The sequence below is a fragment of the Centropristis striata genome, chromosome 11 (assembly GCF_030273125.1).
Source record: "Centropristis striata isolate RG_2023a ecotype Rhode Island chromosome 11, C.striata_1.0, whole genome shotgun sequence".
NCBI lineage: Eukaryota > Metazoa > Chordata > Actinopteri > Perciformes > Serranidae > Centropristis > Centropristis striata.
In genome coordinates this window covers 36,088,519-36,232,697 of record NC_081527.1, presented here as the reverse complement: position 1 = coordinate 36,232,697, position 144,179 = coordinate 36,088,519, and the positions used below count along the sequence as shown (strand labels likewise).

The 144,179-nt window shown below is 35.8% G+C and overlaps 4 protein-coding genes and 1 long non-coding RNA gene across 9 annotated transcripts in view; 2 read left to right on the top strand and 3 right to left on the bottom strand.

Annotated features, from left to right (window-relative positions):
- Window positions 1–818, top strand: part of LOC131980578 (E3 ubiquitin/ISG15 ligase TRIM25-like) — an 11,245-nt gene extending 10,427 nt beyond the window's left edge. The window contains exon 7 of the mRNA XM_059344834.1: window positions 80–818. Coding sequence (XP_059200817.1) covers window positions 80–606 — 527 coding nt within the window. The 3' untranslated portion in view covers window positions 607–818. The remainder of the gene's footprint in view (window positions 1–79) is intronic.
- Window positions 819–2,496: 1,678 nt separating this feature from the next.
- On the bottom strand, window positions 2,497–20,626 carry eef1da (eukaryotic translation elongation factor 1 delta a (guanine nucleotide exchange protein)). Of its 2 annotated transcripts, XM_059344837.1 has the most exons (8): window positions 20,498–20,626; window positions 14,707–14,821; window positions 9,919–9,975; window positions 8,340–8,421; window positions 7,588–7,676; window positions 6,293–6,505; window positions 4,538–4,732; window positions 2,497–2,621 (listed from the first exon to the last, which is right to left on the bottom strand). In XM_059344837.1, the coding sequence occupies exons 2-8, from the start codon at window positions 14,812–14,814 to the stop codon at window positions 2,583–2,585; spliced, it is 783 nt and encodes a 260-aa protein (XP_059200820.1). In that variant the 5' UTR covers window positions 14,815–14,821; window positions 20,498–20,626; the 3' UTR covers window positions 2,497–2,582. The 2 variants fall into 2 exon arrangements, with proteins under 2 accessions (XP_059200820.1, XP_059200821.1); XM_059344838.1 differs by lacking the exon at window positions 9,919–9,975.
- A 9,593-nt stretch (window positions 20,627–30,219) lies between these two features.
- LOC131980585 (pituitary adenylate cyclase-activating polypeptide type I receptor-like) lies at window positions 30,220–83,324 on the top strand. Its single transcript, XM_059344841.1, has 13 exons — window positions 30,220–30,381; window positions 31,138–31,246; window positions 55,541–55,648; window positions 59,169–59,269; window positions 60,093–60,190; window positions 61,200–61,332; window positions 64,362–64,515; window positions 67,291–67,351; window positions 67,475–67,544; window positions 69,323–69,417; window positions 77,662–77,791; window positions 81,357–81,398; window positions 82,163–83,324. The coding sequence occupies exons 1-13, from the start codon at window positions 30,265–30,267 to the stop codon at window positions 82,307–82,309; spliced, it is 1,365 nt and encodes a 454-aa protein (XP_059200824.1). The 5' UTR covers window positions 30,220–30,264; the 3' UTR covers window positions 82,310–83,324.
- Window positions 83,325–90,553: 7,229 nt separating this feature from the next.
- Window positions 90,554–130,295, bottom strand: adcyap1r1a (adenylate cyclase activating polypeptide 1a (pituitary) receptor type I). Of its 4 annotated transcripts, none has more exons than XM_059344285.1 (15): window positions 130,069–130,295; window positions 125,568–125,772; window positions 118,700–118,796; window positions 110,200–110,319; window positions 110,005–110,105; window positions 108,589–108,686; window positions 107,507–107,639; window positions 103,248–103,401; window positions 102,728–102,788; window positions 100,301–100,370; window positions 99,223–99,314; window positions 97,471–97,554; window positions 93,575–93,704; window positions 92,133–92,174; window positions 90,554–91,177 (listed from the first exon to the last, which is right to left on the bottom strand). In XM_059344285.1, exons 2-15 carry the CDS (start codon window positions 125,607–125,609, stop codon window positions 90,953–90,955), a joined length of 1,449 nt encoding a protein of 482 aa, XP_059200268.1. In that variant the 5' UTR covers window positions 125,610–125,772; window positions 130,069–130,295; the 3' UTR covers window positions 90,554–90,952. The 4 variants fall into 4 exon arrangements, with proteins under 4 accessions (XP_059200268.1, XP_059200269.1, XP_059200270.1 ...); XM_059344286.1 differs by having other exon boundaries at window positions 90,554–91,164; window positions 130,069–130,294; XM_059344287.1 differs by lacking the exon at window positions 97,471–97,554 and having other exon boundaries at window positions 130,069–130,293.
- A 23-nt stretch (window positions 130,296–130,318) lies between these two features.
- On the bottom strand, window positions 130,319–142,252 carry LOC131980119 (uncharacterized). Its single transcript, XR_009395189.1, has 3 exons — window positions 142,057–142,252; window positions 141,835–141,972; window positions 130,319–130,371 (listed from the first exon to the last, which is right to left on the bottom strand). It is a non-coding gene; the product is annotated as an uncharacterized LOC131980119 (long non-coding RNA).
- Window positions 142,253–144,179: the final 1,927 nt, after the last annotated feature.

Genomic DNA, 144,179 nt, shown 5'->3' with positions numbered 1-144,179 from the left:
AGATTTTTGTCCCTTTTTGTCTTTCTACTGTGTGAATCGACTAACTTCTAGTTGTCTGATGTGCTTCTACGGAGTCTAGATTACAACGATTTAACTCTGGACCCGAACACGGCCAACCCTTATCTGTGTTTCTCTGATGGCCGGAGAGGGGTGACCACGCGTTCGGAGCCTCAGCCGTACCCGGACCACCCGCAGCGCTTCACCAGCTGGGCCCAGGTGCTGTGCAGAGCGGGGATGGCTGGGCGCTGCTACTGGGAGGTGGAGTGGGCCGGTAGCGGAGGGATCTCCATCGGCGTCTGCTACAAAAACATGGGCAGGAGCGGAGGAGGGAGCGACTGCAAACTGGGACACAACTCCAAGTCCTGGAGTCTGGACTGCTCCACCTCAGCCTGCTCCTTTCAGCACAATAAGGAGAGTGTGAACGTCTCCACCCCCTGCAGCAGCAGGATAGGAGTGTTTCTGGACTTCAGGGCGGGGACGTTGTCTTTCTATAATGTTTCTGATGCCATGGTTCTACTCCATAAAGTCAAGGCTTCATTCACCCAGCCTCTATTCCCTGGATTTTGGGTGGGTCTGAGCTCTACTTTGAGGCTTTGCTCTCCTTAAATGTAATAAAGATTGTATTCCATTAACTGTAAGACTAGACTAAAAGTCTAATGAGTCAAGGTGTAAATTTTCTTGAGCATTTTTATGTTTTTGTATTGTGATTTATTGTGTATCAATTCTATTTTATTGTAAAAGTTGTGTATTAAAGCTGTTTTAAAAAAAAAAAAAAAAAAATCAAGAATAAAAGCAGTTAATCTCTGATACAGATAATCACGCTCGGAAATTTTATTATTCAGGGATTTCTTATTTCCACCCATAACACCATAATTACTTTGGGACATCAACTTTTTTTTTTTTTTTTACGTGTCTCATGTCCCATTTACGGAAGCCCTGAACCGCAAGTGAAGAATTTTTTTTTTTGAGATGTTATCTTGTTATTTCGAGATCATATCTCGTTATTTCAAGATAATGTCATTATTTCGAGATAATACACATATGTAAAAAAAAAAAATAAGAATTAAAAAAAAAAAAAATCTTCCAAAATTTTTTTTTTCTTCAGATATTATCTCGTTATTTCGAGATATCTCGTTATTTCGAGATAACACACCTATGTAAAAAAAAAATATATATTTTTATGTAAAAAAAATTTTTTTTTTTTTACATAGGTGTGTTATCTCGAAATAACGAGATGTCGAAATAACGAGATATTATCTCGTAATTACGAGATATTATCTCGAAATAATGAGATAATATCTGAAGAAAAAAAAATTTTGGAAGATTTTTTTTTTTTTTACATGTGTATTATCTCGAAATAATGAGATATTATCTTGAAATAACGAGATATGATCTCGAAATAACAAGATAACATCTCAAAAAAAAATTTCTTCACTTGCGGTTCAGGGCTTCTGTACCCATTCAAGGGCTGAACTGACCTTTTTTTTTTTTTTAATGAAATGTTGATGCCATACAATACAATTAAATATTTTTTCAATTTTTAGCCAGACTGCTATATTGTGTTTCTGTAACTCTTTCGGAAATCTGCTTTATGTATCAACAAAGTATAATAGGGACATTTTTAGCATTTACATTTTTTTTTTAACCTTTGACAATAAACATACTATAGTATCGCATTTATTTCCCCTAAAATTTTGGACATCCTATAAAATGTTTGTCATATTGCTGTTATTTAATGCTTAATATGTATGAACAGACTACAAAAGGACCATTTTGGCAATTACTTTTTTCTTTTCTTCCATTTTTGGACATCTCAATCTTGTTTTTCTGCCATTTTTAAATACAGCATAATATATAAACATATATAAATCAGACTAACGGAACAATTGAGAATTTTTAGGCATTTTAAAATCTGACCTTTTTTTCTGACAAATCGAAATGCCATGACTTTCCTATGTATCAACAGACTATAATAAGACCATTGAGAGTATCAGGGCATTTAATTTTTTTATGACTTTCATGAAATATGGACATGTCAACAGGCTATAAAAGAATTGAACATTTTAAAATTTTGACCTTTTTTGACAAAAACACTATAGATTAATTTTCCTTCCATTTCTGGAGATCTCAAAATTTGGTGTTTTTCTGTCGTTTTTGAACAGATGTTATATCAGACTAACGGAACAATTTTGAGCATTTAGGCATTTTAAAATTTGACATTTTTTGACAAAAACACTATAAAATAAATTTTTGGACATCTCAAATTCTTGTGTTTCTGTAATTTTTTTAACAGATTATACTATAACATTTTTCAACAGACTGCACCCATAAAACAATGTTTTCCATCTCACGTCAAAATTAAATTTGAGTCGTCTGTTGAAATTGGGAGTAGCACTAGTTGCCAGAGTATAACCATGCCGTTCTGAAGTGACCTTGTAAGTATGGGAATTAAAACATTTGAACCATTACAATAAATAATGAAACTGAAACAGAGGCTTGTGCTCAAAACTTAACATTTTAATAACCGTGCAAGTCGGGAGCAGCAGCAACACTTTGGTGGAGCGGAACACAGCTGGTGGAACTTAGATCTTATTGAAAGCAGCAACATCTACACTCTGGACCTGCAACAGAAGAAAAGTACAGAGAGTCTGTGTTAAGCCCACACAATACAGTCAACATCTTTCACACCATCAGGGAGAAATTTGATAATCGAAGTGCATGTATACACTGATTTATCACACCCGGATTAGTAGGGGTGCACCGATTTTTAAAAAAGCCTGACCTGCCGATTCTGGCCGATACTGATTTTTTTATAACTCACAGCATACATCTTCAATGTTTGAATCTTATTTTATTTAAAAACAAAAACATAGCGGTATTTTTCTTTAACAAATAAAGGAAATCACAATGTCTGAGGTAGTTAATAAAATATTGAACTTAAAATAAATAGCAACAATTTACAGGACAAACTAACAAAAGAACTGCAACATAAATAAACTGGTTTTTGGTTTTGTTATAATACAACATACAGACAACTAGTGAGGGCATCGATTTTGGAATATTCGTTATAGTTATTAACTCATAAAAAAATCGAATAGTTCATATCTGGAAGGGAAAAAAAAGCTTTCTTTTTTTTAAAAGTATATCTTTATTAGTAATTATGTTTCACAACTCATTCACATATACAACATTTTCTCTTTTTTTTGTTTAAACAGATGTTGTTAGCATGCTCCCATATGTCCGCCTCCATATCTTCATCTATTGCCACCCCAAGATCCTGAGCCCATTTTTGCATAATTGTATTTTTAGTCTTATTGGACTTATGAAAGGCCTCATAGCATCTTCTTACTATAGCTTTATTGTTATGTATTTTGTATAGTAGTTGTTCAATTGGTGACATTTCCAAAGTAAATTTATGCCGAATTGATTTCTGTATAAAGCTTCTGACTTGCAAGAACCTAAAGAAATGTGTGTGATAGCTTACATTTCAATCTTAATTGGTCAAATGACATCATTCTGTCTCCTTCAAGTAAGTCAAAGTTGTGATTCCAGCACTTTCCCACAGAGCAAACCCATCAGTCATACCTGGGAGAAAATCTGTATTTCTTTGAATTGGAGTAATTGGAGATAAAACCTCAATTCTAAAAAAAGCTTTCTTGAAAAATAGTTGCTAAGGGGGTCTGAAAAGTTGCTGAATTTAGCAACAAAGTTGGGAGCACTGCTTCGCCGGTGGGGGGGTTATTATCGCGATACAAAAGATCGGTTTGACGTAAAGGAATCGGCCGATCGCTGATCCCACAAAATTAAGGAAATCCTCCGACAACTTTTATAAAACTTGGAGTCCCATTCTTTCCCTAATTGAGTCTATTTCATCGTTAGATGATTAACATAGATGGTTCTAATTAAGATAAATTGATATAACTTTTAAATGGCCAGTAATTGTTTTTAGTATACTGATTTGGTGGTCAAACTCTAGGCACAACATATACAAATTGTTATAGCTATTTTTTGTTTGTTTTTTCCAAGCATTCTGTATATCTCCTCTAAATGTCCCTTTTTATTTTATTTATTTATTTAGCATTATTATTATTTGTTTGGTTTTATGTGTATGTATGTGTATGTATATGTATATGTATGTATATATGTATATTTTTATTTTTTCGTTTTTTATTATTGTTTATTTGGCTACTGTTCACCCCTCCTGTTTTTCTTTGAGGGGAGAGAGTTGTATTTTCTCATTATCATTACTATTTATTGTTTTTTGCTTATTTTATGTGAATGTAACTCTCTGGTTCGGGGGGCGGGGGGTTGTTCTAAAAGGGGGAAAAATGGGTGAATTGTACCTTTTCTGATTGAATATGTATTATGTCCTGACAACCCAATAAAGATATATATGAAAAAATAAATTAAGGAAATCGGCGCCGATCGATCGGTGCACCCCTAGCTGTGAGCACTACAAATGAAATTCAATTCAAAAGTTCTGTTTTGTTTTTTTAAATTATGGTGGACAAATTACATCAATATTGTTGCTACTTACAAAGTCCTCAAACTTGGTGATCTCCTCTTCCAGGATGTCGGTGCCAACTTTGTCGTCCTCGACCACGCAGTTGATCTGCAGCTTCTTGATGCCGTAGCCAACCGGCACCAGTTTGGACGCTCCCCACAGGAGCCCGTCCATCTGCACCGAGCGCACACACTCCTCCAGCTTGGCCATGTCCGTCTCATCGTCCCACTGAGGACACACACAGAGGGGGACACATAGAACATTAATCACAGCCAGAAAGACACAAATCAACACTTTGCAGACAGATTTCAGCATACTGTGTTGAATGAAATGGCATACTTTCATATTGTGACTACATGCATGTCAAAACTTGTTTTTTTGTTAGAGAGTTGAGTTAATAAATGCAATGGGTTTCATTTGGGCTGAAGTACTTTTACTTAAATGTTTTAGAACACCACAATTTTTCAATTCTTTATTGAAATTCAAGCAGTTCAAGTCAAATGAACAGCTTGAAAGGGTCCAAAGGTAAGCGGTGAACTGCCAGAGGTAAATAAAAAAAGGTAAGCTTAACCAAAACTGACAAATAATGTACATTTCAGAATTATACAAGTAGGCCTTTTTCAGGGAACAAGAAATGGGTTAAAAACTTAAAGCAGTTCTGCAGCAACGGAGGTTGATCAAGCCTTGAAAGTTGCTAAGTTGCTACCAATTCCTACAGGTGTCCCACCTTTTCTTGATCACTTACAACCTACAAGTTGCTCCACATTTAAGGGAACTTCTGCAACAGAGTTGGGAAGAACTTTCTGAAGAATATTTGATTTCCATTGAGTGTGTTCAGCTGTTCTATCTGTTAAGGTGCTACTTCCATGAGTCAAAAGTTTAGAATACATTTTCCTTTCTAAACTGATTCTATGATTTATTTTTTAACTTCAATTGTTTATTTGTTACATGCATTAATTTCAGAGTACACATCATCTATTTGTCATTAGTTTTGACTTTCGCCCTTTGTTTTTTGTGCTACGTTTTAATTTTTAATTTAACTTTCGCCCTTTGTTTTTTGTGCTACGTTTTCATTTAAATTTAAATTTTAAATTAAAACGTAGCACAAAAAACAAAGGGCGAAAGTTAAATTAAAAATTAAAACGTAGCACAAAAAACAAAGGGCGAAAGTCAAAACTAATGAGAAATAGATGATTTGTTTCTGTTAGTTTTAATAAATGAGGAAGGGGAGGGGCTAAATCAGTTAACGTTGTATATTTAAACTGCATCATTTTCAATAAAATTCTGGAAAAGTTGGAGTGTTCTAAAACTTTTGACCAGTAGTGTATGTAGATTGAATAAGTTAAAATCAATTTAAGGTAAAACATTTTTTTGCAAGATTTTTCATCATCTTTCCAGAAACAAGAAAACAGCTTATCATGTTCCAAATGCATGGCCTTGGAGAAAAATCCAGTTTTTTAAAATAAACTTGTTCCACCCTTCCACAACAGTAAGCTTTTCAGAGGAGACCACCAGCTGGCATTTAACCCATTGAAGCCTGGAAAGCGTTTGTCGTTTTGTAGTATTTGTATAAGCTCTCAAATACTTTTTGAATTTCATTTCTATCTGCTACAGAGGCTGAAAAATCTATTATTTAATAGAAGAGTTCACACTTTTTCCCCCAGAATTTTTCCAGAATTTCCAGAAAATTAGAGGCTTATTTTAAAATCGCCCAGCGGTTTTTCAGGCCTCAATGGGTTAAATAAGAGCCACAGGATGTAGTTTAGTTTAGTTTAGGAGGACACGTACTGGCTTGACGTCCAGCAGGATGGAGGACTTGGCGATGAGGGCGGGTTTCTTGGACTTCTTGGCAGCGTAGGCTTCTATGCGCTCCTGCTTGAGGCGTTCTGCCTCGCCGTCGTCGTCGTCGTCACTGCCGAACAGGTCGATGTCGTCGTCGTCGTCATCGTTACCGTTTTCCACCTTTGCCTGTTTGACTGGAGCCGCCTGGACCGGGACAGCCTGATCAAAACAATGGAAAAGGACAGGAAAATATTTTTAAACATTGAAAAGAAAGAATCCCCTTTCATTTTCATAAATTAATCTCCCTTTTTCTGAGTAACTATTCTGCAGTATGCTTACTTGCTCTTGCTCCCAATATTAGCTTCTGAGTTTCAATAATAGGCTGAAATTAGGGCTGGTTGATATATTGATATACAAAATATATCAATATTTTTTTAAATGTGATAGGGAATTAGACCCTATATATATATATATATATATATATATATATATATTTATATATATATATATAATATATATATATATATAAAATATATATATAATATATATATATATATATAATATATATATATAAATATAAATATATTAAAATATATATATATATATATATATATATATATATATATATATATATATATATATATATATATATATATATATATGCTAGGGTTTGACATATTTAATTATTTTGTATTGTTCATTTTTCTTATATAAATATATTTCAGAATGGCTTATTCAATTTCATAGGCTATTTTTATTTAAGATTTTTTTTTTTATTGAAATGTGCACTTTATGGAGCTTTGATTTAAATAAAAAAGGTACTCCTGTTATACAGTATTTATGTTCACTTAAATAAACAGTTTCAATGAAACTACTTATGACACGTCATATTTGCCGTGACGTTGAACATTTGCTCTCACTTTGCAATAAAAATATCGGGATATATATCATATATTGATATTCAGCCTAAATATATCGGGATATGACTTTTGGTCCTAGCTGAAATGCAGCCTGGACTTCCTTCAGTGACAATGGGCATCTCCGGTTCCCTGTGGTTCTTGCAGTACTGTACAAAAAACGAGTACCATCACGTTTTTCAGAATTTAGGCATCCATGTTGTAGTGTTGTATTAATTTTTTGGGGGAAATCCAATGGCATCATACCAAATATTAAATTGTTCCAGGGAGACAAGGCTGTCTTTCCTCTTTTCAAGTTCTATTTAATAAATACAGAGAACAAAAGCATGTAATAATGTACAGTATGCATAACAAAAAACAGCTACTAAAGTGTTAGTGAACTACCTTAGCACTTGGGGCAGCTGATGGGCTCTTTTCCAGCACGGCCACTCTGGACTCCAGCTTCTGCATAGCTGCTCTCAAGTCCGTCACCACTAACAAGCAAACACAATAAGAAAAGGATGTATGAATATTAGGGCTGGGCGATATGGCCCTAAAAGAATATCACGATATTTCAGGCTATTTTTGCGATAACGATTATTCTTCACGATATTACGAAATACTTAAAAAGATATAGAAAATGTTTTTTTTTAGTCTGTATAAATAAATAAAAATCTAAAATGTAGTGTGAAGTGCAAATCTCAACAGTTGCCAAATACAAAAACGTTTACTCTTCAGTATGAGCAAATAAAAAAAATCCGGGGGCATATTTTAATGTCATTTTGTAAAGGAGAATAAAGGTTCTTGTTTGTTTTATTTAAGGCATCTTATTTTCACAGTCTTCTTGTAAGTTCTGTGGTGGATTATGTTAACACACTGTGCTCTTATTTTGAAACCTGCATGTGTTTAGCGACAGAGAGTAAGTAGCTTTTTGCGATTAAAACAACTTTAATTGTTAGCTAATGTTAGCCTTACACCACTACATCGAGAAGTAGGAATGTTGCCAATATCATGATATGCATTTTTTTTTTTTAACCCTAAAAAAAAAAAATACCGATATTATTGTGAACGATACGATATGGCACACCCCTAATGAATATTGCTGAAAGATCAGCAAAATCTCAGGAAGATGTAAAAAAAAAAAAAAAACCTCAAACCTTTGTGCAGAGCCTGGTTCTCCAGCTCCATGCTCTTCATGCGTGAAACCAGCTCCTGGTCTCCTCCTGCGTGTGAGGAGGACTGTGGAAAGAAACAAATAAACAAATAAAATAAGCAAGTGTCATGTTACAGGTCAGGGCTCAAATAGTGACAAAGCTAATGTACTCTCATCCAGGTTGAGAGCAAATCCAAAGCTGAAGAAGCAAGCAAAAATAAAAAGTAATTAATGTGGTGAGGTTTAAAAACAACCCATGCAAGGCTGAAATCCTTGGACCAACAATGCTTTGTAAACACCTCTCCCCCACACACAATGATGTTAAAAATCATTATCCCTTGATCCCAAGAGATTTAATGTTGACAATGACAGCATGCAGGCAAACTGTGCAAAGATCTTTGAGGAGAACTTTTAATTTCTCCCTCCATAATTAATAGCAAATCATATGGGAACAGTTCTCCTCATTTGCTTTCTTGCAGAAAGATAAGAGCCATATGAATCAAATACAAATCATGCCACATTGGTATCTTTATGGATATGTGTATGGTAGATAGACAACTATATACACTACCGGTCAAAAGTTTTAGAACACCCCAATTTTTCCATTTTTTTTATTGAAATTCAAGCAGTTCAAGTCAAATGAACAGCTTGAAAGGGTACAAAGGTAAGTGGTGAACTGCCAGAGGTAAATAAAAAAAGGTAAGCTTAACCAAAACTGGAAAATAATGTACATTTCAGAATTATACAAGTAGGCCTTTTTCAGGGAACAAGAAATGGGTTAACAACTTAACTCTATGGAGTCTTGGGCTATTTTGTCCATTTTTTTATTCTTGTCATGTCTTTGTAAGTCATTTTTGGTCATTTAGTGTCTTTTTTGGTCATTTAGTGTCTTTTTTGGTCATTTAGTGTCTTTTTTTTGTCATTTTGTGTCTTTTGGTGTCTTTTTTTTGTCATTTTGTGTCTTCTTTTAGTCCTTTAGTTCAACATAAAATGTGATTTTGAATCTTTTTTAAATTTTCAAAACACTATCATGCTCAATAAAGAATTTTAAATGTTGCAAATGTGCATTACTTTCAGAGTACACTGAGACATTAAGTGCATCATTTTCAATTAAATTCTGCAAAAGTTGGTGTGTTCTAAAACTTTTGACCGGTAGTGTATATATTTAAGGTCGATCAATTATTGATCACTTAATTTAGATGTTACATGCAAGGTAACCCTCATTGTTAATGGAAAATTTGAAAGAAAAAAATGAACTTCTAAAGATTACAAGCATTTTTTAAATGGTATATGATAATAATGAGCACAATATCCAACAAAACCATCCAAGATTATAGTTATGATTTCCATCCCCAGAATGATACACACTGAATTAGTTGGTGGTAGTGTGTGAAGCCTAGAAAAAGATGCAGGATGGTGAGTTGTTGGTTGAGGATGAGACGTCTTAGTGCTGTGAAAACAATAACACACTTCACTCCAGGCAGCAGCAGCAGCAGCAGCCAGCACACCGGCTGTCTGACAGCCATGCAGCGTTCCCAGCGTTCCCAGGCCGGAGCGGCAAAAGCTGGAGGAGGAACACTTACGTTTCTGTGCTGCCGTTTGGGCTGGCGCCCTTTGGGCTGCTGCAGGGCCGATTTCACCTGCACCCGGTCATGTGCAAGAGGGGAAAAGATGAGGACAAAAACAAAAGTACTGGTTGTAGGTAGGAGGTCAGATTCTACACATGGAACAACTTCCGAGTTGTCCGTAATAGGATAGAAACCGATGGTGATATCTTCCAGAGAAATGGGATCAAACTTCACATAACATATCACACAATTTATAAACTTTTTACGTCACAACTTAAACCACATGGGTATAAAGTCACAAGCAGTGTCAAAAAGGGAAAAGTCTGGCTATTGACCTCTCAAGAAGACAGACATCAAAAAACAATAAAAGCCAGGTTCTCTTGAAATTCGTGACAGGTTCAAACCAGTTCTTTATAATGGGTTTTTTTTTGGCAGCCGTAGAAGCTGCTAATATTATTGTTTTCTGCTGAAATGAAACTAAAATGTTGGGATTAGATCCAATAAGATATAGAATAGGACATAAGGGAAAAACTTTATGGTTTCAGGTCTAGCATTATTAATCCTGGCTATTATAGATAATCAATTGGTCTAAAGCTATTGCTGTGGTCCAAGGGTTACTTTGAAATTAATTAACGTTTCATATGATTCTCTTTTTATCCTGGAATCTGTGTATATTACCAGTCTCTCTATATTTCTGTTTGGGCTAAATTTATGTTGTTGTGCGTTTTGTTTTTGTTTTTTTTTGGTCGTTTGTCTGTTTTTGCTGTGTGGCTTTGTACTGGTGTTTCGTTGTTTTCATTTTTGTTGTTGTGGTTATCCTTTATATTATTCTTTGAATGTTATTTGTGTGTACATTGTCTAATTTGTAAATATGTTTCTGAGTCTTTGTTGTCTAGAATTGTGTTTTAGTGTCTTGTTTTCATATTGTGGCTCTTAATAAGTTATCCACTGTTCTTTTCTGTTTCTTCGTTAATAAAAATAATAAAAAATAAATAAATAAAAAAAAGGGAAAAGTCAACCAATTCAGCAGCTCTTTAGAATATTTTAACAGTTCACACCACTTCTATTACTCAGGTCTTAGACACTTATTAACCAGTTAACGGCAACCGATTCCAGCAAACAAGCTCCAATTCTGTTGTAGAAAATACAGAAAAGCTGACTTTAAAGGATAAGTTCACACTTTTCAAAGATATGCCTTCTTTAAGCAATTTCATTGTAGGTGATGGTGTGGACAAAATCCAGTGCTTTTCCAAAATATAAATGAAAAAAACTAAAATTCAAGTTGGCCAAATCACTCCTTTTAGTATAAAATATTCATCCTTGTTGTTGCCTCAGACAGCCAAAGCAGAAGTAACTTTAAGAGCAAATTGTCCATTAGAAAGACTTTGCGGGATAGCCACTTGATTTTTATATTTCAGGCTGTGTCAAATTTATGTATATTTAAATTTATGTGTATTTTTGCACACAAGGACTGTAGGTTTCATCACCAAGTATGGATTTGTGAGTATTGTTTTTAGACAAACTTTAAAAAAAAATAAAGGTGTAACTAGGGCTGGGCGATATGGCCCTGAAAGAATATCACGATATTTCAGGCTATTTTTGCGATAACGATATTCTTGACGATATTAGGAAATACTTAAAAAGACATAGAAAATATGATTCTTTTTTTTAGTCTGTATAAATAATTAAAAATCTAACATGTAGTTTGAAGTGCAAATCTCAACAGTTGCCAAATAAAAAAAAATACTCGAGTATGAGCAAATAATAAAAATAACCATTTAGGGGGTTCCGGGGGCATATTTTAATGAATTTTGTAAAGGAGAATAAAGGTTCTTGTATGTTTTATTTAAGGCATCTTATTTTGACAGTCTTCTTGTAAGTTCTGTGGTGGATTATGTTAACACACTGTGCTCTTATTTTGAAAGCTGCATGTGTTTAGCGACAGGGAGTAAGTAGCTTTTTGTGATTAAAACAACTTTAATTGTTAACCTTACGCCACTACATCAAGAAGTAGGAATGTTGCCAATATCATGATATGCATTTTTTTTAACCGTAAAAAAAAAAATATAGCGACATTATCGTGAACGATATGATATGGCATACCCCTAGGTGTAACATTTAAGTAGCTACTGTTGAGGAATAGCAGATTGTTCCTTTTTACTCACATTTTAGTGAAAAATGACCACAACGCAAATTAAATCAATGTAAAGACAAACACATAAGCAAGTTACTGACAGACTGCAGTGAAGATTATGGAAGCAAGCAGATGTGAGAGGAAATTAAGTGTCTTGTAACAGAAAATGTCGCTTGCATTTTGTCACATGCAGGCTAAAAGGCATTCCCTGACTGTAAAATAAGGCCAAAATGTCCTCAAGAACTTGCTGTCTCTATATTTAAATCTTTAAATATCACATTTTAACAGCTATCCCCCCGTGTTTGGGCTGGTACAGGAACATTAGCGAGTACAGTCCTGCCACAACAGGGGGGGGGGGGGTGCCTGGGGCTCAATTGTAGCGCAGTACTCACATCGTTTAGGGACTGCAGGATATTCTGTCGGGATTTAGCAATGTCCTGCAGGATGGCATTAACGTCTCTCTCCTGCAGTTACATGTGGGTTGCAGCAGTGATGAAGCGTGGAGTGGTGAGAAAGACAGAAAGCAGCATGCAAAACAGACAGAAGCAGGATGGACCACATACCAAACATTTAGGACGATAAGATTTTAAGCAAATCAATGTCAGCTACAGGCTTATCTCCTTTATGTTGACATATAAAAGGTTACACACATTTTGGCAGCAGGCATGAGGGTAACACAAGCCCAGGATGATGACCTGTGACTTTTATCTTGCAGCTGTCTTTTTCCCACTTTAGTACATGTTGTACTGGATCGTGAACCATTTCCATTGAAACTACTTCCCAACCAAGAACTATGCCGAGTAAAATAAAATCATGACAAAATGATACGTCAGTTATTCTGAGTAACGAGGACTTTGTTGACGTAAAGACATGCTCCTCTCTTTTGCATTTTAGCCAGCAGTAGAGGCACATATCTCAAAAAAACTCATAATAAAGCACTAAAACTATCTGAGAACATAGGGGTGGCCAATATGGCCATAAAAGAATATCACAATATTTCAGGCTATTTTTGCGATAATGATATTCTTGACGATGTTACGAAATACTTTAAAAAAGAATCATGTTTTCTATATATTTTTGTCTGTATGAATAAATTAAAATCTAAAATGTAGTGTGAAGTGCAAATCTCAACAGTTGCCAAATACAAAAAAAAAAAATACTCTTGGCTCCTGAGTATGAGCAAATAATAAAAATAACCATTTAGGGGGTTCCGGGGGCATATTTTGTAAAGGAGAATAAAGTTTTTATTCAAGGCATCTTATTTTGATAGTCTTCTTGTAAGTTCTGTGGTGGGTTCTGTTAACACACTGTGCTCTTATTTTGAAAGCTGCATTTAGTGTTTAGTGACAGACAGTAAGTAGCTTTTTGTGATTAAAACAACTTGAACTTCAACTTTAATTGTTAGCCTTACGCCACTACATCAAGAAGTAGGAGTGTTGCCAATATCATGACATGCATTTTTTTTAAACCATAAAAAAAACAAAAATTATATTATCGTGAATGATACGATATGGCACACCCCTATGAGAACATGTTGCTTTTGGTGAAGCCAACCTTCAAGTGATCATTCTCTAATCTCCATTGTTTCCCAGGCTTGTGCTTGTGCTCTCTGCTGCCCTGGACAGGCTGAGGAGCAGAGGCAGCTGCCAAACCACCTGACCCCTCTCACTAGGAGGAGCCACGTCTAAATCGAGTGGCTTAACTCACACGCACACAGCTGCTCTGGGCTGCAGAGGGCGGAGGATGATGTAACTATTGCTAAACAGGCCAGTGAGTGACAGGGCAGCATGAGCCGAGGAGGCGTCAGACAAGAGGTGAGAGGAACTTCAGAAGATGGCACAAAGGGAGGAATGGAAATAAAAGTTGTAGGAAAGCAGATGATGTCCTTAAAGTCCTGAGGTAATGACTAATAAAAAGCAAAAAAACAAACATATTTGCTATTAAACTACATAAAAATGGAGGAGCTAACATTCATTCTTAAGCTTGAACAAGATAAATTTGAAAGTTATTGGGACAAGTTGGACAAACTATCTAACAACTTAGATGCAAGATACTGGTTAAAGTGATAAACCCCCTCTCGAGTTCTTGACTCCACTCACCTGGTTCTGTTTTTTTTTTTGTTTCTGTTTCAATAACTATACTAGTATTAGTCAGGGCTATACATGTATGTCGCAAACTATCTTTATTTAATTTACTAGTAATATCATTTGAGTTGATGTTGCTCTTGTCATCAATGTTATCACCCCATGATAAGGTTCTGTTTGCAGAAGAAAACATGGATGAAGGAAGGTTTACATGGGGCAGATAAACTCACTATTATTAAGGCTGTTATGATTTTCGAATTATCATTATTATCTTTATTTTGTTTTCTGATTTTCAAGTTGCCTATCAATTCAGGTATAAGTATGTCTTTGTAAGAGCATTGTGATAGAGTTTAAATGCTTTTGCAAGGATGTGATTTTGATTTTATTTATATTATGTTGTTTATTTTTTAAAACCATTTCTTCCTTTGTATGTTTTGATGAAAAGACTTGACATGTTTACAAGATGTAGAGCAACATGTATGTGCTGTTTTGTTTTTCTTCAAATGAAAAGTTTAATAACAAACTACATAAAAATAGTAATGCCTAAAAGAAGTTAAAAAGCTATATTTGAACATAATGTGGTACCTGTGTGGAGGGTCCGTTGACTCCCTCGTAGAAGCGCGTCTCTGCCTCATCGTAGCGATGTTTGTCGAACCAGATGTTCTCTGAGGCGAGGCACTGCAGTCCACTCATGTTGGTACTGGGAAGGCAGAAATTCAGAAATAAGATGACGCACAAAAACAAAAAAAACTACCACCGAACATTGATTTGCATCCAACAGTTTATCTAGCAACCAACCAACAGCCATGACCAGGTGTTTAGTCGTTATCACCAGCAAAACCCATGACACGAAAAGAGCCACAGACCCTTGTTTAATTAGATGTTTGAGTGAGACGCCGTTATATTACAGGTTACATCATCATGCAGAGCCACAAATGGAGTTTTGGGTGGAATAGGGAGAGACAAAACAAAGCGAAACAGACAGTGTCAGCCATATACACAGAATAACAGGCATCAGATTCTGTAAAATAGAAAAAAAAAGTAACATTATATAAAAATTGAGTGAAAAGACTACTGCTTATACGCTTCACCTCCCTTCTCATTTTGCTGATGTCCCAGTTACTGCAGCAGACAGGCATCTACACATTCCCCAGTCAGTAAAACACAGTTGCCTGGTCTGCAAAGTCTGGATTATAGAACAAAAGGTTGGTCTCTGCCCTCTAAAACCCCCCTCAGTGGTAGCAGAGGACCACTTCATTGTGTGATAATCAAACACAGACCCAGTTAGTCAGTAATAGATGGCATGTTACATTAATACGATGAAGGCCAAGGTAGAGTTGAGACAAATTAAAGGGAAGGGATAGTTCAGATTAATCAAAGTGGGGTTGTGTGTGGTCTTTATCCATCATGTCAATAAATGAAAATGGTCTTTTCAAAGACTTTAAAGACCTTCAGTTATTGGAATAATTGCCCACTGAATATACGTGAACTGAATAGTAAAGTATCTTTTAATTATTACTTGAGAAGGCACTATTTCAATTTGTGAGTAGTGAATTAACATATTTACTGTATGAAAGTGAGAATTAATGTAATAGATATGAATGTAATAACTTATTCGGAATGGTTTCTGATGATGTATATAATAATGTCTACAATGTTTAATTGTTAAGTGATTTTTGTTTTGCCTTGTGGACCCCAGGAAGACTAGCTCCTCCCACTTTTGGTGACAGCTAATGGGGATCTTTTTAACAATAAACAATAACAATAAAGACTTGTCAGATGCTGCAGAGTTCAGACATTATTTTACAACTCCAAAGGTATTACTGTGGAAACCATTCTATCTTTAGCCACAATAATCGCAGTATTTCTACTATTTATCTCACAATCACATTACAAACAATCAACTGGCCACTGCAGTGCCTTCAAATGATGTATTGATCTGTGGCTGAGGACATAGAGCGGCCATCACTAATCAGAAGGTCGAAGGTTTGATCCCTTGTCCCTGTAGTGTACATGTCAAAGCATCCTTTGGCAAGATACTTGACCCAAAATTGTGCCATCGGTTTGTGTGTTTAAATGCTACTGATAAGCAGGTGGGACCTTGTGTGAATGGGCGAAGGCTGGCTTACGTTGTAAATCGCTTTAAATGGTTGCTAAGACTGGGAAAGCACTATTTAAATGCATCCAATACAAATGCAATCCATTTACCATGTATTCACGGTGGCAAAAGTTGAGCGAGATTTTGCTAAAGCCTTCTGTGTTGGCACAACCTGCTGTGTAAAGGGATTGACCTCATTTAAAACAAAGAGGTAGCCAAGTTTATTTTCTCTTAAATGCTTAAATTCAGTCTGAAAAAGGCAGCCTGTACAAAACTCCAAACAGGAGGACAAAAGGCTCATCTGAAAATCACAAATATTATACACAATAGACAAGTTAGCAACTTCAAAAAGCCCAAACAGGAATGCACGACAGACAGAAACCACAATATAAGTTAAATAAACCGAAGACACACGCCACGTCTCTCCCATTCCCTGTGTGAGGGGTGCCATACTTGTCCCATCTGGGCCTGTACTCCGTCTCAGAGAGGCCCCTCTTCCTCTGGGTCGGCCCCCTGCTGCCTTTGCCCCCCTGCTCGGTCTCAGAGGAGGTGCGATTGCGGCCTCTACTGTACCGCCGGTGGGGGGTACCAGAGGCCTTCACGGTGGTGATGGGGGTCCCCCCTTGCTCCTGCTGCTGAGCGTGGCTTCGTCTGGACTGGAAGGTCATGGAGCCTCTGGTGTTTGGACTCCTCGGGGAGGAGGACAGCGGTCCGTTGTGATTGGAGGCTAGCCATCGCTGGTAGTTGCTCTCGGCGTGGTCGTAGGCACTGCGGTTGTACAAAACGCCCTCTGCCTGCATGCCCTGGATGATGGGGCTTTGGCCATAGGAGCCTCTTGCCTCCATGGAAGAGCTCAACATCTCCTCTTCAGCCCCGGAGCTCTCCGACAAACGTGTGCGTCGCCTCCCAAACTGGACTTTGTCTCCGCTCATGGTGGAATCATTACCCTGCCTGAAGGCTCCCATTGGTACAGCATGCTGGGGGACTCCTCCTTGCTGGCGGTTGGGCCAAGACTGATCCATTTCTCTATTAAAAGGGTCACCTCTCTACTCACTTTTGTGTTTATGAGGAGAGAAAAGAAGCAACAGGTGGAAGCTGGAGGCATTAGTTTAGGGTAAAGTTAGCATCACAAAGGAATTTTGCTGGTTAGAAACATCATGAAACAGCTGATATGTGACGCCAATGTGGTCTTGTGGGCAAAGAGACGGTGGATTGATCAAAAAGCTTAGATTTTCCAGAAAATGACATACATTTTACTTCATATGGAAAGTTTAGAGTGGCTTTATCCTGTCTGAGAATCAACCTGAAAATGTAAAGAGCCTTTTTTGGACATGGTTTAACCCATTGAGGCCTAAAACTCCTGTAAACCCTCTGGGTGGTTTTAAAATAAGCCCCTAAAACCTGAAGTTTTTCTGGAAATTCAACAGAAGTGTCAACGCTTCTACTAAATAATAGATTTTTCAGCCTCTGTAGCAGATGGAAATGAAATTCAAAAGTATTTGAGAGCTTATACAAATACTACAAAACGACGTATCCGCTGTCCAGGCTTCAATGGGTTAAGTATAAAGAATAATAAGAATAAGAATTTCCAAATAATTTGTTACAGTTCATTGATCAATCTCACATTGGACTTTGGAAAGCAAAGCCAAAACAAACAATGCAAAATGTAATGTAAGTCGCACAAATGACAGGTGGAAATGCCCAAAATTTAGGTTAGGATGTGTTTCCAGTGTTTCCTCAATATTTATTTTAAATCTTAAAATAAATAAATGTAGTACAGATATTTATTTTTAAATAGGCTGTATGATTTTATACAAACCATTGCAATCTTAACTTACAACAAGCAGGTTGAATTACACCCCGATAATGACAGGTGTGGTGCAAAACTAGACCAAGGTTTCCCTTCAAACACACAGAAGCTGTGTTTAATTAATGAGGAAACACTGTTTATGCAATAAATGTTTATTCTGAAACATCCAAAAACTCAACCTATGCAACAGTGTCTGGCTCACCTTTGTTTTGGCATGCTGGCAGATAATGTACACTACCTATTGTGGAATGGAATATTTAAGCAATTCAAAGTAAATCAGTTTTAATTATACTGAAAATCAAAAGATAATTGAAATGTATCTGGTAGCAACACTTCCTTTAAACATGCAAAAGACACCATTTACATGTATGAAATAAACTAACCACATAAAATAAAAAAATAAACACTTTACAAAAAACAACTTGCAAACATAAACAATGCATTATATCTATAAACTATAGATAATGCATTGCTCATGTTTGCAAGTTGTTTTATCCGTTAGTGCAGATATCTTCTCTCAGTTTGTTAGGTACACCTAAGACAACCTGTAATAAATCCTACCTTTATGTGGAACTGTTATAAAGAGGCATTAATCCCTTTAATAGTCATTTTGGAGGCTGTAGTTTTTAAAGCTGTTGATTTACATTATTGGAGCTTTAACAAATAAAAAAAAAGTCGAATAATTAAAAGAAAATAAATAGTTTTGGGTCACTTTTCAAGGAATAATACCAAACAAATGCTTGCACTACACTAAAAATGTGAACAAATTCAGTTTTCTCAGTTTTATGACAGTATAAATTAAACATTAAACATATATCTGAATGCAAATATAGGCTCTGGGACTAAATAAAGCAAGATAATATTCTACAGATTTGTTAATAATGGAAATACTTATCCCCAGTGAGAGTAAAAACACCTCTTAGTAAAAAGCAATACAAACTGCAGCCTTCAAAATGCTATAAAATGCTATAAAAGTGAAATCAACACCACACCTCAAAGTTTGAGGACTGTCATTTAAACATTAATAAAGGTAGGATTTACTTCAAGTCTGCTGTATTAAGAGTGCATTCATTTTAACCAGGTGTACCAACTAAACTAGCAGCTGAGTGCAAAATACTTTCACTACACCATAAGACAGCAATAAACCAGTGCACGTGTTAAAGAGCATCAGCTGAAGAGCAGCTGCAACATCAACACTCACCTTTACTATCTGGAATGAGAAGCTAATGTCCCAACAGATAAATAACAGACAATAAACAACGGTTCATTAACTACAATTAAATGTTTAAGTGACACTGACGTCAAAAGAGTCTGTAATTTTCTGTTAAGTGGAACAGGTGGCAGAAAATAACTGTACAATTCGCATGTAGTTTATCAACTTGTTAAGATAATGGGCACAGTTTAAGTGGGACTAATGGGAGTATATAATCGTGTTTTTTTTTTTGTTTGTTTGTTTTTTTAAATAAACTTTATTAAGGCAGTTGGGTGGGGTGTAATACAAAAAAATACATCAGAACGTCGCCAGGGGGTTTCAATAAATCATAAAGAGGTTGTCATACAAAAATATTATAAAAATTACAAATATTCAGAGTTTTAGCAGCTTTCAAATTAGTAGAGTCTTTAATAGAATTAATATACTGCTTGGTTTCACTTATAAATATAGAAAAGAGGGGATTTTTTTTTGTGTATCGAGATTTATGTATGTGATATTTTGCCAATAGTATAATTAGATTTATAATGTAATATTGATTTTTTTTTGTGTATGGGAAGTCAGTGAAACCAAACAGTATATTTTCAAAACAAAAGGGACAAATTAGGTTCTTGAAAAAAAAAAAGGAAGTTACAAATATCTTTCCAGAACTTAGACGAAAAAGGGCAAAACCAAAATAAATGAAAAATACTTTCAGGGTGTCCTTCACAAAAAAAGCAATTCAAATCTAAATCTTTTTTAAAACGTTGAAGAAAAATTTTAGTGGGGTAGATTCTGTGAATTATTTTAAAATAAATTTCTTTTGATCTTATTGTTGACTATATATTTTGCTGGCAAATTCCAAATCTTCTCCCAATTAAGGTTATCAATAAAATTATTCCAATAAGCAATGATGTAGGGGGTTGATACAACTTCTTTCTGAAACAGTGAACGTATTTTTCGGTTATTGTTGCGTGTAGAAGAGAAACAAATTTGGCCAATTTCATGTTTGGATATACACGTGTTGTATTTCACTTGTTCACTTCCTGTCACTAGCTAAAGTTTTTTTTTTTTTTTTTTTGGATTATTTTTTTGGCATTTTTGTTGCTTTATTTATAGTGACACAAGTTTTTTTTTTGACAGCCGCAGCAACTTGTAGCTAGTTCATTTGACCACGTGGCGCTTAAAAACTTTACATTCAAAATACTTTGCGGGTTTTAACAAACAGTGTGCTTTTGTCGTGTTCCACGCCGTAAAAATTAAACTCTTTTGCACTTACGCTTGGCTTTTTTCGATGTTTTTTGGCTCGGGAACCGTCCTTTAGCGTGCTGCCTCGGCTGTAATCCGACGGGAGAAGAGGACTTGCATTAGCGGGCCGCCTCTATTCTTCATGAGCAGAGGGGGAGGGACGTTTGTTTTTTTTACCACTTTATCGATTATTTTTCTTTTTTTTCCACGTCTATGAAAAATATAATAACATATAAACACACAGGAAAACAAGTTATATTGTCTGTGCGTTCTGAAAATAAGAATGGATGTGTTTCTTCTACTATTTACCCCTACCTTTCGGATTGGTTTGATCCATTTTGACGTAAGACTTCATTTCCCAGGATTCTAAGCGAACGGCAGCTAACGGACAGTTGGTTCATGATGTTCTAAATCAGTAGTTCTCAACCTTTTTGAGTCGCGACCCCCAATTTAACATGCATGTTGTCCGCGACCCCCACTCACGCACACGCACAGTTCAGATCACCCAAAAAAGAAACAAAATGACCATAAAGAGTAAACAAATGACCAGAAAAGACACAAAATGACCAGAAAAGACACAAAATGACCAAAAAAAGACACAAAATGAACAAAAACGGACACAAAATGACCAAAAAAAGACACAAAATGACCAAAAAAGACAGAAATTGACCAAAAAAGACACAAAATGACCAAAAAAAGACACAAAATGACCCAGAAAAGACACAAATTGACCACAAAATGACAAAAACAAGACACAAAATGACTAAAAAGAGTAAACAAATGACCAAAAGACACAAAATGACCAGAAAAGACACAAAATGAACAAAAAAGACACAAAATGAACAAAAAAGGACACAAAATGACCAAAAAGGACACAAATTGAGCAAAAAAGACACAAAATGACCAAAAAAAGACACAAATTGACCAAAAAGGAAACAAAATGACCAAAAAAGACACAAATTGACCACAAAATGACAAAAACAAGAGACAAAATGACCAAAAAAAGACACAAAATGACCACAAAATGACAAAAACAAGACACAAAATGACTAAAAAGAACACAAAAAAAAAAGACAAAAACACATTAACACTTTAACACAGTGGAGACAGAGCTGACTTCCAAAATGATTTGGCGACCCCCAGAAATCATCTCGCGACCCCAATTGGGGTCCCGACCCCAAGGTTGAGAACAGCTGTTCTAACTAATAACGGTTATTTTATGTTTTTATTTGTCTTCCCAGTTTGACAAATTGACCTCCTCGACTCCATTTTTTAAAATAAAATAGGGCTAAAATCTTTAACATTTAAAGTTTAGCTAAGTTATTTGTGGAGCTAAATACTTTTTCCTCCCTTTTCCTACAGATGGCAGACCAATCGAGCCAATTGAAACATGTTAATAGCCAAACAAGGCTAATGAATGTTATTAATAATATTTAAAAACTATTGTTATATTTTTATCTTTAATATAACCACTTGATGCAACAAATGCTTATCACTAAACAATAAAAACTGGAGGAAAAAAAACATCTACAATAACAATATACACTACTGGTCAAAAGTTTTAGAACACACCAACTTTTCCAGAATTTAATTGAAAATTATGCAGTTTAATGTCTCAGTGTACTCTGGAATTAATGCACATTTGCAACATTTAAAATTCTTTATTGAGCATGATAGTGTTTTGAAAGAAAAAAAAGATTCAAAATCACATTTTATGTTGGACTAAAGGACTAAAAAAAGACACAAAATGACCAAAAAAAGACACCAAAAGACACAAAATGACCAAAAAAAGACACAAAATGACCAAAAAAAGACACAAAATGACCAAAAAAAGACACAAAATGACTTACAAAGACATGAAAAGAATTCAAAAATGGACAAAATAGCCCAAGACTCCATAGAGTTAAGTTGTTAACCCATTTCTTGTTCCCTGAAAAAGGCCTACTTGTATAATTCTGAAATGTACATTATTTTTCAGTTTTGGTTAAGCTTACCTTTTTTTATTTACCTCTGGCAGTTCACCACTTACCTTTGTACCCTTTAAAGCTGTTCATTTGACTTGAACTGCTTGAATTTCAATAAAAAAATGGAAAAATTGGGGTCTTCTAAAACTTTTGACCGGTAGTGTATGTGCAATGCAAAAACCTCTTAAAAAATCCCATCAAAATAAGTAGCATCAGCTCTTAAATCTTTGCTGTGAAATAGGAATGATTTACTTCTGACAGCTACAGAAATCTGGCCTCAGCTCACTTGCTGTTTCAAGTCTTATCATGTGAAATGATGTGAAGGGTTTGAACCTTGAATTTTATACAGTCTATGATTTGAACATCACATAATTAGACCTACATCTTATTCACTCTCAACCACTGGTTGACCAATAATTTACAGATTTAATCTCATCTGTTGGCTTCCAAAGACAAATTTCCTATTTGCCTTTAGTACGAAAAGCAGCATTAGAGTTAAAGTGCGACAAATTTTTTGAAGTAGTTAAACTGTGCTGGGCACTCTTTAAGATTAAAACCACACCCTTTGCTTTGTGTTGTACCAATATAAAGCCTCAGTACACTGTAGTTGAGACAATTTATGATGTATCCTTCACAGGAAAGCTCCAGGACAAAAGGACAGATCTGCAAAGTTAAAATTAAAACATCCTTCTTTGACTTTGATCTTGGAAGGGGATCAACAACACTATTTTGGCTGAATCATTCCTGCATCATGCAGAGTTTTGCTGCTCTAGTGGGATATTTTCTTATAGTTCTTATGTTTGCATTTTATTCAGTTTATGTATTTCCCATATCTGAGAGGTGCAGCATGTGTCTGCTGGGTTCTGTTCTAAACAGGGGATTTTATATAAGTATTATTAGTCTAGACGGATTTCAGAGTAAAGGCCTTCAATAAGAAGTGAGGAGCATTTATGTGTACAAGTCAGGAACCGGCCTACTTTACTTATTTCAAGGGTGCTGAATCCAAAAAGAAATGGTTCCCAAGCGAAATTTTGAGTTTTTGACTCTCATTTGCATATCAATATGGCGGCCAAATTGCCCATCTTGCACAGTCATTGGACCATTTCCCCTTAGTTTTTTTGTAAGTAGGCAATCAAAGATGAGGAAATTAAGTTTCTGGATCTATAGTCCAGGGTCAGAGCAAGGATATAGTGGAGGCTCAGTGCCTTTTTTTATGTATATATATATGTATGCAAAATACCAACTGGAACATTTAAAAGTGATATTGATTTAATATTTATGTCCGCCTTAAAAAACACACACAAATAACGCTTAATTTCACCTTAAAAGTTGGTATTTTGCATATATAGATATACATAAAAAAGACACTGAGCCTCCACTATATCCTTGCTCTGACCCTAGACTATAGATCTAGAAAACTTAATTTCCCCATCTTTGATTGCCTACTTACAAAAAAACTTGGGAAAAATGGTCCAACAACTGAGGAAGATGGGCAATTTGGCCGCCATATTGATATGCAAATGAGAAGGTCAAAAACTCAAAATTTCGCTTGGAAACCATTTCTTTTTGGATTCAGCACCCTTGAAATAAGTAAAGTAGGCCAGTTCCTGACTTGTACCCATAAATGCTCCTCACTTTCACTTTTTGGACAATTCCGTCTAGACTATATAGCCTACTTTGATAATTTATTCGGGGACCATTTTAAGTAAAAAACAAAACAAAACACCTTCCCCCCAAAATATGCGGATATCTGTTCAAATGTAGTCCAAAATCTTTTGACAGAAGTTTATTTGACTCAATATCGAAGTTAAATGCTATTTAAGAAAATTCTTCCTTCTTCAGGCTGTAAATTAGCATTTGCATTAATCGCTTAATTTATGGCGCCATCAGATGCTAAGCTGAGCTGTAAAACCAAATAAAGTTCATATTAAAGCATTGTTAACAGGTATGAACCAGGACATATTGCTGACACACAACACATTTTATGAGGGAGTTTCACTTTTACACAGAGCAGAGACACATTTTACACCCCTGACATCAAAAATGGATGGTTGGCTCTTTCGCTGCAGGTTGAGGGGAACACATTTACGCAAGTACTGCCTGGCCCGTGGCAGCAGCAGGAATAATACATGTGATTTTTGAAACTGGGTGACATTCCTATTCAAGCAAAGCCTTTCACTGTGTTTTTGTCCTATAGCACTGAAAAAGCCTGTACTGGGCTTCAGGGCTACAGCTAAGAAATAAATGCATCAGGAAAATGAGGAAAAAACAAATTTCCACTTGTGTGGAGCCAAACATCTTTCAGGAGGAGAGTATTGCTTGTTCTGTTTGTTTTGTCCAACACACGGTCCAAAACCCAAACACTCAATTCCTCAGATTGAAGACACTCAATTCAGAGAACATTCGTCAGATCGGCTTGATGACAAAGTAAAAGTAAAAGTACCAATACATCAGTGTAAAGATGACAAAAATAGACTGTGAGTGAGTGAGTGAGTGAGTGTGTGAAATGTGTATCTGGGGGAGTGTGCGCGCTTACGCACGCATTTGTGTGTGTGTAGCGAAAATCGCATAAAGTTACCTGTGTGTGTGTGTGTATCTGTAACTGTAATCACATCAAAGATCAAAAAACTGTTCCATCTCCCTTTTTCAGAAATCTTCCTGCGTTTTTTAATATGGGAGCCAATGAGGCTGTTGGTGGTGTTGGTGGATCATCTGTGCATCCTACGCCCAAACTATAACTCTGACAGCTTTACCAGAGGATTGTGAGTGAGAAGACTAATTTTCCTACGTTTCTATGTATAAATTATTTCTGTAGAGTGGAATTTGCGGCCTGGAGCGCAGTTTTTAAATTTCTTTTTTTCTCTCCCTCTACACTCTGGCGATGATGTCACACACTGTGACACGAACATTCCGTGCAATACACACCCATTATAATCTCAGAATTTCTCCAAAAATGATCATGGTCATTGAACAGGGATTGATAAAAAACTATATGACCTATCGAAACGTGGATTAATACACCAATACACAAGACTTGTGTCTACTGTTTAAAGTTTAAATGGAGTCGCTAGGTGAAATTATGCCGGAGAAGCAGACGTTTAAAATTATTGTTCTTTTTCGCTCATTTTTTTTCGGCCGTCCCATTCACTTCAATGCAAAATTTTGGGCAGTTTATCGCGACTTACGTTGCGAAAAATTCATATTCTGTAGAGAAAAGTAATAGCTATTGCTGTATGGGACCATTGCTGGGTGCGATTGCCCTGAGGCCCTAACAAGTGATCTGTGACAACAGAAACTAGAATAGGATCCATTAGATCAATCATTAAGCTGTTTTCACTTTACGCAACATTTATTTATCCTCACTGTTGTTCTTCCCATAATTAAAACGAGTGGTCAAACAGGTCGATGCAAAGCCTTGTTTGAATGCAAACAGCTAATAGGTTTGAAAAATATGCCCTTAGCCAGCAGGTGTTGGTGGTATCACACAAACCTTTTGTTAACCCGTGTTTGTAAAAGGCTCACAGCGTTTCAGGACGAGCATTACGGGAAACCTCACGCTACAGAGATGACTGAGGCCTGATAACATGTTACCTCTTCTATCTTAATTATTTTTGAAGCCAGTGGGACACAATGTTTCACACTGAGGGACACAGATTAAATCATAGTCCTCTACTGTGCACAAGGAGCTTTAAATGTACTGTAAATTAATCACTAAGTAGCTCCCGAGGAGTCGTTGAAGGTTGAATCCTGTGTTCTTGTTCTTGGAACTTATTCTGCAGGGAAGGATTTAGCATTTTTAGCAGTGGCCTGCTCCACATTCACACCTGCAAACTGCCTTATATGGCCCCATTTTGGAAATAACTTCGAACAAATATGGAAATATATTCTTTGTTTAAAGATGCCAAGGTGGCAAAAGCAGTGTGGAGATTTTAAACACTGTCCTTCCAGTCATGAGTCACCTAGCCTGTGTTTAGCTACCAAGTCCTGTGTGTTTTGGGGCCTCAGGGCACCATGACACCATGTATGAAATCAAGGGTGGGAGAATGTTTTACTAAATGTTTTACCTCCACAGCTCCCCGGGCGCAGTAATGTGCTGCCCACTGCTCCTTGCATGGTGTGTTCACTTGTGTGTAAAAAAGGATGGGTTAAATGCAGATGTTGAATTTCCCCATTGTGGGATTAATAAAGTAATCTTCTTCTTCTTCTTCTAAAGTAAAAGTACCAATACATCAGTGTAAAGATACTCCAGTAAAAGTCAGTAAAATATTATTTAAAAAGCGTTTTTTAACCCATAAGAACCCAGACCCAGTTATCCTTAAAGGATGTGTTCTATAAGTGGACCACATAGAACACATTTCTGGTGTTTTTTAAAAAAAATACTACCCCTAAATGTCAAAGATCAGTGATGTGACATATATGTTACAATGGGCGTTTATGGTATTTATGTTTATGCTATTTTTTATTTTAAAATTGAAAAAAACTAGACACATTTTCTGCTTACAGAGACACAAATTTTCCTTTTTATTTTGCATCTCCATAACATATATCAAAATTGTGAGTTTAATTTGTTCAAGAAATATGGTCAGAACAAGTTAAATGTAATACAGGACACCCTATTAACAGATTAGAATTGTTAAATGGGTTTAAACTTAGCCTAGTAACAAAAAATAAGCTTTTTAAAATTAGCTTCTTTTTCACATTTCTGTTTCCAGTCACAGCCACATTTTGGAGAAGTTGCTTCTTGTCCCAGTCACATGACCACCACACCAGGGTGTTGAGTATAAGGTGAAACATAAAGCTGAATATGGGAGATTCTAGAAGATTTAAAGTGTTTGTTACACGGGTGTCACCATGGGTTCTTAAGGGTTAAAACCTCTTCAACTCCTTGAGGATGCTGGCGTCCTCTGACGACTTTTTAAAAAGTCTGTAGTTTGTGTTTTAATGACTTAAAGGAAGAAGAAGAAGCTGCTGTGACTTCTAGGACAATCACAGCCTCATGAAACTTTACAACCACAAACTAGAGACCTAGAGCATTCAGAGGACGTGTTGCTTTTCTAGGTATATTGACAATAAAAGGGTTTCTCATTAGTTTAAACCAGCTATTCTCAACCTTGGGGTCGGGACCCCAATTGGGGTCATGAGATGATTTCTGGGGGTCGCCAAATCATTTTGGAAGTCAGATCTGTCTCCACTGTGTTAAAGTGTTCATGTGTTAATGTGTTTTAGTCTTTTTGGTCATTTTGTGTTTTGTTTTGTCATTTTGTGTCTTTTTTGGTCATTTTGTGTCTTTTTTTGGTCATTTTCTGGTCAATTTGTGTCTTTTTTGGTCATTTTGTTTCCTTTTTTTGGTCATTTTGTGTCTTTTTTTTGGTCATTTTGTGTCTTTTTTTGGTATTTTTTCTTTCTTTTTTGGGTCATTTTGTGTCTTTTTTGGTCATTTTGAGTCTTTTTTGGTCATTTTGTGTCTTTTTTTGATCATTTTCTGGTCAATTTGTGTCTTTTTTGGTCATTTTGTTTCCTTTTTTTGGTCATTTTGTGTCTTTTTTGGTCATTTTGTTTCCTTTTTTTGGTCATTTTGTGTCTTTTTTTTAGTCATTTTGTGTCTTTTTTTGGTAATTTTTTTTCTTTTTTTTGGTCATTTTGAGTCTTTTTTGGTCATTTTGTGTCTTTTTTTGGTCATTTTGTGTCTTTTTTTTTTGTCATTTAGTGTCTTCTTGGTCATTTTGAGTCTTTTTTGGTCATTTTGTTTCCTTTTTTTGGTCATTTTGTTTCTTTTTTGGGTGATCTTAACTATGCGTGTTCAGTGAGCAGGGGTCGCGGACAACATGCATGTTAAATTGGGGGTCGCGACTCAAAAAGGTTGAGAACTACTGGTTTAGAGAACAGAAGAGCTAGCCATCTAACTGTCAAAATACAGAAATCTCCAAAATTTCAGAAGTGTTTGAAACCAAATCACAGCACTTTTCCTCAAGCTCTTGGTGTCTTAATGTGGCATTTTAGATATATACCTAACCTTCATATTCTATGTTATATACTGCAGGGGAGTTTAAATAATGCATTATATTGTATCAGGGGTGAAAGTAATAACTCAAGTTCTAGTACATTTTTGAGGTATTTACTTTACATGAGTATTTAACTTATGTATGTTACGTATGTAGTTACAGGTTACAGATTCATTTTTTTTTTACCAACAAAATATGATGACTTCATAAAATATGATACTGTACTGTGCTGTAAATTAAATTATCCAACAGCGTACAAATTAGATTGAGCTCCAGCTGTCATATTAATATGCTGTTTAAATATTAAAGCATCAATTTCACATTTCCAATAATATGATACATACAAAAATATAGTAGTAACTCTAGTTTGCATATAAATAAAATGCAATATTTGCCTTTGAGATGTGCAGTGGTAAAAGAAATAGTTATATTCTATTTAAGTAAAAATACAGCTCCGTAAAAATACTCAGTTTAAAGTAAAAGTCCTACATTGAAGACACAAAACAACACATATAAAGGTACTGAATATAAAGTGTACTTGAAGTACAATTAGTTTAATCATAGAAAGTTTTAATAAATGTATTGACTTTTATACATCACGTCTTAATTTTAAGATAACTGTAGTGATGCAAAAGGTACAATTAATTACCCTCAAATGAAGTGGAGTAGCAGGAAATTGATTTAATAAAGTAAAGTTCCACCACTGGACATGTGGTGCATCAACCTGTAAACTACAAATACCTCAAAACTAGTAATAATGAACAAATATCAATATAATATCTATTAAATACATGGATCCTTTATCTATATCCTGGAATGATCATTAAAGGAAAGCCCTCAGAGTTTAATTTTGTTTGTTTGGGTTTGAGTTCGTTAAAATATGTAGATAATGTGCATATTTCGATTACTTTATTTGCCTTAAATAATTGTATGTTTAAGTATTGCTTAAAGCCATGTTATTTGTAACTTTTAATTTAGTTAAAATCTAGCGTATTTTGTTTATTAAAATACAAAGTAAAACATTTAATTACGGATAAAACATAAGTATTTTTGTTAAGTGTTAAAATCTACAGTGAAATCGGCTATAAAAATATATATACTTGTTTAAAATATACATGTTTAAAATATATATACTTGTTTTGTTTAAAATATATATACTTGTTTAAAATATACATATATATATATAAAATATATTTACCTTACCTGTTTAAAATATACTTGCCTTTACTTACCTGTACCTTTTGTTGGTGATTGCTTTTATTTACAGTTGTTTATTCTTGTGTTTAAAGGTTTTTCACCTGCACTGAAATGCATTGCTCAAACTGCAAAATAAAGCAAGTGTTGCAGAGTTTACAAACAAAGTCATTAAATGTATGAATATGAATTAAATATGTAAAGAAAAAGTCTATAGCTTCATTTTCCTATCAGGTATAGTGTCCAAACAACGGATTTATACAGCAGGCATCTGGTAGTCAATAACAGCTGAAAAACACAGTTTTATGACTTGAAATGAGGTCATTGGCTGTTTGTTTTGTCCTCACCACCATCTCTGTGAATGGAGACATTCATTCACCTGATTATTCTGCTCAGAGAGAGATAGAGAGAGAGAGAGAGAGATAGAGAGAGAGAGAGAGAGAGAGAGAGAGAGCAGCTCTTCACTCCTGCAAGTTTGCAGCTCGCAGGGAGAAGATGAGGATTCATCTATTTTGAGGGTCGACTCAGCCCATTTTCACACCGAGGCTGTAACGAAGAAGAGGTCAGAGGAACAAATAAACTGGATTTGCGCTCATCACCATCATCATCCTCATCATCCTCACCTTCCTCCTCCTCAGATGAAGGATATAAAGAAGACAGATAATACAATGGAAGTGTATTGTAAGGCGCTACCGGGACGACAGGAGACATTCATACTCCTCATCTTCTATCTTCATCTGTGGTACCAGCCTATAGTGAGTCTTTTATCCTTTTTATATATCTGGGATTAAATATTCTCATTCATGAAGTGATGCAAAGTGCAGCAGAACTTGTCCCTCCCTGCTGCATTTTAACCAGCTTATTAAAAAACGATCTAGTTAACAATTACAGCCCTAATGACATCTTTATTGCAGTGCCATTACCGTTATTGTCCTCTGTCCTTCTCCGGCACACACACACACACACACACACACAACTTGGACAGCAAATGTCCTCATTAGCCGCAGGCGCTAATTAGCGGTGATCGAGGCTCGCGATCTGCGTCCATTATGCCACCTCTCTGGCATCAATCAGACCTCAACAGGGAAGACACGAGATCAAAGAAAAAAGGGGGTCCAGATGTTGTCTTTAATAGTGTGCAAGGTTTGAGCATGCAACTGCAAATGCACGGTCATATAAATGATTTTTTTTATTTTATTAATAATGGTATTGTGGGGGGTGAATGTCAACTTCAGAGCAAGGAAATTATTTCAAATTATTTTATTTTATTACTTGAAAATGTGGCAATATTCTGCTTTGCTTTTATGAGAAATATCTTTATCTAAAAAATAAAATAAAATAAATGAATCTGCACGAGTGACAAAAGTGCATCCAAAGAGGTGTGACTGTTAATTATGTTAGTTAAATAGCCAGTTTCTGTGTTTTCACTCCATCATTCAGCCAAGCGAAGAGCATCGACTCGTGTTAAATATGTCTGTAGATGACTGAAGTTGTCTGCATGGTGTTTCCAGGCTGAAGCCATCCACCCGGACTGCGCCATCATCGCAGAGCACCGGAGGGCTCAGGAGGTTTGCAGCCAGACGAGGAGGAGCGAAGCGCGGAACCAGAGCGAGCTCAGCGGTGGGTTCATGCGCGATGCTGCTGCTGCTTTGTGTGTTTCTTTGGAGAGATAACTGGGAAGATCCGAGAGGTTTTTAATAGACAGGAATGTGGGCTAATCTAAAAAAAAAAGAAGGAAAAAAAAGAAGGAAGAAAGAGTTTGAGAATGGTGTGGGTTTAACTTTCTGCAGGATGTGTGATCTACCAGGTAGTGTTTTATTCTGAGGTGTGAGATACAGCTCTATTTATTTGGCTTTGATAGATGACCCTCATGAGAGCACATCCATGAGACATTTAGATAAATACAGGGCCATAAAAACCCTCACATGATTTCAATAGCTGACATAAATCCATATATGTTGAAAACAGGCACGCAATCTACACTGTAAAAAATGTCTGTAGATTTTACGGTGAAAAACTGCTAAACCATGACAGTAAAAGACCGTAAAATGATAAATGGGTTAATTCACTTTCAGTAACAATAAAAAACAATGTAAATGTATATATATCAGCCAAAACTGTGTTTTTTTACACTTTTTTTGGGGGGGAAATTACTCTACTGTAAAATACATTGGCACCGTGTTTGTAACCAAAAAATGCTGTAAAATATACAAGCATCACTGTAATTTTTGCATTGATTTTTTGTAAAAAATACTTTTTCTCACTGTTAAATGTACTAAACACCATATCTCTAACAAAAATATATAACAAAGTTATTTTCGATGGAAAATCTTTTTATTTTTTACGGAAAGATATGGAGTAAAATGGCAATCTTAAACGTGAAATCAAAAGTGCTAATATAATTTTACCGTAATGTTCGAAAAAGATGCACCATATTTATTACGGTAAAGTTCTGGCAACCACAGCTGCCGGTTTTTTTACCGTAAAAACAACAGTTGTTTTTTTACAGTGTAGTGGGAGATAGCAGGTCAACAGTACACTGTAAAAAATGTTTGTAGAAATAACAGTAAAACACTGTCAATTTGCATCAGAAATAGGTCGTAAAATTAAACATTGTACATCACCGTAGCAGATACTTTTAATTACTGTCAATCAAAGAATAGTAAAAAACTTTAAATTCTACCGCCATAAACTGTAGAAAACACACAGTTTTGCTGTAAAAATATAAATTTTTCATGTAAAGTTAATGGAGAAATACCACGATGACACAATTATCCTAAAAGTAATAGGATTATTCTGTATAAATTACAGTTTTTGCTGATATTTACATTTACATACGCTCACTGTATTTTTTACGGTGATGTTCTGGCAACCACAGCTGCCGGTATTTTGCTGTAAATTAAACAGATTTTTTTTTTTACAGTGTAGATGCCACATAGAAGTGGTGTACATCATCTGAAAGCTAGCTGGAGACCTGAAGATTTACCTGAGATGCAGTTTTTCTAGTGTTACGACCCGGCTCGATTTTGTGAGCTGTAACATGTGAAAAAGGAATAGAAATGAGGTGGAACGTAACACTGGGAGGTTCTGGTTAAATCAGGTGTTTATTAACCAGTAAGAGAAAGCTTTTATACAACAAAATCTAACAAAAAGAGGCTGTATGGGGCTGACAATTATAAGCAATACAATATAAAATAAAATAAATTAAATTACCAAACTCGTGGCTTAAAGAGAACTCTAAGAAACAAAAGGAGGTCAGCACCAATAAGCTTTCACACAATCCAATCCAATCCAATCCCCTTTATTTGTATAGCACATTTAAACAACACAAACGTCTCCAAAGTGCTGTATATAAAATCAACAATAAAACAAACAATTCCATATACCAATCAGCAATAAATAATAAGTGTATAAATCTAGAATGATGCCATAAATAAAACAATACAATCAAAACAGATAAACATAGTAAAATAAAATAAAAGACGTAGTTAAAAGTAGTAAAATAAATAAAATAAATTGGACAACCAATGTTGGACACAACAACCAAAACAAACTAAGACTCAAACAAAGGATGTCCAAACTCTTGGTGTTCTTTAACTTACAAAGTGACAAACTACAGAATTTACAAAGTTCAAAAGAAACACACTGTCTGAAACCTTCTCAGACAGTCGTGAACCTGTGATGCACCTTCATTAGGTGCATATAAAAGTTTAAAAATGTAGTGTATAATTGTATAAGGGCTTAGAACATTACGCTATAGAATATGGAAAGATAAGCTGTTTTTTGGGGTTTTTACCAAATCAAGTCAAATCAAATCGAATCAAATCAAAATTACTTTATTTATCTCTGAGGGTAAATTCAGTTAGTTCAGCCTGATGGCTTTAGGAGCGAAGGATCTTTTGTATCTTTCCGTCCTGCAACAGAGAGAGAGGAGCCGTCTACTGCTGTTTTTTTGGTCCATAAAGGTTTTGTGTAGCAGATGATCTCGGTATTTCAAGATGGCCTCAAACATGTTGACAGGTCATCTCTCCACCACCTCCTCCAGTGTGTCCAACCAGTCCAAAAAAAAAAAAAAATGGTTCAAGAAAATCCCTTCAAAATACCACATTAAGACACCAAGACCTTGAGGGTCATCATACTAAAACCCATGCTGTGTTTGCTTTTAAAAAACCTTTTGCACTGCAAAAAAGCCAACTTGTATTTTTTGGCCTAAAACAGTGATTTAAGTTGGTAAAACTTGGAAATATAAATTATTGACATTTAGGGCAATAATGTTAGTTAGCACAACAAAGGAAGCCAGTTGTCTGCTCAAAAACAAGTTGGTGAGTTGTTGTTACTTATATCTTTAAGTTGGGGTTCACAACAAGGGACAATAGTTCTGATAACTCTTATTTCTTTGTTGTGAAATTCGGACATTAGCGAAAGCTAGCGGCTAACTGATGCTAGCGGCTAACTGATGCTAGCGGCTCTACAAGAGTAGCCATTAGCGTATCAATGCTAACTCAAAATTGTGGTCGCAATATTAGCTGACATTCATAGCGGCGTTACAATCGTGCCAGAGATTGTAAGTTGAGCAAACTCAAAAACAAAACTTAAAATATTTAGTTTCATTGTCCAACTTAAAGTTTTATCGAAGTTTTTTTGCCTTGAAATTTTGAGTTCACCCAACTTTTCTTTTTTTACAGTGTGGTATTTTGGAGATTTGTGCAAGAATTGCATTTTTTGGATGGCAAGCACTTCTGTTTTGTAAACTGCTGAGATATATTGTCAGTATACTGTATATATGAAAGTCATACCTTCCTCTGAATGTTCTAAGTCTCTAGTTTTTGGTTTTGCTGTTTCACGAGGCTGTGATTATCTTAGAGGTCACAACAGGTAATTTTATACAGGGAGCTCAAGTTTAAAACAAATGCTCTCACTACAACAAAAGGACTACAATGGGGACTTGCAGACTTTATCATCATGCATGAATAAAATCGGGCTCATTGAATCCAAAAGAGTCTCAGCTTCCCAGTGATATCCAACGTATGCAATTACAATACTGTTTAGGGACCCCAGTATGCAGAAATATTCAAATACAGTAGGTGAAAACAACACATTTGCATGGTTTCTCCCCAAACTGCATGCTATTAGCATAAATTGGGCTTGTCCGAAAGGGTATAGACTCGTGCATTTTCATTCAGATATCTTAAGGTCAGAGGTCAAGTTTTGCCTAAAATTTGGTGCGTTCTCAACAACATATCATGACCAGGTTCAATTGAGGCCTTGAGTTATCTAGTCTCATTTAATCCTGCTTCACTGAGCCTGTTACAGCCTAAAGCAGACAGTGATGTCAGCCACAGATGGAGGGTCCTTGTGGAGTTTAACAGAGTTCAAGGAAAGTCCAGTTGTCACTGACTTAGTAGATAGCACTCATATTACATTTTTTTTTTAGGTTTCAGCTCTATAATCTTTCTTTTTTTTAAATCAGAGCTGGATTTTACAAGACAGTAGCTGCAATTCGATGTCTGACCCATAAGAACCCAGACCCAGTTATCCTTAAAGGAAAGTTATTATATGGGGGATATCCCACCATTTCTGATGTGTTTTCAAAAACACTATCCCTAAATGTAAAAGATCTGTGATGTGACATAAACATTACATTGGGCGCTTATAGTATTTATGTTTATAATATTTATGTTTATAATATTTCGTATTTTAAAATTAAAAAAAAAACTAGACACAAATTTGCCTTTTTCTCTGCATCTCCACAACATCTATCAAAATTGTGACATTATTAGTTCTGTTTAACAACAAATTATTTTTTAGATTTCTTTTTAAGTAGCATAATAATAATAAATCGATAATAAATAAATAAATGTGTCTTTTTGTTTATCAAAATTGTGACTTTAATTTGTTCAGGAAATATGGTCAAAACAAGTTAAATGCAATACAGGACACCCTATTAACGGATTAGAACTGTTAAATGGGTTTTAACTTAGCCTACTAACAAAAAATAGAAGATTTAACGTGTTTGTTACACAGGTGTCACCATGGGTTCTTATGGGTTAAAGGTGACATCTTTAAACAGCCAAAAAATTCACATAACTATCACTGAGCAGCTGGAACTAGTGACTGTTTGAAAAGTTTTTTAGAAAAGGTCAATTGATTAGTGGCTGAATTTACATAGACAGAGCACTGGAGTACTGGAGGTGGATCTGTGGGTGTTGAAAGGTTAACTGCAATAGAAATAGCAGCAGAGAAGATGTGATGCAAATCAGACAATAATATCACAGAAAAAAACATTTACCAAGTTCTAATCGCTGTGCTCTCTCTGTCTCTTGTTACATGAATATATGTAGTTTTATAATATTCTCATGTATATAACCCTGGCCAAAAAAAGAATACGTTTTGAGGACTGGCATTATCGCCACACCGTCTTATTTGGTGTGAATGCAGCCTAATTTCTTTGTATGGGATCTATAAAATGTATTATCTTACAACCCAGTTTCTAAAGAAGTTGGGACGATGTGTAGAACATAAATACCAAATAGAGTGTACCAAAATTCAGAATTTATAAGCGTTTATATTTACAAATACAAATTATTGATGCACTAATAGCTCTTATTGCACTATCCCTTGATTGTTTGCTTTTATTCTTCCTGTAAGTCGCTTTGGATAAAAGCGTCTGCTAAATGACTGAATGTAAATGTAAATGTTCATCAGTTTGAACTTTAACCTCTTAAAATCCACCAGCCTGTGTAGGCTGAAGGGTAGCTGAAGGGTTAGGATTATAAAGACAACAAAAAAAATTCAACCAAAGCTTTCAACAGAAGAACTGTTAGGCTAAAATACACTACTGGTCAAAAGTTTTAGAACACACCAACTTTTCCAGAATTTAATTGAAAGTTATGCAGTTTAATGTCTCAGTGTACTCTGAAATTAATGCACATTTGCAACATTTAAAATTATTCATTGAGCATGATAGTGTTTTGAAAGTAAAAAAAAAGTTCAAAAATCACATTTTATGTTGGACTAAAGGACTAAAAAAAGACACAAAATGACCAAAAAAAGACACAAAATGACAAAAAAAAGACACAAAATGACCAAAAAAGACACAAAATGACTTACAAAGACATGAAAAGAATTTAAAAATGGACAAAATAGCCCAAGACTCCATAGAGTTAAGTTGTTAACCCATTTCTTGTTCCCTGAAAAAGGCCTACTTGTATAATTCTGAAATGTACATTATTTTTCAGTTTTGGTTAAGCTTACCTTTTTTTATTTACCTCTGGCAGTTCACCACTTACCTTTGTACCCTTTCAAGCTGTTCATTTGACTTGAACTGCTTGAATTTCAATAAAAAAATGGAAAAATTGGGGTGTTCTAAAACTTTTGACCGGTAGTGTACATGCATGAGGCTTCATTTGAAAGATAAAATCTTCTAGTTTCTGCAGCTGTGCTTGTTTAGCTTGTGACTAAAACAAAACTGAAATGGTTAAAAAAAAGAAAACGTCCCAACTTTTTTGGAATCAGGGTTGTATTTTTTAAAGGTCAGAGAATTTTTCAGAAACTGACAGCAATCCAAGTGTGTTAATCCACCATCGTACTGATCTAATCTCCACCATGACACCTGTTGTTCCTCCTGGTGAGGTGACCCGATGACTTAATTGTACACTAATGAACCTGACGTCTCCCAGAGGGCCGCGCTGTGTGTTTTCATATCAAGGTGCGTCACTGAGGCCGAGCTCTATTGCACTTCATCAGAAACTGCCCCAGAACAGCAACACTCTGGCAACTCCCCTCGGCGAGAGTGATGAACTTTAACATTTCCACACTAATTTGATCTTAATTAGCTCTGATGTCTGTGAACGCCGAAGCGACATAGCGCTGGGTACAAAGTTGTCATGAACTGCTCATTACACAGATAAATGTCTGCACATGAGTCTCACTGTCTAAACAGGTGTGCACGCACGTCCGTCACCGTGGAGCCGACCACGCAGGTGACATGTAATCACGCTCAGGTGGAGAGTCGTGCAGAGTTGAAATTTCACCTTTTGGTAAATGATGACAGTAATCTGTGACTCCTGGTGGTAATGGCCTGAGGAGACGTCATATTCTGCACACTGCTGTGAAACGTAATGCCACTGGCCACAAATCAGCCAAATAATGTCGTCCTCCTTTGATGTATTTGATTAATATGTCCCAGTAGGGCGCCACTGGAATGAGTTCTTAGAGCCAGAAGTAAGTTAGCATAGCATTTTAGCGCTCTGGGGTCTATCCTCTCCAACTCTATGAGGATTTTAATGTATCAATGAGGATGTAACTGAAGTTACAATTCAGATTCAGTTTTTCAATGCAATGATTCAAATTGAACAATAAAAATTCAAATTATGTGATTCAAATTCAGTTTTTTAATGCAATTATTCAAGTTAAGCAATTCAAATTCAAATATAAATAATTCAAATTCAGTTTCTGGTGGCTCATATTTCAGCCCATAAGTTTTTTTTTTGTCATTTTAAGTCATTCTTAGCACGCTGGTGTATGTTAAAGTGTTCATATTTCTGATTTTTTCTTTTTCTTTTTAACTTTATTGCCTTCATGCACATTTACAGACAATTAACATCACAAAGGAAAACAAATCAAAACATCTTGAGATTGGGTCTCATCTGTCACAAAAATGGCACTGTAAAGGGTATTACACATATTTTATCTGGTTCTGTTACGTATGTAGTTACAGGTTACAGATTCAGGTTTTTTTTTTACCAACAAAATATGATGACCTCATAAAATATGATACTGTGCTGTAAGTTAAAGTATCCAACAGCGTACAAAGTAGATTGAGCTCCAGCTGTCATATTAAAATGCTGTTTAAATATTAAAGCATCAACTACACATTCCAATAATATGATACATACAAAAATATAGTAGTAACTCTAGTTGCATATAAATAAAATGCAATATTTGACATATTCTGCTGAACAAAAATGCAAAAAACAAAAAGCATCCAAAGCAAAACTCCCATAGGCAAATTCTCAATAGACTTCATAATGATGCTACTTCTGGGTTGGCCTACAAAAAGACCTAATTTTGTTGGCAATTTTTTAGCATCTAAATCCTATAAAAACAAAGCAGAATGCAATAATTTGCTTATCCTCTCTGACATGTGTTCAATTTAAAACTGCACAAACACAATGTTCATCCATGGTCATATTTAATCCAATAAACGTTTTTTTTTTTTGTTTTTTTTTTACAAAATACACACTGAATTCTGAATTTGATGCTTTCTGATTTTATTTACATTTCAAACAGCGTCCCAACTTTTTTTGGATTCCGGGTTGTATTAACAAAAAAATGTTACTGTGCTGACTAACTTCCTTTTGATTGACAATTTGATTAATCAGCTGTTTCAGCCTGAGCTTGATTATGTGTTATTGATTCTGCAGTTTATCAGCAATCAAATAAGGGAAAAACGCTGAAGGATTTAATGGATTTCAGCAGCTACACACATGAACATGTTCTTTTAATACTTTATTGCAAGGCTTCTTACTTTCACAAACATAATGAGTCATTTCGTTTTCTTTACAATATTGTACCTCCATTTTTTTAAGCGGTGGTACATGTATGCATGTTCATGAATCTGTTTGTGTGTGTGTGTGTGTGTGTGTGTGTGTGTGTGTGTGTGTGTTAGTGTTAGTGTTGGGGAGGGGACCATTTAGTTCATCTCCTTAATTTGGTTAAATATTTCCACTGTTTTTACCAGCCTTTCTTTACAGTATAACTTGTTCCAAATATGTATTTGTTCCCTATTTCTAAAAGTTAGTTTTTCCATCTCTAAACTTTGTTCTGCTGTTAATAGCCATGCTCTTAATTTTGGTGTATTTGATTGTTTCCATGCTTTAGTCACCTGCTTCATGGCGGTTACTCTCAGTAAATTGAGAAAATAAATGTCCTTTGCTCTTATCTTCCCTTTTAAATAAATACCTAACCAATGTTGTACCTGCAAAGGCTCTTTAAACTCAAAAATGTACTTTAATATTTCCTCAACTCCTTCCCAGTATGTTATTAATACTGGGCATGTAAAAAGCATATGCATATAATTAGCCTCCTGTTCTCCACATCTTCGCCAACATCCCTTGTCTAATGCAGGGAAGCATTTCTTGAAATTGTTAGGTGTAAAAAAAAATCTCATGCACAAACCAAATTTTCCTAAAGCACTGATTTATTCCTTGGCAAAGAAATAAGTCACATTGAAAAGTGGTATTAAAAATGCAAATTTAGCCAAAAATAATGAGATTTCTTGAGGCAAAAAAACACCCAAATGTTCACTAAACCTTAAAACTAAATCCCATTAAAACCTTAAATCCCACTGAGAAGCCAACTGATTGCATGTTGCTTGAAAAAATTGAAATGAAAAATGAAACTAAATGAAAGATGTTATCCAGCTCCTCCCTCAGCGGCGCTGTGAAAGCTCTCACTCTGTGTCCAAAGTAATTTCAAATGTCATTGTTAATCCTAAATGAGGTGCCTCTAAACGTATAGCCTCCTCTCCAGCTGTCAGTTGATAAAGGGCCAAGAATAGATCCTTGCTTAGTGGGAGACAAAACCTTTTGGTCGATATGAAAGGAAACTCTTAAACTTCTTGACACGAGTGTTAATTGTGATGTTTGGACTCAGCGGGGAACCTTATGGTTTTCCACATGATAGTTCAAAATGACACAAAGATGTCAGTCACAGTGAAACGGTGTAAGTTTCCATAATTTACGGTTTCCACTGAGGACAAAAAAGATCATATAATTGTGGCTCTTTCTTTCTAATCGCAGGCTAAAAATGAAATCTTTTCATAATCAGCATATCACAGTTGTCACATCACCCACAGTTTCTGTATGACTCAAATCCAGAGATCTGAATTTAGGTGTCTCGGAGCGGGAACTCCCTTATGGGAATATTATTCCACCACTTGACAGTCAGTAGAACTTTAATTCGCACTTGCAAAGCAATCTGATCTGCAAGAGCAATCCAACAAACAGCCTGAAGTAAACAACCTAGATAAAAACTTTGGTTCATTACTTGGGATGCATCTGAATCTGAATCCGTTATTCGGGAAAGTACTAAACAGATATTTTTTCTACATGAAGTCCATATTTTGGGGAAAAAAAGACGTCATTAACATGTGTGCATCAGCCATTAGTTTAGTGCTTTGAATGCACAAAACAATAAAAAGAGTAGTTTAGACCAGCAGTTCTCAACCTCTTTGAGTCGTGACCCCCAATTTAACATGCATGTTGTCCGTGACCCCCGCTCACTGAACACAATCTCACACGCATAGTTCAGATCACCCAAAAAAGAAACAAAATGACCAAAAAAAGTAAACAAAATGACCAAAAAAAGACACAAATTGACCACAAAATGACCAAAAAAGACACAAATTGACCACAAAATAATCAGAAAGACACAAAATGACCAGAAAAGACACAAAATTACCAAAAAAAGACACAAAATGACTAAAAAAAGACACAAAATTACCAAAAAAAGGAAACCAAATTACCAAAAAAGACACAAATTGACCACAAAATGATAAAAAAAAGACACAAAATGACCTAAAAAGACACAAAATGAACAAAAAAAGACACAAAATGAACAAAAAAAGACATTAAGTGACCAAAAAGACTAAAACAAATGATTTGGCGACCCCCAGAAATCATCTCGCGACCCCAATTGGGGTCCCGACCCCAAGGTTGAGAATAGCTGGTTTAGACGTACATACTAAAGTAGTTATTTTAAACCTTACCCTGATCTTTTTCCTAACTTTGACCAAGTTTTGTTGCCTAAACCTAACCAATAAGTTTAATTTCACAACATTAACCTGTCTGTCACTTGACGTGACCTGACCTCTGTGACACCGATCTGACCATCTAAAGGGGGGCAAGGCAATGACCACATGTCAAGTGACTCAGCACCACAAGTGAGAAAAATTATTTATTCATTATTTATCTGTTTCTTTATTTTGTTAATATTTATTATTTTCAAGACAGAAAACGAAGGGAGGGCGACAATGGGACAATTTTTTTTATTTTTTTTTCCCCTCGAGGGTGACTGACGGCGCCCCTCCAGCAGATGGTGCTCTAGGCGAACGCCTATGTCGTGGCTCCGATTGGCTACCATGACTAACATGACTCTGCCTTTGCCAACCATAATCGCTTATCTCATTGTTAACCCATCCGTCCTGTCTCCTACACAGTTTATTTAATCAATGCATAATAACGCACCCCTGTTACTGAAAAAATAACGGCTATAATGTTATTTTAAACTGCGTTATTTTAAACGGCGTTATTTTAAACGGCGTTATTCCAAACACTGTTTAGACATCACATGCAACGTCAAATATCCCGCTTCACCCCGATGGCCTGTTCATAGTAGTCACGCTTCCAACAGTCCCACCAATGTTCCACCTCTGTGACTACCACTGGAGGCGGAAAATTGGTGGGATCATTTGATCCCGGTATCCCACTTCGGGCACTTTCATAGTGCAGGCGAGACGTTACAGAGCCGCAAATGTCCCGGCATGAAACGGAAATATGAAAGGGGCTGATGTAAGGGTATTTGGTCATACATTTCATCCTGAGGGCGACATGAATGTTTTTAGCGAATTTCATGTCAATCCATCTAATGTCTGTTTCAGCCTGTATTCAGCACTTTCGCACCCACAGGCCTGCATTGCTAAAAAGCTCACGCATCTACATCTACATCTACATTTGTGTCAGAATATATGCTATATCAGCATTTTTCTGTTACCCAGCATTTCTGATTTAACATCATTTCAATATCGCTCATGCCAAGAATCAAACTGAGAAGGCCAATTAAAACTAATTGAAATAGGCTTGTAACGCCTACATCCATTCTTTTCCGTGCAAGCCCACATGCTGTCATCGCTTCATGATCCGCTACGTCAGCGTGCATCAACTCTGCAGAAAAGCAGCAGTTTTGATGACATTTTCTTTTTCGAGATTGCCGTCCTGGCCTCTGTACTTCACTGCTGATCCTGTCTGTGTGTACACTACTGGTCAAAAGTTTTAGAACACACCAACTTTACAGAATTTAATTGAAAATTATGCAGTTTAATGTCTCAGTGTACTCTGAAATGAATGCACATTTGCAACATTTAAATTACAAAATACACAAAATAACATTTTATGTTAGACTAAAGGACTAAAAAAGACACAAAATGACCAAAAAAAGACACAAAATGTCAAAAGAAGACACCAAAAGACACTAAATGACTAAAAGAAGACACCAAAAGACACAAAATGACTAAAAAAAGACACAAAATTACCAAAAAAAGACACAAAAGGTCAAAAGAAGACACCAAAAGACACAAAATGACTAAAAGAAGACACCAAAAGACACAAAATGACTAAAAAAAGACACAAAATTACCAAAAAAAGGCACAAAATGACTTACAAAGACATGAAAAGAATTCAAAAATGGACAAAATAGCCCAAGACTCCATAGAGTTAAGTTGTTAACCCATTTCTTGTTCCCTGAAAAAGGCCTTCTTGTATAATTCTGAAATGTACATTATCTTTCAGTTTTGGTTAAGCTTACCTTTTTTTATTTACCTCTGGCAGTTCACCACTTACCTTTGTACCCTTTCAAGCTGTTCATTTGACTTGAACTGCTTGAATTTCAATAAAAAACTGGAAAAATTGGGGTGTTCTAAAACTTTTGACCGGTAGTGTATATCAAATAATGCAACATTTCTGTACATGGTTGGTTGGTTGGCTTGTGTGTGTTCTGCGATTTGTCCTACTTCCTGCATCACTTTAACATCTCCAACATGTGTCCAATCAACTTTCTTTAATGAACTCATCCGCTGCTTTTGCTGTCTGATAATTTCCATTAAAGCAACACCTGAAGATCAGTAATTAAATCAGGTGTTCCTTCAGCTTCCGTGCCATTAAGTGCCATTAACTCTGCAGCTCTGTACAAACAACGCTTCTGTTTGGTTTTGTTTGTTCCAACCACCAAATTGCCCATAAGCGTTCCACCGTCTCTGCCATGAAAAACTGAAATACTATTTGGAAGCAGCTTTATCTCTTGGATAGACTGTCACTGACATCAGTGTGTTTTTCAGTTGGGATTAACTCCATGAAGACAATCCTCCCACATACAATATGCTAATGTTTCCCTTCTCACCAAATCTAAAATTTAGAGGTAACAGCTTCCAACTCCGTCATTACAAAACACACAATATTGGAGAGAAAATCTCTTAATCCTTGATACCAATTACCTCAGCACAGTTATTAGTCGCTGTGCCTCGTCCTCGAAACCCCAACAGATGGGTAACGGCAAAATCCTTTATTCTCAAGCTTGTACTTCACTGCCAAACCTAATTGTCTTATCCATAATGGATTTCAACACGATGCACTTGACAGGAGGGCGGTTTGAAAAGCATTGTTTTTGGGATGTGGGTAATTGTGGTTTCAAGTGGATTGAAGCTCTCAGCAGAGTGGGAAATATGAATCTTTATGTTTAGTAGGATTAGTGTAAACGTGGCCAGACCAAGAGCTTCAAGGTAAACATGATAGGATTTTTTTTTTTGCAGGAAGAGCACAGGTGCACTGTAAAAAATGTGTAGATTTTACGGTGAAAAACTGCTAAACCATGACAGTAAAAGACCGTAAAATGATAAATGGGTTAATTCAGTTTCAGTAACAATGAAAAGACACAAAATGACCAAAAAAAACACACAAAATGACCAAAAAAACCACACAAAATGATCAGAAAAGACACAAAATGACCAAAAAAAACCACAAAATGATCAGAAAAGACACAAAATGACCAAAAAAAAGACACAAAATGACCCAAAAAAGAAACAAAACGACCCAAAAAAGAAACAAAATAACCAAAAAAACCCCACAAAATGACAAAAAAAAAGACACAAAATGACCAAAAAAGACACAAGTTGACCACAAAATGATCAAAAAAAGACACAAAATGACCAAAAAAGACACAAAATGATAAAAAAAAGACACAAAATGACCAAAAAAGACACAAAATGACCAAAAAAGACACAAAATGATCAAAAAAAAACACAAAATGACCAAAAAACAAACACAAAATGACCAAAAAAAGGCATTAACACATGAACACTTTAACACAGTGGAGACAGAGCTGACTTCCAAAATGAACATCGTAAATTTATATATCAGCCAAAACAGTATTTAGTATTACATTTTTCTTTTAAATACATTACTCCACTGTAAAATACACTGGCACCATGTTTGTCGTGCAAAAATATACTGTAATATATATACAAGCTGTCATTTTAGCATTTATTTTTTGTAAAAAATACTTTTTTTCACTGTTAAATGTACTAAACACCATATCTCCAACAGAAATATACTGTAATATTTAATGGTAAAATCTAGCATTTATAAAGTGTTTCTTGTCAATTATATGGCAGAGCAGAGGTTCTTTTGATGGAATTTTTTTTTATTTTTACGCTAAAATATGGACTAAAATGGCATCTTAAACAGGAAATCAACAGTGCTAATACAATTTTACTGTAATATTACAAAAAGTTGCACCGTATTTATTACGGTAAAGTTCTGGCAACCACAGCTGCGGTTTTTTTTACCGTAAAAACAACAGGTTTGTTTTTACAGTGTGTAGTTCAATGACCAATGTCTTCTATTAAAATTGTCTGTTATGGTACAAGTTTTCCAGAGACCCAGATTTGTCTTAACAAATGTCTTTGTCGCCTCAAGTATAATACATCTATAAATATTTTACACTTTAATTTCACACTGCTCTGACTAGACAAATAATTTATTTTCTAATTTTCTATGTTATTTCCTACAACATTTCATCTGTGTTGTTTGCTGAGACGAAGTGGAACAAGCAGAAATACAATTTGTCGAGTTTTTTTTTCCTTGTGCAGACTGAAGACAAGTTCTTCTCCCCTGGCACATTCTGGACAGAAGTCTTACAAACCCAGAATATAAATTGTTTTATTTCCGTGACATAGTGGGACCAGACTTGACTAACTTTTCGAACAGGTCTTTTTCTTGATTTCCTTTTCTTTTCATCAGTAACCAAACAGGAACAGCTGCACTTCATCAAGTGTACGACATCGTGTACGGCAGTAGTTCTCAACCTCTTTGAGTCGCGACCACCAATTTAACATGCATGTTGTCCGCGACCCCCGCTCACTGAACACAATCTCACACGGACAGTTAAGATCAGACAAACTCAGTTGATACGACAAATTTTGGACAAATAATGAAGCAGACAACAACTAAAACATCTCTCTGTCTGTGCATTTATATATATATTTTATATTTTATTGTTACTTTTAATCTAAGTCCTTTGCTATCAGTTTAAAGGTCCATTCTGACCTCCTGAGTGTGTAACAGTCAGCTTCAAGCCAGAGACTCCTTGGGAAGTAATAACTTGATACTTTGGGATTTGTCAGAAAAGACACAAAATTACCCAAAATAGAATAAAATTGACCAGAAAAAGACACAAAATGATCCAAAAAAGACACAAAATGACCAAAAAAGACACAGAATGACCAAAAAAAAACAAAACAAAATGACCAAAAAAGACACAAATTGACCTAAAAAAAAGACACAAAATTACCAAAAAAAGACACAAATTTAACAAAGAAAGACACAACATTACCAAAAGACACAAAATTACCAAAAAAGAATCAAATTGACCACAGAATGACAAAAAAAGACACAAGATGACCAAAAAATTACATAAAATTAAGCAAAAAAGGACTAAAATTGACCACAAAATGATCAAAAAAGACACAAAATGACCAAAAAAACCCACAAAATGACCAGAAAATACATTAAATGAACAAAAAAAGACATTAAATGACCAAAAAGACTAAAACACATTAACACATGAACACTTTAACACAGTGGACAGTTCAGATCACCCAAAAAAGAAACAAAATGACCAAAAAAAGGAAACAAAATGACCAAAAAAAGACACAAATTGACCACAAAATGATCAAAAAAGACACAAAATGACCAAAAAAAAACAAAAAATGACCAGAAAAGACACAAAATGACCCAAAAAAGACCCAAAATGACCCAAAAAAGAAACAAAATGACCCAAAAAAAGACACAAAATGACCCAAAAAAGAAACAAAATGACCCAAAAAAGAAACAAAATAACCAAAAAAAACCCCACAAAATGACAAAAAAGACACAAAATGACCAAAATAGACACAAAATGATAAAAAAAAGACACAAAATGACCATAAAAGACACACAAAATGACAAAAAAAAGACACAAAATGACCAGAAAAGACATTAAATGACCAAAAAGACAAAAACACATTAACACATGAACACTTTAACACAGTGGAGACAGAGCTGACTTCTAAAATGATTTGGCGACCCCCAGAAATCATCTCGCGACCCCAGTTGGGGTCCCGACCCCAAGGTTGAGAATAGCTGGCCTGAGCCACCTGCTGTGTTAAAGACCTAGAATTCAGAGCAACGATCCCCGAGATCAAGTCATTGTGCTAACAGTCAATGAAATGAAAGTCGTGAGATCTGAAAGTGTATTTTGGTAAATCCCTCTGCCCCTCCTGGATCCTCAGCTTCATAAATATCAGTGTGACTCAGCCTGACAGCAGCACAGGAGACGCTGACGTGAATCATAAAACTCTCAGGTCCTCTGTGTAAATAATTGCACACGATTGCTTCCCAGAGTCACTTTGGAGGTGGCATTAGTTACATGAGACTACCTGATTGGATACAAGTTGCTGCTCTTTGTGAGATAGGGATGCACATGAGAAGAGTGGATAATGGATTAGATACACTGGCTTAGTACAAATGAAATAAGGAAGGGAGAGAAAATGTATATTTCACCCAGACAGATTGCTGCCTGTCAGTCTCCGCTACGACATGGACTCTATGTGACCACGTTTTAGTTTTAATTCATCTTCAAGGATCAACATGGTCTCACAGGAATCCGTGGAATAGCCACGGAATCACTCAAATTTCCGTGAAACTGACACGGATTTCGCTACAATGCAAGTTAATGACAGTCATATCCCGTGGCTATTCCAACATACAAAGTGATTATGTACATTCACTGAGTGAATATTTAGAAAATAAAACATATATTTCTCGCTAGAAATGTGATCAAAATCCATTTTATGGATTTATTCAGTCAAAATATTGATTTTTTTCACTAAAAATGAGAGAACTGGCCACCATGTTTTTTGTTCTGACCGCCGGGACCTTGAAAGTCACGTGACTTGGAACAAACCAATAGCCACGGGAAATTACTGTCATTAACTTGCATTGTAGCGAAATCCGTGTCAGTTTCACGGAAATTTCAGTGATTCCGTGGCTATTCCACGGATTTTGAGTTAAGCAAATCCGTGGCTATTTCACGGATTCCTGTGAGACCAGGTTCTCAAGGATAGGTAACTAACCACTAGTGGTCACTTGTGGTATTGCAGCAAAAAATCTCCCTATGGCCTAAAAAGTATTTTCGTTGTAGACTACCGTAATAAAAGCCTGCACACATACACACACATTCAGGGGGCGGGGCTTATGACCTTTACTGCAACCAGCCACCAGGGGGCAACGGAGATGTTTTAGCTTTATTTAGAGGAGCTGTCATGTTGTCCATCTTTGTATACAATATGTGTAGAGTCTGTTTCTGCAACAAAACTACTTGGTTAGGTTCAGGGGGAAAAAAATCATGGTTTTGGTTAAAATAACTATATTTGTGAAGTCATGGAAAAAATTATTAGACCACCCTTGTTTTCTTCAGTTTATTGCTCATTTTAATGCCTGGTACAACTGGTTTTCTTGATAATAACTAAAATCATTATCAAGAAAACCATGGAAAATGTCTAGATATCATCTCTTAAATTAAACTCTTTTGAGATATTTTTGTTGTTTTCATTGTATTTGTCCAAAAAATGTACCTTGAAACTTGAAACTTGAAGAAAACCAGTTAGCGTGGCTGCAAACTCGTTAACAAGAGCGGATATAACTGAAATCTTGACAGTTCGATAACCTGAGTCACAACATCTCATACATCAAAAACGTGTTTTAAATGTTAAAGTATGTGACATTATTGGTTCACGTCTGTGCCCAGCTGCGTTTTGATTACATTTAATTTTCCTTTCACCACACTCCAGTCAAGAAAATGTTACAAGTATGGATGAAATGAATGACAGCCTCAGCACAAAATGTAGACATCCTGCTGAGAGAAGAGCAGGAATTATAATTTTACTGTTTTTCAGTCATAAATCACTCCCTGTCCTCTGAAACACTTTTATATTTCTTAAAAGTTATAGCGCCAGAGGAGTTAAGAACTTTTTTCACAGAAGAGATTTCTGGCTGAAAATGTATTTGACATTTATTTTGGTTTCCCTGCAGCCTTGGGGATAAATAAATAAAAAAACACTCCTTGTACTGCTTTTAAATATATATAAATAAATAAAAATTCATCACTGCTCTTGACATTTCCCCACTGTGGATGGAGGTGGCTGCAGATATTTGCAGCACCACATAGATCACAATAATGAATACACTGTAAAAAAAAAAAACCCTGTTGTTTTTACGGTAAAAAAACGGCAGCTGTGGTTGCCAGAACTTTACCGTAATAAATACGGTATAACTTTTTTTAATAGTACGGTAAAATGATATTCGCACTGTTGATTTCACGTTTAAGATTGCCATTTTATTACACTTTTTATTGTATGAATAAAAAAGTTTTTCCTTTAAAAGAAACGCTGTTCTGCCATATAATTGACAAGAAAATACTTTATAAATGCCGCATAAATTAAAGATTTCACCATTAAATGTTACAGTCTATTTCTGTTAGAGATCTGGTGTTTAGTACATTTAACAGTTACAAAAGATACAAAAGATACAAAAGTACAAAAGATAAATGCAAAAATTACAGTGATGACTTGTATATATATTACAGTATATATTTTTTTGCTACAAACACAGCGGAGTGGAGTAATGTATTTAAAAAAAAAAAAACTAAACTAAAAAATACTGTTTTTGCTGATATATACATTTACAGTGTTTCATTTTTACTGAAACTGAATTAACCCATTTATCATTTTATGGACTTTTACTGTCATGGTTTAGCAGTTTTTCACTGTAAAATCTACAGACATTTTTTTACAGTGTATGCATCAGAGTGGTGAATTACTCCTTTTTCCTTTGTTCATTTGTGTCACCTTGCATCCTGTGATATGTGAATTAGTCTATTATATAGAGCAGCTATTCTCAACCTTGGGGTCGGGACACCAATTGGGGTCGCGAGATGATTTCTGGGGGTCGCCAAATTATTTGGAAGTCAGCTCTGTCTCCACTGTGTTAAAGTGTTCATGTGTTTTAGTCTTTTTTGGTAATTTTGTGTCTTTTTTTTTGTCTTTTTGTGTCTTTTCTGGTCATTTTGTGTCTTTTTCTTGTCATATTGTGTCTTTTTTGGTCATTTTGTGTCTTTTTTTTTTGGTCATTTTGTCTTTTTTGATAGTTTTGTGGTCAATTTGTGTCTTTTTTGGTCATTTTGTTTCCTTTTTTGGTCATTTTATGTTTTTTTTTTGTCATTTTATGGTTTTTTTTTGTCATTTTGTGTCTTTTTTTGGTCATTTTGTTTCTTCTTAGGGCCATTTTGTGTCTTTTTTTGCTTAATTTTATGTAACTTTCATTGGTCATTTTGGTCAGAGAGATGTTTTGGTTGTTGTCTGCTTCATTATTTGTCCAAAATTCATTGTATCAACTGAGTTTGTATGATCTGAACTGTGAGATTGTGTTCAGTGAGCGGGGGTCCCGGACAACATGCATGTTAAATTGGGGGCCGCGACTCAAAAAGGTTGAGAACTACTGATATAGAGGAATGTAATCCCAGGTTTATGTAGAATCTGGGAAATGTAGGGTAGTGGATGGAAAAACAAGACGAGAGCTGTCCACTGGAATAGATTTATTATGCCTGGATTTATAGAAATGTCCTTTTTTTGTTACACGAGAAGACGTATGTGACGAGGTAATCAGGTCACCGGGATGTACTGTAATCTCTGCGGCTGGTGTGGGCGGCTTTATGCCAATGAAAAGCCTGAGGTGGACCGAAATGTTTCGGGGCTTTTTTTCAATAAATATCACAGCGGGGAGTCTGTGGCGCTCTGAGAAAATCTTTCTCTTGCAGGACATTTTGAAATTCATGTAGCATGTCAGACAGGAGCTAAAGTGTTTGACTAGATACATAAATAGTACTGAATCTTCTTTTCCTTGGTGATATTTGGCCCCGTTTACATGCACACAATAATGTTGCCGTACTGTAAGAAAAGCAATCGTGTTTGTAAGCTGCTTATGTGAATGCATAAACCGGCTGCTCCCTATTATAAGCAGGAGATATTCTTTTCATCATCCAGGGGCTGTCCTGGATGAGAGGCAACTTGGACTTGAAAGTATTGCACTGTATGGCAATTTTATGCATTTTTATTACAGTCTGCTGTCTGCACAGTGTGCACTCTTTGTCTAGTACAGGGATTCCCAAACTGTGGTGCGTGGACCCCCAGGGGTGCACGAGCTGCCGCTAAGGGGTGCGGGAGATGAAAAATGTAATGGCAGTCTGTTAATTACATTTTTTCCCCACACACAATAAAGAAGTGTAAATAAACATTTCCTTTGTAAAATGTAAAATCAAAAACTGTAATATTAATTAATAAACAAATGCAGGCTATTCAAAATGCACTTCATCTTAAAATGAAGCGTAGAAGCAGTTATTTTTGTTCAACGCAGCTCAAAATATTATAACATTTGCGCATAACTTTGTTGCATTATATTGAAACTGTGTTACAGTGTTTCAGATTAATTCAAATGCGAGACCGCATTGTTGTGATCGTGATTATTTTATTACATCATTGTCATTTGAGCATGATTAAACATGCCGCCTTTAATATGGCTATAAAAAAGCTTATTGTATTTGGGTTTTTTTGAAGGTGTGGGGGATTGGGGGTGCGTCAACTTGGTTGGGACATAGAAGGGGGTGTGAGGCTAAAAAAGTTTGGGAACCGCTGGTCTATGAGAAGAAAATATTCCTATGATTGGTCCACAATATGCCCTTCAGTGAGTGAACCTGTTTGTTCTTCTCAGATGTCAAGAGATCTGAGCTTCCTTCAGAAAAAGAGGCTTTATTGTCTTTTTTGGCCCCAAAATGACTCCTCTTATCGAAAAAAAATTCACAAGCATAGTAGATCCTTGATGTCATGTCACATTGCATACTTTGGCTTTTACTGAAACAACAGCCGTCCTCTTTTCTTTGACTGCTCCGACATGATAAACCTCTCCAGCAAAACTAATACGTCGCTTCACATTCTAGTGAGTGGGAGAGTGATTGAGTTGCTTTAGTGGCGGACCAACCACTGCTGGATGATGGAAAATGGTCACCAACTGTGCACTGCTTGAGGTTTTTTTCTGGGAATGTCACCACAGACAACCAGTTCATTAAAGGCTTTCATCAGTGGGCGCAGCCACCATTATAGTGTTACATCATTTGGCGAGAGAGACTTCACAGACATTTATTTAAATTAAAATCTGCAAGATAATTACTTTAAACACCACTAACAACAAAGTAGACGATGATGGGAATGACATTAGTTTTGCTGTCTGCCTTCGGGGAGATATAACTTGTACAGCAGCTGGATTCTCGCCATATCACAATATCACAGAAATCCATCTTGTCAGGCTTCATGTACTGGTTTGTATATGCAGGACAGGTGTTCAGACCAATCAGCGTCCTGAGAGGAGCTGCTGGGAGATGATGACAGCGACTGACAATTGATTGGCAGTTGATTAACTGCCAAATATTTTTTTTAAGTGTCTCCAAAAAGTTTCCAATGACAAAACATCTGCTGCGTTAATTAAGAGGGAGACATCAAATGTAAGAAATACTTATCATGCCAATCCATCCATTATTCCCCAAAATCACACATCAGGAGAACCTGGTCTCACAGAAATCCGTGAAATAGCCACGGAATCGCTCAAATTTCCGTGAAACTGACACAGATTTCGCTACAATGCAAGTTAATGACAGCCATATCCCGTGGCTATTCCATGGATATTTGTTCCTATTGGTTTGTTCCAAGTCACGTGACTTTCGAGGTTCCGGCGGTCAGAACAAAAAACATGGCGGACAGTTCTCTCATTTTTAGTGAAAAAATTAATATTTTGACTTTGTTTCTGCATAAAAATGGATTTTTATCACATTTGTAGCGAGAAATATATGTTTTATTTTCTAAATATTCACTCAGTGAATGTACATAATCACTTTGTGGTGAAGATCTCGCCAGAAAAATATGACTGTCATTAACTTGCATTGCAGCGAAATCCGTGTCAGTTTCACGGAAATTTGAGCGATTCCGTGGCTATTCCACGGATTTCTGTGAGACCATGTTGCATCAGGATCACCAAAGTCATTACCATTTTTCGGGGGAACAGTAATTTTCTGCAGATTTCATGGCAATGCATGAAATAATGGTTGAGATATTTGTGTCAGGAACCAAAGTGGAGGACAGACCATATCATAACAAAGACTTCAGGACTCACAGCTTCACAGTCTGAGCCCTGAAGATCTGAGAGCATTGCATTGAGTTTCTGGTTTTCATGTTCCCTCGTCGTCTTCTGAAGAGATGTGTGTGACAGCTTGAGTCCAGAAGACAGAACGACTCAACTGACAGTAATGAGACGACACAGGAGTGACGGATTACTTGGACTTTACAGTAATTAGATATGAAAGACGCCAAACAAACAAGAAATTATGCAAAATGCAATGCTAATTATTATTAATTCAGAATGATAATGATTTTTTTCCCCTCCCTTCTCACCACCACTGAGTAGCTGCTTTGAGCAGGTAAAGCTGCTGGGAGGAAAACACACAAATATGTTGAATAACTAAAAAGGTCATCAGAATAACAAGTGACTCATAATCATTGAGTGAAATTGAGTTTCCTGACACGTATGCATGCAGCCTGGTGAAGTGACGTTACCCTAAATATAAAGACGTCTGCTTACACTTTGAAGACGGATTTGTCCGTCTGATCAAAATCACTGAGACTTCAGAGGATATTTCCTGTGTAGATGCTGGTAACGGATACTTAACCCTATAAAGCCAAGTGTATCATATTAGATACAGTTATTTTTGAGACCTCCACATCATCAAAAACCTGATGTATACATGTGTTGAAGATAAACAAACCGAGCAACAAATTGCACAAAAATATCAGATGTAGCAAAAATGATATGCAGGTTCCACGAATGGATCAGTTATTGCTGCATTAAAAAACTTCATATCAGCTGATGTATGATGTTGTGTTATATGGAAAAAATATGTATTTTGCATGGTTGAGGAAAAAGGAAAAGTCAAAGTCTTAACCCTATAAAGTCTGAACCATGAAATAATGCCAGAAATTTCAATTTTTGTAAAAACTGAGTGCTTATTAACCTGCTGACGAATTTTAAGAAATAAATAAATTGCATATATGAATTCTAATTTGTATCATATTTGATACATCAGGTCTTTTTGTGCATTTTGTTGCTCACAGATTGTTTTTCTTGAACTAACAAAAACATATAAAACCTAACATTTTTAACCTATTAAGACTTTGACTTTTCCTTTTTCCTCAACCATGCAAAATACATATTTTTTCCATATAACACAACATCATACATCTGCTGATATGAAGTTTTTTAATGCAGCAATAACTGATCCACTCGTGGAACCTGCATATAATTTTTGCTACATCTGATATTTTTGTGCAATTTGTTGCTCAGTTTGTTTATCTTCAACACATGTATACATCAGGTTTTTGATGATGTGGAGGTCTCAAAAATTACTGTATCTAATATGATACACTTGGCTTTATAGGGTTAATAGGTTAAAAATGTTAGGGTTTATATGTTTTTGTTAGTTCAAGAAAAACAATCTGTGAGCAACAAATTGCACAAAAAGACCTGATGTATCAAATATGATACAAATTAGAATTCATATATGCAATTTATGTATTTTTTAAAATTCGACAGCAGGTTAATAAGCACTCGGTTTAAAAAAAAAAAAAAAATTTTCTGGCAATTATTTCATGGTTCAGGCTTTATAGGGTTAAGAGTGTCTCAGCTGTGAAATGATCCTCAGTAACAAATCCTAACAGGCAGAAATGGCAAGATATCAAAACGATGTTGTAAATGATTCATGACCGTAATATAGAAGCTGCTGTTTCATCATACACATGCAAATTAATGCAGTTGTTTGTCTTCTTCCTCTTATGAAATATTGATTGACATAAAAAGTGTATGTGAATTGCTCTAGTATAAAAAGTGAAACAGTGAAAAGATACTTTTGCATTGTTTATCATGCAGATGAAGTTGGACAAATGGACCTTAAGACCTTGTTAGCCCCTTCAATTTTAAACATTTTGCAGGATTTCCCTAAAAAACATTTGGGAAATTTCTCTTTTTTTGTGTTCAGGATGTTTCTGTGCATCACTCTTTATGGCGGTAGAATTTAAAGTTTTTTACTATTCTTTGATTGACAGTAATTAAAAGTATCTACTAAGGTGATGTACAATGTTTAATTTTATGACCTATTTCTGATGCAATTTGACAGTGTTTTATTGTAATTTCTACAAACATTTTTTACAGTGTGTAACGTAGTTAGATTAAGTTAATAATATTGCGTGCAATCTGTTGCCTCAATTTTATTGAGTAGCTATTGTTTATCTTTTTTTACAGTGTACCTGTAGTTGAACCAGGTATTAAAATGAACAAGAAATTGAAGAAAACAATGGTCTAATCATTTTTTCCATGACTGCATTTTAATCTCGATTTGAAAGAACTTTGTAAAAAGCTTGACCTTCCCTCTGTGTGTGTGTGTGTGCAGGATGTAACACAGAGTGGGACGACATCGGCTGCTGGCTGAGAGCTGAAGTCGGGCAGGTGGTCAACGTGTCCTGCTCGGAAGTTTTCCAGCATTTCTCCAGCAACCAAGGTCAGAAGGTTAATCCCAATTTGCAGAAAAGCATAATTCAATTCCAGCCATGTAATCAATAAAACAGATAAAATTCAGAAGCTAATGTAGAAGTCCCATTCTCAGTGGCGGTTCTAGACTAATTTTACTGTGGGGGCCAAGCAGGGGCCAGTGTTTAACCAGAGGGGCACATTAAAAAATGGCAAAGATGATATTTAAGCATTCAGAAACCTTTATTATGGTTTATTCAAAAATATCAAATAAGTATATTTGGAAGATACAAAAACATTGATTGAAACAATGAGACTCACCAACAATAAGTTATTTTTCTACATTTCTCATTTTTGTGACCAATTACTTTTTATTTTATTTTGAAAGTGCAATACAGTGAGAATGATCTTTGTTACTTTTTATTTACACAAACTTTTATTGCACAATTAAACTATAATACAATGTACATATTCTGGGTTCCTTTTGTGTACAATGAGATATTGTTTGAACAAAGAAAAGGTAGGAATTGTTCCATCGTTCATCGTTATAAATTGATCGTTTTTTATTATTAATTTGACACAGGGGCCACAACAGGGGCCAAGGGCTTCTTCACAGGGGCAGTGGCCCCTGGAGGCCCCTGGGTAGAACCTCCACTTCCCATTCTGTTGGTGCACTATAGCTCCAATAGTGAGCATCAGTATCTGTTCTGTATAATCTGCAGCAGGCTGGAGCCCCTCTGACGGAGGAGCACCGTCTGAATTATTCATGCTCGTTTGTTGGCAGAATATATACTGTGTGTACATTTATTTGCTCTGGGAGGTTTCTGGCAGAAGATATGATGTGAAATCTTGTCTGCAGGGTTCAACACGTCACAGTCTGACTTCCTCTCGGGCTGTTGAAGAATTTGTGTTTCTTCAAGGATGGTGCTAATGACACCAAGAGAGACATGCCCTTGTAAATAAGACAACCACGAGGGCAGCAGTGTTGTCGTGTTAAAGAGTTTTTATATTTAACTTAATATCCTCTTTGAAACAGTTAAAACATTGAAGTGTTATGTAATAAGTGCATTTTAATGAATTATTAATTATTTGCAATTTTAATTAAGTGTTTATAGGACAGCTAGTACATTTTTTAAATATGGGAGCCTTTGTCTTCCAGTTCAAAGACACATGAAAAGACGTTCTGAGTTTAAAAAATGTGGGACAGTTTGTACTCTGCTGCTGTTATCATTAAGAGAAGTAAGGTCAGGATCATTTTGTGTCTTTTTTTAAAGTAATTTTGTGTCTTTTTTTTAAGTAATTTTGTTTCCTTTTTTGGGTCATTTTGTGTCTTTTTTTTAAAGTAATTTTGTGTCTTTTTTTGGGTCATTTTGTGTCTTTTTTTAAAGTCATTTTGTGTCTTTTTTTAAAGTAATTTTGTGTCTTTTTTTTGTCATTTTGTGTCTTTTTTTGGTCATTTTGTGTCTTTTTTTGGTCATTTTGTTTCCTTTTTTTGTGTCATTTTGTTTCCTTTTTTGGGTCATTTTGTGTCTTTTTTTTAAAAGTAATTTTGTGTCTTTTTTTGGTCATTTTGTGTCTTTTTTTGGTAATTTTGTTTCCTTTTTTGGTCATTTTGTGTCTTTTTTTAGTCATTTTATGTCTGTTTTTGGTCATTTTGTGTCTTTTCTGGCCATTTTGTGTCTTTTTTTGATCATTTTGTTTCCTTTTTTGGTCATTTTGTGTCTTTTTTTAGTCATTTTATGTCTTTTTTGGTCATTTTGTGTCTTTTCTGGTCATTTAGTGGTCATTTTGAGTCTTTTTTGGCCATTTTGTGGTCATTGAACAACATTGAAGTGTTATGTAATAAGGGCATTTTAATGAATTATTAATTATTTGCAATTTTAATTAAATGTTTATAGGACAGCTTGTACATTTTCTAAATATGGGAACCTTTGTCTTCCAGTTCAAAGACACATGAAAAGACATTCTGAATTTAAAAAATGTGGGACGGTTTGTACTCTGCTGCTGTTATCATTAAGAGAAGTAAGGTCAGGATCATTAAGAAATAATGAAAAATGTTGCAGATCACTCAAACAGACAATAGTCTTTGCTTTGAGCTATGCAGATGGCAGCTTCAGTTCCAAATTGCTCAGCTCAAAGGGAAAAGATTTAAAAACCTGCTGCCATTCATTTCTGTGTGTTTTTGTTCAAACGCTTTGGTTAAAGCCTGCTCCTGCTATCTGTGGCGCACACATTTTTTATTTCCAATCCCACAAACACGCGGGAGCGTTCCAACTGACAACCTTCACCCGACACCTGCTGCATCCAAGTGGACGCTAACAACAATTAAATGTCACTGGACTTGAACATAAAAGCTCCGAATGTTTTCTGACTGAAAGCACTAATGGAGTGAAATGGTCCAAAAGAGGAAATGTCAAGTGTAGCGGTCCTAATGTGCAACAGGAATGACAGCTTTTAGTGGCAAAGCTTATGGCTTATTATCATTTAGAGTAGGAGATACTTCATTTCTGTGTTTCAAAATATTGTTTCCTGCACTTAAAGTATAAAGTAGAAAATAAGGCAGTTTAAAGCAGTAAAATGAGTTCCTGGTTTGATTTTAAAGGTGCAATGTGTTATACTTTGCCGAACCTGGTCTCACAGGAATCCGTGAAATAGCCACGGATTTGCTTAACTCAAAATCTGTGGAATAGCTACGGAATCACTCAAATTTCCGTGAAACTGACACGGATTTCTTGGCGGATTTCTTGGCTATTCCATGGATATTTGTTCCTATTGGTTTGTTCCAAGTCACGTGACTTTCAAGGTCCCGGCGGTCAGAACAAAAAACATGGCGGACAGTTTAGTGAAAAAATCAATATTTTGACTTCGTTTCTGCATAAAAATGGATTTTGATCACATTTCTAGCGAGAAATATGTTTTATTTTCTAAATATTCACTCAGTGAATGTACATAATCACTTTGTGTGTTGGAATAGCCACGGGATATGACTGTCATTAACTTGCATTGTAACGAAATCCGTGTCAGTTTCACGGAAATTTGAGTGATTCCGTGGCTATTCCACAGATTTTGAGTTAAGCGAATCCGTGGCTATTTCACAGATTTCTGTGAGACCAGGTTGCCACTAGAGGAGTCACGATTCTCCAAATCCATGATTCCATTCTCTCAAATATTATGGTCACGATTCAATGATTTTTTTTCTTTTTCTCAGCACTGACGGCTATGCCATTTTTAGAGTCTTGATTCATAAAGATGAGCAGATAATTGGTTTAATGCCCTGAAAACTGGCATTTACATTTTCAATTTTTTCTTTAAAAAAAGACAGGCTACAGGGCTTCAAGTATGACATAAGAGCCATACTTTTCTGTTGATAATGTTAGTTTATTAACTAAAAGTCTTGCCCTATTTTTCAAATTGCACCTTTAAAATGATGTTTCCTAGTGGTGTTGCATAATATCAAGTGTCCACATAAAAGTATTATGTATTGTGAAAATCTCTGCAGTGGTTGAATCACTTTAAAACCAGTTTGAATCTCTTTATGTCTCCCACATCAGGTTATGTTTACAGGAACTGTACCGCTGATGGCTGGTCAGAAATGTATCCACCCTACGACGAGGCCTGTGCTTTCAGTGACGACAGCGAGCCAGAATCTGTGGTACACACACACACACACACACACACACACACACACACACACACACACACACACGTTGTTGTAATCATGCCAATCAGTTAAGCTCATTCATATTGTTGCTGTTTCCTCTCCGCTCTTCCTCCCTCGCTGCTTCCTTTTCACTTCAGATCTATTTTGCAGATTTAGTGCAGAAACAAAATAGATGTGTGATACTTTTCCAAGAAAACAGTTTATGTTTGATACTGTAAATAAAAGAAAATTAAAGTTTATTTTCAGGTGATGATTTACTATTTTTTTTGCAACTGTGGTTTTTTTTTAATGAGTTTTAATAGTGAAATCACTTCTACAGTAGAAACACAGATATATTATTAATGCAAAAGAATATATTAAAATGATGATGGTACATCAGCAACTTCTGAGTTTTGATGCATAGAGCATAGATAACAGCTTTGGTTTCCCAGTGTAAACTTAAACAGAAATGTCTGATAGCAAGGTAAAACTGTGAAAATATTCTAAACGTCTACCCCCGGGCTATGGATGAGTACCACATACAACCCTGCTAAGAAAAATCCGATATATGCCTTTAAGTAAAGGTACATCTCAAAAAATTAGAATATCATGAAAAAGTTCAATATTTTTTGTCAAATTTGGCAAATCCGTGGCTATTCCACGGATTCCTGTGAGACCATGTTGTTTTTGAGATGTACCTGTACAGCCCTTGAGTAAATGTTTTGTGTTGTTTTCAACTACTGAGCTTCTTTCAGCTCTGCCGTCTCATCTTTGACTCAGCTCCATTCATACATTTGACAACACACTCTCTGTCTCTCTCTCTCTTTTTCTGCAGACGAGTTACCTCTCCACCTTCAGACAGGTGTACACTGTGGGCTACGCCACCTCACTCATCTCCCTCATCACAGCCATCGTGGTGTTCACAGCCTTCAGGTAAGACCAGAAACACACACAAATGTCCTTGAGACACACAAAGGAGGGCAATTTTTGATTTGATTTGATTTGATTTGATTTAAGTTTATTTCGAATATGAAAACAAATAATAATAAAATAAAAAAAGAGTCAGACAAAACATCTAACATGACAGAATACATATTCGAAAAGGAGTGAGAAGAAGTAAAACTTATAAACTCCCACCCGCTCTCCTTAAATATGACAAGTTAACATCCTTGTCTAAACATGTCTTGTATTACAAAAACATAAATATAATTTACCTATACAGCGAAATTATACATACATACATACATACACACGCCCACATTTGGATACATACCCAAACACACGCACACATACATATGAAAGGAGAAGAAACAACAACACAAGGAAAAGAACAACAACACAAAATGACAACCAGTGTAAAAAGATCAAAATAAATAAACACAGTATCCTCATAACACTTGGTGCTACCCAACATCTCCCTCATCCATGTACCTCTGGAAAATAGTGTCTCTGTACCTCGTTTTAAACTGTTTCATGTTTGGACATTGCTTCAGCTCCATATTGAGCTTGTTCCACAGTCTCACCCCGCTGACTGAGACACAAAAACCCTTCCTGTTTGTGCGAATTAACGCTAAATTAAAGTTACTTTTACCCCTTAAATTATAACTCCCCTCATGAATACTAAATAATTTCTGTATATTTATTGGTAATATATTATTTTTTGCTTTGAACATTATTTGAGCTGTTTGATAGCCCACAATGTCTGTCAATTTTAGTAATTTGGACTGTAGAAATAATGAAATAAAACATCTGTGCAGTTCAGATCCTAAACTGGAGTGTTTAGAGAGGCTGTGAGTGAGATTCAAAAAGCTATTTCAGACATGTGTTGTGGTTGTAACATGCTCACACAGAGAGGCAGATTATTAAGGGCTCAGCAAAGCTTCTGTTATACAGAGGCTCAGGAATCTATTGTTCAGTTTGTGATTACTTCTGCTTCTTTCAGGAAGTTCCGCTGCACCAGAAACTACATCCACATCAACCTGTTTTCCTCCTTCGTCCTGAGAGCCAGCGCCGTTTTCATTAAAGACACCGTGCTGTTTGCAGACGAGACCCTGGACCACTGCTCCGTGTCCACGGTGAGTTCAAGCGTTAATAATGGAAAGAATGGTGGAAGACACATTATGATGGGAAGCTGCTGTTTCTTGGCACCAGTGCAATAGAAAAAAATCCCAATCCTGCAAACCAGGTCCAAGGCAAATTATTAAATTTTCTACTCCATACAAGAAACAGCCACCAGAGAAGTGACAGTACATGGTTTGTTAATACCAGCAGCTGGGATATGATAGATCATTTCTGCATTCTGTAGTTAATGTCAGCTCTACCATCTTTATTATTCCCGCTATTTTGTTAGCAAGCTGGGCTTTGACCTATAAAATCAGAACAAAACTTTTCATTGCTCAAATATATTTCAACTGGTGGAAATCAGCTGAAATTTATGCAAAAGGATTGGGGCCTTTTGCATGAGGATTACTTGACATTTGGCAGGCATTAATATTTGTTTTAGAATAATCATAGTGTCTAGTGAATTTGATTTTGTAGAGGGAGGCCGGTCAATGTGACATGTACAGTCGTCGGGTAAAAGGTAATTGATTTCCTTCTGTTCTGGGCCTCCGGCCTGCTGTGTGCTGCTCTAAATGCTGAATGGACTGTTAATGACGTCAAAAACACCAATATTCGGATTCAATAATGAACACAGACTGTTTAAACATCGTCATTTCTGCTTTGTGGTGGAAATTGCTTTTTGTGTGTCACCAAAGAAAAAAAATTATATAATCAATCGATAACCAACCGAGCAGTCCCCTGGGTAGTTCTTCAAGCGATTTTGCTCTCAAGAGTGGTCTGACAGGGCTTGTTGAAGGAGATTTCATTATAAAAACATGCCATATTATGAATAATACATGTGTCATAACGGACTGAACTTGACTCATGTGAATAGAACCACAGCAAAGATGACTAAACATCCAGGAAAGGATCAAAGATGCTGTTGAATCTTGGTGTGAAGAATGTGTCGTCGAGTAGTAATAGTTCTAGAAATTACACAGAAGAATTTCAATTTGCAGCAAGACATTTGAGCCGATTGCTCGAAGGAATGTTTGAGTCCTGAAGGAAGTTGTTTTAGGAGTTGCAAGCTTGACAAAGACTTTTACTTCTTTTTCAGACCTCGCACAGCTTCGAATGTTTCACCACCACCGATCAAACTTCAAACAAACTGCTCATATTCTCACATTTGTGCTGCAGGTGCTGCAAGAAAAGTAAATTTAAAGCTACTTTTCTTAAACACTAAGTAGCTTTTTAACCCACCCCGATCTTTTTCCTCACGTCAGTTGTTGCCTGAACAAACCCAATTAGTTTTTGTTTGAATTCACAACCATGCAGTGGTGGTTCTACACACACTGTAAAAAAAGATGAACAATAACTACTCAATAAAATTGAGGCAACAGATTGCATGCACTATTATTAATTAAATCTAACTACGTTACAAGTTGAGTTAATAACAACTTAACAGGAAGTGCCTGTCAATTAAAAACGGACTAATTCTATTGTGTTGGATTAATTCAAAACTCTCTTGATTTAGAATTATAAACACATAAAGATTATATTTAATGTGATCAAAATAAGTAGATTCTATCTCAAACATTTTTATATTAAAGTTACTTAAACAACTGCCTCAAAATCAAGGACGCATTTATATTTAATACATTTTATCAAATATATTAAGTAAAATTAAATGACTACAGAATAATTTATTACAGTGCAGGGGCCTACAGGGGCCACTGCCCCTGTGAAGAAGCCTTGGCCCCCGCTGTGGCCCCTGTGTCAAATTAATAACAAAATGATCAACTTATAACAATTTGTAACGGAACAATTCTTACCTATTTTTTGTTCAAACAATATCTCATTGTACACAAAAGGAACCCAGGATGTTACTATACTATTGTATAATAGTTTAATTGTATTATTGCAATAAAAGCTTGTATATATATATATATATATATAAATATATAATGAAAAATAAACTTATTGTGCACAAAAATGAGAAATGTCATTGTCGTACAAAATAATTGTTATTGTTGATAAGTCTCATTGTTTCAATCAATGAATTTGTAGCTTCCAAATATACTTAAATTAGATTTTTAAATGAGCTAAAATAAAGGTTTTGAATGCTTAAATATCATCTTTGCTGTTTTTTAATGTGCCCCCCTTATCAAACACTGGCCCCTCCTTGGCCCCCACAGTAACACTGGTCTAGAACCACCACTGTAACCATCACCACACCCTGACAAAGTGTTGGTATGGTTTTTTCTCTTAGACTCTATTACCACCATGGTAAGAAATGAGAATGGGTTGCAGTGCTTCAGAAATGTTGAGACTGAATGTATCTGTGGGTTGACAGGTGACGAAATCTGAAACCTGATTTGCATATCGCCCCTGTCAACTGAAAACCAATTTTTCAAACAAACTAAAACAGATTATGTGTGACTTTATGGGTTGAGAAAATTCTCCTACATCTTAAAAAATAAAACAAAACTAAGCATTTGAGAGCAAATGGAAATATCAAAAAATAAATAAATAAATACATTCAAGATGTAAATACCAGAGAAAATAATTCACGGTTGGCCAAAAAGTTGGAATAAAATATTTTTTATGGGCCTTGCCATGTCTCTACACTGTCATTCAATATGTGCTGTGTGTGAGTCTGAGTGTGTGCTTGTGTGCGTGCCTGTCTATGTGCGTGTGTGTGTACATACAGATGTGTTTTTGTAAAGCACTTTGTGTTAGATTTCTATGTATGAAAAGCGCTATATAAATAAAGTTTGATTTGATTTGATGATTTGACCGTGTATATGAAATACACAAAATGTACATTAAAAATTCACAACCTCTTACAGCTACAGTGGTAAAATACTCTCCATTTTTGGGCTATAGGTTTACTTTTAAACTGTTTTAATGTTAATTTATATCATCAAAGTATTTGCTTACTGCCTTTGTCTCAGTTATTGCACATTTTTGCCCAAACACTGTACTGTCTCGACTAAAACTGTTGTAGTTTAGTGTTCAAAAATGACTCATGCAGTATAACTCTGCTGCTCTGTGTCCTCTCTAGGCAGCATGCAAGTCAGCTGTGGCTTTCTTCCAGTTCAGCATCCTCGCCAATTACTTCTGGTTGCTGGTGGAGGGCATGTATCTGCAGACGCTGCTGGCTCTGACCTTCGTCTCTCAGAGGAAATACTTCTGGTGGTACATCCTGATTGGATGGGGTGAGTCGAGATGACTAAACAGGCCACGTGAGGACAGTCATTCAGTGCCGAAATCTATGGAAGTAAATCTGTGTCATCGGAGTTTGAGCGTAGATTTTCAGTTTGAGAGCATAATTTGTCTTTCTCGTGCTCAGATTTGTTCTCCTCATGCTCACATTTTGCGCTCGCACTCAGATTTCTGCTGCTTTCTTTAGATTACTTTAGATTTGAGCGCGCACAGGACATATTTGAGTGCGAGCGAAATGTTTGTGTCCAAGAAGAAGAAATGTGAGCACAAGCATGTGATTTTTAACCCTATAAAGCCTGAACCGTGAAATAATTGCCAGAAAATTCAAAATTTTCAAAACTGGAGTGTCTGTTGAACCGGCTAACATTTTTTAAAATTCTATATCAATTTTCATATATGAATTTAATTTGGATCATATTTGATACATCAGGTCTTTTTGTGCAATTTGTTGCTCACAATTTGCTTTTCTTGAACTCACATAATCACATAAAACCTAATATTTTTAACCAAATAAAACTTTGACTTTCCTTTTAACATTTTCCTCAAACATACAAAATACTTTTTTCCATATAAAACAAAATCATACATCTGCTGATATGAAGTTTTCACGCAGCAATGACGGATCCACCAGTGGAACCAGCAAATCATTTTTGTTACATCTGGTATTTTTGTTGCTCAGTTTTTTAAATCATCAATTCATGTATTCATCAGGTCAAAAGAAAATATCACACTGATGATGTAGAGGTCTCAAAAATGTATGTATCAAATATGATACACTTGGCTTCATAGGGTTAAGTGCACGCACGCATTTTGAAAGAAAGCAGCAGAAATCTGAGTGCGAGCGCAAAATGTGAGCATGAGGAGAACAAATCTGAGCACGAGAAAGACAAATTATGCTCTCAAACTGAAAATCTACGCTCAAACTCCGATGACACAGATTTACTTCCATTGAAATCTGTTTTCTGTTTTATTTACACAATAGTTGTTCCTGAACAGCTCGTTTCTTCTGTCTTCTCTCTTATCTTTTGCTTCCCTGAGCTCTCTGCAGATGTTTTGGGTGCTTTACCTTTGTGTTATTGTGTGTTGCTCAGTCAAATGATTTCCATACTCTTCCTATTCCCATCACATTGTCTTTTTGTCCTGATGTACATATCCCTGTTAAGCCTGTGCTCTCAAATGTTTCTGGTGACGCTCCACAGCTTTTTAGTCCTGTTACACAATGCACAATGCAGTACAAGTGAGCGACTACAGGCTGAGAAGACCCGCTTCGTTGAGTGCAGCAGTGAAGAAAAGAAACAGCAGCATACTGGTCATGAAGACAGAAGCAGATATTTTAAAAAATAAGCTGGAAGTCCTGAGCCGTAGGTCCTGCTGCTGTCCAGACAAGCTTGACAAAAAGAAACATGGCATGACATGGTGTTGGTTTTATTTAGCCGGGTGCCGCAGTGTGTACTAGTTTACACTGCAAAAAAAGAAAAGTTGGGTGAACTAAAAATTTCGAGGCAGCAAACTTCGATAAAATTTTAAGTTGGACAATTAAACTAAATATTTTAAGATTTGTTTTTGAGTTTGCTCAACTCTGAATTCTGATTATTGTCAACTCAACTGTAAGTTGTACTAACTTACAATTTTACATTGTAATAACTTTTAATCCTTACTTCTGCTAACTTCTGCAATGTAACGCCGCTATGAAATGTCAGCTAATGTTGCGACCACAATTTTGAGTTAGCATTGATACGCTAAAGGCTACTCTTGTAGCTGTAACAAGCAGCGCCGCTAGCATCAGTTAGCCGCTAGCATCAGTTAGCCGCTAGTTTTTAAAAAAACGATAACTAACTGAAACTGTATTGTGTGGTTACAAAACTAACTAAAACTAACTAAAATTATAGTGAAAATGTCCTTAGTTTTCATCTTTTTTCAACTTTTTTCATACGTAAACCTTTTTGGTTGATATGAAATCTATTTCATCTATCTGGTTTTATGACTTAATAAACTAATTGGGGCTGAAATGGATCAGACAAAGGAAATAAAGGAAACATTTATTGTGACCTAATTGAATCTGGCACCCAAAAAATACCCCATTACAAAACACTAAAACTAATAAAAAATAAACTAAAACTAAGCATTTTCCAAAAAATAAAACTAATCAAAACTAGCAAACACACTCTAAAAACTAATTAAAACTAACTGAATTTGAAAACAAAAATTGACAACGAAATTAAAACTAAAACTAATGAAAAATCCAAAACTATTATAACCTTGCTTAGGATCAGCCAAATGTCATTACAACATTTCTGGAGGTCATGCTCAGCATTTTGCTCTTATTGTAAGAGCAGTGGTTAAAATTGAACTACATGGCATATATTCCATCCAACCAGCCAACAAAATGTATTCAAACCGGATTTGAACATAAAACTTTGCACTTTTTGCCAAGAAAAATCTGCACCTAAATATGTCTGTCCTATCTGTGTTTCTACAATCTGACAACAAAGCCAGGCTTTGTGTTTGATGTGGAGCTCATTCAGAACCCAGAGTGGCTCAGATGTGTCTTATCAGCTCCCTTCCGGTTTCTACTATCTTTCTCTCTCTCCTGTTTTTATCCTGTGTCTGCTTCTTTTTCTGGCAAGTGGGAGACGGATTAATTTAATACACAATGTTTTTTATGCCTATAACAAGATTTTCATAAAAAAATCAGAAGATATGTGAGTTGGGGCTTGAGCGTCAACTACACAGTGTATTAATAATTAATCTCTGCTCTTATGTTGCAGGACTGCCATCATTAGTTCTTATACTTTGGGTGTTGACCAGGTTATTCCATGATGACAGAGGGTACGATTTATCACATGATATGCAGCTTATATCTCCTCATAACTCCCCACTTTCATAACCTCTACTGCTGCATGTTAAACAGTATTCCAGTGACTGTATTTTGATTTTAATTTTGAATTGCAGTTGCTGGGATGACACAGACAAGGTTGCTATTTGGTGGATTATTAAAGGACCAATAACAGCCTCCCTGCTGGTGAGTGCACAGCAGTGCAACTGTTTGCTAAGCCCCGCCCCCTTTTCAAACAAAGTAACCTTCATTTTTTGACAATCGCTGGCAAATTTTTTATCAATTTTATGTAGTTAGCTTGTGAATACCGCTAACGAAAGCGGGAGAACACTGTTCCTGCTGACTTTTCAATGTTTCTGACTAACTTGCTTTAAACTTAAATCTTGGTTTTACAAAATATATGATTGAAATCAGAAAGTCAGCATCCTCACCAGCTCACCAGCTCATCATATATTTTGCCTAATTTCTCTCCAACATAACCCTGTTTAGATGCTTCGCTTGCATACTTGGAAAAGAGGTTTATGTACACTACTGGTCAAAAGTTTTAGAACACACCAACTTTTCCAGAATTTAATTGAAAATTATGCAGTTTAATGTCTCAGTGTACTCTGAAATGAATGCACATTTGCAACATTTAAAATTCTTGATTGAGCATGATAGTGTTTTGAAAGTAAAAAAAAGATTCAAAATCACATTTTATATTGGACTAAAGGACTAAAAAAAGACACAAAATGACAAAAAAAAAGACACAAAATGACCAAAAAAGACACAAAATGACAAAAAAAAAAGACACAAAATGACCAAAAAAGACACAAAATGACTAAAAAAAGACACAAAATTATCAAAAAAATACACAAAATGACCAAAAAAAGACACAAAATGACTAAAAAAAGACACAAAATGACTAAAAAAAGACACAAAATGACCAAAAAAAGACACAAAATGACTAAAAGAAGACACAAAATTACCAAAAAAAGACACAAAATGACAAAAAAAAGACATGAAAAGAATTCAAAAATGGACAAAATAGCCCAAGACTCCATAGAGTTAAGTTGTTAACCCATTTCTTGTTCCCTGAGAAAGGCCTACTTGGATAATTCTGAAATGTACATTATTTTTCAGTTTTGGTTAAGCTTACCTTTTTTATTTACCTCTGGCAGTTCACCACTTACCTTTGGACCCTTTCAAGCTGTTCATTTGACTTGAACTGCTTGAATTTCAATAAAAACTGGAAAAATTGGGGAGTTCTAAAACTTTTGACCGGTAGTGTATGTTTGTTCCACTTTTGGCTTTAGAGGAGAGAAGACTTTTAGGAAAAAGGACTAAAAGTGAGCCTGTACTATCTTGAGTTTAGCTGGCTGGTGTTGCTGAAGTACGTAAACCTCCCAAAATCCCAAACAGATCAGACCAGGACCAGCTTTCCACACAGTGGATGTTTTTAATGCAATCTGCAACCCCATAATATCCAATGATAATTTCCATATAATAAAATTATCTTTGACTCTGAAAGCAGAACTGAGTAGGTTACAAAACCAGTTAGCCGAGCATGGTGACAATTGCTTCTGTTAGAGCATAAAAACACTGTTTAATCCATTATCCATATTTTTTTTGAAAAGGCTAAATAAAAAGACAACTGTACAAACTCTTTAAATAAACAGTTTGACTCTTACAACAGCCCCGTGCTCACATGCTGCAACAAAAATCCAAAACTCAACAGAGCAGTCAAGCATTATTACAGCTGTCAAGCTTTGATCGGTGGATCGCTGCTCAGGGGACGATGTTTATCTTTTATTCATGAATGCCAATCGATTTAGTTTAAAAATAGTTTTTTTTATAGTGAGATTCTAGTGGAATTGAATGTTTGTCATTGCGTTAAAGTCTGTTATTTTTCTCTCTTCTCTCTCATTCTATGTGGATTTTGTCAGTTGGATAATTGTGCATAAATGTGTCTGATTCTCTACCAGGTCAACATCGTCATCTTCATCAACGTGATCCGGATCCTGGTTCAAAAGCTCAAATCTTCAGCCATGGTTGGAAACAATGACACTGGACACTTTATGTGAGTCACAACTTACACTAACACAACTCTGGGAATTCAACTTTTAAATGGTTAGACAGTTAGATTTGTTGGAAAAGTTGCTCTTACCCCTGTTCGACCAACATGAACCGAGTTCTTTTCCTGGGCTGGGCTGTTCAGGCAGCTCATAACCTTTCTTTCAAGATTATTTTTATTGGATTTTCCTTGGATGCATAATTATATCAGCTGTCAGAGCACACATCAGTTTATCCAATCCATCCATAGACTAGGCAAGTATAAAATAAATGAAAACACCAAAGTTAGAAAGTCAAAATATACAAAAACAAACAAAATCGAAAAACAAAAACAAATAAATGAACGAAGATAACCATATAAGAGAAAATTATAAAATAAAAAATAGAAAAATAAATAAATACATAATAATAATAAAATGGAATAAAAGGAAGATAAGACACAAACAGACACACTGTTGAAGCTGTCCTTCATATCGTACAGAATATGTGAAGGAAAGAGCTGCCACTTTTTCGAAGCAAGTCTCAGATTTTAACGCATTGTTCTCTGAAGTTTCTTCACTTTTATGCAGCATTGATCCGCTATCAAATTGAATATATTCAACCATTCTGTCGCAAAATAATTTGTGTGTAGCCAAAAGCAACTGTATTATGTGATCATCTGTCCATATTTCCATAAGGACTTTTACTTCATTATGAGACCATGTCTGTCTAGGAGACATTTTCAAGCCTGCTACTACCATGTCTGGTATTTATTCTCAAATTTCTTCCAAAATTCAACCCAGAATGTGCTGTATTTTAATTAGCTTCCTTCCTTTGGTATGGACTGCATTCTCACCTGCACTCAAAAAAATGATTCAAGCCCTTCTTAGATGTGACACATTAATGTGTTGTTTGTCTAATGAAAATATATCAATTAAAATCAAATCAAAAGTAGTTTAAGAAGTGTAACCTAAAATGTATTAATTGACTCCCCTGTCCTTCCCTTCAACCCAAAAAGAATGACTTTCAGTTTTCCAATTCTATGTTTTTAGGTTGAACGAACACAATTTCTTTATTTTAGCTCTCCTCGACATAAATGAGTTGAGGTAACTCAATTTAAATACAATACATACATGTTTTTAATTTGAGTTCGACCAAATGTAAAAAAGTGAGCTACATTAACTCAAATACATTATATTGCATCGATGCACTTGTTTTGAGTTTGGGCTACATATGTTTGTTGGATGGAAATTCTGCCCACAATTTAATTGAGTTCATCCAATGAGTTATTTTTTTGAGTGTGCAGCACAACCAAACTCTTGCGCACTTGAAAGTACAACGAGACCCCGGTTTTCTTAGCGGAGAAGAGTTTGGTTCTTTGTTCCGCACCAGAGTTTGTTTCAGGCCAAACAGCTCAGGTGTGAAAGCAAACTAAAAGAATCTGAGCAGCAAAAAAGATTTTACTGGGAGAGCGTAATCCCTCCCAGATATATGAATATTATAGCTCAGTAAATCAATACCAAATACTTTAACACATTGAAAAGGTAAGAAGAGATGGAGGTGAATGAGGCAACAGCAACTAGTGAGACGATCACAGACTGTATCAATAAGGTCAGGATACAAAGGCTACCCTGGACTCCTGATGATGCCATTGGCTACCTGCTGGGCTTTTAACAGCCAAACAGCTGATGAATGGACCACTGATTGCGAGGAATGAAAGAGCAGCTGATGTCAATCAGATAATGCAGCTCAGAGCTCTGCTTGAACTTAACAACGCTTCATATGTGATGTTCCTGTTATTCAACTCCAGTTTTCACTGACACTTAAATATTTAGAGGGTGAGAGGATCCTAATACTTAATCTGTTAAGAAATGATGAAGACTAAGGCCACGTTCACACGAGGACGGTCTGAACAGAAGACGCAAAAGTGGCGTCTCGTCTTCACTTTTTATTCCTCGTTTAGACGAGCGTTTTCGGGAGGAAATCTGCTGCATACGGTGACGCAAAAGTGTGTGGAATGTGATTGTATGCAGCCAGGCGGCATCACTTAAAGCCATAAGAGCATCTTTGGGCATGTGGAAGTTTTCATGCCATGCATTTTCATCAGCTACTCCTTCCACAAAGTTCTTCACCATCACTAGATCTCCCAGGTCTCGTTCACAGCCGTCTGGCTCCTCCCACCAATCGCTGCATCCAGAATGTGATGGAGGTAATTCCAGATCCTTCTCTGTTCACTAATACTATCTGTACATATCCTGGACATTTGGTGGAAAGACTCCTGTAAGTTTATTAGAGCTGCCAGAGCAGCTTGAAGGTCCCACCATGGAAATAATCCCACATGTTTGTTTATTTCCTGTACTGGAGCATGTATGTGACGTAAACACATACGTGACGTGAGCAGATCAGATCAGAGTTTTGTGTCTTGTCAGTGTAGACGACACGCTACGGAGGAGAGGATTACACTTTTACACTCTGGAAGGTGGTTTCAGATTTTTGCGTTTTTAAGCCCCAAAAAGGCCGTCACTGTCTAAACAAAAGGCACTTCCGAGAAAATATTTTGTGTTTTTTTTACCCGCAAGCGTCCTGGTGTAAACGGGGCCTCAATAATAGAAATGATGGATAAAAGTTTCTATATTTAAGAATGAAATTATTACACAGAGATTAGAGTTGAGTAGAGTAGTGATGCATGTTACCTCTTTCAAAAGGCAGAAGTATAAGATTAAAAAGTCATAATGCTCTTTTAAATTAAAATAATATAGTTTTCATAATCTTTTAAGTTTATGTCTCAAACTTGGAACTTTCAAAATCAGTGTTGTAGAAAAAAACCCCAAGACTATTTATATGGTTTAGTAGCCACAATGCAAGCATTTTTTGATTAAACGCTACACATGATTGGCTACCACAGCAGCTAAAACCCATTCAGTCTTTGGTGTGGTGAAGTGGAGTGACAGATCGGCGGCTAGATTCAATCTCACAGCAGATAAATGCAGCATAAAAGTGAAACAGGCTCCGCCATCAATACACTAAAGTCTGCAACTTGCTTTGAAAAAGTGACATCGTCAACAGTGTGACATTTGTTTCCAATGCTTGGTACATTTAATAAAACACAGTCTGAAATCAAAACAAAACAATGTTGCAACTTCACCACTGAGTTCACCAGACTTTATATGTGGAAGCAGACAGTATCACTTTCAGGTTACTGGTACCGTAATTACCCAGATAGGATACCCAGCAAATGTGGTTATAATGTACATCAACATTCATACCAATAAAGATAATTTGATTTGATTTAGAACAGCGGTTCCCAAACTTTTTTAGCTGCGCACCCCCTTCTATGTCCCAACCGTGTTGACGCACCCCCAATCCCCCACACCTTCAAAAAAACAAAATGCAATAAGATTTTTTATAGCCATATTAAAGGCGACATGTTTAATCATGCTCAAATGACCAGAACACATATATAATAAAATAATCACCATCACAACAATGCGCTCTCGCATTTGAATTAATCTGAAAAACAGTTTCAATATAATGCAACAAAGTTATGCGCAAGCTTCCACTTTTAAGAGCAAAGAGGATGATGACAGGCTCAGGATCAGAGGCAGAAAGCACAGAAGTTTGGGAAAATGTTATATTTTGAGCCATGTTGAACAAAAATTGCAGCAAGTTTAAATGACGCTTCATTTTAAGATGAAGTGCATTTTGAATAGCCTGCATTTATTTATTAATTAATATTACAGTTTATGATTTTACATTTTACATGCAAAGGAAATGTTTATTTACACGTCTTTATTGTGTGGGGAAAAAATGTAATTGTGTAATTATCAGACCGCCATTACATTTTTCATCTTGCGCACCCCCTAGCGGCAGCTCGTGCACCCCCAGGGGTCCACGCACCACACTTTGGGAATCCCTGGTTTAGAAGATGCTAGCATTCTAATCTAAGATGCTAGACATTGTCTGCTACACATAAAAGCATCATCATTGTGCATGTTTGCATTATGAATGTGGGTTAGCATCATGAAATTAGCATTAAGCTAAAAGGCCTGCTGTGCTTACAGTATGTATAGCCTCACAAAGATGCTAGCATAACACAAACTGAGCTGCTACAAGGTAAAAACACGAAAAAAAATGCAATTTATTAAGTCAAACTTTCAGTCACTGGAGAGCTTCATTAGGCTAAATTACTCCTGTTCTCCATACAATATATTTGGACACAAAGTTAAGTCTTCCAAGTGCTTCTTTTACACTAGCAAGCAATTTTTCAGTGGTGAGGTAAAACTGCTGAGTGAGAAAGTGATATGTCAGACAGATGGGAGTTTCTTTGAAGAGTTTACTATGAAGCAGGAAAGGAGTGAATCAGTGAAATCCCTTGATAAAATCCTGAAATCTTCCCCACAGTTTAAGAGAGAAAACGCTGCGTCAATTTTCTCTGAGCCCAGAAATCCTGCTTTTACCTGAGCGAATCCTTCCTTCCTTTTGACATTTAGTTGGTTCAGATTGCAGCTCAGCTGAATTAATTTACAATGAGAGCAGCACATAAAAATAGCACCTGAAGCCAGAAATAGATGTCTCCTCCAGGATTGTTCCACCAGTTCAATGAATGTTTCACAATTTCAAAAGCTTCATTTCTTTCTCGCAAACTTCAATCTGATTCAGACGGATCTGTGACATAAGCACAAAGCGCCAAATCCCAAAGACGAACACAATCCTAAAAATAATCCGCCCTTTTTCTAAAGAAACATCTTTAATCTTTCGGCAGCCAAAGCCGTGATGGTATTTCTGCTCAGAGTGATTATTTTGGTTATTGATTGTATTCAGATTGTCATTTTCTCGAGACAGCTTTAAACCTGATATAATCATCAGAGAATAAAACTATGTGCAGACATCTCAAGGGTTTAACTGCTGCAAGATTAACTGCTGATTGATCTGTGATAGATTTAAGTCGACTGTGGGTCTAGAGATCAAGAGATATGTGCCCAAGTACACTGTAAAAAATGTCTGTAGATTTTACGGTGAAAAACTGCTAAACCACGACAGTAAAAGACCGTAAAATGACAAATGGGTTAATTCAGTTTCAGTAACAATGAAACATCGTAAATGTATGCATCAGCCAAAACAGTACTTTTTACAGTTTTGTTTTTTGAAAAACACATTACTCCACTGTAAAATACACTGTAATATGTATTTAATGTAATATATATACAAGCCGCCACTGTAATTTTTGCATTTATCTTTTGTAAAAGATACTTTTTCTCACTTTTAAATGTACTAAATACCATATGTCTAACAAAATTATACTGTAATATTTAATGGTAAAATCTTTAATTCATGCGTTTTCATTTATAAAGTATTTTCTTGTCAATTATATGGCAAAACAGCGTTTCTTTTGATGAAAAAAACTTTTATTTATACAGTAAAAAAAAAAGAATAAAACGGCAATCTCAAACGTGAAATCAACAGTGCATTTTACCATAATATAAAAAAAAAGTTCTACCATATTTATTACGGTAAAGTTCTGGAAAATATGCCCCCGGAACCCCTAAATGGTTATTTTTTATTATTTTTACATACATTTTTTATTTATTTGGCAACTGTTGAGATTTGCACTTCACACTACATTTTAGATTTTTATTTATTTATACAGACTAAAAAAACATATTTTCTATATCTTTTTAAGTATTTCGTAATATCATCAAGAATATCGTTATCGCAAAAATAGCCTGAAATATCATGATATTCTTTTGGGGCCATATTGCCCAGCCCTACGTATAAGTAATAAGTTGCTAATCAGCCAAAACAGTACTTTTTACAGTTTTGTTTTTTGAAAAACACATTACTCCACTGTAAAATACACTGTAATATGTATTTAATGTAATATATGTACAAGCCGCCACTGTAATTTTTGCATTTATCGTTTGTAAAAGATACTTTTTCTCACTTTTAAATGTACTATATACCATATGTCTAACAAAATTATACTGTAATATTTAATGGTAAAATCTTTAATTCATGCGTTTTCATTTATAAAGTATTTTCTTGTCAATTATATGGCAAAACAGCGTTTCTTTTGATGGAAAAAACTTTTATTTATACAGTAAAAAAAAAGAATAAAATGGCAATCTCAAACTTGAAATCAACAGTGCATTTTACCATAATATAAAAAAAAAAGTTCTACCATATTTATTACGGTAAAGTTCTGGAAAATATGCCCCCGGAACCCCTAAATGGTTATTTTTTTATTATTTTCACATACATTTTTTATTTATTTGGCAACTGTTGAGATTTGCACTTCACACTACATTTTAGATTTTTATTTATTTATACAGACTAAAAAAACATATTTTCTATATCTTTTTAAGTATTTCGTAATATCATCAAGAATATCGTTATCGCAAAAATAGCCTGAAATATCATGATATTCTTTTGGGGCCATATTGCCCAGCCCTACGTATAAGTAATAAGTTGCTAATCAGCCAAAACAGTACTTTTTACAGTTTTGTTTTTTGAAAAACACATTACTCCACTGTAAAATACACTGTAATATGTATTTAATGTAATATATGTACAAGCCGCCACTGTAATTTTTGCATTTATCGTTTGTAAAAGATACTTTTTCTCACTTTTAAATGTACTAAATACCATATGTCTAACAAAATTATACTGTAATATTTAATGGTAAAATCTTTAATTCATGCGTTTTCATTTATAAAGTATTTTCTTGTCAATTATATGGCAAAACAGCATTTCTTTTGATGGAAAAAACTTTTATTTATACAGTAAAAAAAAAAGAATAAAATGGCAATCTCAAACGTGAAATCAACAGTGCATTTTACCATAATAAAAAAAAAAAGTTCTACCATATTTATTACGGTAAAGTTCTGGCAACCACAGCTGCAGGTTTTTTTACCGTAAAAACAACAGGTTTGTTTTTACAGTGTAGTTTACCGCCTCTTTGACATGAAAATATAAAGATTAAGAGAATAAGACAGAGGTACTAATCAGTGGTTGCGACAAGCATTAGAGTCATAATTTACAGAAAACTGCTGCAGCAATGTAATGTCATCACAATTAAATAACATTTACATGATATTTCGACTGTGATCTGATGAACTGAGCTTTGAGCACAATGCATCAGGGTCCTGTATTTTGACATTTATTCCGCTGATGACAGTTTTGTTTTAAAGGTCAGTCCAGTTTTATAAAGATTTTTTATCTGCCAAACCCGTCTAGCTTTGATGAAACTTGGCGAATAATGCATTCTGGCATTTAGAACTAAAAACACTGATTAGACTGACACAGATAAAGGTGAATATTTCAAGCTGTGAAAGGCCATTATACCACATGATCTATATTAAGTAAAATAAACTTTCTATATTCATAAGCAACAAAGTCAAAGTAAAATGAAACATTGTATTATTTATGAAGAGTTTAAGGTTGAAAAACTCATCAGAACATCAACATTTTAATACGTATAAGCAGTGGTGGGAAGTAACTAAGTACATTTACTCAAGTACTGTACTTAAGTACAATTTTGAGGTACTTGTACTTTACTTGAGTATTTCCATTTTATGTCACTTTATACTTCTACTCCACTACATTTAGAGGCAAATATTGTACTTTTTACTCCACTACATTTAGCTGACAGCTTTAGTTTTCAGATTCAACATGAAAAAATACCATATATTTAATATGATTACACATTTATAAAAAACAGTGTATTAAGTTATTAACATTAGTCCTATCTGGACAACAGTAAAATGATACATACATAAATGCACCAATACAAATAATCTTATAATACATTTAGAATATATAAAACAATCTGAGTGGGTTCATTCTGCATAACAAGTACTTTTACTTTTGATACTTTAAGTACATTTTGGTGCTAATACTTTTGTACTTTTACTTCAGTATGTTTTGAATGCAGGACTTTTACTTGTAGTGGAGTAAATTCACAGTGTTTTATTAGTACTTTTACTTAAGTAAGAGATCTGAATACTTCTTCCCCCACTGCGTATAAGTAATAAATTGCTAAATATTAGAATATGTGACATGACCTTTTTCTGATTGAGCCCCGCATATTTCCAAACACAAAAAAGAACAAAGAGAAAACAAAAAATTCTGAAATCTCTCTTGTAGAAGAGCCAGAAGATTGTGTATTCATGAAGAACTGATCAGAGTGTTGAACACAGATTAGCCTGAGGTAGCACCTTTACAGTACCTGCACAGATGTCTCTGTTCTTCCTTTCATTTCTCTTCCTTCCCTCAGGAGGCTGGCTAAATCCACCCTGTTCCTCATCCCTCTGTTTGGGATGCACTACACGGTGTTCGCCTTCCTGCCTGAAACCACCGGAGTGGCAGCCAGACTCTACATCGAGCTGGGACTGGGATCCTTTCAGGTATGAAACAGACAGAAGGGGAGCACAACAAAAAGGCCACACTTAGAAACTAAATTAAGACAAATCACAAAAAAAGTTATCAAAGATGAATTGGGTACAGTAGACGTTCAAGATTTTTCACAGCAAACACCCAGACTTGTCATAATGGGAAAACACAGGTATTAATTAGCCTATTATGATGTGTAAAAAGCCTATTCTTTTTAAGGGGTCAGTTATGTGCCTTTATTTAAGACTTAGAAGGGTACTTATACCAAGGACATGGTGGTTTATGGTCTGCAAAAAAGAAAGAAGACTCCTTTAGACTGGCAATATTTCTATATTCATGGCTTAAATTTACTAGAAATAAAAGGCTTGGACTACTTCCCAAAGACCCTGATCAGCCAGGAAAGACACCATCTAATCCAGGAAAAGGTCGCTACGACCAAGTGCTTAACCCATTTAGGCCTAAAACGCCTGGAAAAAATGCCTGTAAAACCTCTGGGCGATTTTGAAAGAACCCCCTAAAACATGAAGTTTTTCTGGAAATTCAACAGAAGATTTTTCAGCCTCTGTAGCAGATAGAAATTAAATTCAAAAAGTATTTGAGAGCTTATACCCGTGGCTTTCATGAGAAGTTGAGTTTATTTGTCCAAACCTTCAATAAAGTTTTTTTAAAACATCAACAAACAATAAAAATCCTATGCATAATACTAATACATGAGGAGTGCAGGGAGAGAGGCTGGAGAACCTTCAATGAGCCGATAGAAGTCGGCTGCAGGGGTTTTGCAGGACGCTCTCTGTGCAAAGTCCTGAGTCGCTTGGGCATTGCAAAGAAAAGGGCCATTAAATCCGCAAGTGAAAGCCCAGAGAAGGCCACAAGGTGGCTTTGGATTAAGATGGCTGATACGTGGACTGCTACTGGGACGCAAGTCGGGACTTGATCAACCCCGGCTGGGTCTCCTGGGTGAGGGTGTATGATGTTGCGAGACCCGAAACACCCAATGATCCCAGGAAACATCATTGAGGATGCATCCCAGTGCATCCATGAGATGTTTCTTGCATAGAAAGTATCTTAAGTGAAACACAGCATAACCAACTTACCAACTGAAGGAAACAAATGCTTTACTTGCACTTAATACCAACACATTCTCTTAGCTGTTCTGCCTTCTTGTGGCAAAAAAGATGCACTACGCCTAACATGGGGAAAAAACCCAGAATTAGTAAGTTTGATATATTTTGAGGTCTCAGCACATTTAAACCTCCCTGCACTAGATGTTTAAAATCTAAAGTCAACTCAGTCAAAGAGTCACAAACGGAGAGTAATACAACTACTCATGATAACCTTAACTTAAAAACCTGATCTCTTTTACTACAGATTTAGTAGACTGCATTGCTGTAAAGGGTACTTTGGGTAAAATAACTACTAAAATAACTGTTTTGGTGAATCACTGATGGAAATACATTAACTGTGTATTCAAAGGTGTTTCTGGTCCACTTAAATCTTTCAGAGGAGCCAGTTAGATTTACTTTAAAACTAAGTAACAAGGTTTAGAAGCCAAGTCAAACAGGTCATCTTTTTTTCTAAGACACCTAACAGTCAACAGTTAAAATTTCATAGAATGCAAATATCATAAACACCTGACTTACACTTTTATTTATTTCTTAGCATAAAAAGTATATTCAGTAGCTACTATAAAGCTAAGATGTGCAGACCAGTAGCCTACTGAATACTGAGAACACATACAGCACATTTAAAAGTATTAATGCATGTATAAAATACATGGTCTTATTACAGCTAATGACTTATTATTTATTATACAGCACAACTTCAAAAAAATCCAGAATGACAAAAGCTACTACCAGACCTGTACAGACTCATTCACAATTAACAGGTGACTGAACAACCAAACACTGCAAAAAAAATAATAAAATCCTAATAATTCTGTGGCTACACATTGTGTCTCTAGACAGGCAAACCAAACAAGCGCATAATAACAATAACACTGCACGGCAAAAAGTAAATATTCACACAGCCACAGGTGAGCGTCACCCTGACTCATAGCTGTTTACCTGGTGACACTGTGTGACGCAAATGCTATAAATATAACGCGATAATCAGACACACAGATTAAAACTCAGCATATTAACGTTGCTGCTGAATGTCAGTGGCGCGTGGGTCCAGGTTCATAGCATTGATAGCATCACGGAGGGCTCGTATTTATTTATTTTATTTAGTTGTTATGTATTTATTTATTTTTTGTTTTGTTTCTTACCCTTATTTTGGAATTGCTGTTTATTTGATTTTGTTTATGTTATTTTTCTTAACCCCCTGGCAAAAACTGTATATATTGTAAATTGTTATTGTAAATAAAATAAAAAATAAATAAAATAATAATAATTAAAAAAAAATTACAGAGGGCTCGTCAAATGATGACCTTTCACCTGCCGGTCATCATGTGACGTCATCGTCTGACTGACTGACGGCAGCCAGGTTATTTTTATTTATCGCTAAATTATTTATAACCTTTCAATTATCTTCTTGATAAAGGCAACAGGCAGGCAGTTACAAAAACGAAAAAGTAAAAAATATAAAACTGGTGTAAAAATGATGTGCTAACTCAAAGATGATTGCCAGACAGATATGCTAACAACAGGTTTAATAACTACATGTAGTGTTAGCATAGTGTTTCCCTGCGTCCAGGCTACATTAACAGTTTCCCCCTGCTTCAGGTGTTTCTGTTAGTGTGCTAACAGTTTACCCTCCTTCCAGTCTTTGTGCTAAGCTACATTAACAATTTCCCCCTGCTTCAGGTAGTGTGCTAACAGTTTACCCTGCTTCCAGTCTTTGTGCTAAGCTACATTAACAGTTTCCCCCTGCTTCAGGTGTTTCTGTTAGCGTGCTAACAGTTTACCCTGTTTCCAGTCTTTGTGCTAAGCTACATTAACAGTTTCCCCCTGCTTCAGGTGTTTCTGTTAGTGTGCTAACAGTTTACCCTGTTTCTGTTAGTGTGCTAACAGTTTACCCTGCTTCCAGCTTTTGTGCTAAGCTACATTAAGAGTTTCCCCCTGCTTGTTTGTGTTGTGTTTGTGCTACGCTAAGCCAGTAGTTCCTTTTTCTTCCAATCTTTTTGCTTACCTATGCTAACTGTTTCTCCCTGTTTACAATCTTTTTGAAACGCTACGCTACACAGTTTTGCCCCTAAATTCCTAATCGTACAGGTCAGCATGCTGTGGTAGTAGCCTATCACCACGTCATTTGTGCAAACCTAGATATTACAAGTAAAAAACGTTGAAATTGAAACCACTCAGTACTAGTAACATGTTCCACATTGTCCTCCACAAACACTGTTTATTCTATATATTTGGTTTGTTATGGCTTTTTCTCCCTAATTTTACCTGAAACTATTTAGCTCAAAGCTAAAAAATGAGACTCAAACTGATTTTCCGAAGCTGCGTTATCTGAAAAATTTACACAAGACCTATCTAAAAAGAATTGGCACTTACTGTGGTAATTTAACTGGACTATAGCTGTATAATATTTAAGTATTATTAATTTAAAACAGTCGTCATGTCTCTTGTGTTGCAGGGCTTTGTCGTGGCACTGCTTTACTGCTTCATGAATGGAGAGGTGAGTGACTGCAGGTGACAGTATTGTGATACAAAAGTCCTGCAAAGCTGTAAGAAGTACACTACCGGTCAAAAGTTTTAGAACACCCCAATTTTCCAGTTTTTTATTGAAATTCAAGCAGTTCAAGTCAAATGAACAGCTTGAAAGGGTACAAAGGTAAGTGGTGAACTGCCAGAGGTAAATAAAAAAAGGTAAGCTTAACCAAAACTGAAAAATAATGTACATTTCAGAATTATACAAGTAGGCCTTTTTCAGGGAACAAGAAATGGGTTAACAACTTAACTCTATGGAGTCTTGGGCTATTTTGTCCATTTTTGAATTATTTTCATGTCTTTGTAAGTCATTTGGTGTCTTTTTGTGTCTTTTTTGGTCGTTTTGTGTCCATTTTGTGTCCTTTCCCCATTTTGTGTCTTTTGGTTGTCATTTTGTGTCTTTTTTTAGTCCTTTAGTCCAACATAAAATGTGATTTTCAATCTTTTTTTTTACTTTCAAAACACTATCATGCTCAATAAATAATTTTAAATGTTGCAAATGTGCATTCATTTCAGCGTACACTGAGACATTAAACTGCATAATTTTCAATTAAATTCTGGAAAAGTTGGTGTGTTCTAAAACTTTTGACCACTAGTGTATGTATTTCTACATTATCTGCCACAGTGTCTTTTCTGATAATGCCACTCAGGGCAGTCATAGTGGCTTTAACAAAGCCAGTAAGTGTGTTTCTGCCTCCAGTAAAGCTCTGCACACATGCATTTTTTCTGCAGGTCCAAACAGAGCTGCGGAGATGGCTGCGGAAGTGTCGCACTCAAAATCATCTCACCCCGGCCAAGAGAAGCATCACTCAGATCACAGTTCGAGCCAGCAGGGGGCTTGGGCGGCCTCCTTCTAGTGGCAACATCTCTTCAGTATGATTTTTTTCTTCCATGAGAGTTGTTGTGAGCATGTCAAACAAACTATCAGAGGCATTCCTCAACATACTGGTGACATTAATTCAACAGCACCTCTGTGAGAGGAGCTTAATGAACACTGGTGAGTGATTGTGAGGAAATGTTGCATTATATCAGCGTCAGCACCATGGCAGCACACATTTCTCAGCTTAGTCTCAGCTTCTTCTACAATGGATGCAACCAAAAACACTAATGAAGTAGAAGGAACACTGCGGCTTGATTTGTGACACTGTAGAAAGACTACAGTAGGGACGGAGCTGGCCCGGGAACTTGTAGTAGGATTATTTCACATGGTTGTGTTTACAGTGTGGAGTGCAGAAACAAGAACATTTCTAGGTAATTATATAGAGACAGCTGTGGAAACAATGAATGTTTGAACTCAGCTGAATTATGTGAAAGGAGCTCGACTTGTCTAATTGTTTTGTGCTGCACTGAAAAGGAGCAGGAACACTATTTCGGTGCAGGCTGTGAAAATGTGTGCAGGACAGATATGGACCGAATGTGCTAATTAAATTTTTGTGCAGTAATTCACCTGCTGCTAGAGAGAAATGTTCAACCATGAAGGACCTGAGCAAATGTACACTACTGGTCAAAAGTTTTAGAACACACCAACTTTTCCAGAATTTAATTGAAAATTATGCAGTTTAATGTCTCAGTGTACTCTGAAATGAATGCACATTTGCAACATTTAAAATTCTTTATTGAGCATGATAGTGTTTTGAAAGTAAAAAAAAGATTCAAAATCACATTTTATGTTGGACTAAAGGACTAAAAAAAGACAGAAAATGACAAAAAAAGACACCAAAAGACACAAAATGACTAAAAAAAGACACAAAATGACCAAAAAAGACATGAAAAGAATTCAAAAATGGACAAAATAGCCCAAGACTCCATAGAGTTAAGTTGTTAACCCATTTCTTGTTCCCTGAAAAAGGCCTACTTGTATAATTCTGAAATGTACATTATTTTTCAGTTTTGGTTAAGCTTACCTTTTTTTATTTACCTCTGGCAGTTCACCACTTACCTTTGTACCCTTTCAAGCTGTTCATTTGACTTGAACTGCTTGAATTTCAATAAAAAACTGGAAAAATTGGGGTGTTCTAAAACTTTTGACCGGTAGTGTATATCAGGCTGTGTGTTTGCTTTTGTGCCATATGTCGGTTACATTTTGTCTTAAAAGACTTCTTATTTTGAGGATGTCTGCTTTGATGAGCCATCTTTAAGACACAGTATTTGTGAATATTTATAAGCTTATTTCTTTTTTTTTTATGCTGTTGCCAGATGTGGTAAACACATTTGTTGCACTACAGGAGATACCAAATATAGAAACAGGGTGCCAGGCAGTTACATGGTAAAATGGCATCATAGTACTGAGTTTCAGCTGATACAGTGAGCATCACAATGTGAATGAATATTCTGTATAATTATAATTCAAGTTCTATCTGTATCTGCAGATATTCTCTGTTGGGTATTGTATTCAATATTGGTGGAGAAAAGTCACATCAGGGCATCCATAGTTTTTACATTTTTATGTTTTACAGGCCATGAATAATGCACTGTATGTTCCATTAAGCACTTTTTACAGTCATTGTGAGTACACAATATGATTTAATGCTGCACTTTAATTTATTTACACTTATTAAACTGTATTTCCATTGTTGTTCTAGTGGGTCTAGTGAGGGTTGGCCTGTGTAGGGAAAGGCAAAGTAATAAATGAATCGTGTGGTTTGAGAAGCAATAATGGCTCTGAATTTGTGTTTGACGTGGTTAATTAGTCATTGTAAGCTTGGTTTTTCTGATAAGGTTCACAATATTTAATTAATGTTTATAAGTAGCTTGATTAGGATTGAAAAAAATGAAAGAGAAGGAGCATATTGGTATGTTGTAGGCTTCTACTTACATTGAAATTAATTTAATTTTAAAAATATGTGATTAATATACTGTCAGACCTTCACACTGACTGGAACAACTGGGCAAAATAAAACCACATTCTCCAAGAAATACACCATTTTACCACAGATAGATTTATTTTGCAGTCAAATTTACACAACCTGGGACATGAATTTTTTGACACCAGAACTCATGTTACACATGACACACTGTCACAGGTAGAACATAATATGGATGAGGGTTTATAGATATTCTTTTGACATTTAAGTTACTTATATCCTCATTAATGCTTGTCATTACATACACATGCGCACAGAAAACACTCTCTCCAACTTTCAAACGTACTCACACACTCTGAAAACAGTTACAGAAACAGAAAAATACAAAAACACGGTCACAAACATTACAGGTCTTCGTCAAGAGGTCCACCTGTGTGCCAAAAATATACATATACAGTGTACTGTATATATGATCAAGAAAAGACATCATTTGTACACCATGGCAAATCGATAGCAGGCGACATTTAAGAGCAGCTGAGCAACATCGGTACATTCAAAAATTCATAGTAACTCAAACACACACACGTGCGCACACACACTCAACACTTTATAAAGCTGGCCCAACACACAAAACCATCAAAGAAAAGGCATCTAACACGGAGATATGCCACACTGAGAATACATCAATTTAAAGGAATAGCCTGACATTTTGGGACATAATGTTACATGAAATATTTCCTTTCTTTCCGAGAGTTAAGAAAATGGATACCACAAGGACTGAAAATGTGGGACAGCGAGGGCAGAGGGAGCTTGAGAAATAAGATAGCCATCAGTTAGCTATGCTAGCAAGTGGAGAGGCGGTTAGCTAACAGAGTAGTTATTTTATCTAATAGCTAGGTGGAACAGTTGGCTAGTACAGTAGTTCTCAACCTTTTTGAGTCGTGACCCCCAATTTAACATGCATGTTGTCCATGACCCCCGCTCACTGAACACAATCTCACACGCACAGTTCAGATCACCCAAAAAAGAAACAAAATGACCAAAAAATGTAAACAAATTGACCAAAAAAAACACAAATTGACCACAAAATGACCAAAAAAGACACAAATTGACCACAAAATGACCAAAAAAAGACACAAAATGACCAAAAAAGACACAAATTGACCACAAAATGATAAAAAAAAATACACAAAATGACCTAAAAAGACACAAAATGAACAAAAAAAGACATTAAGTGACCAAAAAGACTAAAACAAATGATTTGGCGACCCCCAGAAATCATCTCCCGACCCCAAGGTTGAGAATAGCTGGGCTAGTAGATATAAGCTAGCTTGTTAGCAAATATCTACTAGTGGTTTGTCCTACTAGCTGGGTGGATAATCTAGCTAGCAGGTATAAGGTATTTTATAAGGTGTTTTTACAGTCACTTCAAATAAGACTGCTACTGCCAGTGTAGGTTTTAGTGATTTATACATATTAAACAATCTACGTGTGAAATTTCATCTATGTACATGGAGATTTACACGTCTAATTACAATATGAAAGTAACTCTGATGAGAGAAAGCAGTAAGAACGCTTGGGTGACACTCAGGTTAAGATCTTAAAAGTACATCTTTATTTTCGATAACGGTGATTTTTATTTGGCTTAGCCAGAAACATCCAATTTCCCCCTAAAAACTTAGCAGCCCTCATTGTTCTACAGTGAGGAGAAGTTAAAATTATATTATCTGAGGCCACTTCTTCATGTCGTCCTCCCACTCATTAATAATTTGAGGGTGTGGCAACAATCTGCCATTTCCATTTTTTTACAGATTTATTTAAATGCTCCCACAACATTGTTAAAATGAACCCAAGTGTTGTCCATAAAACCAGAATTAAGAAGAACTATTTATTTCCGCAGTCAAAAATAAGGTTACCTGTTAGCTAAATAGCCGTTAGCTAGAAGGTATAAGATAGCTAAAGTTAGTTGTTTCATTTACTAGCTCAGGGAAATAGTTAGCTATAAAGTAGCCATTAGTAAGCTTATATATCAATAAGCTGGTGGGTATAAGGTAGCCAGTTAGCTAATATACTAGTTTGCTGTTTTATTTACTAGAAACTAGCTAGCAGGTAGGCTTTGGCTAGTGGATGCTCATACATTATATCTTGTATCTGTACAAAAACACAAGTATAAAAAGATATGTCAAGTTTAAGTTAGCTGTGGAGGTATTTAGGCTTCTTTAGCTTTGTTGCTTTGTGCTAAGCTAAGCTAACCGGCTGCTAGCTGTAGCTTCATATTTAGCATACAGACAAAGTGGTATCTGTCTTTTCACCTAAGCTCGGGGAGAACATGAATAAACATATTATTTCTGAAAATGTCAGACTATTCCTTTAAGAAAACGTTTCTAGGGCTTTTCTTTGACACATAAGATTAATGTGTTACCGAAGAGGTTTGTGTGGAGAGGTGTGGTCAGCTTTAGGCTGAAAACTACGTTACACAGCTTGACAAAGTGCACCACCTCCAATTCTCAATATTTCCTAAATCTCAGTAAGTTTAAAAATTCAAATAGTTCACAGTTTGTTTTGAAACTAAGGAGAGCAGGAAGGAAATTTTAGGATTGAGAGGCGGCACATCAGGCCTTATTTAGAAAAATCTCATTTGTAGGCTTTGTTTGTTGATTTTTGTAAAGGAAAATCACAAAATATAGACAATGTTAAGCATCTGAGTGCCTCAGTGCTCCACACAACCACTGTTTCATCCAAAATCCAGTACAAGCAAATCATTTCCCTCCTCGGCTCTAAAACTATCAAACTAAAAATTCTAACACTTTGCTGCCACCTTGCGGTAAACAATTATACAGCACAGACATGGTCAAGTATGGAGTTTTTTTCTACTCTTCTTTTCACAGACAGTAACAGCTTTGAGACATGGTCGTTTCCATCTGAGCTGAATCAGACTCAGAGTGACGGCTGGTGATAGAACACGTAAGCAGCAGCAGAGTGGTTTTTATCACACCCTCGTACACACTTTGTGTTTTATCCGTCGCAATTCTTCCACCTTCTAACACCTTCCTGATTAAAAAAAACAAACATTGTTTTTCTGCCTCCTTTCTGCTCTAGTTCCCTTGACAGTGTCAAACCATCTCTTCAGTAGTGTGTGTGTGTGTGTGTGTTCTTGTACTTCCTACATAGTGAGGACCAGAACACGTTTTTAACCAACAGAGTGAGGACATTTTTGCAAAGTGAGGACATTTCGGCCGGTCCTCACTTCTTTAAAAGGCTTTTTTTGACATTTCAGACTTTGTTTTAAGGGTTAAAGGTTACATGATAATGATAATTAACTGAAACTGTATTGTAAGGTTACAAAACTAACTAAAATTATAGTGAAAATGTCCTTTGTTTTCCTCTTTGTCAACTTGTTTTATACATAATGAAGATGGATAAGGCAAAGGAAATAAAGGCAAAATTTACTGTGACCTCTTTTAATCTCCCACCCAACAAATACCCCATTACAAAAAACTAAAACTGACACTAAAACTAGTAAATACTAAATTAAAACTAGCAAACTCACTCTTAAAACTCTTATTTGAAAACAAAAATTCACAACAAAATTAAAACAAAAACTGATGAAAAATCCAAAACTATTATAACCTTGCAAGGGAATTCACTATTACAATGAGGGTCCTCACAAAGATAGAAGTACAAGAATGTGTGTGTGTGTGTGTGTGTTTTATCTGGCTTTTTTTTACATCTTCCTTTTATCTCTTACAATATCCTCTGCAGCTTTGGGCAGCAATTACCTGTTTTTTTAAAATATATTTTTATTTTTTAAATTAGAAATGACATTGTGCCACACATCTCAACAGTATTGGCACTACGTTTATGGCACCAAGAGAGTTAATATCAATCAATGTAATGAAATCATACATTAGGTAATTAACGACAACTAAATGACACATATGAAAGCATGTATACTGTACACTGAGTCATTTCACATGGCACTGGTTTATGGAAAATAAATATACATCCTTGTCTGTTCAACAGTATTCAATTAATTGTCTAAAGATACTACATTCTTTTAATCCACTCAGGTGACAGTACAAAAAAATAAATATCTTGAGTAAATATTCTGGATAAATCCTCCTGTACACGTAATTTCACATTTTAACTTATTACATGATTTCCCCACCTGGACAGTTATTGTTTGATAGCTTAGTTTGAGCAATAAAAAAAAGAAAAAGAAAGAAGAAAGAAATGGGCAACACTCTGCGATTGTCAAGAGCTGTCACATTAAAGCATTTTGTGTTGACTGTTTGTTTTTGACGTTGACGGTGCTGAATTAAAAACGGACTAGTTGCTAAATAAATCGGCAAATTCATCATGATTCAAACAACTAAAAAAAACACAGCAGGACTATTTTCACTTCAAGAATATTACCAATAAATAAGCAAAACTTTTTTTTTTGTCGCACACAATGAAAAAAACGTATCCACAATAATAAAAACACACCAATCTGTACATTCTTTGCAGGAAATGACTCCGACTTTAAGATATCTGTTCATTGTACTGGAAATAAAACGTGATAGCTATTTGTGACTGACTAGGCACTTTGGAATATGAGTGTAGGAGATGATTCATTCAAATAAAAAATTTAAACAGAGCAATTTAATATGGCACAATGGGTAGAAGCTCAGAGGAAAGAGGACAAGGAGTCCTGTTATCTTTAAGAGCATGTTGACGGGTTGATTCTGCCTATTATAAAATGTTATACATATAAACTCATGGCACTATGAGGAGCTTCGGGTCAAAGCATCCACTGAATGGCACAAGTACTGACAAGTCTGTGAGAGGGAAATCAACTGGAGGAAACTACTTAGGAGGGTGTAGATTTTTAAGTTTTTAAATCATATTTTGTATTCCCTTGTGTACTGTGGCATCCTATACAGCAGTGGTTCCCAACTGTTTCATCCTGAGACCATTAAAGATAATAAACATCAAACATGGGATATACTGTATCTATGTTCCCAGGGTCCTTTGTTCCCAACATGATCTCACAGAAATAGCCACGGATTTCGCTTAACTCAAAATCCGTGGAATAGCCACGGAATCACTCAAATTTCCATGAAACTGACACGGATTTCGCTACAATGCAAGTTAATGACAGTCATATCCCGTGGCTATTCCAACATACAAAGTGAATATGTACATTCACTGAGTGAATATTTAGAAAATAAAACATATATTTCTCACTAGAAATGTGATCAAAATCCAAGTTTATGCAGAAATTAAGTCAAAATATTAATTTTTTCACTAAAAATGAGAGAACTGTCCGCCATGTTTTTTGTTCTGACCACCGGGACCTTGAAAGTCACGTGACTTGGAACAAACCAATAGGAACAAATATCCATGGAATAGCCACGGGATATGACTGTCATTAACTTGCATTGTAGCGAAATCCGTGTCAGTTTCACGGAAATTTGAGTGATTCCGTGGCTATTCCACGGATTTTGAGTTAAGCGAGATCCGTGGCTATTTCACGGATTTCTGTGAGACCAGGTTCGAACATTTGTAATGATCCTATTATGTTACATATTAATATGGGAATCATAGGACCTGGGAAAATAGGAAGGAGTTGCCGTGTGGGAGGTTGTTACACATTTCTATTAACTGTGAGCGTGGAAAGACCTTCTGAGATGGTTTGATTTGAATCATTTAGAAGCCTGAAGACCTGAAAATATCTTGTGTTTTACATGGAAAAAAAAGCTAAAATAAACATAAAATGATTAAGCAATTAACTTGTTGCTTTTTCTTTCCTAACTTCTGACATTTCCCCCTCAGATTCATCTGATGAACCTTCAGGTTGGGAACCACTGCCCCACAGTGCTCATTCATTTGGCACTTTGTTCTTCTGCGTGTGTTTTTTCATTTTATTTAATACAAACAAATAGTTCGGAAAATAGTGGGCAGGATTTTCTGGGTCCTCAGGATATGTGATGAAGTCTACAGATTTGGGCTCCAGTTCCTTTTGTTTGAAAAGGTCAATACAATACTGCGTTTATGCAAAAAAGAAAGAAATTCTGACCTCGACACCAAAAGTAACTATTTACAAAGTCCATGAGTTGTTTTTTTTCTCAATATATCTTTTGACATACTCTGTACTTACGGCTGATTGTAGAAAAATGTTTAAATTTAAGATGAAACATTTAAACAATGAGCATTTGTACAAGCAAGGCCAACATTTGGTTGTTATTCAACTTTGGACTGTTATCAGATCCAGTCAGGCAACCTGTTTGGCACTTTGAAGCACATTTACTTTACACACCAACAGCCAAATATGACCCCTACATCTTTTCTTCTTTTTACAACAAGTACTGCTTTTTGGCACCAATTCTACATTAATATTATCCATAAATGAAACCATAACAGGGGGCTAAATTTAAAATAAAAACATTGGTCGAAAGAGAAAAACTCTAATATCTCTCTTGTGGAATTTGTCCATTAAAATATCAAGTTAAGTGAACTAAAATACTCAATTATACTGTAGAATTCAAATGAAATGATAAGTATGAAGGTCAGCTATATGCTTCTAATGAATTTCCAGTAAATGCTTTCAGAAATACCTCATTTTCAAAAGGCCAAACTACAAAATGTGAGAGGTATGAGGGGCCACTTTGGTCAGCTCGGGTTGGTCTGGATGTACATTAAGTGGAACGGCACCTTGAAGTTTGGCTCCGGCCAATCACACGTTCAGGTCGGGAGGCTGATGTTGGCGTTCTCCGCCAGCGGGCTTGACATGCGGATCTGGGAGCTGCTCTTGCTGAGGATCGACAGCTGAGTCCCGCCGTTCACTCCGCTGCTCGCCAACGAAGGGTGCCTTTGCTGCTTCAGGTCCACAGCAAAGTACCGGTTCACCGTCCAGCTGCGCCATTTCCTCTTGATCTCCGACTGCACCTTCAGGGAGAAACTTCACAAGGTCATTTTTTAATGTACTTTAAGCTGCACCAGCTCAACGAAAAGGTACAGCACACTCAAGTTGTGTGGGTGACACTGAGACATTTAGTGTTTATGGATGTATTTGTGAACAGTTTTAATTCCTGTGAAGCATTTGTAGCTGCTGTATAAACCGTTGAACCTGGTCTCACAGGAATCCGTGAAATAGCCACAGATTCACTTAACTCAAAATCCGTGGAATAGCCACGGAATCACTCAAATATCCGTGAAACTGACACGGATTTCGCTACAATGCAAGTTAATGACAGTCATATCCCGTGGCTATTGGTTTGTTCCAAGTCACGCGACTTTCAAGGTCCCGGCGGTCAGAATAAAAAACATGGCGGACAGTTCTCTCATTTTTAGTGAAAAAATCAATATTTTGACTTAGTTTCTGCATAAAAATGGATTTTGATCACATTTCTAGTGAGAAATATATGTTTTATTTTCTAAATATTCACTTAGTGAATGTACATAATCACTTTGTATGTTGGAATAGCCACGGGATATGACTGTCATTAACAAAAATCTTATTGCATTTTGTTTTTTTGAAGGTGTGGGGGATTGGGGGTGCGAGGCTAAAAAAGTTTGGGAACCGCTGTTCTAGCAGATTGAGAAGGTCCTTATCAGTAAATTCAATGGCTTGTCACTGAAAACAAAATGGCTATGTTTAGCTAAAAGGCGGCAGTTTCCTTAGATTTTAAGTACAAAACTATTTCTCTAAGGTTAGGGCTAAAAAGTTCTTGGTAAAGCGTTATTACAGATAGTTTAAAAAGTAAAACAAATGCACAGAAATGCCAGAAACTGTGTTGTTACGAGGACAGCGTTAGTACCAGAAGTGATGTACAGTAGTTCAATGACGCTGTTGGCTTTTGTTTTCACATGTGCATGTTAATAAATGTTATATAACATGCTGTAATAAAGCTTACCTCTCCATTGAGGAAACAGTAGAGGACAGCTACAACAAATCCCTGAGGAGAAAAGAGACGACACAGAGGAGAAAACCAGCTTTCATTAAAAAAATGACATCATCATAAGACCAATAAATCAGTCTACAAGTAGTTCATAGTTTCACAATTACTTTTACTCAATTAATAGTTTAAAGATCACTATTTCTCCTATAAAAAAACTCTTTTTTTTTATCTTGTAGATGATTTATTATCCCATTATTTTCCCTGATATTGTATTTTAATCCTTTATCAGGCAAAGAACTATATTTGGTAACTTCAGCTAATATTTCAAGAAAAAAGTTGCAAATTCACGAGATTAAAGTGGCAAATCTGCGTGAAAAAACAGATTCACCACTTTAAATCCCATAAATCTGCACATTTTTTTCTTGTAGATTTGCCCCTTTAATCATGTAAACTTTTTTCTCAAAATATTTTTTTCGAATATTTTTTTTACACATTCTGGCAATATGTAATATCTCTTCCAATATTCTCTAGGGTTGAAATTTGGAATTTGCAAGTATTTCAATGAGTGCCCTATTAAGGGTTAAAGTGGTGAATCTGGGAGAAAAAAAAGTAGTTTTTTTTCCCACTTTTTTCTCGTAAATCTACGACTTTTTTCGCCCAGATTTTTGATTGATTGATTGATTGTCTTTATTTCGAACATGCAAGCAAGTAAAAAAAAAGCAAGTTTAAATATTAATAGATGAATAAATAAAAAACAAAACAAAAAAGCAAAAAAAATGGAGAAAACAGACACTTTCTGCAAGCTCGAAAGGGAGTAGGAAGAAGTAAAAAAACTTATCGAGTCCTACCCCTTAACAGGTCTCTATATCTATATACATATATATATGAATAATCAATATAGTCACATACAAATATTATAAACAATTATATATATATATATATATATATATATATATATATATATATATATATATACTATAAACAATTTATATTACATTGCAAATACCTATACATGTATATTGTAAATTACTATATAAATCTAAATATTATAAACATAAATACAATTACCATGTGTATTACAAAACTAGAGTCTCCATATGTCCATGTTACAGAGGCTTTTCTAAATTTCTGCACTTTGTAAAGATGATGTCTTTATATTTGTTTTTAAACTGTCTTATGTTTTGGCTTTTCTGTACTTCCACACTTAACTTATTCCATAATTTAACTCCGTAGATGCTGATACAAAAGCTCTTTTTGGTTGTGCGTGTGCGGTGGACCTTGAAGTTCAGCTTATACCACTTTAAATCTCTTAAATCTGCAACTTTTTTTTCTTATAGATTTGCCACTTTAATGTACTAAATTTGCAACTTTTTTCTCTAAATATTACCTGAAGTTACCAAATATAGTTCTTTGCCTGATAAAGGGTTAAAGTGGATTTTGGAGCTGTGAAAGCGTACCTGGAAGGATCCCAGTCCCAGCTCAAAGACCAGTCTCTCCCTCTTCCTGACGTCTTCAGGTGAGAAGGCGAACACCGTGTAGTGGATACCAAACAGGGGGATGAGCAGCAGGGTGGAGCGAGCCAGACGCCTACACACACAGAGAGTTTAATGAGATTAAGGTGTAGATCAAACATGTGGTGTTACTGGTGCTGGTCAGCTGGATGTGATGCAAGAACACGTTGTGACACATTTAATGACTACTGTCATAAACTATTCATTCACAAACAAACAAACAAAAAGTAGCTGCTGCTGTGCTGCTTAGGTGCTCTAGGCCTTTAAGCACCACAGACGTGAGGAGAGAGGTGCTGTTAATGTCAATAAATACACTTTATTTATTATAATACGGAATTTAAACATGATGCGTGGTTTTGATTGGCTGTCAGTGCTTCTATCTTTCAACAAAACAAATCAGAGTAATCCCAACAGTATCTTTACCACTGTTGCTATAGATGCGGTGACGCAACAAACTTATATTTGAATGATATAGAAAACTATACATTTATAGCTATCTTTATTTATTTATAAAATTATTTTTATTAACGAATAAACAAAGAAAAGAACAGTGGATTACTTATCCTGGAATCTGTGTATATTACCAGTCTCTCTATATTTCTGTTTGGGCTAAATTTATGTTGTTGTTGTTTTTTTGGTCGTTTGTCTGTCTGTTTTCGCCGTGTGGGTTTGTACTGGTGTATCGTTGTTTTCATTTTTGTTGTTGTGGTTATCCTTTATATTATTCTTTGTATGTTTTTTGTATGTTATTTGTGTGTATTTGTGTGTTTCTGAGTCTTTGTTGTCTAGAATTGTGTTTTAGTGTTTTGTTTTCATATTGTGGCTCCTAATAAGTAATCCACTGTTATTTATAGCTATCTTTATAGTTATTGTTCTATGTGGGGATGGCGCGTTATCCTTTAAATGTTAGATTAGATTTAGTGCACTAATCCAGTTTAGGTGAAAAATTTTCACAAGACTGAGACAAGAAACACTAAACTGTTGACAAGTACAGTCATAATAGTCATATAAAGATTTATTTGTCCTTATCTGATCTGTGAATGTTTCATGCAGAGTCTGACATACACATAACAAATGGAAATACACAGAAACGCGACAAATTACACCTTAAAATAATCAAGGGCACAAATGTGGAACACATGGTGTTTACAGCACAGAACAGTGACCCCAAAGGTCCTAAAGGAGCAGAGCAAGCATAAAACTCTGACTTTCAATGGGAGATCTTAGAAAATGTTCTGTTGTATTATAGTTGGTGTTGCCGTCTTTCAACTAGCACTAGAAAAAAACACATTATTTTTTATTTTTGAGCAGATAAACTAAATTCTGTGTGTATGTTTGTGTTTGTTTATCTTAGTGAAGACAGTTTGTCCATCCTCACTTCGTGGAGCAGTGGTTCCCAACCTTTTTTTTTTTTTTTAAAGAAACAAAGTTGGCCTGCATCTCAGCATTTTGCCCATTTCTATAGAAAAAATGTGTTTTTGGCATTTTCATGCTTTATTTTGGTATACAGTCATGAAAAAATAATTAGACCACCCTTGTTTTCTCCTTGCTTTCTTGTTCATTTTAAAGCCTGGTACAACTAAAGGTTCATTTGTTTGGACAAATATAATAATAACATCAAACAAATATGATAAGAGTTTAATATAAGAGCTGATTAAGAGCCATTTTCCATGGTTTTCCTGATAATTATTTTGGTTATTATCAAGAAAACCATTGAAAATGTCTAGATATCAGCTCTTAAATTAAACTCTTATCATCTTTTTTTGTTGTTATCATTATATTTGTCCAAACAAATGAACCTTTAGTTGTACCAGGCTTTAAAATGAACAAGAAATTGAAGAAAACAATGGTCTAATATTTTTTTTCCATGATGGATAGATAAGAAGACTCTATCTATCTATCTAGAAGACCAGGACACTCCAAAATGATGGCGTTTAGGATCAGGGCACGTTTAAGACACACTAAACTCAAAGAGACTTCCCTCGATGCCAAACAGCCTCATCCTGCATTAGAAAAATAAATAGTTAAAACAACAACAAAAAGCATGAATGATCCTTAAAATGATTCCTTACAGGAAAACTCAACTGTGATACAATATTTGTAGGAAATAATGTTTTCAAAAGTCATTTAAATTGCTCTCTTTACAAAGCCGCCTTGCCGTAAATCACTTCATCAGTTGTTCTGTACTGGTATGCATTGTATGCATTATATAAAATATCCATAATAGTCAGGCGGCTAAGCCAAATAAAGGGGACACGCCGGACAAAAGCACCAATGTTTTTCCACATACTCTCTATCACCATAGGTTTCAATTTTTGGTAGGAGCCACTTCATCAAGATTGTGGATCGGAGATGGCAGCCATATAAAGTCTATGAGAAATGCTATATCTTCCAAGCCACTTAGAAGATCAATCTTGGTGTCAAAATCTACATTTTCTGGGTCAAGAAATCATTTAAAGCTATTGAGAATATCACTAGATGATTATTTGATCAAATATATATGTTCATTTTCACCCAGACTGTTAGGTCTTCGAGTGCTGCAGCAGGAATCCTGAGTTGAAAATGTTTGGAATCTATGTTCACGGGAGAGTGCGGATTAGCACTTGGATTTATTTACAGTGAGTCATCTAGTGATGTTCTCAATAGCTTTAAATGATTTCTTGACCCAGAAAATGTAGATTTTGACACCAAGATTGACCTTCTAAGGGGCTTGGAAGATGTATTGGTTCTCATAGACTTCATATGGGTGCCATCTCCGATCCGCAATCTTGATGAAGTGGCTCCTACCAAAAATTGAAACCTATGGTGATAGAGAGCATGTGGAAAAATTTTAGTGGTTTTGTCCGGCGTGTCCCCTTTATTCTTAAATCTGTTCCTAAGCCGCCTAACTATAAATAATGTCACTTATTCAGGAGTCTTCAGTTAATGATAGGGTCCCTGAAGAAAAGAGGTTGGGATCCACTGTGTGAAGGAAGGCGTCATGTGAGTGAAGGAGCTCACAAGTAAAGAAATAAAAATGTGTGTGAGTCTGAGTGTGTGTTTGTGTGCTTGCATGACTAAATGCGTGTGTGTGCATGTTTGTGTATGTATACTTACAAATGTGTGTGTGGGGGAGGGAGGGGTGGGTTTTGTAATTTTTATTGTTTGTTTGGTAACACTTTACAATAACCATCATTTATAAATGGTAAACAGATTATTAGTTAGTTAGTTAATTAGTTAGTTAATTAATTAGTTTATTAACGTTTAATCATCATTTATAAACAGTATATAGGCAATTTATAATGGTAAACAGAAAATGTATTAATGTTGAACTATAATTCATGAATGCCAAATAGATGGTATATTAATGTCAGTTGATAGTTACTTTACCATTAACAAACAATGACATTATAATTATTAGTTTATTAATAGTTTTGCACTCATTTTAACATTTTTAACACCATATTAAGTGTGTTAAGGATTTTGAAATCATTCATATACCTTGAAGAAATTGGTTTAAAACATTTAACTATTAAATATGTATGTAAATGGTTTATAAACAATCTATAAACATCACTTAGATGGTTATTGTAAAGTGTTACCGTTTGTTTTTATTCTTTTTTTTTTTGTGTGTTGCATTTTTATGTATGAAAAGCGCTATATAAATAAAGTTTGATTTGATTTGATTTGAAGTAAAGAGATAAAAATATGTGTGAGGGAGGTTTTCATTTGGGAGTCCAGACCGTTTTAAAAAAAACTTGAAGTGCCCCTGGTGTAAAACACACACAGACACACATATACAAACACATGCAGTCAACACGAGACAGACACACACAAACACACACACGCGCGCACACACTTACAGTGTGATGGTAGATAACTCTGACATCCTGCACGAATGCTGAACAGCCTGTGTGGGCTCACTGAAGCATTTCTGAGCACAGCTGCTACACAGCACAAAGACAACACAACAATACAACAAAGACAATGTCTTTAGGGACACACAGACACACAGTCTCACACACACACACACACACACACACACACACACACACACATACGTATTTACACTTGGTCACGCACGCACAGGTCTAAGCAACAGATGAAAATGACATTATCTGCCGAGCCTCAAAAGACGGCGTCCTGTGGGAGCAGAGCAGGAGTGATGTCTGGCTGCAGTACAACTCCATAATGAGGCTCAAGCTTTCTGCCAACAGGTACTACAGCAGGAATATATTCAGAAAAGTGTCTGGGAGGACACATTAGAGGTGTTAAAATAAGACGGTTATGGCTACAATACAGTCAATTCATAAAAGCATGTTTAACGGTTCCTCTGGTGTATTTAAAGACACAATGCCCACTGATCCACAGTGGTAAAATAAGCACATTTTCATCTGGAGGCCTGGGTGTTTTGCAGCGTTTGAAAGAGCTATTATTATATATTTTTCTTATCATCAATAAATCCCATGAAAAAGAACAAAATCAATGTGTTAGAGCAGGGGTGTCAAACTCAAATACACAATGGGCCAAAATGTAAAACTTGAATAAAATCGCTGGCCAACATTGAACAAATAAACCTTTTAATATATACCAAACATGTTTTGCTTTAACATTAAATATGGAACCAGCAACGCTTATACACATACAATATATAACTAAATAGTGCAGACATGCAAAATCAAATTTCAAATAAAAAACACATCAATGTCATTAATTTACAATAATAATATAATAATTTGGTATTGCCTCGCGGGCCAAATAAAATTACACTGCGGACCAAATTTGGCCCGCGGGCCAGAGTTTGACACCCCTGTGTTAGACCCTGTCACACTCAATCCCATGCCCATATTTTTTTTTTAAATGCCAATCTTTAAAATTGGGTCACAAATGTATAAATAAATGTATAAAAACGCTGAGTCATTTCCACAAATAGCTGGGCACTGTAGTTTTTGACGAACTATCGGGGACTATTTTCAGGTGCGGATGGATACATATTCCGAGCTTTTGTGAGTATTAACAGCAGCAGGACAGTGTGTATGGGATTGTCTTAAAATAAACTACAGTGCCCAGGTTTATTTTATTGATTAACCAGTCACCAAGTGCATCAGTAATGTTTATGCACCCATAGTGTCTTGAACAAAACAAATCTTTGCATTTTCTCTTTCCTTGTTATTATTTTATTACTACTACTACTACTTACTGTAAGGAGGCAAACTAAAAATACAAACTTTTTAAAGAAGCAGTGATATCTATTGAATCTTATTTGACAGAACTTACCTAAACTCAATGTTAGAGATGGTTCAATTAAGTTTAACACAGTTGGCTTATTAATAAGATACAGTGACTCAAAATTATTTGTATTATTTGAGTATTTGTTAATATGAGGGTATAGATACACATACAATATAATACTTATTCTCATGGGATGTATTGACGGAAAGAAGAACATAGAATATTGCCAGCCTTATCCTTTAAGCAAAAGTTAATCACATTTTTTTTTAAGCTGCGGGTTTGTTACACAACAATTTTCACTTGCACACACCCACTCACACACAGTTCAAAGTTTTGTATGAGCACATACAACATTAAAGTTATTAAATTTGATTGTAACGTACAGGTAAATGCTTGACTCGTTCCCTCCGATGTCAGGAGACTGCAGCTTCTGCACCAGGATGATGATTATTCCAATGAAGAGGACAAAATTGATCTGAGAAGAAGAAAAAACACACACATATATAACACTAATCTGGGAGGAGTTGTCCAGTCCGTTAGGCCAGTAGTTCTCAACTTTTTTGAGTCGCGACCCCCAATTTAACATGCATGTTGTCTGCAACCCCCGCTCACTGAACACAATCTTACACGCATAGTTCAGATCACCCAAAAAAGAAACAAAATGACCACAAAGACACAAAATGACCCCAAAAAAGACACAAATTGACCAAAAAAGACACAAAATGACCAAAAAAAGACACAATTGATCAAAGAAGACACAAAATTACCAAAAAAAGAAACAAAATGACTGAAAAAAGACACAAAATTACCAAAAAAAAAGACACAAATTGATCACAAAATGATTAAAAACAGACACAAAATGACAAAAAAAGACACAAAATTACCAAAATAGACACAAAATTACCAAAAAGGACACAAATTGGCCACAAAATGATAAAAAATGACACAAAATGACTAAAAAAAGACACAAAATGACCCCAAAAAAGACACAAATTGACCCAAAAAAGACACAAAATGACCAAAAAAAGACACAATTGACCAAAGAAGACACAAAATTACCAAAAAAGACACAAAATTACAAAAAAAGACACAAAATGACCAAAAAAAAGACACAAAATGATTAAAAAAAGACACAAAATGACACAAAATGACACAAAATGACAAAAAAAGACTCAAAATTACCAAAATAGACACAAAATTACCAAAAAAGACACAAATTGACCACAAAATTATAAAAAAAAAAGACACAAAATGACCAAAAAAAGACACAAAATTACCAAAAAAGACATTAAATGACCAAAGGACTAAAACACTTTAACACATGGAGACAGAGCTGACTTCCAAAATGATTTGGCAACCCCAGAAATCATCTCACGACCCCAATTAGGGTCGGGACCCCAAGGTTGAGAATAGCTGCGTTAGGTTATGGCTGAGCAAGTAAAAAAAAAAAGATCATCGTACCATAATGGAGGCCACAACAGGTCCTTTGATCACCCACCAGAGGGCAGTGTGCTCATTGGTATCCCAGCATCTAGGGGAGGAGGAGAGCAGTGTGTTTCAATAATCATCAACATGCTCTCTGTTACTTTCTCTCAACACTTGGAAATAAATAGCAACATACGATACGTCCATCAAACGGCTATTTGTAGTGTGAAAGGGGCTGGAGTGGAGCAGAGGATTGAAATAGAAGCAGGTGTAAAAATTACGATTTTACACACTTGGAAAAATCAGTCTAAAAATTCTCAGACAGTAGGAAGTGGACTGTGCACAGGAAATGAGCTAAAACAAGCTTGTTAAACAGCTACTGAGAGTCTCAAAAGGTTAGCTTTGCATGCTAAAACACCGCTGGCTTGATAACTCAATCTTATGCAACACATGCACAGGACAGGAACTGGCTATATTTTTTTATGGGCGAGCCAACACAATAAAAGTTTTGGCTAGCCAACTTTTTAATTAAAGAATAGAATCATCTTAAATACATGGAAAAGTTTATGTTATTCCAGTAGGATGTTTGATAAAGTGTGGTGTTTTTTAGACAATGATGTCCCATGAAGAAGAAAAATATCACTTATTTTGAAAAGTTGAAATCATTTTGTTTTCAGACACAATGCTCTGATAATTGTGGTTTCATTTTCATTGTGATATGTTTGGGATTATATTGATTAATACATTTTTGAGAATAAATCATATTGTCACAATCATTTCATGGAAAGAGGTAAAAAAAATTCAATATCATGTAGGTTTATGTTAAAATACTTCTATTTACTGTATATTTGAATGATGACACTTAAAATTCAGTTAATCTGATAATTAAAATTAAATTAATGACTTTAATTGTGACTGAACGTGCAGCTTATTCTTTATAAGAAGTATAAATAAAGTCTGCTAAAGTCCCATAGTCACACAACAGAGTTAAACTGAGTTAAACCTCAGTGTCGGTCACTTATTCCAGCAACATAGTGACAGTTGTGTGATCAGCACCATGGACAGCACTACACCTAAAACAAGCAGGACTGCTCGGACATATGGGCAAAAATGGACTGAAAACAACTCAATATTTTTAACCACCAAAAAGCTGGAAGACAGTTCAGAAACATAACACAAAAATGATATGAATCTTCTTGTGATGTTGCCTCAAATTACTGCATTTACATCCCTCATAGCCAGACGTCCCATACTGTTGCATTGGAGGTCTGCCAAAAGTCCTTTTTTCCCCTCAGTAGCTTAGAGAGGTCATGCATTTACTTGAAGGGTTTACACAACATGTATGTAGACACAGTGGCAGACTCAGACTGTTAGAAAAATATAACAAGGGCACATTCTGCACAACATGGGGCCCCACCAGCACGCAAAAAGCTACGATGCATCATGTATGATGAAATATTAGCATTAAGTTAAAAGGAGATCCAGATCAAAGTTGTTAATGATATGGTACTGACAATTAAAAGGATCAAACCGAACCATCTAGGGGGGTCAAGACACAAAATGACTAGAAAAAGACACAAAATGACCAAAAAAAAGACACAAAATGACTAAAAAAGACACAAAATGACCAAAAAAATGACACTAAATGACCAAAAATGACACAAAATGACCAAAAAAAGACACAAAATGACTAGAAAAAGACACAAAATGACAAAAAAAGACAAAATGAACCAAAAAAAAGACACAAAATTACCCAAAAAATGACACTACATGACACAAAATGACGAAAAAAAGACACAAAATGACTAAAAAAAAGACACAAAATGACCAAAAAAAATTCACAAAATGACTAGAAAAAGACACAAAATGACTAGAAAAAGACACAAAATGATTAAAAAAGCCCAAATGACCAAAAAAAGACACAAAATTACCCCAAAAACGACACTAAATGACACAAAATGACACAAAATGACCAAAACCCCCGAATCTGAATAAAGTACACCGTCATTGTCCACTGCCCTCTTTTTTTTTTTTTTATAAAAATAATTATCAAAAAAAGGCCTATTTGTGTTGACTTATTATTGAGAGTTTGTGTTATAGTGATGAGTTTCATATTCTGTTTACTGATTATGAGCACATTTACTATTGATCTCTGTCTATTGAGAAGAGTTGCTGAATTTGTGTTGCTGAAATATTCGTTAGCCAATGTCCCGTAATAATAATAATAATAATTAACCCTAACCCATAATAGTAAGTTGAATCTTCATCTTAAATTGTATAGCTGCCGATACAAAGATGAGATACATTTGTTCTCTTGATATAAAGACTCAACACCTCAAAGAGCCTGTGCTCCTCTGCTCTGATACAAAATGTTACTTATATAATGTAAAATACACCATAAACAACATGGTTAACAGTAAACATACATGATATATGATATAAAAGTATAAAGAGGATTAATACCCAGTGTCATGAAAGTGGAGCCTCAGTACTGCCCAGACAGTGACACAGATGGTTGGAGTTCCTGCAATAACAGTAATCATTAATACACTGCAGAAAAAGTATTTTGGAAAATGCAAACATATACTTTGTATACAAAACCATATTTGGTAGTTATGACCCTTGTTTTTATCTATATAAAGATCAGATTAAATATAACTACTACAAGCTGTTGTGTCTCAAGTATTGCTACTTCAGCTGTATTTTATGGGTTTAAAAAAACTTATTGGCAAGAATCTCAAGAGTCTTGGCAAATAAATAAATACAAAGCTGTTTTATCTCATATTAACAGAGGCAAACTATATACGATACAAATCCCCAATATCTGTTTTGTTCAGAAAACAGCAGTATATCCCATTATCCTATATCTTTAGTCCTCTAAATATAATCAAAAGTGCAAGTAATTTTACTTTTGCATGGCATAATTAGTTGAATTAACAGTATGAAGAGAAAGAGAAGCTGCTACTCAGGAATGGATCCTCACCCCATCCGACGATGGTGTACCAGTAGAAGTAACGCCTCTCAGGGAAGAAAGTCTCCACCAGCAGAGTGAACAGATACAGACCCTCGATGAACAGCCAGAAGTAGTTGGACATGACACAGTAATGGAAGAAAATCATCACCGCTTTACACGCCACCTGCACAGGGAAACACAGGGAGCTGTGTTAGAGCAGAGAGAAACTGTGTCTGTAATTAATGCTGATGTTGAATCCCTTTAAACCAGGGGTGTCAAACTCAAATACACAATGGGCCAAAATTTAAAACTTGAATAAAATCGCGGGCCAACATTGAACAAATAAACCTTTTAATATATACCAAACATGTTTTGCTTTAACATTAAATATGGAACCAGCAACGCTTATAAACATACAATATATAACTAAATAGTGCAGACATGCAAAATCAAATTTCAAATAAAAAACACATCAATGTCATTAATGTATTAAATAAAAATTAAATAAAAATCATATGCCTCTTTTCTATTTGCATCCTTCTGATTTAAATATCAAAATAAAGTTTTTCAACAGGTAAATACATTTAAAAATAAAATAACAATAATAAATCTAGTATTAGCGGTAAATGCGCCGTATAATACCGGCGGGTCAGCTTTTATAGTACAATAATAATATAATAATATAATAATTTGGTATTGCCTCGCGGGCCAGAGTTTGACACCCCTGCTTTAAACTGTTTGGAGCACCTGTCTTAAACACTCTTCTTATCATTTCACTTAGTAGCAAGTGCAACAAAATCATAAATAATTAACCAAGAAATATTTAAGGTATCATCGTCGAATTGTCAGATGAAATAAATGCCGCAGATGGTTGTAAAGTTCAGCATTTGAAAAATTCATGTGCAAGAAACAAGAAATCCTGTGTGGTAATGCTTTGTCCTCAAACTAATGTTTGGCTATGGAAATGTTAACACACACATATATACACATTTATATTTGACTCCATTAAAAACGTCAAACATTCAGTTTTTTTTTTATAACATTTGTTTTTATAACAACTTTCCATGTTAATTATGCTATTTCAGTCTAAGAATTTAATATTTGGAAATGATAATTAAGTGTTTTATAGTTTTACAAAGGCATGTTTCACATTTCTTCAATAAATGCATATTTGAAATGATGGGGTTTCAGCTTGGCACAGCCATATTTTAACATAATGATAAAAGTTTTGGACTTGCAGATTTGCATATAATAGACAAATGCACTTTTGGCCCTGGTGGGGGATTATTTTTTGAGGATTGTGCCTCTATTTGATAGGGCAGAGTGAAATATGTTCTTATTGAAGGTTGAAATAAGGTTTCTTGGGTGTTTTATCTCCTTTTTTATTTTTATTTTATTTTTTTATTTTAATGCCTATATGGCTTCTACACATTTATTGCATTTTTTGCATGTGTATCCAGATTTTTTAAAATTAAATTAATTTTAATCTTAATTTTTCAAAAAAAATGTGTAATAAAAAGTGTTTGTCCAGCTGGGTTTTTATTTTTCAGATGGGTTGGGGTTATATGAATAAAGTTATTATTATTATTATTATTATTATTATTATTATTATTATTATTATTATTATATATTTTTTTATTATTATTATTTTTTTTAATTATTATTATTAAGTTGTTGCCACTTCAAGTAAAATCCATGTCCATCCATCCATTTAATGATCAGCGTTTCTTTAAAAAACCTCAATAAAAATGAATAAAAAACAATAAATTGTCCCGATTCTTGTAAATCAGAGTGTAAACAGCATGACAGAGGCGATTATACCCTGAAAATGTAGCATTTAGTGAATGTGTGTTGATGTGACAGCAGAAACCAGCTACTGTACATGCCAGGTGGACTGTAATCTAATGACATCATGCTAATGAAAGAGAGCGGGCTCAGCCAATCACAGCCCTGCACCGTGATGACCCGTGATCACCATCATAGTGCAGATGTAGAGCAGCGGGTTTGAAAAAAGGGCAAAGTAACCATTGATATGTTAATGAGCCTCTAGTAGAAGATTTCCAGCGGCCTTGCTGAAGCCATTAGCGTAGCTAATTAGGTTTATTTATCATGCCTGCTCAACAACACTGAGCAATGTTTTGTTAGCAGACAAAGGCTAAGAGCTTGTTCTGCATTTGTAATCACGGAGTATTAGTCACCTAATTGCATGTTTGCTTTTTGTAAAAAATTTGCATGTGATTGAAGTTCCTTCAAAGGTGCGTTATCAAACGAGAAAGACTGGCGGAGGAGTGTTTCAAGTCTGCTGTATGTGAACCTCTCGTTATATCTCAAACACAACAGGCTTGATCACATTTTACACGCATGCTTTTCCTTTAGAAACCGAGCTGATGCACTTCGATGAAATCCTTTAATCACACGCTCTGGAACCGATTAACTAATAATCTTGAAAACATTTTTTTTGAAAATGTCAATACTCTTTAAACTTCTTGTAGCGACTCCAAACCTGCATTAGGGATCATTTAGAGTAATAAAGGCCTCATTTTGTAATTTTCTGCTTCAAGTTTTAAATTAATGAAATAATTAGCCTCATGAATTTAAAATGTATTGTTTTCATTAACAACAAGAATAGAGGTCACGGTTGTTTTCTTTCTCATTGACGAGTAATTTATCAGTAGGGCTGTAGCAAAGCTCATCTTATTATATCTGAAGCTTCTGCTGAGGTTTTCTATCCAATATTGTACTTTGTTACATCATAACAATCCAAAAAAAACCTCAAATTAAATCCCATTTTGTATTAAGTCATTCATCTGATTAAATTAGTCTATTTTTATATTATTAAATCAACTTTCCTTAATAAATATATCTTGTCAGTTTGTTTCTAAACTGCCTCGTCAGTACAGGTGTGTGGCTCCTTTCCAAAAAATATGGATTAAAGCAAAAATATTTCAGTAGATAAAACATGATTATAATTATAATTACATTTACATTTTGAATTTTGGAATTCTGGATTTTTTGGGAAATATTTGAATCATCCAAGTACGAATCAACACATAGAATCTAATTCTTTAAATAGTTTAATACTAACACTAATATTAGTGTAAATAATCTTTACCTATAACTATGAGGAAATACTGTGTTTACGAATAATTAATACACATTACAACAAAAAAATAAAGAAGCTTTTCATTTTCTCGTTGAATCAGAACTTAAATATCGACATATTTTTTGCATCCTCCACAGATAATGTGCATATCTACAATTCTACAATTCTACAATGTCATTTAGAGAACTGGTTACAGATGGCAGCAACTTTTTTCTGTGAAAAAGGAGGCAAACATGTCAGGAGGGAGGCGGATAGATTCAGATATACACTACCGGTCAAAAATTTTAGAACACCCCAATTTTTCCAGTTTTTTATTGAAATCCAAGCAGTTCAAGTCAAATGAACAGCTTGAAAGGGTACAAAGGTAAGTGGTGAACTGCCAGAGGTAAATAAAAAAAGGAAAGGTTAACCAAAACTGAAAAATAATGTACATTTCAGAATTATACAAGTAGGCCTTTTTCAGGGAACAAGAAATGGGTTAACAACTTAACTCTATGGAGTCTTGGGCTATTTTGTCCATTTTTGAATTCTTTTCATGTCTTTGTAAGTCATTTTGTGTTTTTTTTTTTGTCATTTTGTGTCTTTTTTTTGTCATTTTGTGTCTTTTTTTTGTCATTTTGTGTCTTTTTTAGTCCTTTAGTCCAACATAAAATGTGATTTTGAATCTTTTTTTTACTTTCAAAACACTATCATGCTCAATAAAGAATTTTAAATATTGCAAATGTGCATTAATTTCAGAGTACACTGAGACATTAAACTGCATCATTTTCAATTAAATTCTGGAAAAGTTGGTGTGTTCTAAAACTTTTGACCAGTCGTGTATATATATATACTACCCCTAAATGTCAAATATCTGTGATGTGACATATATGTCACATTGGGCATTTATGGTCTTTCTTATTTTAAAATTAAAAAAACTTGACGTCACAGTGATATTTTTGTAACTTCTTTCATATTAATTTGGTCAGGAAATATGGTCAGAACAGGTTAAATGCAATAAAGGACATTAACAGATTAGAATTGTTAAATGGGTTTAAACTTAGCCTAGTAACAAAAAAAAAGCATTTTAAAATTAGATACTTTTTTCGATTTTTCTGTTTTCAGTCACACTCACATTTTGATTGTGACTTTTGACCAGTAGTCTACCTGAAAGATATAACTGTGAAGTATCGGAGTGATGACTGACCGTGTGTACGAAGCAGTGGTCGCTGTCCTCCTGAGCGTACAGCACGCCGTCCTTGATGAAGACGGAGATGGCTCTCAGCATGAACGACACAAACAGGTTCATGTGGATGAAGTTCCTGGTGCAGTGGAGCTTCCTGCGGAGGAGCCAGAGAGGAAATACATCACATCTTAGTATCAACATTTTTCACTCTTAAAAAGCTCCTGAAAGCAAATTAAATACACTGCAAAAAAAGAAAAGTTGGGTGAACTCAAAATTTCAAGGCAACAAACTTCCATAAAATTTTAAGTTGGATAATTTTTTTTAAATGGAAAATACCAGACAAAAATATTTTCATTTGATTGACTAATAAGCATAAATTTAAATTTTTTCATAGGACTTGTGAAGTTTGAGCACTGTGTTGTTATCGATGTTTTATTGATTTTATTGTTATGGTTATGGTATTGACATCAACCTGCCAAAGGGACTAAAGATGGAAATTAGCTCTTGGCTATAATCTTGCATATTTACATGTATATGTTCATTAATATGTATTGTCCCTGCTTTAAATAAATAAACTCAAACTCAAAATTAAAAAAATTTAAAAAAAAAGCTAATTTTCATGAGTTTTGTCATCCTTTTGTTTTTCTTTCCTACTTCAATTCTGACGAAATTAGACAATTTTTTTAAAATGGAAAATAACAGACAAAAATATTTTCTTTTGATTGATTAATAAGCATAAATTAACATTTTTTCATAGGACTTCTGAAGTTTGAGCACTGTGTTGTTATCGATGTTTTATTGATTTTATTGTTATGGTTATGGTATTGACATCAACCTGCCAAAGGGACTAAAGATGGAAATTAGCTCTTGGCTATAATCTTGCATATTTACATGTATATGTTCATTAATATGTATTGTCCCTGCTTTCAATAAATAAACTCAAACTCAAAATAAAAAAAAAAATAAAAAAAAAAGTACATTTTCATGAGTTTTGTCATCCTTTTGTTTTTCTTTCCTACTTCAGTTCTGACGAAATTAGACAATTTTTTAAAAATGGAAAATAGCAGACAACAAGCAGGATTGGATCATGACTCTGAGCTCACCTGAACCTGCAGAGGATGGCCATGGCCGTGGTCAGAGACACCAGCGACGTGCTGTAGCCGACCGTGTACAGAGCTTTGACCGAGGCGTAGTACGGGTCCTGGAGGTGGAGAGAGACTGTGAGATGTGTGTGTGTGTGTGTGTGTGTGTGTGTGTGTGTATGACAGAGGTGTCAAACTCTGGCCCGTGGGCCAAATTTGGCCCGCAGTATAATTATATTTGGCCCGCGAGGAAATACCAAATGACAACCAGAGCTGGCCCGCCGGTATTATACAGCGCAAATAATACTACAAATCCCAGAATGCTCTGCTGGTGTTTTGGCTTGAACACAGTAGATCAGTGTGGAGCAAACTGAGCAACAATTAAAGTTGTCTTTATGAACTTTTTCTTGCTAGTCCAAGGCTTGAATGGTTCCACATTCATTGAAGGATATTATTATTAGTCATTTGGTTTGTTATTGTTATTTTATTCTCACATTTATTTTTAGCCTGTGGAAAAAGATTACTGTTAAATTTAAATTTAAAGAAGGCCGCATATAAAATAAAGGGACATATGATTTTTATTTAAATTTTATTTAGGAAATGAATGCCATTGATGTGTTTGTTTGTTTTATTTGATATTCGATTTTGCATGTTTGCAATATTAAGTTACACTACTGGTCAAAAGTTTTAGAACACACCAACTTTTCCAGAATTTAATTGGAAATTATGCAGTTTAATGTCTCAGTGTACTCTGAAATTAATGCACATTTGCAACATTTAAAATTCTTTATTGAGCATGATAGTGTTTTGAAAGTAAAAAAAAGATTCAAAATCACATTTTATGTTGGACTAAAGGACTAAAAAAAGACACAAAATGACCAAAAAAAGACCCAAAATGACTAAAAAAAGACACCAAAAGACACAAAATGACTAAAAAAAGACACAAAATGACCAAAAAAAGACACAAAATGACTTACAAAGACATGAAAAGAATTCAAAAATGGACGAAATAGCCCAAGACTCCATAGAGTTAAGTTGTTAACCCATTTCTTGTTCCCTGAAAAAGGCCTACTTGTATAATTCTGAAATGTACATTATTTTTCAGTTTTGGTTAACCTTACCTTTTTTTATTTACCTCTGGCAGTTCACCACTTACCTTTGTACCCTTTCAAGCTGTTCATTTGACTTGAACTGCTTGAATTTCAATAAAAAACTGGAAAAATTGGGGTGTTCTAAAACTTTTGACCGGTAGTGTATATCAAGCTTTGCTTTTTCCATTTCGTTTGAACTTGTTTAGGTCAATTTTTTCAATAAATATCAATGTTGGCCCATGACTTTGTCCAAGTTTAAAATCTTGGCCCACTGTGTATTTGAGTTTGACACCCCTGGTGTATGATAAATACAATATGACATTAAATAAGGTGAAGGAGGTCGTACAGGTTCGGTGGTGTTGTCGTAGAAGAAGCAGACTTCGGCGTAGTGAGGGAACGGTTCAGACCAGCCCTCCTCGGTGCAGTTACGACTGACCTTGGCCATCTCTGAAAGATAAAAAGGACAAACGCCTCGGGCTGAGCTGAGCTGAACGGAATGAATTTTTAAATACCAATTAGATCAACTCCTCGTTCTTCTCACCATCCTCGGGGTCCATGAAGTCGTGAAACAGCTCTGGACAGTTGACCACCACCACTTCGCCAACGTTGGCGGACTGCCAGCAGGTCAGGTTATCCCACATCCACGGACACATGGCGGGGACTAGAGAGACACAGGGAGGGCAGAGTGAAGCTCTGCTGTTAAGTGATGGAACGATACTGAAATGAATTGAATAGAATTAAACTGAATCGAATTGGAAGCTAACAGAGTTTAATTTCCAAAGATATTGAGATATTTTTCATGACATCCACACGAACAAAACCTCTGCTAACACGGAGGCAGCGTCTAAATCTTATTACACTTCTCAAGGTAATAAAATCTCCTATTTCCCATTTTTATCCTTTATTTTCTGTGATAGTACCTGACAGCCACCAAGATTCATTGTCTCCATCTGTCCTTAATAATGTCTACAGGTATTCCTTAAAGTATTCAGTATGCCAGAAATAGATTTAGTATGTTTATCTCAAATGTAACACGCCAAAAATACCAAGAAGTTCAACTATATCAGGTCACATGTTGCAGTATTCATTCTAGCATTCGTTTCTTGCTATTCCGACCCACAAATCACACACTGCAGCCTGCAGTTGAGCTTAAAAGAAGAAAAAAAAGGGCACAAATGCTCAATAACTTCAAGTTTTGAGTACACAATAACAATCAAAGTTGACTCAGATCTTCTTGTCACTGGATTTTGGAACAGAAAGGGGCTGAAAAGAGAAGTTGTACAATAAAAACCAACCTGATTCTCAATAAGTGAGGGGCACATGTCTGCCCCACCACCAGTAGAAATGACACCCTTTGATGGGGAGGTAGCATACTTAAAAAACATCTGAAATTCAACCAGAGCTCTAAGAGTGAACTTGTGCTGCAGGCCAGACAGCTAAACAATCTGAAACTCACTATAAAGCTCCACCTAACTTACCTAACTCAACATGCCACTCAACTCCTGACACAAGCTGTTGTCATCTCAAAACTTGACTACTGTAATGCCCTCCTGACAGGCTGCCAGCCTGCACAGTAAAACCGCTTCAGATGATCCAGAACGCGGTGGTCCTGGTCTACAACCAGCCAAAAAGGTCACATGTCACTCCGCTGCTCATTGAGCTCCACTGGCTACCTGCTGCAGCATCAAATTCAAATCTCTAATGCTGCCTACAAAGTTGTCTCTGGTACTGCTCCTACCTACCTGAACCTGATTTAGACATATGCTACCTCACCACCGTTGCGCTCTTCCAGTGAACGGCGCCTGGCTCTGCCCCCCGTTGGTCCAAGACAATCCAGACTCTTTGCATTTCTTGTTCCCCGCTGGTGGAACCACTACCAGTTCCTACCAGAGCAGGGGCGTCCCTCTCTACCTTTAAAACCTCCTGAAGACCTTCAGAGAGCATCTTCTCTCCTAGCACCACACGATAATTCTACTCCCCAAAGAATTGTCACCAGCACTTATTGATGCACTAATTATTATCGCACTATACCTTGATTGTTTGCTTTTACTCTTCCTGTAAGTCACTTTGGATTAAAGCGTCTGCTAAATGACTAAATGTAAATGTAAATAAAGCCAGGGGGAAAGCTGTAGACTCAGATAATGATTCTTTCTAGGTTCATCACTACGTCACCCGTCACAGTGATGTAAAGAGTGGGGAAGATGCTGCTTGGCACTAGAAAACTTTATGTTGGATGTTGAAGAAGCAGGACTATACAGTAGGCAGAAGTAAATGAAGAAAATGTGGTATTTATTAAAATATTCATGAAATAGAAAAAACAGACAGGAAATTCAACAAAAAATACTTAATTTTTTAAAAAGCCTGCACCTGCTCGCCACTGACCTCCTCAACCTCAGTTAACCAACCACCTGCTCAGATAAAAGACTTTAAACAATGCACAATAAAAAGCTAACTTTTAATTTAACTTCCCTTTGTCATTGCTGACATCACAGTGTGCACCAACTGTACACCAACTTTATCAGAACGTCAGTCACTGCAGAATGTTTTACCTGATTTATCCTCCCACATCTTAGCAGCTTTTAGTCCCCCACTGGCAAAAAGAGCTGAATATGCAAAACTGTTGTCACTATCACTGATTGAGTAGCTCATTTACCACAACATCAACAAGAACAACAGACAAAAAAAAAACACTGTACACACAGAAGAGCTGACTCCTTTTGACAGGAACCAAAAAAAAACTACACTGAATATAGTTTTTAATCGAATAATCCGTATCTAACCTGATTGATATCAGATTAACGGAAACATTAGACTGAAATTAATGTTAACACAAGTACACATACAGCAATTTTAATTCTTTAAAATAAATGTAAAAATCATGTATGAAGAAGCTGAATAATTAAAAGAAGTTCACATACAGTACCAGTCAAAACTTCAGACACACTTCAATGTTTTTTTTTCATTTCTTATAATAGAGAGAGATAGTTAAGATTATATATATATTATATATAAGCTGTCATGAAAGCAAAAGGTGGACACTTTGAATAATCATATCAAAGAGAAAAACTTTTGCACACTTATAAATCACAGGTGTGTAGGAGAAGACCATGGGCTCACAATAAAAAGCAACAAAAAAGATTTATAATAATTTTTTCAAGTTTTTGCATTTGCACGTGCAGAAGACAGTGTGAGCTCTCTATATTTTAGATTCTGAAATAGTAAAAACACATTTGCTGTGTTTGCATATTTTTGCTCACTACATAATTCCATAGTATTCCTGATTCCATAGTTTTACATTTCTAGTTTATCAGATGCTTTTATCCAAAGAGAGGCACGTCTGAGAGCTAATACAACACAAACAAGGATCTAGTCTGGGGATTTTTGATATCTCCATTAATAATCTACATTGTCAGAAATATTAGAAATGAAGAAAAACACATTAAAAGAGAAGAGGTGTCCAAACTTTTGACTGTAAATATCCTTGTTCTACACAGCAGCAGCTACTGTTTTATTGTAGTTTTTTGCATCAGTTCCTTGTCTTCACATTACTCGAGCATGCTGTTTTCAGCAGACTGTTAACCTCCTTGTTACTAATTAAATTTCACCGCTAACACGGTTTCCAACAGAATATCACCTCCAGCACTCGAAAGGCGGCACAACAATTAGTAAATGATGTTGATAATCACGGCGAGGTTAAATGGCAGAGAGATGTAATACGGAGCGAGGGGTGAGTGTTTGCTGGAACAAGAAGTCATCATGAATTAGCCGTGAATGCTTCAGCAGAACAAAGTGTTTGCAAAGAGGCGTGGATTCAACTTAATGGTCATTTGGAAGGCTGCACACAGCAAAATCTGTAGTGTTGTTTTTTCAGTATTAATAATTTTGAGTTGGTGAGTGTTGATTTTGGAGTTGTTTTAACACTTGTAGTGATCAAAAAGGTCTTAGAGTTAGATTCACTTCAGTTGGAGTTGATAAAACAAAACAATGAATGTTAATTATCACATTAGTGAAAGGAAATAACATGATTTTGGGGTTAAAAATACACTTTGTGTGTCAAAGTCACAATTGTTAAAAATTAACACTCACAGTGAAAGGAAATAACACGATTTTAGTGTTGAAATTACACTTTGTGTCATAAAATAACAAGATGTATGTTAAAAATGAACACTCAAAGTGAAAAGGAATAACACAATTTCGAGTTAAAAGTGCACTTATGTGGTGTCATAAAACAACACCAAGGGTGTCAAATATTTAACACTATTAAAGAGTTAAAACATTAACACTTTTCAAAGTGTAATTTTAACTCAGAATCCATGAGAACTATATAAACTCAGAAAAAGTGTTAAATTTAACACTCTTTGAGTTGAATTAACACTCCCGATTTTGCTGTGCAGTCTGTGCACAAATGAGTGAAAATGTTTCAACAAAAGCATAAAATTCAGAATCTGAAGGTTAGATTTGTTGCAGGGCTGTTGAATTAGGTCTCCTCCCATCTGATATTCCACACAGGCTGAAAGTAAATGTTACTTAACCCAGATCCATCTATTGTTTTCTTTGATCTGCTTCTATTCATCACCTCCATCATTACCTGACTCAGGCTCAGTTAGAGATCTCACATCCTGTGTTTTCAGTGCTGCATATCTCAGCTTTTTTTTTTTTTTTTTTTTTTTTTTTTAAACATATGTTTATTGCACATTTTGTTAATTTACAAACGGTGAACAACATAGAACAAGAAGGCACATACAAGAAAAAAATAATAACAATAATGATAGCAATAATTATGATTAAAAATAAGTAAATAAATAAATAAAATAAATAAAAAATAAATAAATAAATAACTGGGGGGAAAAAAGGGGGGGGGGGGGGGGCTTTATAACCACAAAATAAATAAATGAAAAAATAAGTAAATAAATATATACATACTTATATCTATACACACACACAGATACATATAAATGTCCGTAAAGCTCTAAATGTGTATGCTAAATCAAGATAAAATAAAAAGATAAATAAATCTTCAGTTCAGCTCATCACTCCAGCCATCTACTTCAATATCATATCTCAGCTTTGATTTCTCTTTCTCTCTCTCTCTCTTTCTTTCTTCCTTCTTTCTTTCTGCTTCCCTGATGTCCTCTATCTCCAGCACCTCCCCGTCCCTCCCCTGTCTCTTTCTCCATCTCTCCAGGTTTACCACGTTGTTTATGCTCGGACGGTTTTATAGTGCTGCAGAGGCAGGTCTGATCGTATGTGTGTTCACTTGCATGCATTTTGAGGGTGTTTTTCAGCTTGTGGTTGTGTTCCTGGACATGCATTTGTGTGTGTGTGTGTGTGTGTGTGTGTGTGTGTGTGTGTGCGTGCAGACCTTTCTCTATATTCTGCTTGGCTCTCTAATCTGTTTTGGTTCTGTCTGGTGAGCCGGACACGAAGCCAATTACCTTTTAAAGGGCAAATCGGAGCCAAATGAGCCGCACTGAGCTACAGAGGTAACCGGCTTAATAAAGCACTCTGTCTGCATCACTGGCTATCTCACACAAGATCCCACACAAGGCTGAATCTTCACTGGGCTGCAAAGATGTGTGAGGATACCATCCATGCTGCACATGCATAGTGCAGAGTACACAAACAACACACACACGTTCATTTTTTTTCTTATTATTAAAGCTGCTCTTATCCGGCGACTGAATGAGATTTGTGTTTAGTATTCTGAGTCATGACACGCAACAGAAGCAGAATACTGATCGGAGCTGGTTCACCCTCTTTCATTCATCTTTTTTTTTTTTTTATTAAACTTTAAACACCTGTCTGAAAGGAGAGACATGTCATGAAGCTCTTGGAAAGATGTGAGCAATTTGCTTTTTGTGAGAATCGTTCAAATGGCTTAAAAAAAGACTGAAAAAGGTACAAAATGTAACTATTTCCATTACTCTTTATGCTTATTTTCTTGCTTAACCCTCATATTGGGGCAGGCACTTTTGGGTTTGCAGGACACATTTATGTATCACAAAACACATACAAAAAACTTTAAAAATACCCTAAATAATAATCACTTGTTATCCATTCATGAATACAAAATCTACATTTACCTATTTTATACACATTTTATATTTTGTGACTTAAAGTAAATTTTACAGTAACATCTCAGGTATATGGAATTAGAAAACCATTGCGATCATTCATGACCCTTAAAAGGATAAGAAAACAGAAGGGTCATTTTGGTTGAACAAATGATCCATTATAATTAAAACGAGACATTTTTCATGGAAGTATGTGTAAATGTCTCCGGTTTGAAACTAAATAAAATATTTTCTTCCAACACTTAAGCCGTGTATTACTGCAGCCCTTGTCCGAAGGCCACATTTAACTTGCTGTGGAAATTCCAATCAAACCAAATCATGGTCTTTAATAGTATGGCATGCACTGTGTTATTACATGCTTCAATTCCTTGTTCCAACAAAAATACCAGGATAATATTCATGAAATATTTTAAACTTGAAATGTGTCCAACTTCACCCCAACACAAAGGGAATGTTAACTGATTTATTATTTGGCCCACAGAATGCCAGAAAATAGTGAAAAGCACGTATCACTACACCCTAAAGGCCCTAAAAACATCAAATGTCTTGTTGTTTTCTGACCTACAGTCCAAAACACAATGTTCTTTAATTCACATTGACATAAACCAGAGAAAAGAAGCACATTTGAAGCTGTAAACAAAAAATGTGTGTGTCTCTGGTGGAAAAATTGCTTAATTACTTAATCAATTATCAAAAAAGCTACAGATCAACTTTCTGTCAAAGGAGTAATTGATAAATTGAGTATTTGTTTATAATTTTAAAACACTAAAAAAGGGTATTTTAGTGTCCTGTCCTGTCGTATGACAGTTTTCTGTAGAGAAACTGTTGACCAAAGATGATTTAGATCTGAAATAATAAACACTGTGCAGAAGCCATTTTGTATCAACTATTCACTTTGCACTGTGCTGAATTCAGCTGTATGGTGATTACAGCAGCAGACAGCAAATCATTATGTAGCAATTTCACACGACCTGCAGGCTAATCTGAGGCCAGAGAAGCTCAATTAAAAATATAATAACAAATAAACCACGAAATAGGCTTTTAGAGGTGGATATTGAAAAACAAAACAAAAAAACATCTGACCTGGCTAAAAGCTGACCCCGCCTTCCTTCAGTATCTCTTTTTACTTTACTCTTTATTTTATCCTTGTTCTCGTTCTCTCTTTCCACTGTCTTTATGTTTTCTCAAGCCCCAAGTAAGATTTCTGCAAACCAGGCGTTTTTTATTTCCTCACAAACGATTTGCTGTCAGCAGAAACACAGAACGGTTCCTTTTAAAATGGACAAGAGGAAACAAGGGCCAGTGAAAGGGTCAAATATATGTGACTTCTCAGAAAATAGAGTACAGAATTGTACCTTTAAGGGTACAATGGCTTGTCACTGGGGCAGTACCCTCAGAAGGTACTTTTTTGTACTCTTATTTTGAAGTACAAAAATGGACCTTTAAAAAAGGTACAAAATTAGCCTTTATAGGGTACAGTATTGTACCAGTATTTAATTTTATATATTTTTGTGTATCTACATTATACAAAAGACAAATAAGTTTTCACTTTATCAGGATGTTTTTTTTTAATTTTCACATTTAATTTTCATTTAACTAAACAATGTAAAATTGTTTAAAATTTAAAAAAGTATAACTAACCTACTGCTGAAGAAAGACTAAATAATGATTTAAACAATAATTAATATTTAGGCTACTGTCATTTGTAGAGCCTAACACAGATTGTCTATTGTACCCCAGCATGTAAAAGGAAGGGTACATATTTGTACCCTTTACCACTTGGGTACCCATATTTACCTTTTTGGCCCTCAAAAAGGTACATATAGGTACCTTAAGGTCCAATAATTGGCCCTAGGGGGTACATTAGTGTAGATTGTACCTCGGGGGACAAAAAAGGACTCGTATTGTACCCCTTTTTCTGAGAGTGTACGGCCTGAGAATGGATAGCTTAATACAAAACAAACTGCAGATTCTGCAAAAGAATAAGGGAATAAAAAAAGCAACATGATTTAATCTATAATGAGCTGAAAACAGATTATGCACAGTTATCTACAAATGAAACAAGCGTGCTCTAATCTTCCATGGGGCATGAAAAAGATTAAAAAAATACAAAAACTGCAGATAAAAACAAATTAAAAGAGCACTAAGAGTGCTATTTTGTGTGTAGTGAACAGGAAGACTGCAGGTTTGACCTTTAAGATCTACGGATGAAAAACGAGGTGAACTTACAGCTCCGCTCCTCTTCTAACTTGTTATCTTAAACTCTAAATCTTTTATGTTTCACTTTTTTTTTTTTTTTCCAAGGCGCCCTGTAGCTGTCAGTGAAGCCGTGAGTCACAGTGCAGTCTGGGAGATGCAGTCTGTTGGGCAACTTTGAGGCAGCGGGAGGCCGGCAGCAGTTGCTAATGAAAACCACAATCCATAGCCAAGAAAATAATTGCTTCCAGGAATCACACAGCAAGTTTCCTGTGTTTTTGGAAAAAGGGACGTGAGAAATGTGAAAGCAGCTCAGCGTGACATTACAGGCAGACATTTGGTTTGTGAACTGTATATCACAGGATGGCTTCCTGTCCTGTATAGCAGCCTGTCAAGGTGATGCATTTGTAATAGGAACATGATAGAAACCTGCGCTCATCTTTCATCCTTACATGTCCCTCCTGACCTTTTCTAAAACCGATTGCATAAGCAAAAAAAAAAAATGGCAGACTGTCGAGAATATAAACAAAGCCTTTTTTTTTGTTGTATTAGTTCCCAGAAAGTTAGATTTTTAGCAGATAAATGACTTTTAGCAGCAGCTCTGTGTTTTCTGAGCAACCAGAGACATAAACAATTTAATCACAGCAGCAGAGCCATGAAAACTGGTGGCTTCATGCCAAATTTTTCACACAGAAGGATGCAAGAGCACACACACACACACACACACACACACACACACACACACACACATGCAGACTCATCCTCACTTACCCAATTCAAGGTCATCACTGGGGTTGTGCTGAATGATCTGCTCCATGCATTTCTCATGTTCACGCTTTATTATACAGTGCTCGGACTCTGAGGCCACCTGGAGAAAATAAACAAAACACACAATAAATACTAGACCACAATGCACCATTGAAAATAGTGTTGAAGGCACTGGAAACCAGCTTCCTGCTTGAGCCAAGATGTATGACATAAACAAGTCATAAAAGTCATATTTATTTTTTCATATATTATTTTATTTTATTTTATTTTTTTGCTGTGTTTGTGTTTTTGTTTTTTGTTTTTCTTCTCTTTCTTTTCCTTAATGAAAGAATTCATTGAATAAGCAAACAATTAAAAATGAATATCTTATTTACTTATTTATTTATTCTTTTGGCTTTGCCTCTTGTAAAAAATGCATAAATGTGGCAGGATGAATTGAATATGTGATGAAGCTGTTAATATTTTGTAGTTTCATTACCTGCAATAAAGTAATAATAAAAAAAAAGTCATATTTATGTGTATGTTTCTGTATTTGTGTTGGTTTTAACCTTACCTTGCTAAAGAAAGGAGGTAAATATTTGATGTTTTTATGGCATCCAAAGTAAAGTACACTGGGTTTTAGTTAGTGGTGCATCTTTTTTTTAATTTGACCTCTTACCAAACAGGATTGAGACTTAATTATAGCCCTGTCATTTGATCTTGAGCCTGACATTTGGGTTTTTTTAAAGGTCTCTGTGGCACTATGATAACAAGCAAGTGTTAAATGTTGTTTTTTCCATTCTTATCACAAGTCACAGGCACAAACAGTTTTTTAAGTTTTCAAGTTGATGTGACAACGCTGTTAATCTTTCTGCTATTTGATCCAGACTGATCCATGTAAGAAACCCACAGAGAACTATCACTTGAAGGTGCAGTTCCCCTCTGGACAACCTGGTCTCACAGGAATCCGTGACATAGCCACGGATTTGCTTAACTCAAAATCCGTGGAATAGCCACGGAATCACTCAAATTCCCGTACCACGGGATATGACTGTCATTAACTTGCATTGTAGCAAAATCCGTGTCAGTTTCACGGAAATTTGAGTGATTCCGTGGCTATTCCACGGATTTTGAGTTAAGCGAATCCGTGGCTATTTCACGGATTCCTGTGAGAAAAACAGGAAACGGCACACAGATACAGTTAATGCTAATAAGCTAAATGACCAGTTGTGTCCTCCAGGAATTGGTGGAGACCAAAAACAGGGCTAAAAGGAGAGTGAATATTGGATTTACATTCACACACATCAAGTGGACATTACTGTAATATGGCATTAAAATAAATGCTTCTCTCTGTATTTGCTGGATGTTTAAATCAGCGACTGTTTGTGAACACTTTCAACAACTTAATAAATCCACCATATGTTTATGTGCTGTCCCCAAGTGGGCAAAAATACATTAATGCAGGAGAAAACAGTCCAACTTATCCTGTTTCTCTGCATTGAAGCTGGAGTCAGCGATTCTTATCTAATAAACTTTTTGTCAAATTCAGCACATACTGTATAAGTTGCAAAGTGGCTCAGACAAGAGTCATACAACACTACTACTTACTGCAGAAAGGCCACAGACAGAGAGAGAAACATAATGGGAGCGAGAGTGAAGGTTGATCTGACACTTTAACATTCTGAAGGAGCTCTGATGGGAGGGTATTGAGTTAAGAATACCAATACCAGACCCCACTTTTAATTGATTCAACATTTGTTGCTATAAGTCAAATATCTGTCAGTGAGATGATGGCCCTGTGTTTGTCATTATACTGGCAAAAGCTTTTTGCTTAAAAAAACCCAAAACATCTGATTTTATCTTTCTTATTCTTTGTTTTCTGATTTAACAAGTCCATGGATGTGGTAAGTGGGAGCTCCAAATTGTTGTTCTCCAGAAATTCACAAATTCACATCCACTTTTAAGCGATTAACCCATAAGAAGGAAAATGATGGGGGCTATACCACAGACCAAGTGGACCACATAGAACACATTTATGAGGTTTGTTTTTTAATTCTACCCCTAAATGTCAATGATCTTTGATGTGACATATACGATACATTGGGTGTTTATGGTATTTATGTTTATAATATAATATATTATAAAAAAAACTAGACACATTTTCTGCTTACAGAGACACAAATTTGCCTTTTTCTTTGCATCTCCACAACATTTATGAAAATTGTGACATTAATAGTGCTGTTTAACAACAAATAATTTTCCAGATTTGTTTTTAAGTAAAAAAAATAAAATAATTAATCAATAATAAATAAAAACAAATATCAATTTGCCTTTTTGTTTGCATCTCCATAACATAAATCAAAATTGTGACTTTATTTTGTTCAGGAAATCTGGTCAGAACAAGTTAAATGTAATACAGGAAACCCTGTTAACAGATTAGAATTGTTAAATGGGTTTAAACGTAGCCTTGTAACAAAAATAAGCTTTTTGAAATTAGCTACTTTTTCACATTTCTGTTTCCAGTCACAGCCACGTCATGTCTTGCTGAGGAATTTAATGAGCTAAGGTGAAGCATAAAGCTGAATATGGGAGATTCTAGAAGATTTAAAGTGTTCAAATCTGAGCAATTGAATCCAATCCCTCTTAAACTTGTATCCCATTCCCATTTTCTGCTCCACTTGGAAATACAGTAGAGTTACTCTACTCTACTCTACTCTAAGTCAGGAAACTATTTCCCCAGAGGAAGCAGAGTTACTGCATGCCTATCAACTTCTCTATAACTCTTCCCCTCAATCTCTTAAAGCCAATCTCTGTTTTGCACCCTTAGCTTTCACGCACCACCCCCTCCCTTCACTCTCACAGTGAACTGATAGGTGTAATATGTCCCTGCCCTCTGAGCCATGGCTGACTCATCACTCTCTCTCTCTGCCCACCAATATGAATTCACTCCAGGCCTCGCTGCCTCGATAAGATAGGGCATCAGCCGACTGTGAAGATGTCCCGGGATTCACTTCCTTTCTTGATCTTGCTGCACATGGGCAGAATCTTAAAAAAAAACGCTGCATGAATTATGTGGAGCGTCATCAGAGCCATCTTTTATCTAGCTTCTGCTGCGATTCCATTTCCAGACAACACTTGTCAAATACTGTGCAGAAACCATGGCGGCTGAACAAAAACAAACACAGAAAGAGATATTAAAGGACTCACTTTCTTCATGTCGTCAATAGGGTTTGACATTATTTAATGAAAGCAACACTGGCACTGCTTGAGAGAAAAACCTCTTTGTACTCGTTGCAAGCATCCATGTTGCTAAGCAGCAGATAACCAGCTAGAAGCCAGTACATATTGTGCTCCAACAGAAATGAGAAATAATTGGATGTTGATGACTAATATCTGTTTGTCAGACAGAAATGTAAGATGACAGTATTATTACATGTGTTATACATGATCCTGGATACAGGTAATATGTGTTATTATAGTTATGTGACTATACTGTTTTTATTTTTACTATAATTGGTATGTAATGTGTTTTTTCTAATCCAATGGTAGTGACACACCTGCATCTCAATCTACCACACACACACACACACACACACACACACACACACACACACACACCTGAAGAGTATAATAATAATAATAATCCTGCACACAACACCTCCTAAAACAGGATTCCCTAAAAACGTGTTATTTCACCCATTTGGGTGTAGTTTTTGAGAGACGTACACTGCAAAAAAAGAAAAGTTGGGTGAACTCAAAATTTCAAGGCAACAAACTTCCATAAAATTTTAAGTTGGATAATTAAACTAAATATTCTAAGTTTTGTTTTTGAGTTTGCTCAACTCTGAATTCAGATTTTTGTCAACTCAACTGTAAATTTTACTAATTTATAATTTTACATTGTAATAACTTTTAATCCTTACTTCTGCTAACTTCTGCAATGTGCTGAATTGGCACGATTGTAACGACGCTATGAAATGTCAGCTAATGTTGCGACCACAATGTTGAGTTAGCATTGATACGCTAATGGCTACTCTTGTAGCTGTAACAAGCAGCGCCGCTAGCATCAGTTAGCCGCTAGCATCAGTTAGCCGCTAGCTTTCGCTAATGACCGAATTTCACTGCTTTCCCACATTTCACAACAAAGAAATAAGAGTTATCAGAACTATTGTCCCTTGTTGTGAACCCCAACTTAAAGATATAAGTAACAACAACTCACAAACTTGTTTTTTTAGCAGACAACTGGCTTCCTTTGTTGTGCTAACTTACATTATTGCCCTAAATGTCAATAATTTATATTTCCAAGTTTTACCAACTTAAATCACAGTTTTAGGCCAAAAAATACAAGTTGGCTTTTTTGCAGTGTAGCAGTGCAAGCTTCAGCAAGGCCTGAGAAGTTCTAATGAGAGGCAATTAATAAGATAGTTTTATTCCGAAAACTTGGACTATTAGTAGTATTATTACTATGCTGAGCAATACATGCATACAGTACGAGATCAGTTTAGTCTACTTCCACCTTGGTTCAACTTTTCTGCTCTGCTCTGACAATCTCTCTGGTGCGGTCATATCCATTTCAGAAGTTTAGTTATCCAGCTTTTCTTTTTTTTCCTTAATGTTTAATAAATAACATTCACAAGCCACTTTATTAGCAAGCAAGGTGTACCTAATAAAGTGGTGGTGTGGTCGTCTGCTGCTGTTGCCATCTGCTTCAAGGTTGGACGTGTTGTGTGTTCTGAGATGATCCTCTGCAGACCTTGGTCGTAACAAGTGGTTATTTGAGTTAATGTTGCCTTTCTATCACCTCCAACCAGTCTGGTCTTTCTCCTCTGACCTCTGGCATCAACAAGGTATTCTTGTCCAGAGAACTGCCGCTCACTGGATATTTTCTCTTTTTCTGACCATTCTCAGTAAACCCTAGAGATGGTTGTTAGATCAGCAGTTTGTGAAATATTCAGACCAGCAACCATGCCACGTTCAAAGTAACTTAATCACCTTTTCTTCTCCATTCTGATGCTCGCTTTGAACTTTAGCAGCTCGTCTTCACCATGTCTACATGTCTACATGCATTGAGTTGCTGCCATGTGATTGGCTGATTAGATATTTGATATGGCTTGGGCTGAGTCTGTCGACCAATCAGAGGCTGAACAGTCTCTCTTTTAATTTTTAAAAATAATAATATTTTTTCCTATTTAACTGGCTTTTAACTCAACATGAGCCTTTGTTCTGTTTTTATTTGTTTTAGTTTTTTTATTTGTTCTTTGTGGTTTGTTAAAATTAAGATTAATTTTAAAATGAAGACTAATTTTAAAATTGAGATTCATTTTAAAACCCACTTTTTTCTATTGGTTTTTACCCAGCATGAGACTTGCTTTGTTTTAGTTGTTTTTGCTTGTTCTTGTTCCTGCCATGTACAGTACTTTGTATCAGCTAACACTGTCTTAAAGGGCTCTATAAATAAAGTTGATTTGATTTGATTTGATTTGTAGTAATCAGTCAAAATTCTTACTGTCGGTTAGCGGAAAATAATTTAAATCCCTACTTCAGACTGATCCGGGAAAGCTGTTTTATCCTGCTTCCAGTGTTTATGCTAAGCTATGCTAGCCGTGTCATAGCTGCAGCTTCATATCTATCTGAAAGATAAGAGAGAAGTATCAATCTTCTAAGCTAAATCACTGCCAAAAAGCAAAAAAAGCATATTAAAAAAAAAAGCTTAACTATTCCTTTTTTAAGGAATTAAAGATAACCCCATTTTAATGGTGTTATCTTTAATTCATCACAAATCTAGCTGGTAGAAATTAGGAAGGATTTTCCACACAAACTTGTATTTTCCGAGAGCGAGTGCAACACAATGGAGGTTAACTGAGGTCTGCTAAAACAGGCACCATGACATCAATGCAAAGCACAGCAGGAGAGATCAATTCATTTCGTTTTAAGTATGCCTCTCATACTCCTTTCCCAGTCACTCCTCTCCTCTGCCTTGAACAGATGTCTGTCCAGATAAACCATCCATTTGGAAGCTGCAGAGCCACGTTTCCCTTCCCAAGGCTATTTTCCAGGGGCCCAGATAACTCAGCAGCTCCCACAGCAACGTGCAGTGCAGATAATAAAACTCCAATTTGACGTCGCAGACCACTGGCACACCGTACAGACCCGTTTGACACACGATAAGTACATCACAACAGACGTATCTGCCACATCAGCCGCTGAAGGTCAGCTCCAGCCTGCACTGTGCAAAGATGTCAGCTGTAGAGACCCGTCACATATGTTCAGGGGCATCATTAAAAAGAGGTTTGTGGCTGCAAGGTCGCACTGTGAATTAATTTAGTCCAATTACAAAAGGGATAAAGACGTCATCGTCGAATTGATACACAAAGAGTGGACGTCAGAGTCGCATAATGTTATTTTCATATAAACCAAAAATAATTTGTAGCTTCACCAGGGAAACTGCTGCTGTGCCGCATCAGTGTGCTGGGTATAATTCCTCCCACACATCTTGCACAACTCTTCCATTCTGCTTTTTATTTCAATGAGGCCCGCTAATAAAAGTGAGTCACAGCAGATGGATAGGCAGCTCTCCGGTCAGCCGGGCCATCTGTTATTGTTCTAACAGGCGGCCAGTCGTCTTAGCACTGAGCTGATCCAGGACCTGTAACGTATGCTGATGTGCTGATGCGGCATATGGTGATTTCCACGCTTCCAGCGCCTGTCACCAACACACACCCGCACAAGAGTGCATGTATGAAAATAAACCAAATCTAAAGCTGAGAAGGAGTGGGTGGATGATGGAGACATGAGCACACTCGCTCGCTTATATATGGATTTATGGTTAACACACACACACACACACACACACCTACATGTGTGCACAGATACATGTACACAAAGTACTCACCAAGGGCAGCAGAAAGATTGCAGTCAGCAGGAAGCCTCTCATTGTTTCCTGGGAAGCGCTTGTATCCAAAAGGCGCCACAATATGAGTGTGTGTCTGTGTGTGTGTGTGTGTGTGTGTGTGTTTGTGTGTGTGTGTGTGTGTGTGTTCACAAGGAAGCACTGAAATTGCTCCCCTCAACGTTGCCACACTTCAGCATCAAGGGCTCTGAAATACAACACACAGAGGGAAAAAGGGTTTCGTAAGAGAACAAACAATAACAACTGTATCACTTATTACATTAATGCAAACATAAACTAACTATTTTTGGAAAATTGAGTATTGGATATAGTTGCTGTTGAAATGTTGATGTTTTGGTAGTAAATTTGGTAGTGTTTCCCCCCTTTTTTTATTCTCATATCAATTTTTTTGGGCATAAATATCCTCACTGTACCTGAAAATAGAAACATGGAGCTCTCCCACATCATGTTACAATCATATAGGTTTATTTTATAAAGTTTTAATACTTTGTCTCAGGGGAGGCTTGTTTTGTCCGTGGTTCTGGCCTGGATTCGGCTCAAACTACTTCAATACCCAGGAGCCTCGGCTGCTGTTGCTATGGAGTCGAAGCCAGACGGAGACACGAATCAGAACAAAAGATGGCACCAGAGTTTCTTAATTCATCCAAAATTGACCCAGAAACCCATTTAAAGGGGACATGTTTGCTCATTTGCAGACTGAGACTTTTATTTTGGGTTTTTACTTTTACCAAGCCCCCAGGAAGAGCATGGGGCTTTGAATCCAGTTTCACATCGTGGCTAAACGGTAGAATTACAATTTCCAGGTAGAATTACAATTTCCAGGTCGATCCTGTGATGAAAAACATTTTCCCATAGATCCACATTGGGAAAGAGATGTCTCTAAATTAGCAAAAATCCAGTGTGTCAACTTCTGAAATTAGTCAATTTCACTAACAGAAGTTGACACACTGGATCACTTAGCAACAATAGCAATGACACTTTTTATTCTCATTGTAAATTCATTGAGCACTTGACATATTTTACATTTTTGTGTGTTCTTGCCTTTAGTATATTTTCTCATATTTTTTGTCTCTCACAAGGTACAAAATGAGGTCCATCGCTCAAAATGTCCTTTCCATTCTATTCTACTCTATTCTATTCTATTCTAAATCATTTTCTTGCATTCAAGTGGCGCAAGAAACCGAAAGGAGCCAGTTTCTTTGTATTTTAAGCTCAGTGATTAGATGTTTCTTGCTGAGATGTGTCTTAGGAGTTGTAGCTAAATGCAAGCTAGAAGTTTTTATGTCCATGTATCTTCATTTTCAAAGAAACAGACAAAGTCATTAATCTTTTGCACTGTTTTTTTTTTTTTTACCACAAGAGTTTATGTCTATAAGACTTTTACTTCGGGAACCACAAACATTTAATATTGTTAAATGTGTGGAACAAGACAATTTGTTGACTAATTAACCTGTCAGTTTATAGTTTGGCACAGGAAACCTTTAATTTTTTTTCTAAATGTTCTACTGGTAAATGGAAATAGAAGGCACAGAAAAGTGGGGGGTGAAAGTCAATTAATTAATTAGTCAAGTGAAAGATATTTTGCAAGTAATTGATACTTGAATAAACATTTAAGAAACTGTAAATTGCTGACTTTCATTCTCTTATGTGAAAGTTAAAGGTGTAGGTTGAGGTTTTGGGCTTTTTGTGGACAAAAAACGCAATTTAATGATTTGTTAATGATGGTTATGGGAAACAGAGACAATCATTTGTGATATTTTATAGTCCAAACATTTAATCAGACATGTAATAAAGAGATTAAATTACAGTGAAAATGACTGCATTGTCTTCCGGTGGCACACATAAACAAACGCCTAGCTTACAAACCACACCTCTCCAGTATGTATGCATCACTTCATATCTCATCCCAACAGTCTCACACTCATAAAAACCCCTTGATCAAACCACAGAGGAAGCATCTGTTGTTTCTCACTGAGGTTATCTATGACCACAACAGACATGTCATCACCTGCACTCCAAATTAAAGCAGAACCTTGAGACAAAGGCAGAGATTTATGAAGGACAAGTTGATTACCAAAGGCAAGAAATTTGGAAGTATCGCATAAATTTCCTTTAAGGTAATAAAACCGATGAGCCTCGGGGTCACACTTTAAAACCCACCCGACCCTCCTCCTTTAACGTCTTACTCATCCACACAGCTCCCCGAAAACACAATGATTCACTGAAAACACAAAGCACACAGGCCAGCACACACACACACACACACACACACACACACACACACACACACACACACACACACACACACACACACACATACATGTCTTTAATAGTTGTGAGGACCACCACTTCCCCTAGCCCAACACACACATTTCAGGGTTTACCATCTCTGTTAGGACCTTCCCTGAAATTCATACAGATGATTAATTAAGGCCTTTAGAGGCTATCCTAGCATTTTCTTTGTGAGGACCGGAAAAAATGTCCTCACAACTACAAATGTCCTCACAATGTTGGTATTCTGCCATGGGTTGGTCCTCACAACTATATGAAGACAAACACACACATACACATACATACATGTCTTTAATAGTTGTGAGGACCACCACTTCCCCTAGCCCAACACACACATTTCAGGGTTTACCATCTCTGTTAGGACCTTCCCTGAAATTCATACAGATGATTAATTAAGGCCTTTAGAGGCTATCCTAGCATTTTCTTTGTGAGGACCGGAAAAAATGTCCTCGCAACTACAAATGTCCTCACAATGTTGGTATTCTTCCATGGGTTGGTCCTCACAACTATATGAAGACAAACACACACACACACACACACACACACACACACACACACACACACACACACACACACACACACACATATAAGCTAGCTAAGCTAATTCATGCACACACAGACAAATTCCTCTCTGTGTCCCTTCCCTCTAGTACCAAATCCAATTACCTCTAAAGCATCTCTCGGATGCTTTATCAAGTAATAGCACAGACCGTGCTCGGAGAAAAAACCCGGAGATATAGAGGAGGGATAACGTGTCAAGTAAGGCTGAAATCAAGCTGTCAGGATGCACGTTTAAGAAGAAAAAAAAACGTTTTTCTGTTTAAGAAGACAGACAGATGGACAGAGAGAAGAACTTGTTAGATCTGCTCCATTTCTCTCCATCTCTTTAACCCAAAATGTCACAGCAGCCATGTTGCTGGAGGCTCCAAATTAAGTTAAAAAACAGTCCTTTGTATTTAGAACAAATCCATATGGCTTTTGAGGAACACTGGTGCAGGAAACATAAGGAAGGGGCTCAACATCAAAACTATCCTGAGGGCAAGGAAGCAAGAGAGTGTTTGCTTTTTTTCCTCAGGATACATGTGTAGAAACCTGTGAATCTTTTAAGTGATGCAAATTTAAGGGGAAAATACAAATGCTGTTCAGTTGCATTGCACCTTTGATAATGAAGCAAGTGAAGCATTGGGTGTGGGTTTGCCGAATGCACTGATTGCATTGCTTATTTAATCTAATACAAGTGTTGAGAAGATAAAGATTTCAATCTTAAAATCAAAGGCACTTAACTTGACCAAAAACTGGCAAAGATTACCAAAAAAACGGACCCCTAAGGAAGATTGGAAACCACATCCAGATTAACACAGTGTGGTGTGTAACTGTGTGTGTGTGCACATGCATAAAGCTGCACACTACAGCTGCAAATACAGAGAAAAACAAGCTCTCTTTAATGATTTATTTCTATTGTAGTGGGGTTGTTTTTAAAGCTCTGTCTCCTCACATCAGATTCCTCCTCATGTGCATTGAATTCCTCTGAACATGGTGGTGCATTAATAATTCATTTTCAGTTTGAAACGATCCTAGTAAGACAGGAGAAGGCTTCCAATTAACCCAAATGCAAGTCTGTTAGAGGCTGTGAGAAGGGGAGGGGGGGTTGCATGTCTGTCAGTGTGCAGCCAATCAAAATCATTAGTTCCTGGCAGCTTTGATAATATGCTCAGTTATTAATCCTGTGCCATAATCATACAGGCCACACAGTATAGGGTGCATTACAGGAACACTTTATTTATATTCTTATGATTTAAATAACAGCTTGTGAAATGTCATGTGGGAGAAAAATACACCAGTCTTAATTACAATCAATCAGAGACGAGAGATTTTCCCCTTGGTGGTGCAGAATCAATTCTGACCAGCATTTTTTTTACCCTTTATTCCCGCAGTCGAACACGTTTATTTCATCAATGCATGTGTGTGACCTTCGCTATGCACATGGAAAACATCAGCAGGGAAAAAGCGTCTACCTACTGAATCCTGCCACTCTAAATTCATGCACAGCCTGCCTGCTAAGACATATTTATCTTTTAAACACATTTGGGTTCAGTGAAAGCCTTCATAATTGAGCAGCCGCAGCGAAAGATGAGAGTAAAAGCGCGCAGCCTTCCCACTCGGCGTGGAAAACAAGTCAAAAGGAACTTACCGATGCGTAATTTTCAGAGGCGTGAATATCTACACATGAAGCCATCGGTATTCACGGATCCCCGGCTGTGAATTGTTTCGAATATCTTGTTTTACTCCTAAAAAAACGGTTGGTGTGGAAAACGACAGGTGCCGTTTGCTGCTGCTGCTGTTGTTGCTGCTTGCTGCTGCTGCAGGACGCACTCACCGCGTTGGCTGCTGCTGCTGCGGCACCACGACGATGTGGAGGAGGAGGTGGAGGAGGAGGAGGAGGAGGAAGAAGAGGAGGAAGTCAGCTCCTTCGGGATCCGCACCTCGTCAGACACTGAGACAACAAAGTGAGACAACAGTTTAGTCTACAAACGCAGCTGGAGGGGGAGAGGATTTTCTTTATGGGATGTTGAAATCCAAAAGGAAAAAAAAAAAAACATCGTACGTGTCTTCGCGTGGCATACATGCGTGGGACTTTTTGCTCTACAGAATAAACTATTCATAAAACTCTCTGACATTTGCGCCTGCGCCTCGAAGACGCTCCAGAAGGCACAAGGTCCGGTTCCCTGCTGGGTGCAATTTGTGAGTCGCTGAGTCGGCCCCAGGATGTGTGTGTGAGTCACATATAGTCACAAGTTTAACGTCTGAATTTCCGAATGTGCTCCACAGTAATCCAAACACGCTGGTTAGACAGGCTGAGCTGTTCCTCAGACAGTGATTGGTCCTGGCCAGTGTGTCTGAGTGGCCGCTGGCACTCCTGTTTACTTTCAGCACCACAGACAGCGACCAAAACAACCGCCTCAGGGCATCAGTGGGCCCAAAGCAAAAGTCCATTTCAACATTTTATCTGCAAATAAACAACATTCTGAATACCAAAAACTGCTTTAATTAAGTCTCAACTGAATACAGCCATGGAGCAGAATCTCTATACCAGGGGTCTCAAACTCAAATTACCTGGGGGCCGCTGGAGGCAGTATCAAAATGACCAAAAAAAAGACACAAAATGACAGAAAAAAACTAAATTACTCAAAAAAGACACAAAATGACCAAAAAAAGACACAAAATTACTAAAAAAGACACAAAATCATTAGAAAAAGACACAAAATGACAGAAAAAAACTAAATTACTCAAAAAAGACACAAAATGACCAAAAAAAGACACAAAATGACTAAAAAAGACACAAAATCATTAGAAAAAGACACAAAATGACCAAAAAAAGACAAAATTACTTTAAAAAGAGACACAAAATCATTAGAAAAAGACACAAAATGACCAAAAAAATACACAAAATGACTAAAAAAGACACAAAATCATTGGAAAAAGACACAAAATGACCCAAAAAAATATACAAAATTACTAAAAAAGACACAAAATCATTAGAAAAAGACACAAAATGACCAAAAAAAGACACAACATTACTAAAAAAAGACACAAAATTACCAAAAAAGACACAGAATTACCAAAAAAGAAACAAGTGAAACAAAGCTCCACAATAAAAGGACCTTCCACACACAACACAGTAAAGTGCCATTCATATAAAACTCACATTAAACTTTCATATCAAGGTGGGGGCCACACAATATAGTCACGAGGGCCACAATTGGCTCGCGGGCCGCAAGTTTGAGGCCCCTGCTCTATATGAAAGGACTGTAGTCATTTCTTATTGGACACTTAATCACACGACTAGAGACACAAAATGACCATAAAAAATGCTAAAAATCCCAACAACAACACGCAAAATGATCACTAACAGAATAACCACAAATATGCTAAAATACCAAAACCTCCATAAAGATACAGAACGATAAAAACAACCACAATTATGCAAAAAAAAGACCACAAAGAGAAGCAAAACAACAAAGATTCAAAACAACCACAAAGATGCAAAATGAGACAATGAAAGCAAAACAACCACAAACATCCAAAACAACAGCAAAAATGCAAAATGGCAACAGAGGGAAACACAACAACCAAAAGATTAAAAAAATAACTACAGATATACATGAAACAACCATAAAGATGCCAAAAAAACAACATACAGGAACAAAACAACCACAAACATATGAAAGACGATCACAGAGATGCACGAAACAACCACAAACAGACACAAAATGACTAGCCAACAACAACTACAAAAATATATAATATAATATATAATAATATAACAACCACAAAGAGATGCAAAATGGCAACAAAGCCCATAACAAGTACAAAAATACACAAAAACAACAATAACGAGACACAAAGTGACTACAAAGAAGCCCACAACAACTACAAAAATATGCAAAACAACTATAAAGAGACACAAAGTGACTACAAAGAAGCCCACAACAACTACAAAAATATGCAAAACAACTATAAAGAGACACAAAATGATTACAAAGAAGTCAACAACAACTACAACACGATGTAAAATGACCACAAAGATGTTTGTGTTGTCATGTTGTTGTTTTGTGTATTTAGTCTGGGGGTCTTGCTCCAGTGTAAGAGAGGTGGGGGGCAAGTTATATTATTAATTTAATTATCTTGTTGGGGAAAAGATTTATTTTTAAAGCTGTCAATGCAGATTATTTGAATATTAATCAATTTAGGATGCTTATTAAATGTTATTTTGTTTTGGAAGGTTATATTGCTAATAGGAATGGTGATGCTGGACGGTATTTGGAAAGGTGGGAAAGGTTTATTGAAGTGGAAGGCTGGCATTTAACTTAACCCTTTTTTTCTCTTAGGTTATCAAGTTTACTGATATACTGTATGTTTTATGTGGTAATTATGTCTGATGTTTGTTTGTGTCTTGTTTAGTTTTGATGTGTTAAGGTTCTTGTTTATTATTGTGGTTTTATTTATTTATTTGGGTTGGTTTTGTGATTTTGTTGTTTTTGTTTATCTCTCTGTGTTTGTCCATTGGTGATTTGTGTTGTGTTTTGTCTAAATTAATAAAAAAAAATAAAAAAAGAGAGGTGGGGGGCCTTAAACTGTCTGTATCCAGGAACCTGATGTCTTTTCTGAGTCCATTTATCACACTGAATAAGCAATGTAAGTCAATTAATTAATTAATTAGTCAAGTGAAAGAATATATATTTTGCAAGTAATTGATACTTGAATGAACATTTAAGAAACTGTAAATTGCTGACTTATATTCTCTTATGTGAAAGTTAAAGGTGTAGGTTGAGGTTTTGGGCTGTTTGTGGACAAAAAAAAACGCAATTTAATGATTTGTTAATGATGGATTTGGGAAACAGAGACAATCATTTGTGATATTTTATAGCCCAAACATTTAATCAGAAATGTAATAAACTGATTAAATTATAGTGAAAATGATGGTGATTTGTGTTGTGTTTTGTCTAAATTAATAAAAAAAAAAAAAAAGAGAGATGGAGGGCCTTAAACTGTCTGTATCCAGGAACCTGATGTCTTTTCTGACTCCATTTATCACACTGAATAAGCAATTTAAGAGCTAAGGAGCAGCTAATTTTTGCTAAGAACCCAGGATTTAAGTGTGAGTCTTAATGTCTTTTTATTCATTTTAAAAACTGTACCCCCCTCTTCCCCTGTTGGCCCCCTCATTCAGATTCTCAACGCGCCCCTGGATCCAGGCGACACAATTTCCCGTGGCAGCTCTATGCAGGATGGTGTTTTGAGCGTAGGGAAGATTGATCACCCAGCTGGGGCCGTTTGATAGGTTGGCCATAAATCAATGAGGCATAAAAAGTATTAAACCCTGCAATGATGTGGATATTCTCTGAGAATAAAACAGAAAACAGGAAAGGCCCCATTAACTGACTTGAAGACACCCGCCTTATCAAAATGTATTAAATGTTGAGGGGGGGAAAGAAATCCATGAAAAGGTCTGATTGGATGAAGGGCAGTGACGCATGTCTCCTGCTGTTCCCGGAACATTTTAACAGTGTTACTGGCCTCAAGGACATCCATGAAAATACTCCTATTCAGAGAAATTCAAAAATTCTCTGCTGTTGCAGTCAGCAATCTGCAGGCTATTTTTTGCAGCATAATACAAGGCAGGTAAGACAATGATTTGAGGCTTGTTTCCATGGAAAACGCTCAGCTGCATCTTCCTCCGCTTCGAGTGTTTTAGCTTTCCAATTCTGTGTAAACTTTAGAGAAGGCAGCGAGGCAACAGACTCACACTGCTGTGATAATTACAACAGAGTGTGAGCTGAATAGAAAGAGAGAGAAAAACAAAAATCATCATCACCGGGTTATTTCAAATTATTAACTCTCTGTTTTTATCACAGCAGAAAATAATCAGTTTAGGATTTGGAGCATTTACTCAAGGACACGGGGACATTGATGGTCTGCACCATAATTGAAATGTCTGTCAGGGTCAAGGGTCAAACCAGCAACCTTCTGGATTTTAAATGGTCTCTCCACCCTGAGAACATCAATTAGACTTATTATTCCACATTATTCAGCTTTCAGGGTTCAGGGTTCTTTGAATTGGAATTTTGCTTTTGTATTTTTCCAACATGGTCTCACAGAAATCCGTGAAATAGCCACGGATTTCGCTTAACTCAAAATCTGTGGAATAGCCACGGAATCGCTCAAATTTCCGTGAAACTGACACGGATTTCACTACAATGGAAGTAAATGACATACAAAGTGATTATGTACATTCACTGAGTGAATATTTAGAAAATAAAACATATATTTCTCACTAGAAATTTGATCAAAATCCATTTTTATGCAGAAACAAAGTCAAAATATTAATTTTTTCACTAAAAATGAGAGAACTGTCCGCCATGTTTTTTGTTCTGACCGCCGGGACCTTGAAAGTCACGTGACTTGGAACAAACCAATAGGAACAAATATCCATGGAATAGCCACGGGATATGACTGTCATTAACTTGCATTGTAGCGAAATCCGTGTCAGTTTCACGGAAATTTGAGCGATTCCGTGGCTATTCCACGGATTTTGAGTTAATCGAAATCCGTGGCTATTTCACGGATTTCTGTGAGACCAGGTTCTATTTTTCTGTGTTGCATATGGACTAATTACCTAGAATGCTTTATTGATCGTTTCACACTATAACCTCGGCAATATAATCCATTTCTACCCTTGTGGTCTCCTTTAGCCAGGACCAGCCTTTAGCTATATTTTTATTTTTATCAAAAGTCTGTGAAGCTAATTTCCTGGCTAAAGCTTCAAAACGTCATGATAAAAGGATTAAATGAAAACATGGCTTTATTGGAGATATCATCTCTCCATGTCCTAAGAAAGCATAAAATCTTGCCTTCCTGGCTCAGATAATACATCAGAATAAAAGGCCCTAAGGGTGTGAAACTACTGAGTAAACAAGTACCTTATTGTGAAATCTAATCAACACTGAAAAAAAAAAACATGTATCTGAATATATGTGGGTCAGGATTCTTCTTTAAAATTTCCAGGTTTCAAACCTGCACTAAGCTTTGAATCGAAACTGGCCAATAGAGATACATCTTTCGTTGTTGGTCCCGCCCACAAGAGTCAGCTCAGCAGCAAGCAAAACTTTTGGATTTGCAAACAAATATTTTGGATATGCATTAACACCTAAATTCTTGCAATAACTTGCATTTTTTTGATGCAGTGTCGATAGTTTTGCTCTCTCCAGTGTATATTTTGATTGCATAATAAAAATGCAAAAGTAATCCCAATAATCCGAGCCATGGAAGATAAGCAATCAAGCCTGAATGCAATTGATCTGATCTGTCAGGTCCCATCAATCTCAGAAAGACACGGTCAGATGAACAAGAACAAGTGTTTGCAATTGTACAAAAAATTCAGAGAGGGGGTTTTAACGAGACAATTCACTTTTGTTTAATTTTCAGCAATATAAAAACAGTTTTTAAATCTTAGAATTTAAGTCTTGATAGACATTTGAGGGGATCACTGCAAATTAAAGGTATAGTTTCTTGTGAAAAGTTTCCTGAATAGATTTTCTATCTCTGTCTATGTAAGTTCAGATATGGTCAAATTAAATGGTAAAAAAAAGTCAAAACCTATTACACCAACATGTCTATCTGTGCTTGTATTAAGATGTCTTTTAATAACATCATAATTGATGATTAGTTGTTTTTGGACAATAATAAACCTGTATAAATATTAAACTGAATACAAATAATAAACCTGCTTTTTACTATTCTGTGCAGTCGTGCAAGATATTTGGTAAGTTGTTATAAAAGTGAGTTTCTTGATTATTGCTGCAAAATAGACCACAAAGAGAAGCAAAACAACAAAGATCCAAAACAACCACAAAGATGCAAAATGAGACAATGAGAGCAAAACAACCACAAGATATACACGAAACAACCATAAAGATGCCAAAAAAACAACATACAGGAACAAAACAACAAAAGGTACAGTTTCTTGTGAAAATAATATACCAAATAACAATATACAATAATAAACCTGTATAAATTCTAAACTGAATACAAATAATAAACCTGCTTTTTACTGTTCTGTGCAGTTGTGCAAGATATTTAACAAGTTGTTATAAAAGTGAGTTTCTTGATTATTGCTTCATTGATAAAACTGCTGAAGGTGTCTGCTCCATTGCACTGCCACTCAATGAGCCTCTCCACAGGGCGTAGCTCCATCTCTGTCTGAGTCTCTCCTGCCAACACGCACCAATCACACTGTTGTATCGCCATGGTGACTCATCATCGACAGAAAGTAGGAGGGAAGCATCAAGTGTGTGAGTGCTCAGCCCACCTACCCAGCTCATCTCAAAGAGGCCCTGTGGGGAAGCAGGTAGACCTCATCCTAACCCCCATCCTCTCCTCATTCTCCTCCCACAGATCTCTCCCCCACTGAGTGACCCACTTGTAGCAGATTGATCAATCAGCTATGCACATGAGAAAAAAGGCTGGGAAGGCCAATGGAGGACTTTGTCGGCTGAAAATACCAAAAAAAGTTTTGTTGTACCGAACCACTCAGAAAAATGAAACAAACCACTGGTTTCTGTGCTCTATCTTTTTAAATCAATTTATTTTATGATTGAATAGTCCAAGTATTCTTTGAATATCTTTTTTTATATCCATTTCTTTTCTTCCAGGTAAAAAATATTACCTGAAAAGAAATGGATATAATGATCGGTTGTAATAAAAAAAATATATTCAAAGAATACTTGGACTATTCAATCATAAAATAAATTGATTTAAAAAGATAGAGCACAGAAACCAGTGGTTTGTTTCATTTTTTGAGTGGTTCGGTACAACAAAACTTTTTTTGGTATTTTCAGCCGACAAAGTCCTCCATTGGCCTTCCCAGCCTTTTTTCTCATGTGCATAGCTGATTGATCAATCTGCTACAAGATTTAAAAAGATAGAGCACAGAAACACACAGCAGCATGAAATAACATGGAAGATGAATGCGGGCCATTTTTGACCCATGTTGTGCATTAGAAGGTGTTTATATGTTGTGCATCAAAGGGTTAATTAAATCTTTAAATCCAGGATTTTTAGCTTGTGATAGTGCTTCTTTTCTGTTTCAGCAAATGATCTGAGTTCTTCCTTCACCACTGTCCTCCAGCACCTCAACTATCTATTTAAATTTTGATACAACCACTGGTGGTTTGTTTCATTTTCTGACCTTTTTATTCCTGATTGGATGACTGAAACCAGCTGCATGATGATGAAGAAGTGTCAGTGTGAAGAGTTTCTTCCAAAACAAGAACAACCGAAAAAACAACAACAAAACAGACACAATAGACGAAATAACTAATGGCTAAATAACAATGGTTATGAAATTATTGTGCAGACATTGTTGCAGGAAGTAAAAAAATACAGAAAGTAGATGGTTTTACCTATTCTAAATCTCTAATAAAGACTCATTACTGTTCATCCTTGAAAGGTTTAAAAGGTTTTTCCTCTAGTTTTGAACCCTAATGAAGATCTGAAAAGGTAAAGGGCGAAGTCACACATTCATTTCCATTCTATGGCAGCAAAAGGGTGAACAACGTCAGAACAACGTCAGTTCTCATTCAGTAAATTATATATTAATTTGGTGTAAAAATGGACGATAAAGCAGGATATACTTAAGGGCGTGGCTAACTCATGATTGACATGTTGCTACCAAGGCATGCTGCGTGTTTTTTATCTGAGAACTTTGATGAAGTAAAAAAAAAAAACACTTCGACGTGGTAAAAGTTAGCTCGAACATTTTACTTACTCTAAAGTCGGCATGTGGCTCTTCAGACCAAATTACAAAATAAATAGTTTTTTGATTTTTTTTTTAACATTTAATTGTCATTCATCATTGGTGTAGGCCTGAAGCAATTCATATTATTCAATTGTAAAAATGTGTAGCTTATGAACGGCATTATATATTTTTTAGTCATCTAAAATGTGCGTCCTATCTTACAAAAGTCTACGGCCCAGCGCTTAATCTTTAGATTTTGTCAACTTCAAGTCTAGTTTGGAGTTTCAAACAGACATAATCATATTAATAAATGCTCATTATGACATATTAGTAATGTTGGTGGGCTAATTTAGACTTAGTATGCTGTTTTATCTCCATTAAAAGGCTCAAAATGAGTTTTGCGGCTTCATTTTGACATTTTTTCTCTCTTTTGCTAGTAAAGGTCGCTGACCCCTGATTTACAAGAACAATTGACCTATGGCTAAGCCACGCCCCCAAACGCGATGAGCCAATCACAGTGCGCATAGCTAACTCAATACACTCGGACATTCTCTGCTTCCATGTCCATTGAAATGCATTGGAGCTAGTCAGTTTTCAATCGTTTTTAAATGTTTTTTCTTGATATTTTAAGTTTAAAATGATCAAACGGTGTTCATGGGGTACATGCAACTTCGACACTAGGTATCCAGAGAGGCTGGGCCACGGGGTGATTTACTACCCTTTCCCAAGCAACATCTCAACCCATATAAGTGTCTGCTCTGGATAAAGTTATGACGACAACACCAAGTAAACGTGGATAAGTCAACAACGTATTTGAGGCAACATGTTGTCACTCTGCTAGAGATGTTTTTTTAGAGATGTTAAAGTTATTTTAGAGTTATTTTACGGGTTTTACCCGTCACCCAATGTTGACTGTTTGTCCAAGTGAGTGGAGGGGGCGGGGCTTAGCCATAGGTTAATTGTCACTTGCTAACCATGCAAGTTATATCACTACCATAGCTGATAATGTAGCATTAAAAAAAAAAAAATTTGATGATGGCCTTAAACCAGGATGGTGATTGCTAAAAAGGCTGTAAAGCAGCAGAAACCAAAGGATGATGTCTCTGGGAATATGTCCAGACTATTTATTCTCATCTCCTTCTCTACCTCACTGACATCAAACCCACAATCTACATTTTCCCTTGATGAAATCAACAATATGAAGAACTCAAACAGACAACAAACTACTAAACTGATCTCCTTGGTGTCACATCCTGCAATCTCCAGGTTCAGCAAACATGCTTGTGTGACCATGCTTATCACCTGTGGCATTTTTCTACCATTAGGAGCTACACTAGCGGTCAAAAGTTTTAGAACACCCCAGTTTTTCCAGTTTTTTATTGAAATTCAAGCAGTTCACGTCAAATGAACAGCTTGAAAGGGTCCAAAGGTAAGTGGTGAACTGCCAGAGGTAAATAAAAAAAGGTAAGCTTAACCAAAACTGAAAAATAATGTACATTTCAGAATTACACAAGTACCGGTAGGTCTTTTTTTTTTTTTTCAAGAAACTTGTTAATTACTTAACTCTATGGAGTCTTGTCCATTTTTGAATTCTTTTCATGTCTTTGTAAGTCATTTTGTGTCTTTTTTGGTCATTTTGTGTCTTTTTTTAGTCATTTTGTGTCTTTTTTTGGTCATTTTGTGTCTTTTTTTAGTCATTTAGTCCAACATAAAATGTGATTTTGAATCTTTTTTTTACTTTCAAAACACTATCATGCTCAATAAAGAATTTTAAATGTTGCAAATGTGCATTAATTCCAGAGTACACTGAGACATTAAACTGCATAATTTTCAATTAAATTCTGGAAAAGTTGGTGTGTTCTAAAACTTTTGACCAGTAGTGTATATGGATCAATGAAGTTATGACTGGGTTAGCATTTAGCATGTGCATGAACGCGTAAATGATAAGATGCACGTTACACAAGATTCTGCAGATCAAAGAGAGGCAGTGAAGAAGAACTACTAGCAAGTCAGCGTAAACATAAATGCAAACTGTGCAGGATTTTAGCTTTGCAAATATTTTATGTGAAAGGAACTTCAGTCAACATTTGGGGATGACGCTGAATGCAATCATAGACTTTGTTTGTTTACAAGAAAAACCCCACAGGGCACTTTTGAGATACAAAGTGCTGCTATGTGTGAAGTTTGCTTTTTTGTTTAAAGAAAAGGGCATATTCAAGTAATATTTTTAATATGAATTGCCATATTGGCATTAGAAGTTTTCTCTGCAGACGCTCAGAGAGATAGATGAATTCTACTCACACTAGCTGCCACATTGTGATATAAACAACTGGCCTAATAGAAACATTATATTTGCATGCTAAGGAAGTTTCATCTGTCCATTAATTCTGGTCAAGTTTGCCCTTGCTGCAAGGAGTGTTTTACAAGACACTCTCAGCATCATTAGAATAGGTGTTATTAAATATTTAAAGTCCCGTGTCTAGCCTTTTAACATTATTAAATCACCACCACCATCATTTTGATAAACTAACATAATTAGCACAAACAAAGAGATCACGGCCAAGACGATTGGCAGCTTCAACTGGCCTTTCGCTACATTTTTCATGCTACCGGGTTAAGATTTCACAGGAGGTCTGCTGGATTGCTTTATGGCACCAAAAAATAAGGAGGAAGAAGAAGGAGAAGAGGAGGAGAAGGAGGAGGAGGACTGCTGATCTTCCAGCACAGAAGGAGCTAATGTTTTCTCGCAATGGCAGATGGTGAGATGAGCAAAAAGGCTGATGGAAAATTCTCAGTTACAAGCTCTCACCCTTTCTCTTGCTTTTAAAAAACAAATGCATGTGGAGAAATGCCAGTCAGTTGGAGGCATGCAGCACAGTTTGTGGGAAATGTGTCCCTTATTATATGAGGCACGAGCACCAACCAACTAAATATCAGAACCATGTGAGATGAGTTCAACCACAAAAAATGGCATTGGGCAACAACTTTGTGAAAGCAAAAATAGTAAAAAATATGGTAACACTTTACAATAACCATTTAAGTGATGTTTATAGATGGTTTATAAACCAGTTATTATTAACCATTTACAAAATTCCATACATATTTAATCTTTAAATGTTTTCAAGCAATTTCTTAAAGGTATATGAATCATTTTGAAATCATTTACATACTTAATATGGTGTTAAAAATGTTATAATGAGTGTAAAGCTATTAATAAACTAATAATTATGTTTGTTTATGGTAAAGTAATCTATTTGGCATTTATAAATTATAGTTCAACATTATTACATTTTCTATTCACCATTCTAAATGGCCTATATACGGTTTATAAATGATGATTAAACATTAATAAACTATCTGTTTACCATTTATTAATGGTCTATTTACCATCTATAAATGATGGTTATTGTAAAGTGTTACTCAAAATATTTATTTCTCCTTGCAAATACATTGGTGACTGACCAGATTACGCCAAAAACTCTTCAACTATAAGTTATTAACAGTGATTTGAGAGGAGATATTGAGGTTAATATGTAGCACATAGAGTCTTTAATGATGTTTAAAGGGTCTTTCTTCTGAAGCCGTCAGTATCAGTATGACAGTATAGGGCTTCAACCTCCATTTTGTTCCCGACAAGTTGGCTCAAAAGCTTTTGATTACCTTTAATGTGCGGCTGGCAGCGTAGATTGACTCCTCAGAGCATGCTGGTATAATTGCAGGTTGTCAGAGAGAAAAAAGAAAAGCGGCTCAACGAAATGTTCTGTAATGGATGACACATGTCGTCACGAGGTCCTTTCACTGGTGTGGGAGAGGAGAATGACAAATCATGCTTCAGAAGACTCAGTAGGGGAGATTTTAGTGTGTATGAGTGTGTGTGTTTACCGTATTTATTGTCAGTTAGTGTGTTCAGGCATCTCTGTTGCTAGTCTAAGTAGAATCGGTGCACAAAGGCAGAAAAAGTAGAAGCAATGTACAGAATAGTCATTATTATAAAGAAACAGATGGGACATTATTGAATAAAATGACTTTAACCCATAAGAACCCACAGTGACACCCATGTAACAAACACTTTAAATATTCTAGGACAGGGGTCTCAAACTCAAATTACCTGGGGGCCGCTGGAGGCAGTATCAAAATGACCAAAAAATCCAAATTACTTAAAAAAGACACCAAAAAAGACAGACAAAATGACTTAAAAAGACACAAAATGACCAAAAAAGACACAAAATTATTAGAAAAAAGGGACACAAAATGACAGAAAAAAACTGAATTATTTAAAAAAGACACAAAAAAGACACAAAATTACTAAAAAAAAGGACACAAAATGACAGAAAAAAACTAAATTACTTAAAAAAGACACAAAATGACCAAAAAAAGACACAAAATGACTGAAAAAACACCAAATTACTTAAAAAAGACACAAAATGACCAAAAAAAGACACAAAATGACAGAAAAAAACTAAATTACTAAAAAAAAGACACAGAATGACCAAAAAAGACACAAAATTACTAGAAAAAAGGGACACAAAATGACAGAAAAAACTAAATTACTTAAAAAAGACACAAAAAAGAAACAAAATTACAAAAAAAGGACACAAAATGACAGAAAAAAACTAAATTACTTAAAAAAGACACAAAAATGACACAAAATGACCAAAAAAAGACACAAAATGACTGAAAAAACACTAAATTACTTAAAAAAGACACAAAATGACCAAAAAAAGACACAAAATGACAGAAAAAAACTAAATTACTTAAAAAAGACACAAAAAAGACACAAAATGACCAAAAAAAAGACACAAAATGACAGAAAAAAACTAAATTACTAAAAAAAAGACACAGAATGACCAAAAAAACCCCCATATCATAAATATGTTCTGCGTGGTTCACTTGGTCTGTGATATATCCCCCATAACTTTCCTTTACGGATAACTGGGTCTGGGTTCTTTTGGGTTAAGAGCAGAATTAGCCTATTTGGGCTGTGTAACTTATATTTTGGAAGCACTCATGATCAGATTTTAACCGCACCACATTAATCTTTGTTAGTTTTATACATTTACTCTATCCAAACTCGGCTTAAGTAGATTAAAAACATGGATTTGTGCCTTTTTTTACAAGCCAAAATACATAATTGCCAACATGAGGGACTCATTGACTGAAGGTTCTGCTTCTCCTCACTGCTGTTATTGTAAACATTACGTGGACCATCAAAGAGACGAGAGGGGTTACGCTCCATTGTGTCTTGGATATTCAACAAAATACTGACGTGGGAACACACTCAAGTTCATTACATAAGATTCATGCATTTGCTTTTTTTTCTCTTTGTTGTGGTTTATGTGCAGGTTTTAGGTTGAAAACACTTGACTTTTAACGAGAGAAAAAGACAATAAATCCCATTTCCCAGCTCACAAAAAGAGACAAACACAATAGCAAGACATTGATTTGCAAATGGCTCTAACACCGTGGATCAGAGCATAATTCAGCACACATGAAAAGTGCAAATCAAACCTCTTGCGTAGCCTTAATTTTATATTCAGCGTGGTTCTGTTTATTCCACAACAGTGTGTCACTGATGTCTTTATTTCCACCACTCTGACTTTAATTTCTTAGTCATTGCCTCGCTAATGATGGCGGGGAACAGCATTTTAAACTCTTCCAAATGGCATTATACAGGTTGTGTCTAAACTTAATGGTTTGTTTGGAACGTTTCCTGCACACATTAAAGTTGTGGGAGAGACAATAATGGGCCATTCTCACCTCCAGTCAGTGAATAATCGTGCTGAATGCACATTTATTCAGATGGCGTTCACTGTGAGTAAATATGAAACGTTTTTTCTGCTGCACGGTGAGAGCATTCCCCAACTTGTTTTTATATTTTTGTGGAGATGGACTTCACTGCCACTGGTCACTCTAAACCATGGGTCTCAAACTCGCGGCCCGCGGGCCAATTGCGGCCCTCCTGACGATATTTTGTGGCCCCCACCTTGATGTGAAAGTTTAATGTG

Bases quoted from the DNA above. Each gene is read 5' to 3' on its own strand.
- adcyap1r1a (XM_059344285.1), bottom strand. From the start codon at position 125,609: ATGAGAGGCTTCCTGCTGACTGCAATCTTTCTGCTGCCCTTG. The intron at 107,640-108,588 runs GTGAGCTCAGAG...GCTCCTCCGCAG, and splicing joins GCCATCCTCTGCAGGTTCAG to GAAGCTCCACTGCACCAGGA. The intron at 102,789-103,247 runs GTGAGGATCCAT...CTGTTATTGCAG, and splicing joins GTACACCATCGTCGGATGGG to GAACTCCAACCATCTGTGTC.
- LOC131980585 (XM_059344841.1), top strand. From the start codon at position 30,265: ATGAAGGATATAAAGAAGACAGATAATACAATGGAAGTGTATTGTAAG. The intron at 55,649-59,168 runs GTCAGAAGGTTA...CTCCCACATCAG, and splicing joins GCATTTCTCCAGCAACCAAG to GTTATGTTTACAGGAACTGT. The intron at 69,418-77,661 runs GTGAGTCACAAC...TCCTTCCCTCAG, and splicing joins AATGACACTGGACACTTTAT to GAGGCTGGCTAAATCCACCC.
- eef1da (XM_059344837.1), bottom strand. From the start codon at position 14,814: ATGAGTGGACTGCAGTGCCTCGCCTCAGAGAACATCTGGTTCGACAAA. The intron at 8,422-9,918 runs GTAAGTGTTCCT...TTCTTTCCACAG, and splicing joins CCAAACGGCAGCACAGAAAC to TCCTCCTCACACGCAGGAGG. The intron at 6,506-7,587 runs GTAGTTCACTAA...TGTTTTGATCAG, and splicing joins CAGCTGCCCCAAGTGCTAAG to GCTGTCCCGGTCCAGGCGGC.